We start from the raw sequence: 144,179 nt of genomic DNA on the forward strand, positions 1-144,179 counted from the left end.
ACCAAAAAGTTCAGGTTAAAAGGTTTATTATGGAATTTGATGTACTGGACATCTCACTGTGATGGTAAATCGGGTAAAATATCATCTATAAAAAAAGAACCAGAATAGTGGGAATGAATTAAAAATGAAGGTTGTATCTATGAAGTAGTGGTGATTGTTCTCTTGTTTTAAGATGGGGCATGGATGGGAAGAGGGTCTTCAGGAGAAGGATGCTGTGTGAAGGGCATCTGAGTGAACCAAGGACAGGGGAAGAGCTTTAACAGATCAGAGGCAAAGGGGAAGAGGAACAGGAACTTAGGTGGTGTCATCTCACTTTGAAACTGCCTCTGGACCTAAAAAGGACCTAAACAAGACAAAACTTCTTCCAAACCAGTACCCTTCCATGCTCACCCCATCGTCCTTCCAGGTCCTGAAGATGACCATGAGGGTAAAAGTACACCGTCAAGGCAGTTTGAGAACAACCACCAAAAAAAAAAAAAACAAAAAAAAACAAAACCCATCCAGAAACCCCCAGCCCTTTGATTACATGGGTTGAGCACATTCAGGGTGGTATGGCCATAGACCCCCAGACCTCTCATTAAATCTAAATCTCAGAAAGCAAGAGGGTCAACTGTATGTAGCCACTATCACAGGCACAAGGATCTGTATCAAAATGAGCCAGAACAGGAACAAGACAAAACTATTTCAAGTGACAACCTGGGCATCCAGATCCTCAGAGACCAGAGACCTCAGAACTATCTGCCAAGTCTCTGAGCTCTGGCCCCTGAGAAATGGCTAACCACTTAGAGACCTACCACAAGCCAGCAGGGTACACCCACAGTGATGATTAAAATTAACAAGTTGTGAAGAGATGTGTGTGTGTGTGTGTGTGTGTGTGTGTGTGTTCTCTGAATGTGGGAAAGGAGGAAAGGGGAAAAGCAGATGTGAGAGGAGGGACAGAGGTGGGGAGGGTGGTCCTGCAGGGTTGGGTTTCAGACAGAAGGTCCACAGTTAACAATGAGGATAAGGACTGGGTCAGGACTGAGGACTGAAGAAAACTGTCCTTAATTAACAATGTACCATAGTTCCTTGTGACCTTTCTTTATGGCAGCCAGTAACACTTAAAACAAGTACCAAGAACAGAATTCCACCTAGTTTTATTGGATTCCTAAAATAACTTCTGGTTTAAATAAGCCACTACAGAATTCATTTCCATCATCTTTCCTTTTTTAATTTTATTCTATCTTTTTATTGTGTTATGTTAGTCACCATGGAGTACATCATTAGTTTTTGATGTAGTGTTCCATGACTCATTGTTTGCGTATAACATCCAGTGGTTCATGTTATCTGGGCCCTCCTTAATACCTGTCACTGGGCCAACCCATCCCCTCTCCCCCTTCCTTCTAAAACCCTCAGTTTGTTTCCTGGAGTCTGTAGTCGCTCATGGCTCATCTCTCTTTGAGAGCTCTCCCTGAAAGCAACTATAGTAAAAGGTAGTGGAAAGATGAAATTGAAATAAAACCCACCTACTTGAGTGGGGGGAAAAAAAGCCTTCTGCTCCATTTTGCTATGAACCTAAAGCTGTTTTAAAAAAATAAAGTCTTGGGGCGCCTGGGTGGCTCAGTGGTTTGGGCTGCTGCCTTCGGCTCGGGTCATGATCTCGGGGTCCTGGGATCGAGTCCCGCGTCGGGCTCTCTGCTTGGCAGGGAGCCTGCTTCCTCCTCTCTCTCTCTCTCTCTCTCTGCCTGCCTCTCTCCCTACTTGTGATCTCTATCTGTCAAATAAATAAATAAAATCTTTAAAAAAAAAAAAAAAAAAAAAAAAAAATAAAGTCTAGGGGCACCTGGGTGGCTCAGCTGGTTGAGCGACTGCCTTCAGCTCAGGTCATGATCCTGGAGTCCCGGGATCGAGCCCCCACTCCCCCCACCCCCCCCACCCCCGCCCCGAATCAGGCTCCCTGCTCAGCAGGGGGTCTGCTTCTCCCTCTGCCCTTCTCCCTCTCTCATGCTCTCTCTCTCTCAAATAAACAAATGAAATCTTTAAAAAAATAAGGTCTAATATATATGTTAGAACGTGTGTGTGTGTAGATTGTAATATGTATACAAATAATATATAATGGCAAATTATGTATAAATATATAAATAATTATAACGGCAAAATATTTCTTCCCCTTAGAATATCAGCCAAAGTTGCTTCGAGTCCATATTTACTCATTTGAGGTTGTTGGGGGATGAAATAAATGTCAACTGTTTGAATACTAAATACATTATTAAATACTGATTATCGTCTCTGCGCTCTCACATAAAATTAGATGGCTTAGTATGAACCCTGGAACCTTCATGGGGGACCTTTGGAGTACTTATTTTTGTCTCTATAGCTAACAGAAAACTTCCCAAATGAGGACCATATTAGAGGTTTGGAACAGAACTTCAGACGCATATACCAACACCTGTTTGGCTTGAAAGGAAAGTGCTTTACAAACACACAAAATTGAGCAATTAAATTCTCCCTGTAATGTCAAATATTGGATAGTGGTGGAGGACTCATTTATTCCTGTATACATTGTTGCAGTTAGAAAATGAGATCTTATAGGGACTTATTTTTAAAAACTTGGAAAAACCTCAAAACAAACAGAAGGGTGGTGGTATATAGGGGTCAGAACTAACGTAAAACAGAACAAAACACCATGCAGAAAAAACAGGAGAAAATCATTCCTCTCCTCCAAATGGGATTGTTTTGTTTTGAATGATACATGGAAACAATTTTAGTAATTCACAAAAAATACATTTAACTGACTTATCCCAAATATATTCTGAAACAATGTCATATTTATTAAATGACATGCCCAAGTGAAGATGGTGTTATGTTATTAAATGTAAAAAAAAGTGCCCATTACGGAAGCAAGTGTATAAGAATTAATTATTCAAGTTCCTAGTTCTCAAATATAAAATCAACTTTCTGCATACTCAGTGAATATTAAACTTGAAAACAAAACCAAAGAACTGTAGGTGATATCTTTAAAGACAGATGTGAAATACTCAAACTATAAGCAATTAAGTGTAATGTGCATATTAATGAAATACTTTCAATCAATCCTAAAGGCAGGTGTCATTTAATAGTGAGGCAACACCAACTAAATGACATTTTGATGTCTTTGTGGAAATGACATACCTACAAATCCATGTCTCAGCACTGGTATTTATAAATGTAGTTCTGTTCTCCCAGTGATTTTAGGCAGTTCACTTTATTCAAAAACACAATCTCATGTTTACTTTCAATAATTTTTATAAGGCAGCAGAGCACATTTTCTTCTGAAATCATATTTTTATTGGCATTGTCTCTGTAAACTAATGAGTAAATACAAGCAGGTACACAGATAAGATAGATTTTGTATTCTTTAATTTTTTTTTCCTTTCGAAAAGCAATGTAGCCTTCTTTCTGTATTGTGCATTGAAGACTGATACAGATCCACTGGGGCCAAGCCTAAAATTAAATCATCCCTATTGTTAAAAGTTAATTGACAGTATTAAGTACAAAAAGTCACCATTACTAATGAAGGACTGAAAGCTTAACGCATATAATTGTGGAATTGCTGCTACCCACATAACTGTTCAGGATTTGGGGTTTTAACAGGAAAAGATTCTTGCACTTAACAAGAAAGCTATGATAAACAAAATGTACTGATTTCAACTCTAATTTTTAAACTACTACCCATGGTTCGGCGCAGCTAATGTTACACTTATACTGTAAAACTTAGGTTCCTGTTCTTTCTTCAAAGTCATCATAAGAACAAGGAATGAAGATACTTTCGAACAATTGCCAGCTCTTGCCGTTGCTGTTTCAAGGAAGGAAATATTAAACATTAGCATGTTATTTAGGTAATTGTTATATATGTTTTGGCAAACAAAATACCCCAAAGCTCACATCCCTCCTTAACACTTAAAACAAGTGTTCTTAATATTAAATATACACTACTTACAGCTTCCATCATAATTTTGTTTTGCAACTTGGTCATTTCTTCCCTAACTTCTCTTTGTTCATCAGCAAGAAGAGGTTCATGCTCCTTCTCTAAGTCCTGCATACTCTAAAACAAAAACCTTGTTCAGTTATAAATCACCACTTTTCATCTCATGCTTCAAACACATAGAATTAAAAATTTCAAGGGGTGCCTGGGTGACTCAGTCAGTTAAGCACCTGCCACTGGCTCAGGTCATGATCTCAGGGTCCTGGGATCGAGTCCCATGTCTGGCTCCCTGCTCAGTGGGGAGTCTGCTTCTCCCTCTCCCTCTGCCCTTCCCCCTGTGCATGCACTTGCTTCTGCCCTTGCTCTCTCTCTCTCTCCCCTGCCCCTGCAAAAATAAATAAAATATTTAAAAATCAAATTTCAAAAGTAACAATTCTTAATATTCAAAGGATGCTCATTATTTACTCCAAATAAAATACTACACCTAATACATGGAGATCAAAACACCCACTTAAGAAATTTTTTAAATGTTGTGTTTGAGTCAAATATAATTATTATAGAGACACGGCGGTAGTTCACTTTGCTCGAAAAAATGGGTTATAAACAGTTAAGGTCAAGGTGGAGGAAAGAAAAGGACTGACAGTCTCATAGAATGAAATACCATAATTTCAAAACTCTCTAATAAGCTTTCTAAACACCACGTAACAGCGCACTTATAACGAGTAAAAATCACTGTAACATGATCCCATTGGTGGGAATAAAATGACCTGTAACACGACCTCTTTAGGTCATGAAAAAACAAACACATTCTGAATCTTTAATCTTCATTTAGCAAATAGTGATCTAGTGCATACTACGTAAAAAGTACCGTTAAGGGCTGTGGAGGAATTTGAAAATGAATGCACCATCTCTTTATTCCAGTGAGAATAAAAAGACATGCAAATGAAAACAACACGATTAAGGAAAGCCAACTTGCCATGATGTGTACTGGAAAATAAAATTGATTCTGATTTAGTTGGCAAAAGAATAAGATTTCAGTAGGTAAAGGGAAGAGGGAATTGAAAGTACTCTAGAAACAAGGAAGTAAGTTTAGTGAGTGGGTTAGTTGGTGAGTACTGGAGGGGTGGGAGGAAAAGCAGGAATATAAGTATAAAAGTACAAAGGGAGTCTTGTTACAGGGCAGACGGTGAATTTCTGAGTGTTTAAAATGGGAAGCTAAGGACGGGTTTTCAGGAGGGAAGGTATACGTTTTGGAACATCATATTGCAGAATTGTGAAGGATGGGCTGGAGAAGAGAGAACTCAGATGAGAGTTTAATAGTATAAGCAGGAAAGGATGAGATCTGAACTAGGGCAGTGGCAGCGGGAATTCAAAGAAAGATATTAAGGTACAGTTACAGAGGTAAAGTACACCTCCCACACCCCTCCTCCCCCACCCAACCCCGCCCCCGCCCACACACACACCAAGAAAAAAAGGGGGGGAATGTGCAGGATTCTGTTGCCTCCTAAATAAGTATATATCTGCACAAAGAAGAGGTCTGTGTCACTGAGAACAATTTGTTAATGTGCAAATATCACAGCAGATCATTCTCAGTTTACAAACATTTAGTCCTCTTCTCGCTTTTTCATTCCATTACACATTTAGACCTTTCCTTATGATTTTAAGCATGCATATAAAGTCATTATTAGTCCAATATTCCAAAAGCAAATATGCCATAAAGCACTCATGTAACACATTTGAATATGAGTGTTATTCATCAATTACAATTGCCTACTCATATTTAACAGAAACCGTTAATACAAGTCAAAGACATGTGGAAGTGATTTATAGACTTCCCGAGTTTCCACTATATATTCATTGCTGATCTCCTCCAGACTGATTGTTGAGCAAAAAATTATGATTGAAGTGTTAATAAAGTACCAGTTTTCTTCATAGTACCTATATTTCTAGGTAAGATTCCCACTTTACAGTTCCCTGTTTTAATTCCCACAAACTATTAATCATAAAAATAAAACGGCATTTGCCAGTTATGTTAAATCCAAAACAATAAATTTCAAATGGAAAATGTTTAACAATATACATGCATAACCTAAATGTTTCCTCCCTATAGATTTGGAAAGAAACAAAGTGTCTTCCACTTTTATATACATATTATATATTTTTAAAAAATATTTACTTACTTATTTGAGAGAGAGAGAAAGAGAGAGCATGTGCACATGCAAGTGGGAGGAGGGGAAGAGGGAGAGAATCTTCAAGCGGAGTCCCCGCTAAGCAGGGAGCATGAGGCGGGGCTCAATCCCACAATCCATGAAATCAGAACCCACGACCTCAGCAAAAACCAACTCAGTTGCTCAACCAACTGAGCCACCCAGGCGCCCCTCCACATGATGTTTCATAAGAATATATTGTGTTGCCAAATACAACAGACCTTTAAGAATTGCTCATTTAAATTTTTAATTTTTTGCAGTCTCTGGTTCAGAACCACTCTAGCTTGTTGAAGAATCTTTTTTTGCTCTCGGATTATACCCTAAAATAGAAAAGGGTGATAAAATGTGAGTAATATTTAATACTTATAAAACATAACTACACATCAAGTTTGAAAGGAATATTCTTCCAACCAATATTTGTTAACATTTCCTGTTTTAACAACTTTTTGTGACCAAGTTTAGGTACTTGTGTTCACCACTAATATACATAGACAACACCATGATCCTACCTAGTAGCCATTAAGTAGGAGATTGTCTTTCTCACCCATATTGAAAACACGTTTTAATTTTTTACTTCAAAATCCACAAATGACCTTTCCAATAATGTGTTTACCACAGGTAGGCAAAAATTATACAATAATCCTTCGTAACAGTAGTTACGGAAGAAATATTCATTCTTTCTTTCTTTCTCTCTTTCTTTAAGATTTTATTTATTATCAGAGAGAGGAGAGAGAGAGTGAGCGAGAGCACGCACAAGCAGGAGCAGTGGCAGGCAGAGGGAGAAGCAGGCTTCTTGTTGAGCAGGGAGCCTGATGTGGGACTTGATTCCAGGACTCTTGGATCATGACCTGAGCTAAAGGCAGATACTTAACCGACTGAGTCACGGAGATGTTCCAGAGATATTCTTTCTTAACAACATTCAAAACATGTATTAATTCTTGGCCATTTCAGTATGCATACAGATAGTCCTAGCCTCTCTGCTCCTTCACCTAATTTCCAGCAATAATTTTGTCCTCTTCCCTACTTTAGTCACTCACTTACATAGTCATACCCTGGATTCTGTGTTTCCCAATAACTGCAACATCTACATAATATTAATTAAAGCAGAAACTTATATAGGAATTGTGTGTCAGGTACGGTTCTGGACCATTTTATTTATTTTTTAAGATTTTATTTATTTATTTGACAGGCAGAGATCACAAGTAGGCAGAGAGGCAGGCAGAGAGAGAGGAAGGGAAGCAGGCTCCCTGCTGGGCAGAGAGCCCGATGTGGGGCTCGACCCCAGGACCCTGGGATCATGACCCGAGCCAAAGGCAGAGGCTTTAACCCACTGAGCCACCCAGGCACCCCTGTTCTGGACCATTTTAAATAAACTTATTATATATGGTCTCATTTAATCCTCAAAACAACTCTACGAGGCAAGTACTCTTTTTTTTTTTTTTAATTTTTATTGGGGTATGTTAGTCATCATACACTACATCATTAGTTTTTGATGTAGTGTTCCAAGATTCATTGTAGCACTCTTATTATGTCTCATCTCTTTTCATAGGTGAGGAAGCCGAGTGAGGTACAGAGATAAACTATTTGTCCCTGATTTCACAGCTAGTATGGGTTAACCAGAATTGGTCCCCACCCCCCAAATGGTTCCACAGTCCAGGCTCTTGACCACTGTACTATATTGTTTCTCCACTTTCCCCCCAACATTCAACCTCTACCTCCCTGTTTGTAGTTCTCTCCCTTTTTTACTACAGTTCAAAACTCTTTCAGGATTAAATCGCGTTGATCCTACGACTTTTCATTGTCCCCAGTCCCCACTCTCATATTCTCCCTTTTCCTCCTTCTCAGCTTAAAGTCCATGGCCAATCATTATACCCATGCACTTGCACACGTACCTTGCCTCCCTTTCACTGTGTCAATCTGCGTGGCAAAATCGCAACCCTGGAAAATCCAACTCTCCAGCTGCCCTGCCACAACCATGCAGGGTGGTCTTGCTTTAAATTCATGATCACTATGACATTAACCTAAATTAAACCCATAATGCTTCTTGGCAGTGATTTTTCCCTAGTCCACTCGCTGGCCCACTCTCAGGAAACAATTCCAGGACTTCTTCTCTGGTCCCTAAAGGGAACACCTCCTCCACCACTCTAACTTTTAACCGGTGACCTTCCTATATCACTAAATAGACAGAAGCAATCCAAATAGAACATTCAGTCTCCCACCGCCACACCTTCTACCCACATTTACCCATCTGGGCTCATGGACTCTACATTCTCTCCTGGGTTTTTGCATGACCTACTGCTACTTGAGACTTTGATACAATAAATAAATCAATTTTAAAGCCATGGCTGATACCATGTTTTCTTCTTGTTCCTGGACTTACCGCATGTCTGCATCTCACTCCCCAAAAAAAGTCAGAAACTGCTGAGAATACTTGAGATGAAGATTCTGCCTGTAAACCATAACAACAAGCACTGTCATACTTCAAGGAGATATGAAAATCTAACCATATTCAAAACAAAATTGATTTGACACAATTTACACTATAAAAGGAGAAGGCAGTAATAGCATAATGGTGGCTGAAATAATTTCATGGGAAACAGAAAGGGTACATGAACAATTTACTCTTATTCCAAAAGTATTGTTCCTAACTGGCCAACATATAAGCTCTCTCATATGCCTTACCTCTTAAAAACTAGTGAGGATTTACTGTGCTATCAGTTTTCCACAAGAATTCATTTTATCTAAAAGCAGTTTACTTTTCATTTCTTCTTACTGAAGAACATGTATGTTCTGATACAATAAGTAGATTCAATAAGGATATCATATGCATTTGTCATAGAAGATTTCCAAACAGGAATATTTCACTTAAATATTTCCCCTCTTTGGTACAACAATGATTTTTAAGAAAGAACAGTGAACACACTTTAGCTAAAATATGCAAATTATTTATAATATAAGATTAACCTTTTCTACATAACTGAATACAGTTAACTATCACAATAATAATGGTTTAAGACACTTACCTGAAGTTCAGGTAGTGTAGCTCTAGAATAAATATGAATTAATGTTATAGGAAGAAAACTAAATTATTATTTGAAAGGGAAAAAAGGCCATCTTTATGGGCTTCTAGGAGATACATCTCAATTCTGTTAAGGAGTGAGGTTAACAGAATTAATCTGCTTAGAAAAAAATCAAGCAAAATCTATTTTTTACTGGAAAATTCAATATAATAGAATTTGTCTTAGGTTATTTGCACCAATGAATACTAAGAAATGATACAAATGTCATCGTGACTTGAAAAAGCAACAACAACGTGACCTTTATTCTTGCTGTATCTTCCAAACATGCTCAATTTTTTCGTTAGTGGTTTTGACAGAAGCTTTTGCGGTCATTTCGAACATTTTTCTCTTTGCAAGGAGAGCCTGTTTAATGTCATCTGTATAGAGAATATTCATTGACATTGAGCGTTGAAAATTATTTTGTTTTCATATATACAAATAACACCCAGGGCTCATCACATCGTATGCCCTCTTTGATGCCCATCATCCAGTTACCCCATCCCCCCACCTACACCCCCACCCCGGCCTTTCTGCAACCCTCGGTTTGTTTCCGACTCAAGAGTCTCTCACAACTTGTCTCCCTCACTGATTTCTTCCCATTCGGTTTCCCCTCCCTTCCCCTATTGTCCTCTACGCTATTCCTTATAGTCCACATATGAATGAAAACATATGATAATTTTCTTTCTCTGACTGACTTATTTCACTTAGCATAATATGTTCCAGTTCCAACCACGTCGATGTAAATGGTAGGTACTCATCCTTTCTGACGGCTGAGTACTAATATTCCATTACACATATATGAACCACATCCTCCTTATCCAGATATCAGTCTTTACAACAGGTTTCCCCTCTGTCTTCTTATTGCTACAAAACACAAATAATGCAAATTTTACCTTTTAAGCCATTTTTAGACATACAGCTCAGTGGCCTTAAGTATATTCCCATTGTTGTACAACCGTCACTGCCATCCATCTCTAAAACTTTTTCATCTTTCTGAACTGGAACTGTGTACCCATTAAACACCTATTCCCCATTCCCTCCTCCTCCTCCTAACTCCTGGCAACCACCACTATACTCTCTCTATGAGTTTGGATGCCTCATTCGTACAGTATTTGTCTTTCTGTGACTGGAAGATCTCACTGAGCATAATGTCTTCAAGATTTGTCCATATTGTAGCATGTCTCAGTTTTTCTTTCCTTTTTAAAGAGATGAATAATGATCCATTGCAGGTATATGTCACTTCTAAAAATTTATTTATTTGTTTGTTTGTTTTTGTCCATTCATTTCTTGATGGACATTTAGGTTGCTTCCACTTGTATCTACTGTGAATAATGCTATCTGAACACAGGTACACAAATATGTTTCACCCTGTATTTTTGCTTCTTTTGGGTATATACCCAGAAGTAGAATTGATGGACGGTAGCATCGTTCTACCGTTTAGTTTCTGAGGTTCTTCCCTGCTGTTTTCCATGGCAGCTGCACCAGTTTACAATCCCATCAACAGTTGCGCAATGGTTCCCCTTTCTCACATCCTTGCCAGCGATGGTCCTCTTGTCTTGTGGTGAGGTGGTCATTCTAAAACGTGTGACTTACCCGCAATTCTAGGCTTACAACAGACATTAGGATGACAAAAATAAGGGACATAAATAGTATAGAACAAATTGGCACACATTGCTTAAGTAAGCAGCAGTTGATTTTTTTAATGATATAATGTGATAAGAAGTCCGTGGGTCCTTTTCTGTGAAAATCTTCCTCTGTGTGAAAAGGGACTCTGCCCATTCACAGCTGTCACCAACAAGAGTTCATCAGGAGACTCTCCACTATGACAACTGGTAATACAAGGTGAAAACCCCTTGTAAATGCTAACAAATGGGCACCTGGGTGGCTCAGTGGGTTAAGCCTCTGCCTTCAGCTCGGGTCATGGTCTCAGGGTCCTGGGATCGAGCCCTGCATTGGGCTCCCTGCTCAGTGGGGAGCTTGCTTTCCCCCTCTCTCTGCCTGCCTCTCTGCCTACTTGTGATCTCTCTCTCTCTCTCTCTCTGTCAAATAAATAAATTTAAAAATATTTTAAAGAATTTAAAAAGTGCTAACAAACATTAGTTGATATATAGACATCTCTTTCTTAGAAGAGACACTAGGACATAGTGCACTAAACAGAGAAGCTAATCTCTTTCTTATTGCCCTTATAGCTCCTTCTCTGCCTGAATCTTTTTTTTTTTTTAAGATTTATTTATTTGAGAGAGAGAGAGAGAGAGAGAGAACAAGAGAACGGACAGAAGGGGCAAGGGGAGAGGGAGAGAGACTCTCAAGCAGACTCTGTGCTGAGCGCAGAGCCTGATGCGGGGCTTGATCTCATGACCCTGAGATCACAACCTGAGCTGAAACCTAGAGTCAGTCACTTAACTAACTGTGTCACCCAGTCACCCCAAGGATATATTTATTCATTTGAGAGAGAGAGAAAGAGCGCGCGTGCGAGAGAGAGAGAGAGAAGGAGGGAGGGAGGGAGAGAGAGAATCTCAAGAGGACTCCCTGCTGAGTACAGAGCCTGATGTAGGCTTGATCTCATGACCAGAGCCCAAACCAAGAGTAAATCGTTTAACCAACTGAGACACCCAGGCGCTCTTCCTCTCTGAGTCTTTAAGAACTTTCTGCCATTGGCTCATTTCCAGCCATCTCCATATCCCATCAGGAGATCCTTAATATCTGAGGGCCTCTCTCTCTATATATAGATATAGATATAGATATAGATATAGATATAGATAATATTAAGATTGAGCAGTGGGTTCAGGTGCTACTAGTTTGCCTCATTCTTTACAAAGTTCCCTGTTACTAGGATGGTGATATAATGCATCATCTACATGCAGACAAGTTTGAGAGCGAGGGAGGGTGTGGTATAGGACAGCCAATGTAAACCAGGACTTGCCCCCAGGAAAACCATAGTGTATGCTCACCCTGTATATCAACCTCTATGTAAAATATTTGGCAGCCATTGAGGGTTATTATGTAGATCCATTAATTCATTGGGTGCTGTAAAATGGTAATTTTCCAACTTTATTGTTCTTGCTCCATTTATTGGCTGGAATTCTCCTATGGTAGGTAACTATGAACTGCTTCGTTTTCCTGTAATATAATTCACACAAGAAAGGTAGAATTGTTGCTTTATTCTTTTCCTTTCAGAGGGATGGGTTGATATCTTCTGGTCTCTTAAAGTGAACAAAGATCGTTTGGGGACATTTTCAGTATGGTGGTGAACTCATGGGTATTAATGTATTGGTGATGCAAACCATTGCCGTTATTATTCCTTCTGATGCTCACATTGCTTGACATTTAGACATTGGGAGCCCCTTCACATGCCTCCGGTGTCTTTTTGACATAACTTCAACACATATCTTCGCTTTTGGATACTCTAAGATGATCCACACTATTCTTGTCCTTATTCTGCCCTGGATCTGAAACCAGCCATTTCTCCAAGGACCTCTGGTTTCTTCTAGAGATCATAAGGTGGGCACCAGGGGTTCTCTATTGCAACCGATAATGTTCATTGCTTCCGGGTCTTTGCAGTGGACAGAGCTAGGAAATACACTTCTTCTTTGAGGGCCCATACTGACAAACAGAGTTCATACCAAATGAATCCATGCTCCTACTCATGAGTTCCTGCTGTTTCCATTCAAATTTAAGATTAATTTGGTCTTACATTAGTGTCTTTTGCTTTAAACTGAAATTCCCAAATTCTTTTTCTTTTAAGATTTTTATTTATTTGACAGACAGAGATCAAGAGTAGGCAGAGAGTCAGGCAGAAAGAGAGAAAGGGAAGCAGGCTCCCTGCTGAACAGAGAGCCCAATGTGAGGCTCGATCCCAGGACCCTGGGATCATGACCTGAGCAGAAGGCAGAGGCTTTAACCCATTGAGCCACCCAGGTGCCCCTATGTTTTATGATTTAAAATAGGTAGATATCAGTACAAATGTGAATCTGTTACCTCAAATTAGATCATATAAACCACAAAACATTACTTAATAACTATTTTCTTAAATTTCTTTTCAGTGTTCCAGAATTCATTGTTTATACACCATACCCAGTGCTCCATGCAATACGTGCCCTCCCTCATACCCACCACCAGGCTCACCCAACCCCCCACCCCTCTCCCCTCCAAAACTCTAGGGTGGCATTCCCTGGGGAATTCTACCAAACATTCAAAGAAGAAATAATACCTATTCTCCTGAAGCTGTTTCAAAAAGTGGAAGCAGAAGGAAAATTTCCAAATTCTTTCTACAAAGCCAGCATTACCCTGATCCCCAAACCAGGCAAAGACCCCACCAAAAGGGAGAACTACACACTAATATCCCTGATGAATATGGATGCTAAGATTCTCAACAAGAACCTAGCAAACAGGATCCAGCAGCACATTAAAAAGATTATCCAGCATGACCAGGTGGGATTCATTCCTGGGTTACAAGGATGGTTCAACATTCGCAAATCAATCAGTGTGATAGAACAAATCAATAAGAGAAGAGAGAAGAACCACATGGTCCTCTCAATTGATGCAGAAAAAGCATTGGACAAAATCCAGCATCTGTTCCTGATTAAAACGCTTCAAAGTATAGGGATAGAGGGAACATTCCTGAACTTCATAAAATCTATCTATGAAAGACCCACAGCAAATATCATCCTCAATGGGAAAAAGCTCGCAGCCTTCCCTTAAGCTGAGATCGGGAACACAAGAATGCCCACTCTCACCATTCTTGTTCAACATAGTATTAGAAGTCCTAGCAACAGCAAACAGACATCAAAGAGAAATAAAAGGTATCCAAATTGGCAATGAAGAAGTCAAACTCTCTCTCTTCACAGATGACATGAATATTTTTTTTTTAAGATTTTACTTATTTATTTGTCAGAGAGAGAGAGGGATAGAGAACGAGAGAGCACAGGCAGAGTGGCAGGCAGAGACAGAGGGAGAAGCAGGCTCCCTGCTAAGCCAGGAGCCCGATGTGGGACTCGATCCCAGGACGCTGGGATCATGACCTAAGCCAAAGGCAGCCGCCCAGGCTGAGCCACCCAGGCGTCTCAATGACATGAGTCTTTATATGGAAAACCCCAAAGAGTCTACCCCCAAACTACTAGAACTCATACAGCAATTCAGTAACGTGGCAGGATACAAAGTCAATGTACAGAAATCAGTGGCTTTCTTATACACCAGCAATGAAAATACAGAAAGGGAAATTAGAGAATCGATTCCATTTACTATAGCACCAAGAACCATAAGATACCTGGGAATAAACCTAACCAAAGAGGTAAAGGATCTGTACTCGAAGACCTACAGAATGCTCACGGAAGAAACTGAAGAAGACACAAAAAGATGGAAGACCATTCCATGCTCTTGGAACAGAAGAATAGACATTGTTAAAATGTCTATACTTCCTTGAGCAATTTATACTTTTAATGCCATTCTGATCAAAATTCCACCGGTATTTTTCAAAGAGCTGGAGCAAATAATCCTAAAGTTTGTATGGAATCGGAAGAGACCCTGAATTGCTAAGAAATGTGGAAAAACAAAAATAAAACTGGCGGCATCACGTTACCTGATTTCAAGCTTTTCTACAAAGCTGTGATCACCAAGACAACATGGTACTGACATAAAAACAGACACATAGACCAGTGGAACAGAGCAGAGAGTCCAGATATGGACCCTCAACTCTATGGTCAAATAACCTTCAACAAAGCAGGAAAAAATATACAGTGGAAAAAAGGCAGTCTCCTCAATAAATGGTGCTGGAAAAATTGGAAAGGTATATGTAGAGAATGAAACTTGACCATTCTCTTACACCATAGACAAACATAAACTCGAAATGGATAAAAGACCTCAATGTGAGACAGGAATCCATCAGAATACTAGAGGAGAACATAGTAACACTTTGATATCAGCCACAGCAACTTCTTTCAAGATATGTCTCCAAAGAAAAAGGAAACAAAAGTGAAAATGAACGTTTGGGACTTCATCAAGATCAAAAGCTTCTGCACAGCAAACGAAACAGTCAACAAAACAAAAGGGCAAACCACAGAATGGGAGAAGATATTTGCAAATGACAGTAGAGACAAAAGATTGATATCCAGGATCTATAAAGAACTCCTCAAACTCAACACACACAAAACAGATAATCATATCAAAAATGGGCAGAAGATTTGAACAGACACTTCTCCAATGAAGACATACAAATGGCTATCAAACACATGAAAAAATGTTCATCATCACTAGCCATCAGGGAGATTCAAATTAAACCAACATTGAGATACCACCTAACACCAGTTAGAATGGCCAAAATTAGCAAGACAGGAAACAACATGTGTTGGAGAGGATGTGGAGAAAGGGGAACCCTCTTCCACTGTTGGTGGGAATGCAAGTTGGTGGGAATGCAGCCACTTTGGAGAACAGTGTGGAGATTCCTCAAGAAATTAAAAACAGAGCTTCTCTATGACCCTGCAATTGCACTACAGGGTACTTACCCCAAAGATACAGATGTAGTGAAAAGAAGGGCCATCTGTACCCCAATGTTTATAGCAATAATGGCCACGGTCGCCAAACTGTGGAAAGAACCAAGGTGCCCTTCAACGGAAGAATGGATAAGGAAGATGTGGTCCATATACACTATGGAGTATTATACCTCCATCAGAAAGGATGAACACCCAACTTTTGTAGCAACATGGACGGGACTGGAAGAGATTATGCTGAGTGAAAGAAGTCAAGCAGAGACAGTCAAGTATCATATGGTTCCACTTGATCTATGTTGACAGAGCATCCCACTTGCAAAGATACAGTTCCGCAAAGACTGGAAGAATATGTTTGTCTTTTTTTTTTTTTTTTAACCCAGATGTTTAAGGAAATCACTGTCAAACTACTATAAGATCAAAGAATTTTCTTGACTCCATATGGCAAGGAAAATAATCTGCAAAAAGCATCATCAAAAGTCATTAAATGAAACACTGTAATCTATAGCAAGGAACAAAAATTTCTGAGGGGAAAAGACTTATTTCTGGTGTTATTAGATTATGACACTCAACATATCCATTTATTAACCAAAACATAACGTAAGCAAAAATACAAATTTACTGAAAAAGTAGGGATTAGCAGACTGTCCCTCAGGAAACTAAATACTGAATTAATTAAGTACTTTGCTATTTGTTGAGTTTTACTAATACTGAATTTACACTGTTGGTGGAGATGCAAGTTGGTGCAGCCACTTTGGAAAACAGCATTGAGATTCCTTAAGAAATTAGCAATAGAGCTTCCCTATGACCCTGCAGTTGCACTACTGGGTATTTACTCCAAAGATATAGATGTAGTGAAAAGAAGGGCCATCTGTACCCCAATGTTTATAGCAGCAATGGCCACGGTCGCCAAATTGTGGAAAGAACCAAGATTCCCTTCAACGGACAAAGGGTATAAGGAAGGGGATAAGGAAGATGTGGTCCATATACATGATGGAGTATTATGCCTCCTTTAGAAAGGATGAATACCCAACTTTTGTAGCAACATGGATGGGACTGGAAGCGATTATGCTGAGTGAAATAAGTCAAGCAGAGAGAGTCAATATCATATAGTTTCAGTTGTTTGTGGAGCATAAGGAATAACATGGAGGACATGGGGAGATGGAGAGAAGGGAGTTGAGGGAAATTGGAAGGGAAGATGAACCATGAGAGACTGAGGACTCTGAAAAACAATCTGAGAGTTTTGAAGGGGTGTGGGGGGTGGGAGATTGGGGAGGCTGGTGGTGCGTATTACAGAGGGCACATATTGCATGGAGCACTGGTGTGGTGCATAAGCAAAGAATTCTGTTACGCTGAAAAGAAATTAAAAAAATAATAAAATTTTAAGTAAATAAATAAAATAACTTTAAATACATAAGTGTATTTAAATATAGAATTATATTTAGTTATATATTAGTATAATTATAAATTATATAATTTATATTACAAATATATAAATGACACAAATAAACATTGTACGTATTTAGATGAACAACTTGGTCTTGTTGTGCAATGACTGCTATCAGAAAATCCACATATAGTTACTATTTCCTTTTAGTGCTTTTGGTAAGAACAGCTAAACATCTTCCCACTAAGCAAATTTCAACTATATGTCATTATATTGTTAAGTATAGTCACTATGCTACACCTTAGATCTCCAGAAGTTATTCATCCTGCACAACTGGAATCTTGTACTTTTCAATCATCATCATTCTACTTTCCTCTCCTCAATCACTATTCCACGTTCCATTTCTGAGTTTTACTATTTTAGATTCTACATATTTAGATTCCTCATAAATGAGATCATGTAGTATTCGGCTTTTTTTGTCTTCTTTCTTGCTTTCTTATGTAGTCTAGTTATGTGTTTGTCAATTTTGTTTATCTTTTCAATAAATTATCTGTTTCATTGTTTTTCTGATTCTATATTTCATTTATTTCTGCTCTAGAGTCTATTTATTTCCTAGTATTGGGCTTAATTTTTTTTCCTTTTTTAGTTATGAGAAGTATAAAGCTAAGTTGTTTATTTTTAATTGAAGTCTCCCATTTTTACATGTAGGTGTTTAGCACTACAAAATTCCTTATCACTACTTTTCCTTCATACTATAAGTTTTGGCATAATATATTATCTTTATTTAGACAAAGGCTTTAAATCAATTGTCTGTAATATGCTCAAAGATAAAAAGAAACCATAGGTAATAAATTAATGGAAATCAGGAGAAAAATACTTCACCACCAAAGAGAATATCTAGGAAGAAAGTAAATTATGTATATATTTTTTAGAAGAGCCAAACAAGGGAGTTGAGGGAAATTTGAGGGGGTGATGAACCATGAGAGACTATGGACTCTGAAAAACAATCTGAGGGTTTTGAAGGGGCGGGGGGGGGGGGTGGTTAGGAGGGTGCCCGAGCCTGGTGGTGGGTATTATGGAGGGCACATATTCCATGGAGCACTGGGTGTGGTGCATAAACAATGAATTCTGTTACATTGAAAAGAAATTAAATGAAAAAAAAATAACCTGAAAAATTTTTTTTAAAAAAGGAGCCAAACAGAAATGCTGGAGTTGTTAAGTAAAAATGAAAAAGAAATAAATAAAATGAAAGAAATTACTATAGATCTTAATTATCGATATCTACACATCTAATAAGCTCAATGAACTCCAAGTTGGATAAGGTCAAAGGCATAAAATTTCAGAAGCATGGAGGCCATAATGCATGGGATGACATGTTACAGGGATGAAAGAGACAAACTGTTCATAACAGAATTCCATATATGACAAAACTATCTTTCAAAGATGAAGAAGAAAGCATTTTAGAAAGATGGCATAATAGGAGGCACCAATAATCTCTGTCTCTCCAATTAAACAGAAATTGTTTGTTTGATGTAACCATGTTGGAATTCTGGAATCTGTTGAAAGCTTACAACTTCTAGGATAAGGTTTGGATGATACTTCGTGGTCAATTTTAGTCAATTTTAGGTCATAGCAAACTAGCAACTATCCATGCATTCCTTATTAAGCAGCTGTGCATGTGTTCCTGGTACAACTTAGATATAGCTTACAAGGGCCAGGGCAGGCAAAAGGACCCTGGCTTCCAATACCATGCTGTGCTTACTGATTGTTGCTAATGATCACATAAGTGCAGACAAAGAGTCAGGAAGCCATTTTTGTTGTACCTTTCCTCTTTGTGGCAGCCCTATACTATTTCCATGAAGTGATTTTCAAGGGATATAAAGAGCTGGTGGTGTTTGCTCTGTCCTTCATTTTCTCCTTTTTTTTTTTTCTTTTCACTTAGAAGCCAGACATTGACTGGACGAAAAAACAGCATATACAGGAAAAATTTAGTAAGTAACCATGGATGCAGGGAAAGGTGCAGTGTCAGAAAAGATCCAAGAATTCCTTAAGTTTATACCTCAGGTTGATCTTTGCATAGAGTCATAAGAACAATAAAAAGAATAGAAAGACCCACAAAAGCAGCATTCTAAGTACTCTTAAGCCAGGATTTAAAAACAGATTTGAGCAGAAAGAAGAAAGAATCAGCAAACTTAATGATAGGATAATGGAAATTATAGAATTTGAGAAACAGGATGGAAAAAAAGATTGAAGAAAAGTGAAACAAACTTAAAGGACCATCAACTGGATTGACATAGGCATGTAGGGAATTCCAGAAAGAAGACAAAAAGAAGGCAAAGACAGTATATGAAGATATAATGTTTGAAAACTTCCCAAATTTGATAAAAGACATATATGAAAAGCCAAGGAGCTCAATTAACTACAAATGAAATTAACTCAGAGACCAACATTAAAAATTTAAGATCAAACTTTTGAAGCCATAGAGAAAAAGAAAATCTTAAAACCTCTTAGAAGTGACTCATCACATACGAGTGATCGTCAATAAGATTTATCAACAGATTTTTCATCAGAAACTTTGAAAGCCAGAAGTCAGGGCATTGATAAATTCAAACTGCAAATTAATTAATTGACTATCTTAAAAAGCTGTTAAACAACTACTCTGTATTAGCAAACTGGTAGTGAAAAAGATATTAACACTCCCATCTAAACAAAAGCTAGAAGACTTTGTTAGCACTTGCCCTGTGGGACCTGGGAGTCCAAGTGGGTGAAAAGATAAGACAAGACAGTGGGCAATAATTCATAGCCTGTATGAAGAAATAAAGTTCTTTTAAAGACTCACTTTATTTATTTATTTATTTATTTATTTTAATTGGGGCACTGGAGTAATTATATGCACTATACCCTATGCATATTGGTAGGATTGGATATAAGGTCACAAAGATCAATGATGCTTAAAGATCCCAGAGAAAATTGACAATGGAAAACTTCACAATAGGGTGGATCAGGCAAGGGTCATCCTCTATATAAAGTTATGGCCCTTGTGTTGGGTTCAGGATTGTTTGTTTGTTTTTTTGAGTAACTAAAGTAGTATTTACTTGCAAGGCCCTGTTCGGCCCTTATTGCAATTGATGATGAATTATAGAGCATAGGTGTTCCCTTTGTTTTCCCCAAATCCATATTACTGGGGTTTCTCTTTATTTTCACAGTGGAGAAGATATCTGGGTTGGGATAAGATTTTTGTTTTGAATTGCCATTTCACACTAGATGGGGAGGAAAAAAAGAGAGAAGATTATAATCAGCAACAAAAGCTGGGGTATTACTATGGCCTTTCATAAATTAAGAATTATTTTATTTTAAAATAAAAGGATTGTGAAAGACTACATAATTGTATACCCACAAATTACATGTCATAGATAAAATAAGTGAATTTTTGAAAAATACAAACTACCAAAAATGTGTCAAAAAGAAATAGAAAATGTGACATGGTTACATTTGGACTGTAAAATGTTCAAATATAAACCTGTAATCAGTAAAAAAAAAAAAAAAAAAAAAAGTCCATAAAATTGGTGAGTCTAGCTTTGCCAGATTTATGATTTTTACCAGTCACTGAATAAAAGAACTTACAAAGAAGTGGAAGAGGAGGGGCGCCTGGGTGGCTCAGTGGTTTAAAGCCTCTGCCTTCCGGTAGCCTCACGATCTCAGGGTCCTGGGATCAGCCCCACATGGGGATCTCTGCTCTCCAGGGAGTCTGCTTCTCCCTCTCTCTCTGCCTGCCTCTCCGCCTACTTGTGATCTCTGTCAAATGAATAAATAATTTAAAAAAAAGTGGAAGAGGAAATATGACATTATTCAACGAAGTCAGCATTTTCTTGATTCCATGGCCAGATAAAAACATTACAAAAAAGTATATGGTAATGTCTACTATTAACACAGATGCAGATACTCTCAACAAAATAGTACCCACCTATTAAATGATCATGTATTATAATCAAGTGGAATTTCTCCTAGGATAATTTGTGGCATAGACATCTTAGGCATTTGGTCAAACCTGTATTTATTGTAAAGTTCAGAGGCTGAGTTTAAGTTTTCCTCTATTTAATCTGTTTCTCCTTTCCTACTTTATCTAGGATTAGTACCTCTTAGATATTCTGCTGCGTGTGGGTAAAGGTTAGGAATAGCTAAAGTGTATGTCCTAATAAGGTTTACCACGAGGCAAGGAAGACAAAGTTTGAAAAAGTTCTTTAATGCACAGCATGGTATTTGTTAATAGTACTATGTTACATAGTTCAAGTTACTAAGGGTCTAGATGTTAAATGTTAGAGTCAGCTGATAACTATGTGAAGTGACAGAAAGAGTTGGGTAAAGTTATGGCAGTCATATTTCAATACGCAAATACCTCGTTAACACATTACATAATGTTAAATTTAAAGTTACACAAAGTTACTGTGCAATTGTACCTCAATTTTAAAGGGAAAAAGGAAAAGTAGTAGGACATCCTACAAAGGGTGTCTTGTCTTTCTCAAGTACTACGAGGTGGCTAAGCATGGGAACATGACCTGCTAAATTTTAGGTAAGAAGTAAGAGTTAATGTGTCAATAACTTGTGAAAATGGGACACGACAAAGCAACAGACTTCTGGATTCAGCTAGCAGAGTCTTTTAAAGACTTTTTAAAGAATTTTTAACTAGGACCCATAGTTCGGCGTGCTCTATCCTTGACTGCGCTTCTTTTCAGCTCACTGACCTTGCCTTTGCAGGATTTTTACCCTTGTTGTGAAGTCTTTCACGGTCCTTCCCTCTCATTCCGAGAACCACACGTTGGTACACAGGCCTACACAAGCGCAGTAGAAGCTGTAGGGCGGGGACGCAGATCTAGTCTGGTACTGGAGGCAAGGAAAAGTGACGTAAGCGGCCAAACGCCGTTTCTTTTTCTGCCGCCGTACTTCCGGGGCGACTTTGTGGAGTTTGGTCCAAATTACTGTCAGTCACGGGCTGTGATTACTTCCTCTTTTACAATCTTGGGAGGAGTTGCTGTTGTGCCACCTCTGCGGGATAAGAAATCGAAAGCATCGGGAAGTAGCAGTCACCGCCATGCCGAAGAATAAAGGTAATATGCGGCTATCCAAACCACCGTTCTCCCTGGCCCGCTGCCCTCGACGCAGATCTGAAACCAGGCCCCATGACCGTTTTTCCTCCCCGAGGAGACCTTGCTCAGCAGAGGAGTTTGGACGTTACTCGTTCAGTTAGTTCACACAGGGGCGGAGTGGACGCCATTTTTATAGGGCCTAATGCGGGAGAATGTGGATTTTTGCTGTGCATTCTCGCCACACTGACCGGGGCGCTTTATACACCTATCGGGGAGACCGGCCCGGGGCGGCCTGGGTTTCCTAAGTGTCGCACTTCTGTCCATCGCGGCACTGCTCTTGAGTGGTTCTTAAGTTTAAAGGGTGTTTCCCGATTTTATGACTACCAGATGTAGTGTTTCTGTAAGGACACTTCATTATGGTTGAAGATAAAATCTCTTCTTTGTAAACAGTAGGTGAGACCCTGATAGCTATATGGTTTCATGTGTGGTGGTACACTTTCGTCCAGCCCTTCACAGTTTAACACTCTTTTCCAGAAGACATTTTACATATTTATCAACTTCTCAGGCGTCCTTGTCTATAACATAGACTGGAAGTAAAGGTTTGTATCTATCCTATTCTGAGACAAACAGTTCACAAATTATCAGATTTAGTAAGTGTACTTTCAACTCCCAAGTGGGAAAACTAACCTACATAAACTACAACATTTGAGGTATACAACATCTTTCCTTTTCTAGGAAATCACTCTTCATGCTGTATAAGAATGCATAACATAGTAAAATCGGATAAGAAATTGTTCAGGGGCACTTACCTTTTACTACAACAGAACAACGGCAGATTGCCCTAACAGGGCAGGGATGCATTGAAGAAGATCATATTTGCACGGTAGTCAGGTAGACATTTTAAAATTCTATTTGGAGAGGGAATTCTTGTTTCACACTATTCCATGGTTCCCTTATCACTGCTATTTACAGTCTTTCTCCAGCTTATTGGAAATAACTGCCCTTGTGGTTTAGGTTATGGAATGGGAATAAAACGCTATGACGTACACCTTCATTATTTAATAGAAAGCCTGAGTGAAAGAAAGTTAATACTATATTCAAATACTATATTAATACTATATTCAAAGAAAGTTAATACTATATATACTATATTCACAGCTAATACTACAAATATATTAGTTAAAGCAAAAATTAAAAAATATAAATTGTGATTTAAAATTTTTAACATGGTATGGTTGTGGCAAGGCACTATAGAATATTCCTGTTTTGTTAATGCAAATGTAGATTGGTATAGTTCATATGAAGACTAAGGCAATACATTCATGTTGTGGCATTGGTTGAATAATCTTCAGTTTAACATAATTAATAGTTGAAACAAGTTATCAAAATAAAAAATTAACCGTATGTTAAAATGTTCTCCAGGTCTGAGATTATTGATATGAAAGGGATACTTTATTGACTATAATTAAAATAGGTTATAGAAGAGAATGTTTGCAACCCTATTTTTATTTGGAAATGAAATACAATAAAATACTAATAGTCATCTCTAGTAATGAAGTTTTTTTCTATGTACTTTATGTCAGAAAAATCCAAAAACAAATGTCAAATAAATGTGTGGTTTTATCATATATTAATCTAGTAAACGACCAGAAGGGAACCATTCAAAAAATTTAAGTATAATCAATTACATAATCAAGTTACATAAATTTTTAAATCTTTTAGAATTCCGTTACTGTTGTAGTGCTATTTAAATGATAATATTTTTCCCTAAGTGATTTTATATATAAGCCTTATCTCACCTTGTTTCATAACTTACTATATGAAATCTAGACTATTACATTTAATTTCTTATTTACTTTTAAATCAACTAGGTAAAGGAGGTAAAAACAGGCGTAGAGGCAAGAATGAAAATGAATCTGAAAAAAGAGAATTGGTGTTTAAAGAGGATGGACAAGGTAAAAATTTTTAACTTACTAACATCTTTTTTTAATTAGTGTGAGTTTCAGTGTTTCACCTGAAAAAGGATCTTAGTCATAAGCCTGAGCATTTTGCCATTCCTCATTTATAGTGCCCTACCCCACCTCTCCAGAATTTGTCTATTAAATGACCAATTCTATACTAGCTCTGGCATTTCTGTAAATATAATTTTAATTCTTTTGTGAAAAAGAGCAAGTTACAACTGAGAATTTTATGGTTTAGAGCAAATTAAGCCCAGAATAGCATCATTTAAAAATATCATACTTTATTCTTAACTATGCATATTTTTGAGGAGTATATCCGACTTTTGGGCCCTCCGTTCTCCAGTGATGCTAATACATAATCATAAAATGTAATAAAAATGAATTATTGATTAACCCTGTTGGATTACAGAAAATGAATTTAAAAAAAAGACTGGAAAACTAAAAAAAATTTAAACTCTTCAGAAAAATTGGATATGGGTATAACAGACATCCTCTAGGTAAACTTTTTCACAGACATCTAATAAAGTTAGATACTTTATCCCTTAATACCTCAACGTTATCTCCTAAGAACAAGGGGGTTTTTCTTTCATAATTACAGAATTATTACACAAAATTTAACTTCAGCATTTATGCTATTGTAATTATAAAACAAATTTCTACTTATAAGTCCTAAAGACGAAAAGTACAACGGTTTATAAGCAATAGAAATAAGACAAGAAAAATTATGTGTTACCTAGTACTGTGTAGTGGTCTCCATTGTATTAGCCACTGACTGTATGTTCCTATTTAAATTAAGTGAAATTCAGCAATGAATACTGTTACGCTGAAAAAAATAAATTAAAAAAAATAAAAATAAAAAAATAAGTGAAATTCAAATTTTGAATTACTATATTATTCAGTTCATATGTATGCTACCATCAACAGAAAAGCTCTATTGAATGGCTCTGATTTACTGTTGTAATATATATTCATGTTTCTTTACTTGTCAGTAATTTCTAGCACCTTATAGCAAAACCTTGTAGTCATGGTGTACATGCAAGCCATTAGAAAGTCAGCCTTTTTATTGTGTGTATGAAACGTGTTTTCTATCTAAAGACATTTACTTTGTCTTTCTCACTTTGTTAGAAGTTTGTTTTCAGGCCAGTTTTCTAAATTTTTTCTTTTTTTTTTTTTCTTTGCTGTCTTATTTTTCTCATCTTAAAGAAGTGGAAGCTTAATATGTAATCCCAACCGTGTATTCAAATTTATCTGTCAACCTAATTATAAATTATAATTAGGGCTACTTCTTAGTATAAACTTTAGTACTGTGAAGATTTTTATTAATTATATTTCTTTCTTGTCACTTTCACTTCTGCTGTTGTTGTTTAAGTCTAGAAGAGACTGCTCCGTGTTACTAATGCTCTTATCTTACCAATATTTTCTGGTGGCAGTAAAATAAGGTGGATTCCTGAAGAAGCTTGCTTTTGGGAATATTTTAAACATTTGGTGTTTTATCTTGGAACATTATTCTTGTTATAGATCTTTAGAAGAATCACCAAGTTATTCTAAAGTAAATACTATTAATAATTAACTTACTGGTTTTTTACTACTAAAGTTTCTGAAGGAAAGAAGAGCCAAGATTGGGTTTCTAGCCAAATGTGAGAAATTGATAAGCCAGGATTACAGTTTACATTCTAGAGTGAACCATTTTGATGTCTAAAAGTAGAGCATTCAGTCATAAAGATAAAAGAGAACTGATTTACTCAAAATGGGTTGATAATTAAAATTTTATATTAACGGAGATGGCATGTCATAGAAATGGCATTTGTGACCTTAGACACATCATCTGTAGGCTTTTGATGACTCTAAACAAAATCTAATTTAAAGTCTAATTAAAAATAAGGTGGTAAAGTATGTAAGTATAGCTGGAAGAGGTTGTAGAAATTGTCAAATGAGTTCTCTGATTTGCTTGAGTATAATTAGAATATATCAGATATTTTAGAGTAATATATGTTAGATATATTAGAATATCACCTTCAAAGAACGCTTTCTTGATAGAATAAGCTTTTTTGTTGATGAAGCTTTATCCCTTTTTTTAAAAAATAAGTGTAATCTAAATTGAGCAGTAAATGAGGCTATTAAATGTATGCTAATTTCAGTTATTACCTTTTAACAAATACTGAACAGTATTTCATATTCTTCCTCCTCAACCCCTCAGAGTATGCTCAGGTAATTAAAATGTTGGGAAACGGCTCTTTCCGTCTCCGGATGCCCTAGCGAGAGGAGCCGCCGCCGCCATGTCGGCCCACCTGCAGTATGGATGGTCGTGCGGAACTGCTCCAGCTTCCTGATCAAGAGGAACAAGCAGACCTACAGCACTGAGCCCAACAACCTGAAAGCCCGCAACTCGTTCCGCTACAACGGGCTGATTCACCGCAAGACCGTGGGTGTGAAGCCGGCGGCCGACGGCAAGGGCGTGGTGGTGGTCGTGAAGCGCAGATCCGGCCAGCGGAAGCCTGCCACCTCCTACGTGCGGACCACCATCAACAAAAACCCCAGGGCCACCCTCAGCAGCGTCCCGCACATGATCCGCAAGAACAAGTACCACCCAGATCTGCGCATGGCTGCCATCCGCAGAGCCAGTGCCATCCTGCATAGCCAAGCCTGTGATGGTGAAGAGGAAGCGGGCTCGCCCCACCAAGAGCTCCTGAGTCCCTGCCTCACTTCCAGAGCAATAAAGCAGTCAGCCTCCTCAAAAAAAAAAAAAGTTTGGAAATAGACGATTAGAAGCTATGTGTTTTGATGGTGTAAAGATTATGTCATATCAGGGGGAAATTGAGAAAGAAGGTGAGTATGGAGATTTATTTCACTTTCATCCAAAATTTGCCTTTTTAAAAAAATGACTCTACTTCAGTTTTATAAGGGCCAAGCAACTTACTTCTGTAAGTTCCTTAAGATTCCAAATAACTGTTTTTAGATGACTTTGTAATTAAAAAAAATAAAATCTTTAGTGATAATTTATATAATAGAAGATTATATGTACAAAGAACTATGTTTCATTAATATTGTATTTCTGCCACACGTTTACTCTGATTATAATTTTGAGGAAACAGACAAATCCAGTCTACAAAATAAATGGCCTGTACTTTTAAAAATATGTTATGTCAGGAAAGAGAGAAAAAAGCTAGAGAATTTAAAGAAGATTAACGAGACTGCTTATTATAGTACATGTTCCTTGACTGGATTTTGGTTTGGGAAAAGTGTATTAGGGAAGTTTGAAATTGGATTATGTTAAGTAATAGTATTTAATTCCTCATCACCATACTTCAGACAGATTTATTACTCATGTTGGTGAAAAGTTCCTTCATCTCTGATTTTTATAATAAAAAATTTTTTTCTTCTGTTAAGATGTCATTTTCCAAAGAAATGCTGGGTTTAGAGCCTGTATTTTTGTAGAATGGTAACAGTGGCTGTTAATGTAGGTGGTGGCTGATTTTTGTATATTCTGAGTAATTGAATATTATTTGAGTGGATTGTGATTAAAAACCTCTAATGTCCATTACACAAATGATCCTTTCGTGATTTTTAAACTGCTTAAAATTATTGATGTTTTAACATCCTAAATTAGAAAATTTGAAACTAACTCAACTCTGTAGTATAGTTTTTTTCCTAGTACAGTAAAACTACATATAACTAGACTAATTTTGCTTCTGTATATATGTTTATGAGTATGTACACACTCAAAGTATAGTATATATGTTGTTATTTTTCACTGTCTTAATAGAAACATAAAATATAAATTACTATTTTTTTCCACACGGGTGAATTTTTATGTGGGAAGAATGGTTTAACATTCTTTTTTTAACTTGTTTTTGATTAAATATAATATGCAGTAAATTTTCTTTCATAGGTTTGGATAAATACCTCAGACATTATATTGGTTGGTCTTTGAGACTATCAAGTAACAAATACACTTAAAGTTATATTGTGCCCTTTTATTTAATAAGTCATTAGTGCTTAGAGGATACAAAATAGACATGTTTGATTAGTTCTAGGCATTTATGCCTTCTTACCATTCTATTTTTTAAATATATTAAAGACCAGTTGTGTTCATGATTAAAGTATTTTCCTAATTCAGAATAATTCCCACAGAGATTAATGATACATGTATGTTATGAGAGACCAGCTCATTCAATACTGTCCTTTATGTATAATTTTTCTTTTAAATATAATATGCGTACATAATCTCTTATATGTTTGAATAAATACCAAAGATTAGTCTGTTCTCATTCTTTTTAAGAGACCCAGTTATATTCTAAGCATTATGCTAGGTATTCCAAGGATTATGGTTCCCAAATGCCAGTCTGTCAGCCTGAAATATTTTTTTTTAAAGATTTTATTTTTTTATTTGAGAGAGAGAGATAGCAAGAGACAGCACGATCAGGGAGAGGAGAAGCAGCCTCCTCACTGAGCAGGGAGACCAATTTAGGGTTTAGTTCCAGGACCTTAAAATCATGATCTGAGCCAACCACAGATGCTTACTGACTGAGCCATGCAGGTGCCCCTCGGTCTGTGAAATACTGATGTGGACTAACCTCTTTACTGTTGTGTGATGAAATGAGAAGATACACGGGTGAATTCTAGGCACCCCATCTCCAACCCATTTTTTAAATAGATTGTTTTTTGTATGTTATATAATTTTAAAAGTTCTTTATGTATTTTGGATACTAACCCTTTATCAGAAATGTCCTTTACAGGTGTTTTCCCCCATTACAGAGGTCACCTTTTAGTTTTGGTTGTTTTTCTTGGCTGAGCTGAGGTTTTTTTATTTTCATGTAGTCCTGGTACTTTATTTTTGCTTTTTGTTCCTTTGAGTCAAGAGCTGTAGCTAGTAAAAAAAAAAAAAAAAAAAAAAAAAAAAGAGATGTAGCTAGTTAGAAGTTGCTATAACTGATGTTGAAGAAGTTACTGCCTTTGCTTTTTTCTAGGATTTTTATGGCTTTAGATCTCATATTTAAGTTTTAATCCATTTTGAATGTATTTTTAGGTGTGGTGTAAGAAAGTGGTCCAGTTTCATTCTTTTGCATGTGGCTGACCAGTTTTCTCAACACCATTTGTTGAAGAGACTTCCTTTCTCTGTTGGACATTCTTTCCTGTTTTGTTGAAGAATAGTTGACCATAGAGTTGAAGGTCCATTCTGGGCTCTCTGTTCTGTTCCACTGATCTGTGTATCTATTTTTGTGCCATTACCATACTGTCTAGATGATCACAGCTTTGTAGTATAGCTTAAAGTCCAGCTCTGCTCATGATGCCTCCAGTGTTAGCTTTGTTCTTCTATTTCAAGTTTGCTTTGTCTGTTTGGAGTCTTTTGTGGTTTCACACAATTTTAGGATCATTTGTTCTAGGTTGGTGAAAAATGCTGTTGGTATTTTGATATGGATGGTATTATACATGTAGATGCCTTGTAGTAGGGTAGACATTTGACCAATATTTGTCCTTGCAGTCCATGAGCGTGGAATGTCTTTCCATTTCTTTGTGTCCTCTTCGCTTTTTTTGATCAGTTTTTTATTATAGTTTCCAGAGTACAGATCTTTTACCTCTTTGGTTAGGTTTATTCCTAGGTATTTTGAGTTTGGCTGCAGTGGTAAATGGAATCAGTCCGTTGATCTCTATTTCTGTTGTCTTATTGTTGTATAGAAATGAGACAGACTTCTCTCTGTTGATTTTGTATTCTCTAACTTGACTTAAATTATGTCTCAGTTTTAGCAGGTTTTTGGTGGAGGCTTTGCTTTTTTTACATAGAGCACCATGTCATCTGCAAATAGTGAAAGTTTGAGTTCTTCCTTGCTGATTTGGATGCCTTTTATTTCTTTTTGTTGTCTGTTGTTGCTAAGGCTGGGACTTCCAGTATTGTGTTAAATAGAAATGGTGAGAGTGGACATCCTTCTCTTTGTTCCTGACCATAGAGGAAAAGCTCTCAGTTTTTTCCCCATTGAGAAAGATATTGGCTGTGTGTCTTTCATAGGTGGCTTTTGTGATATTGATGTATGTTTTCCAAATCTATTTTGTTGAGGGTTTTTATCAAGAATTGATGTTATACTTTGCCGCATGCTTTTTCTGCATCTGTTGAAATGATCATATGGCTCTTATCCTTTCTTTTACTAATGTTGTGTATCACATTGATTAATTTGCAAATACATTGGCTAAATGTATTCTTAGGGATCATGTGGCTGGCTCAGTTGGTAGAGCATGTGACTCTTGATCTCAGCATTGTGAGCTCAAGCCCCATGTTGGGTGTTGAGATTACTTGCAAATAAAATCTTTAAAAAAATTATTCTTGAGTCCTTTTTGATGCTATCATAAATGAGATTGTTTTCTTGTATACTTTTTCAGATAGTTTACTGCTAGTTTGTGAGACACTGATTTTTGTGTTTTGATTTTGTATCCTGATACTTACTGAATTCATGTTTTGTATCAACTTTTATAGATTGAATCTGATCATACATTGATTTTTTTAAATATTCTCTAATACAGACTTGTGATCACTTGTTAAATATGTATCATTTTTATGCCCATTATCTTATTTTAACTTTATAGAAACCTTAAAAATGATAAAAGAATAGTTATTAAATTTCTTTTATGGACAATGAAACCAGAATTCTTAAAGCATTAATATTCTGATGAGAAGGTAATAGCCAAGGTCTTGGGTGACTAGATGTTCTGATCTTAATCTTTTGTGAATAATTTTGTAATGTTGCTAGCAGAATCATTCATGTGTTATAAGAACACCATGTGCTCTTATAATGGAGAATATTAGCCCAGTCTCATATTTGCTGACTCCAAGTTGGAATTTTAACAAAACCCCTGTGTGTTTTCTATGTCCTTTGAAGTTTGTGAAGTGGTGGTTTACAGCACACAGCAGTTATAGCACTGATCATTTCAGTTGCCTTTCTTAGGGTCTTTTTTTTAGGTCCATTGTAAGCCTTCAAACTGTAAACGAATCAGATTCTTTAAAATGGTGAAATACGAACATTTAAAAAATGCACTACAGTTATCGGGGATATTTGCATTGGGAGACGACCAAAAGAGCTTTTGAAATACAGGATTTTGATTATCATCTCGGGTCTGTTAATCTTTAGGAGTCATAAATATCTTTTTAAAGCTCTCTAAGTGATTCCAATAGGTGAACTATCCTAAGAACCACTGAAAATAGAAAGGTATGTTAATTTTCTTGGGTCATCATACCATTTTTGGCTTTGAGTTGCAGTATTTAACCCAAAAGGGATCCCATTACACCTTTCTTTTTCAGTTTTGTTTTTGTTTTTTTTTTACTTCTTTCTTAGCTTTTTTCTTTTATTTCTCTTATTAAAGTGAATAATTTTTATTATTAATTAAAGTAATTTTTCTAGGCTAAATCATTCTTTGGTCATGCATGTAAACTTCGTACTTGTTTAAACCCAAGAATTTTTTTCTTTAAGAAAGTAGAGAGTAGGTGAAGAAAAACAGGACAATTTGTGAGTTTTTTCTTAATACATTAATTCAAAAGTAATTTGTGGGACATTTTGGCCTATCAGTTTGAAAGTTATTTGTTTATTTCTAAGGATAACAAAGCTGATGTAATTTTAAAGTACAATGCTGATGAAGCTAGAAGTCTGAAGGCATATGGCGAGCTTCCAGAACATGGTAATATCAAAGTTACTAAAGTATTTTTTTTGTCTATGATATTATTTGTTGGTGTTTAGATGAAGCCATTTTGATAGGTGCTTGCTTCGGCAGCACATATACTAAAATTGGAAGCCGTTTTGATAGAATTTTGTCTTGTTTATGTATTGTTTGTGTATGGACTTATAAAATTAGTTTTTAGTGTGCTTGTCATATAAATATTTTTTGATACCTTATAGTTTTAATACTTTAATAATAAATAGAATTCAGCTCCTAAAAAATATTCTTTTGGTAGTATCTATTAAAGAATACATTGTTAACCGTGTTTTCAGTGATTTTCAAGAAATTGTTAGTTTTCAGCTAAGAAAGGAAAACAGTTATGATACTGGTATTGATTTATATAGGAAAAAAATGGTCTGTTTCTCCTAGCATAATAGTCTCCTGTAGAGTTCTTTATATTTTAACAGACATTTCTTTCTAATGGCAACATTAGAAGTGCATTTTCATTGTAGTAATCTTGAATATATTAAAATAAGCCCTTCATAACATCAAAGAGGTATTGTACTACTACCTAAGCTCACACTTTTCACTTAGCACCTCCTTTATTTTACATTTTATTATGAAAACACAAGATTTTTCCATAAGTATGAGATTTCTGATTAAATTATTGACATTTAAAGAAATGTTAAAATACATGAGAGTCAGACCAGTACTTCGTATTTCATTTTTACTGGGCGAGGATAAACATGATTTGACCAATTCCTTTTGACTGATTTAGTAAGTCTAATAGTTGGCAAGCTAGCTCTTCTTCTATTAAAATATTATGTATGCTGATGATAAATTGTTAACATATTTTTGGACTCTTTGAACCATACTTGGGAAATGTATAGTTATGAAGTTTTAGTGTAATTAGAAACTGCCTGCTTCATGTACACTGCCTTCATTAACAAAATACACTACCTTTTTTAACAAAATCTTCATTGTAATGACTTAGCATTGAACTTATTTCATTGCGAATTCACATTGTGCGGTGCGTTTTTCTGCAGTAGTAATACTTTTCTTGCAAAGAAACTGGTTGAATTGAAATATGTCTTCTAAGAATGTTTTGTATAGTTCAGTATTTTATACCAGATTTGTTTGTTTTTGTAGTCAAATTACATAATAATATCTTGAATATATAGGAGTGTATTTATTATGTCTTCAGCTAAAATCAATGATACAGATACATTTGGTCCTGGAGATGATGATGAAATCCAGTTTGATGATATTGGAGATGATGACGAAGACATTGATGATGTAAGTAATGGACAAAACCTTGTTCTTTGTTTGTTTGCTTTGTTTGTGAATTATCTACAGAGAAACAAGGTCTTTCCTCAGCTTTCTTTAATGTAGGAGTGTTGAACACTTTAAGTATATATTAAGACCACTGTCTGAATTTGAGTATTCATTATTGTTCAGAAACCAGGTAGTCAGATGTTTTACACTTTAAAAAACCTTATAGTCCTTTGAAACATCTTTCTAAAAGAGCATTATTAGCTCTAACAGTGGGCAGTCCATAGTGAAAACTTGCTTAAGTGAGAATGTCTGCTGCTATTAAGAAATGCAGCAGTTTGAGAATGTGTCTTCTCAATGAAATATTAGTAGGTTAACAGAAGAATCTTGTTTGAACCAGCTTGCTCAAGGATTGAAATTGCAAAATACTCCCAAATGGAGGTTTGTTGTCAAGTTATATTATGGGGATTATTTTATCAGATACCACTGTTTGTTTTGTGGAAAATGATTGCTTTCTTACTAATAAAGCTTAAGTATAACAAAAGTAATAAATGTCTCACTGTTCTGGTTTTATTTTATTTAAATAAAATTCATTTTGATTTTCTTGGAATGTGTATGAAATAATTAGGATGGTGGTATGTCCTGCATTTATAGCAGGCTTAGTCTTTTTATTCTTTAATACCTCTTTGAAAGGTAGTTAAGAAACCATGAATGAGTGTTTGATTTGATACTTAGAATTTAAGAATATGTAGAGTATTTGTTTCTGACAAATACTGTGTGGTGCAATTAGCAAAGTTGTTCAAAAATACAAAGCCAGTCTTCAGGAAGTCTAAGTTGAGCACCACAAGCGATACTGATGCTCATGCGACATTGGTAGTCACCGATCTAGAGCAGGGATCTCCAGATCTTTTAATCACCAACAAACACCTGTATTAAGAGCATTTTCAGACATTCACAAAAGTTGAGAGTTTCTAATGTCGAGGGTATACTGTATGTACCATCAAGATTAAACAATTTCCATTTTTCTATACTTGATCTATCACATCACATCAGTCCTTTTGTTCATTTACAGATCCATATTTTTTAATTGAGCCATATTATTTTTAATATATTTTCAAACCATTCAGATTACTCCATGAGTTAAAGAAATATTGAGTACATACCTTCAATGTAGATTTTTTTTTTTTTTAAGATTTTATTTATTTATTTGATAGAGAGAGAGATCACAAGTAGGCAGAGAGGCAGGCAGAGAGAAGAGGAAGCAGGCTCCCCGCGGAGCAGAGAGCCCGATGCGGGGCTCAATCCCAGGACCCTGAGACCACGACCCGAGCTGAAGGCAGCGGCCTAATCCACTGAGCCACCCAGGCGCCCCTTCAATGTAGATTTTTACCAGATTTTTTTTACTGTGCATTTATATGCATTTTAAACATGAAATGCTGTATCAAAGTTGTGTACATTTTAAAGCATACCCAGAAGTAGGAAATGAACAAGGATGAGAAACAAATATTGTTCTGCTATATTTTTCATGTACTTCCTTTGGGGAGCCTGAGCCAGAGGATTCTTATGACTAAATTAATTTTTTGACAGTGGAGTGATTATTTTCTGTGCCCAGACTTAACATACAGTTGTGTTTTGTATTAAGTACATTTGAACATTGTGACAACTGTGGTGGAATTGAAGGCTGGGTGGGAGCTGAACTGTAGTGTATATGTAAATATGAAGAGGAGACTTGGTTTAGTACCACAGTTTTCTGTTTTTAAGATAATTTATGCTGCCACATGTCCATTCCTACTTGCAAAATACAAGATTTATAATCACTAGCATAAAAAGAAAGAAGGTGATTCTAAACTATACTAAGAACAATGGTATAATCTACAATGCTCAAAGAGTTCATAAAAACTTACTGGCAGCAGATAGTAATTGAGAAAAATTCTGTATGTGTTTGAATTTTTCATTCAAAAGAATATAAATATTTTCCATAGAGTGTAAAGGGGTCCTTAATATGTAATAGACGATTTATTGTGTTGTAAGAATTATTCTTTTCCATGGATTTCATGTTCTTTTCACTTACAAATCTGAACTGAACTCAGAGTTTGTCAGGATTATTCTACAATTTTGATTTTGGCCAGCACCTGTTAAGAAGACTAAAACTTCATTTAGTATGAATTTAGTTTGTTAAGACACACTGATTTATTTTCACTGTTTTAAAGTATTATATTTCTCTAAAACTGATGAAACTGAGTTACTTTAAGTGAAAATTTAACACTTTATTCATTCAGTGTAATTGAATTTAGGAATAAAACTACAATTATAATTCACTGCTGTCAATAGAAACAAGTCATTCCCACATGACTATTTTATTCTAGTTAATAGGTGTTTTGAATAAATTGCCTTATCATTTTTGATAAAGCCTTTTTCCACCTAGTCTGTTTACAGTCTTCTCTATATTCTAGTTATCTAGATGTTTTCTAAGATTTTTGACATAATTTAAGAAAGGTAGAAGTCAAGAGATGGAGCTATATTTGTATTTATGTACCCATATGTATTTTTATACTAAGTTTGATAACTTAAACATTCTTCTCATCATTTTATGTTGCCACCATCATTAAAAAAAAAGCTTTTCCAAAATGCAGTTTTTAGAACATCGGTTTGAAAAGCAGTTTTCAATTTGTTAGATTATTAGTTGCAAAAATTCAGTGTTAGGTGACCTAATTATTTTTACATTGGACGTATTGATGTATTTAGTTGATAGTATTTTTACCTCATGTGTATAGAAAATTTCTCTAGAACAACTTTTGATGGTAAAATAAGTAGAGTATTTTTTTTATTTTACAGAACAGGTTGTGTTAAATATGTCACTTATTGTCAAAAGTCATATGCGTTGTGACCCATATTTTTGGGCTTTATGAACAATTAAATTACAATGTATAAATGAAAAACTAATTTTATAGTAAGTTCTGTTAAACTAAACCCTTCTTAAAGCCTTATCTGGGTTTTACCAAAGGGGAAGAAAGTAACCACTACTAAGAAATATAATAAAATGTGTTATTGAGTATACTTTGTCCTTACTTTGTGTTATTGATGTATTTTATTGTATGTACCAACTTGCATGTATATTTTACTAGGAATTTAGATTATAACCTTACTGTTTGACATTTTGTTTATTTCAAAATTATCAATTAATAAGGTAAAATTAAGGATGAGGCTAGTTAAAAACTACCTACCGTTAAACTTTAACACAACTTCAATGGAAAAAATTCAAGTAGTTTGTAAAGCATAGCTCTTTTCCTGACAATTTTTCAGCAGTGAGACTTAATGGAAAAAGAAAAAAAAATACACTTTCACCTGGTTACAAAATAATAAATGTAAGAAGTATAAAGGAGGTTTCACATGGTTTCATCTCACTTTACCATAATTTTACTTCGTAAGTGCGACATCCTGAGCCAACTCCCAATGCTAGAATACACATATAATTAAATCTAAAAATAAGAAATGAAAATGCATAAATGTAGTTCATGGTTTTTATTCTGTGAAGTTCCTGAACATTTATGTAGGTGGAATGTATCTGAGACTGAGGACTAATTTAGAATACTTCTAAGAAACTAGCTCTGAAGAATTTATGTAGGGATTGTCCTCAAGGGTGATCAGAACTTGCCAAAACATGTAACTTTTTGTAAATAAAAGTATATTGAATTTACATATCCTCCAACATTTTGCCAAGGATGTCAGAACCTCTCTATATGACGCAGTTCATGTTAGGTGGAGAGCCACTCAAAACATATTTTTTCCTACATACTTCGTCTAACAAATACAGTTTAAAGAATTTCTTTAAGTCCAATTACCCTACCAGTTTGTGTTTGCTAATTGTTAATGGTCCAATTGCACCCTCCCCCAAAATTCCCTAACCTCTAATGATGATATTCGTATTAGAGGAGTGGCCTTTAGGAAGTTTTAGGGTCAGCGGTTAAAAAAAAAAGACATAAGGGGTACCTTCAACAGAATCCAAACCATACTGGCATGCTCATCATGGACTTCCAGTTTACAGCTGTGAGAAAGAAATTTCTGTTGTTACAAGCCCCCAGTCTATAGTATTTTGTTACATAGCCTGAAAGGACCAAGATTCTGATACTATTTTTCCCTTGCTTGTCAGGAACATCCCAGCATAGTGTTTCATCTTGAAAGTTATAAAATCAGATTTATTAGTTGGATTAAAGTTGTAGCTCAGGTATAGCATCATGGAAGTTATTTCAATAAAATTCATGTAGAAATTTTCTAGGTATATGATTATATTTCAAAAAAGGAGTGGAAGTTGAAAGAAATGAAAAGCTGTTAAATTCTCTGATTTCCACAACACCATGGTATAGTCTGTCCGGAAAGGAAATCAAAATATTGAAAGCCAAGAAAAACAACATTCATAGTGATGTGGCACTGAACAACCTTTGTTAAGAGGTTGTACAATGATTTGTAGGGTTGCATTTTCATACAGTTTACTCCACTTGTATTTAGAGTAAAAATACATTGTATGTTTAGGGTGGCTAGTAATCCATTTGTGTAGAAAGACTGGAGACAGTTGACTGTTGACTTTCTTTTTTTAAACATCCAAACTAAAAAACTCTCTTAAGGATTCTATAAACTGTGCATTATGATGGGCAATTTTGTACTTTTATTAACAAATGGCCATTGGTTTTCTTGGGATCAAGCTAAACATAATTGCTTACAAAGTGTAATTGGTGACTTAATTCAACCTGTTTTGAGTTAAGTAGTCTTTATGCTGTCAGTATTCACAAATAGGTAAATACGTTTTGAATGAAACACTTTGATTTATTTTTCATAAATTTATCTGTATTTTATACAGATTTTAATGACTAGTCTCAGTTAACCTAACAGAATGAAAAACGTTTTTACTCTTTTCTAATTGTAGTAAATATAACATAAAATTTACTATCACAGCCATTTTTAAATTTATAGTTCAGTGGTATTAAATAGAGTCACATTGCCAAACCACCATTACCACCATCAATGCCCATATAATTCTTTTCGTCTTCTAAAACTGAAATTTTACCCATTAAATGGTAATTCATCATACTCATCCAAAGTCCTACTGGCAACCATCGTTATACCTACTACCCTTGTGATTTTGACTATTCTAAATACCTTATAAAACTGGAATACGGGGTGGTGGTGCCTGGGTGGCCCAGTGGGTTAGAGCCTCTGCCTTTGACTCGGGTCATGATCCCAGGGTCCTGGGATCGAGCCTCTCATCATCGGGCTTTCTGCTCAGCAGGGAGCCTGCTTCCTCCTCTCTCTCTGCCTGCCTCTCTACTTGTGATACCTGTCAAATAAATAAAATCTTTTTTAAAAACCTAGAATATGGTATTTGCGTTTGTGCCTAGTTTATTTCAGTTAGCATAATGTCCTCAAGGTTAATCCTTGTTGCAGTTTATGTCACAGTTTCCTCCTGTTCACAGGCTGCATAAATGATTCATTGAATGTGCATACAACATTTTTCTTAAGCCATTTATCTGTTAGAGAAAGCTTGGATTGTGTCCATGTTTTAACTATTGTCAATAATGCTCCTATGAACATTGGTATATAGGGAGGGTCTTTTGAGACTGTTCAGTTTCTTTGGATATATAATGAAACAAACTGCAGGATCATACCACAGGCTTTTGTTTTGTTTTCTTTTGTATTGCTTCTTGCTTGTTTGTTTCCATAACTTGCAGAGCAGCAGATGCACAATTTTACGTTCACATCAATAGTGCACGAAGGTTCCAGTTTCTCCACATACTCTCCAATTTTTTTTTTCGTTTATTTGTTTATTTACAGCATAACAGTGTTCATTGTTTTGGCATCACACCCAGTGCTCCATGCAGTACGTGCCCTCCCTATTACCCACCACCTGGTTCCTCAACCTCCCACCCCCACCCCCGCTGCCCCTTCATAACCCTCTGGTTGTTTTTCAGAGTCCATAGTCTCTCATGGTTCATCTCCCCTTCCAGTTTCCCTCAACTCCCTCTCCTCTCCATCTCCCCATGTCCTCCATGTTCTTTGTTATGCTCCACAAATAAGTGAGACCATATGATACTTGACTCTCTCTGCTTGACTTATTTCGCTCAGCATAATTTCTTCCAGTCCCATCCATGTTGCTACAAAAGTTGGGTATTCGTCCTTTCTGTTGGAGGCATAATACTCCATTGTGTATATGGACCACATCTTCTTATCCATTCATCCGTTGAAGGGCATCTTGGTTCTTTCCACAGTTTGGCGACCGTGGCCATTGCTGCAATAAACATTGGGGTACAGATGGCCCTTCTTTTCACTACATCTGTATCTTTGGGGTAAATACCCAGCAGTGCAATTGCAGGGTCATAGGGAAGCTCTATTCTTAATTTCTTGAGGAATCTCCACACTGTTCTCCAAAGTGGCTGCACCAACTTGCATTCCCACCAACAGTGGAAGAGGCTTCCCCTTTCTCCACATCCTCTCCAACACACGTTTCCTATCTTGCTAATTTTGGCCATTCTAACTGGTGTTAGGTGGTATCTCAATGTTGTTTTAATTTGAGTCTCCCTGATGGCTAATGATGATGAACATTTTTTCATGTGTCTGATAGCCATTTGTATGTCTTCGTTGGAGAAGTGTCTGTTCATATCTTCTGCCCATTTTTTGATATGATTATCTGTTTTGTGTGTGTTGAGTTTGAGAAGTTCTTTATAGATACTGGATATCAACCTTTTGTCTGTACTGTCATTTGCAAATATCTTCTCCCATTCCATGGGTTGCCTTTTTGTTTTGTTGACTGTTTCCTTTGCTGTGCAGAAACTTTTGATCTTGATGAAGTCCCAAAAGTTCATTTTTGCTTTTGTTTCCTTGGCCTTTGGAGACATATCTTGAAAGAAGTTGCTGTGGCTGATATCGAAGAGGTTACTGCCTATGTTCTCCTCTAGGATTCTGATGGATTCCTGTCTCACATTGAGGTCTTTTATCCATTTCGAGTTTATCTTTGTGTACGGTGTAAGAGAATGGTCGAGTTTCATTCTTCTACATATCACTGTCCAGTTTTCCCAGCACCATTTATTGAAGAGACTGTCTTTTTTCCATTGAATATTTTGTACTGTTTTGTTCAAGATTATTTCACCATAGAGTTGAGGGTCCATATCTGGGCTCTCCACTCTATTCCACTGGTCTATGTGTCTGTTTTTATGCCAGTACCACGCTGTCTTGGTGATCACAGCTTTGTAGTAAAGCTTGAAATCGGGTAACGTGATGCCGCCAGTTTTGTTTTTGTTTTTCAACATTTCCTTAGCAATTCGGGGTCTCTTCTGATTCCATACAAATTTTAGGATTATTTGCTCCAGCTCTTTGAAAAATACTGGTGGAATTTTGATCGGAATGGCATTAAAAGTATAGATATCTCTAGGCAGTATAGACATTTTAACAATGTTTATTCTTCCAATCCAAGAGCATGGAACAGTCTTCCATCTTTTTGTGTCTTCTTCAATTTCTTTCATGAGTGTTCTGTAGTTCCCCGAGTACAGGTCCTTTACCTCTTTGGTTAGGTTTATTCCCAGGTATCTTATGGTTCTTGGTGCTATAGTAAATGGAATCGATTCTCTAATTTCCCTTTCTGTATTTTCATTGTTAGTGTATAAGAAAGCCACTGATTTCTGTACATTGACTTTGTATCCTGACACGTTACTGAATTGCTGTATGAGTTCTAGTAGTTTGTGGGTGGAGTCTTTGGGGTTTTCCATATAAAGAATCATGTCATCTGCGAAGAGAGAGTTTGACTTCTTCCTTGCCAATTTGGATACCTTTGATTCCTCTTTGTTGTCTGATTGCCGCTGCTAGAACTTGTAATACTATGTTGAACAAGAGTGGTGAGAGTGGGCATCCTTGTCGTGTTCCTGATCTCAACGGGAAGGCTGCAAGCTTTTTCCCATTGAGGGTGATATTTGCTGTGGGTCTTTCATAGATAGATTTTATGAAGTTCAGGAATGTTCCCTCTATCCATATAATTGAAATATTTTAATCAGGAACGGATGCTGGATTTTGTCCAATGTTTTTTCTGCATCAATTGAGAGGACCATGTGGTTCTTCTCTCTTCTCTTACTGATTTGTTCTATCACATTGATTGATTTGCGAATGTTGAACCAACCTTGCAACCCAGGGATGAATCCCACCTGGTCATGGTGGATAACCTTTTCAATGTGCTGCTGGATCCTGTTTGCTAGGATCTTGTTCAGAATCTTTGCTACCATATTCATCAGTGATATTGGTCTGAAATTCTCCTTTTTGGTAGGGTCTTTGCCTGGTTTGGGGTTCAGAGTAATGCTGGCTTCATAAAAAGAGTCTGGAAGTTTCCTTCTGCTTCAATTTTTTTGGAACAGCTTCAGGAGAATTGGTGTTATTTCTTCTTTGAAAGTTTGGTAGAATTCCCCAGGGAATACGTCAGGTCCTGGGCTCATGTTTTTGGAGAGGTTTTTGATCACTGCTTCAATCTCATTACTAGATATCGGTCTATTCAGGTTGTCAATTTTTCCTGGTTTAATTTTGGGAGTTTGTAGTTTTCCAGGAATGCATCCATTTCATAGAGGTTGCTTAGCTTATTGGCATATAACTGTTGGTAATAATTTCTGATGATTGTTTCTATTTCCTTGGTGTTAGTTGTGATCTCTCCCTTTTCATTCATAATTTTATTAATTTGGGCTTTCTCTCTTTTCTTTTGGATTAGTGTGGCCAATGGTTTATCGATCTTATTGATTCTTTCAAAAAGCTCAACACACACAAAACAGATAATCATATCAAAAAATGGGCAGAAGATATGAACAGACACTTCTCCAATGAAGACATACAAATGGCTATCAGACACATGAAAAAATGTTCATCATCACTAGCCATCAGGGAGATTCAAATTAAAACAACACTGAGATACCACCTAACACCAGTTAGAATGGCCAAAATTAGCAAGACAGGAAACAACGTGTGTTGGAGAGGATGTGGAGAAAGGGGAAGCCTCTTCCACTGTTGGTGGGAATGCAAGTTGGTGCAGCCACTTTGGAGAACAGTGTGGAGATTCCTCAAGAAATTAAGAATAGAGCTTCCCTATGACCCTGCAATTGCACTGCTGGGTATTTACCCCAAAGATACAGATGTAGTGAAAAGAAGGGCCATCTGTACCCCAATGTTTATTGCAGCAATGGCCACGGTCGCCAAACTGTGGAAAGAATCAAGATGCCCTTCAACGGATGAATGGATAAGAAGATGTGGTCCATATACACAATGGAGTATTATGCCTCCAACAGAAAGGACGAATACCCAACTTTTGTAGCAACATGGATGGGACTGGAAGAAATTATGCTGAGCGAAATAAGTCAAGCAGAGAGAGTCAAGTATCATATGGTCTCACTTATTTGTGGAGCATAACAAAGAACATGGAGGACATGGGGAGATGGAGAGGAGAGGGAGTTGAGGGAAACTGGAAGGGGAGATGAACCATGAGAGACTATGGACTCTGAAAAACAACCAGAGGGTTATGAAGGGGCAGCGGGGGTGGGGGTGGGAGGTTGAGGAACCAGGTGGTGGGTAATAGGGAGGGCACGTACTGCATGGAGCACTGGGTGTGATGCCAAAACAATGAACACTGTTATGCTGTATATAAACAACAAAAAACAAACAAACAAACAAAAAACCAGCTTCTAGTTTCATTGATACGTTCTACTGTATCTCTGGTTTCTACCTCATTGATCTCTGCTCTAATCTTGATTATTTCCCTTCTTGCATGTGGAGTTGGTTTGATTTGTTGTTGATTCTCCAGTTCTTTAAGGTGTAGAGACAGCTGGTGTATTCTGGATTTTTCAGTGTTTTTGAGGGAGGCTTGGATGGCTATGTATTTCCCTCTTAGAACCGCCTTTGCTTTATCCCATAGGTTTGGACCAAAGTGTCTTCATTCTCATTGGTTTCCATGAATTGTTTCAGTTCATCTTTGATCTCCTGGTTGATCCAAGCATTCTTAAGCAAGGTGGTCTTTAGCTTCCAGGTGTTTGAGTTCCTTCTGAACTTTTCCTTGTGTTTGAGTTCCAGTTTCAAAGCATTGTGATCTGAGAATATGCAGGGAATAATGTCAGTCTTTTGGTATCGGTTGAGTCCTGCTTTGTGACCGAGTATGTGCTCTATTCTGGAGAAGGTTCCATGTGCACTTGAGAAGAATGAGTATCTGTTGTTTTAGGGTGGAATGTTCTGTATACATCGATGAAGTCTATCTGGTCCAATGTTTCATTCAATGCTATTTCTTTATTAATTTTCTGCTTCGATGATCTGTCTATTTCTGAGAGAGGCATATTAAGATCTCCTACTATTATTGTATTCCTATCAATATGACTCTTTATCTTGATTAATAGTTTTCTTATGTAATTGGGTGCTCCCATATTGGGGGCATAGATATTCACAATTGTTAGATCATCTTGGCAGTTAGTCCCTTTAAGAATTATGTAGTGTCCTTCTGTATCTCTGACTACAGTCTTTAGTTTAAAATCTAATTTATCTGATATGACAATCGCTACCCCGGCCTTCTTTTGAGGCCCATTGGCATGAAAGATGGTTCTCCATCCCTTCACTTTCAGTCTGGGTGTATCCTTAGGTTCAAAATGGGTCTCTTGTAGACAACATATGGATGGGTCCTGTCGTTTTATCCAATCTGCAACCCTGTGTCGTTTTATGGGTGCATTTAGGCCATTTACATTGAGAGTGATTATTGAGAGATAGGTTTTTATTGACATCGTGTTGCCTTTGAAGTTTTTCTGTCTGTAGATTGTTTCTATATTTCTGTTCAATGATATTCTTAGGATTTTTTTCTCTTTTATAGGACCCCCCTTAATATTTCCTGCAGTGTCGGCTTGGTGGTTGCATAGTCTTTTAAGCCTTGCCGGTCTTGAAAACTCTTTATCTCTCCATCCATTTTAAATGTCAGTCTTGCTGGATAGAGTATTCTTGGTTGCATGTTCTTCTCCTTTAGTACTCTGAATATATTTTGCCAGCCCTTCCTGGCTTGCCAGGTCTCTGTGGAAAGGTCTGATGTTATTCTAATGGGCTTTCCTCTGTACATAAGGAGCTTTTTTGTCCTAGCTGCTTTTAAGAGGGTCTCTCTTGAAACATAATTCCTCATTCTAACTATAAGGTGTCTTGAGGACTTTTGAGAATTTAAAATCTTAGGAGGAAATCTCTCTGCCTCTAGTACATGAACGTTGTTTCCATTCATGAGATTGGGAAAATTTTCATAGACAACTTCTTCCACTCTATCTCCTAGACTTCTTTCTTTTTCCTCCCCTTCAGGGATTCCAATAATTCTGATGTTGGAACGTTTCGTGGCATCGTTTATTTCCCTGATTCTGTTTTCGTGGCTTCTGAGCTGTTTGTTCCAGACTTCCTCCTGATCCTTTCTCTGTATCTGTTTGTCCTCCAGATCACTAATTCTATCTTCTGTCTCAGTTACCCTAGCTTTTAGAGAATTTAGATTAGATTGGAACTCATTGAGAGCATTTTGAACATCATCCCTGGTGGCTTTCAGTTCTGCCATAACATTGTGAACATCATCCCTGGTGGCTTTCAGTTCTGCCCTAATCAATTCTGTTTGGTCATCCATGGCTTTCTCCAACCTAGCTATTGCCTGGATAATTGTTAGCCTGAAATCCCTTTCCGACATATTGTCTATGTCGATAGCCATTAGCTCTGTTGCAGAAGGCCCATCCTCTGTATTTTTCTTCTGTTGGGTATTCCTCCTCCTAGTCATTTTGGAAAGAGATGACTGAAGAGATGCAGCTGGACTTACCGATTGTGGTGCAGTCAATGTGCACCCTGGAACGCTTCTGTGCAATCAGGATTCCCCATCCAAATGAGAGAAAAAAGAAAAGAAAAAGAAATAGAGAAGAAGAAAGAAAAAAAGGGGAAAGAAAAAAGGAAAAAGAGAGAGAGAGAGAGAGAGGAAAAAAAGGGAAGATAAAAGGGAAGGCTCAGCCCAAATGGGCCACAAGGTAAGATTTTTGAAGTATACAAACAAAAACAGACAAACAAAAAGACTGATAAAAGTATATGACAAGAAAAAAAAATATATATATAAGCAAAAAAAAGGGAAGAACCTCATCAGAAAGAACCCCAAGTATAAGATTTATATATTATCAGGACAAACACAAATTCAGAGAAACACTGACAGAAGGAAAAATTGGGAGAGTGGTTATAAATTCTCAGTGTGGGTGAGGAAGGTTATTTTGATTCTTCCTGAAGGTATCTTGATGTTTTTGTTAAGGGACTCAACTTTCCTAAGTTACAGGGGGATTAGAAACTGGTTTGTCTATAGGGATAGCATTGATTGGGGAAATGGGATTCCCTTGAGGTTTAACTCTATATGTATAGTAGAAAATAAAAATTAAAAAAGAATAAACTAGACTAAACTAAGTAAAATTAAAAAAGAATTAAAAAAATAGAAAAGCAAAAGAAAAACACGGGTGTATGTATCAAAAAGTTCAGGTTAGAAGGTTATTAAAGAATTTGATGTACTGGACATCTCAGTGTGGTGGTAAATAGGTTAAAAAATTATCTGTATGTATAAAAAAAAAGAACCCGAATATTGGTAAAGAGTTAAAAATAAAAGTTGTATTTATGAAGTAGTGGTGGTTGTTCTCTTGTAGTCTTTTTTTTTTTTTTTCTTCCTTCCCGGTTGATTTTCTGGGGGAGGGGCCTGCCATGTGGGTTTTCAGACAATGATGTTTCCTGAGTTATGTCCTCCAGCTCCCCTCAAGGGAGTGATCTCTGAGGAAACTGTTTTTTTTTTTCAGCTTTTTGTTCTCTGGGGGTTTTTATGTTCTTTCATCTGCTTTCTCTCACCTTGACAGCTTTTGATGGTTTTTGGAGGTTTAGAGGAGAGCAAAGTGCACCCCGACCTCCCTCTCAGAGAGAAGCCCCAGAATGTTTTGGAAATGCTGCTGGCAGAGTCGGTTCTGAGTCACTGTCCCTGGGGATGCAGGAGCTCCTCGTTGTACCCAAAACCAGGGCAGCGGTGGCTGTCTAGGCAGCTCCAGACCGCCAGAGAGGTTCTGAGCAGAGATCGCACACTGAGATTTTCCTGCTGTCCCGGGCTGGGAATGTCAGGTTTTTCCGGATGCCAGAGCTCCAGGCTAGCGCCTATGAGCACCTATCCCAAGGGAGGGTGTGGGCGCGCGTGTTTCCGGATTGCCGTCTGGCCAGGCTCCCAGTCCCTCACGGGAGCCAGACCCCACTCGTTCTGGGGCGCACTGGCGTTCAGGCGCACTGGTGGCTCAGGGACGGAGACCTGATTTCTCCACTGCACTCTCTCTGGCTCAGCGCCAGGGGAGGCTGTCCTGGGTCGGGGGACTTAGGTCCCTGACCCTAACCGCCCAGGTTCCCACTATTACCCCCCACGATCCTTTGCTCTTTGTTTTTTGAGTGCTTTCAACCAGACTCCAAGTTAATGCTGGTCCCCAGATGCAGAGCACTCTCGTGTTGGGGTATTACTTTCCAATCCGTCACCTCTGGTGGCTCCCTCCCCCTTTTGTTTATCTTCCGATATCAGTCCGATGCTCCCAGTCTGCTTTACCTGCCACTGGCGTCTTCTGCTCCTGTAGAGATCCAGACGTGTATAATTCTGATCTCAGGCTGATTTCATGGGTGGTCGGAGTTCTTTGGTAGGTAATCAGCTCACTTTAGGGTACAGGTTGAAATGGTGCCTCCTCCTACTTCCCCGCTATCTTGACTCCTCCTACCTCCATACTCTCCAATTTTTGCTATGTTTTTTGTTTGTTTTAAAATATATATCCTGGATGTGAAATGGTTATCTAATTTGGATTTGCATTTATCTAATTATTAGTTACAGTAAGCATCTTTGCAAATGTTTATCTGCCATTTCTATATCTTGGAGAAATGTCTATTCTCCTGAATTATTATTAACGTATAATGTATTATTTGCCCCAGGGGCAAAGGTCTGTGAATCATCAGGTTTACACATTTCACAGCAGGTACATACATACACATACATACCCTCCCCAGTGTCCATCACTCAGCCACCATATCCTTCCCCACAACCCGCCCCCCCCAGCAACCCTCAGTTTGTTTTGTGAGATTAAGAGTCTTAATGGTTTTTCTCCCTCCTGATTCTATCTTGTTTCATTTTTTTCTTCTTTACCAGCCTCCAGCTCCCTGCCCAGCCTCTCAAATTCCTCATATCATGGAGATCATATGATAATTGTCTTTCTCTGATTGACTTATTTTGCTCAGCAAAATACCCTCTAGTTCTATCCACATTCCTTGGCAAATGGCAAGATGTCATTTCTTTTGGTGGCTGTGTACTATCCCGTTGTACCACATGTGTACTATCCCATTGTACCACATATACCACATGTTTGTCCATTAATCTGTTGATGGACATCTAAGGTTCTTTCCGTAGTTTCTCTACTGTGAATATTGCTGCTATGAACATTCGGGTGCATGTGCCCCTTCAGATCACTTACATTTGTACCCTTAGGGAAAATACCCAGTAGTGTGATTGCTGGGTTGTAAGGTCACTCTATTTTAAACTATTTTAATTTATTTATTTTAATTTCTTTTAGGTGTACCAGAATTCATTATGTACCAACCCAATATTCCATGCAATACATGCCCTCCATAATATCCACCACCAGGCTCACCCAATCTCCCATTACACCCCACCTCTTCAAAACCCTCGGATTGTTTTTCAGAGTCCACATCCTCTCGTGGTTCATCACCCACTCCAATTTCCCCAAACTCCCTTCTCCTCTCCATCTCCCCATGTCCTCTGTATTATTTCTTATGCTCCACGTATAAGTGAAACCATATGATAATTGACTCTCTCTGCTTGACTTATTTCACTCAGCATAATCTCTTCCAGTACCATCCATGTTGCTACAAAAGTTGGGTATTTATCCTTTCTGATGGAGACATAATACTCCATAGAGTATATGGACCACATCTTCCTTATCCATTCTTCCATTGAACTGCGTCTTGGTTCTTTCCACAGTTTGGCGACCGTGGCCATGGCTCTGATGAACACTGGAGTACAGATGGCCATTCTTTTCACTGCATCTGTATCTTTTGGAGTAAATACCCAATAGTGCAATTGCAGGGTTATAGGGAAGCTCTATTTTTAATTTGTTACAGAATCTTCACATTTCCCAAAGTGGCTGTACTGACTTGCATTTCCACCAAGAGTGTAAGAGAGTTCCCCTTTCTCCACATCCTTTCCAACAAAGGTGTTTACTGTCTTGTTAATTTTGGCCATTTTAACTTGTGTAAGGTGGTATGTCAATGTGGTTTGGATTTGAATATCTCCCTGATGTCTAGTGATGATGAACATTTTTTCATGCGTCTGATAGCCATTTGTGTGTCTTCATTGGAGAAGTGTCTGTTCACATCTTCTGCCCATTGTTTGACATCATTATCTGTTTTGTGTGTGTTGAGTTTGAGGAGTTTTTTATAGATCCTGGATATCCACCTTTTGCCTGTAATGTCATTTGCAAATTATCTTCTCCCATTCCGTGGGTTTCCTCTTTGTTTTGTTGACTGTTTCCTTTGCTGTGCAGAAGCTTTTGATCTTGATGAAGTCCCAAAAGTTCATTTTTGCTTTTGTTTCCTTTGCCTTTGGAGACATATCTTGAAAGAAGTTGCTGTAGCTTACTTTGAAGAGGTTACTGCCATGGTCTCCTCTCGAATTTAGATGGGTTCCTGCCTCGCGTTGAGATCTTTTATCCAATTCAATTTTATCTTTGTGTATGGTGTAATAGAATGATCTAGTTTCATTCTTCTACAAACAGCTGTCCAATTTTCCCAGCACCATTTATTGAAGAGACTGTCGTTTTTCACTGTGTTTTTTTTCCCCTGCTTTGTCAAAGATTATTTGACCAGAGAATTGAGGGTCCATATCTGGGCTCTCTACTCTGTTCCACTGGTCTATGTGTCTGTTTTTATGCAAGTACCATGCTGTCTTGGTGATCACAGCTTTGTAGTGAAGCTTTAAATCAGGCAACGTGATGGCCCCGGTTTTGTTTATATTTTTCAACGTTTCCATAGCAATACAGGGTCTCTTCTGATTGCACACAAATTTTGTGATTGTTTGCTCCAGCTCTTTGAAAAATGCTGGTGGAATTTTGGTCGGAATGGCTTTGAAACTATAGATTGCTTTGGGCAGTATAGACATTTTTTTAAATTTAAATTTATTTATTTTTTCAGCATAACAGTATTCATTGTTTTTGCACAACACCCAGTGGGCAGTATAGACATTTTAACAATGTTTATTCTTCCAATCCATGAGCATGGAATGGTCTTTCATGTTTTTGGATCTCCTTCAATTTCCTTCATGAGTGTTTTGTAGTTCCTTGAGTACAGATCCTTTACCTCTTTGGTTAGGTTTATTTCCAGGTATCTTATGGTTCTTGGTGCTATAGTAAATGGAATTCCCTAATTTCCCTTTCCGTATTTTCATTGTTAGTGTATAGGAAAGCAACTGATTTCTGTACATTGACATTGTATCCTGCCACATTACTGAATTGTTGTATGAGTTCTAGTAGTTTGTGGGTGGAGTCTTTGGGGTTTTCCATATAAAGAATCATGTCATCTGCGAAGAGAGAGAGTTTGACTTCTTCCTTGCCAATTTGGATACCTTTTATTTCTCTTTGTTTTCTGATTGCAGTTGCTAGGAATTCTAATACTACGTTGAACAAGAGTGGTGAGAGTGGGCACCCTTATGTTCCTGATCTCAATGGGAAGACTGCGAGCTTTTCCCCATTGAGGATGATATTTGCTGTGGGTCTTTCATAGATAGATTTTATGAAGTTCAGGAATGTTTCCTCTATCCCTATACTTTGAAGTGTTTTAATCAGGACCGGATGTTGGATTTTGTCCAATGCTTTTTCTGCATCCATTGAGAGGACCATGTGGTTCTTCTCTCTTCTCTTATTGATTTGTTCTATCACATTGATTGATTTGCAAATGTTGAACCAACCTTGCAACCCAGGGATGAATCCCACCTGGTCATGGTGGATAATCTTTTTAATGTGCTGCTGGATCCTGTTTGCTAGGATCTTGTTGAGAATCTTTGCATCCATATTCATCAGGGATATTGGTCTGAAATTCTCCTTTTTGGTGTGGTCCTTGCCTGGTTTGGGGATCAGGGTAATGCTGGCTTCATAAAATGAGTCTGAATGTTTTCCTTCTGCTTCAATTTTTTGAAACAGCTTCAGGAAAATAGGTTATTTCTTCTTTGAAAGATTGGTAGAATTCCCCAGGGAATCCGTCAGGTCCTGGGCTCATGTTTTTGGGGAGGTTTTTGATCACTGCTTCAATCTCATTACTAGATATCGGTCTATTCAGGTTGTCAATTTTTTCCTGGTTTAATTTTGGGCGTTGATAGTTTCCCAGGAATGCATCCATTTCATCTAGGTTGCTTAGCTTATTCGCATATAACTGTTGGTAATAACTTCTGATTGTTTTTTCTACTTCCTTGGTGTTCATTGTGATCTTTCCCTTTTCATTCATAATTTTATTAATTTGGGCTTTCTCTCTTGTCTTTTCGTTTAGTGTGGCCAATGGCTTATGATCTTATTGATTTTAAAAAAAAACAGCTTCCAGTTTCATTGATACATTCTACTGTATCTCTCGTTTCCATCTCATTGATCTCATCTCTAATCTTGATTATTTCCCTCTTATGTGTGGAGTTGGTTTATTTTTTGTTGATTCTCCAGTTCTTTAAGGTGTAGAGACAGCTGGTGTATTCTGGATTTTTCAATGTTTTTGAGGGAGGCTTGGATGGCTGTGCATTTCCCCCTTAGGATCGCCTTTGCTATATCCCATAGGTTTGGGACCGAAGTGTCTTCATTCTCATTGGTTTCCATGAATTGTTTAAGTTCTTCTTTGATCTTCTGGTTGATCCAAGCATTCTTAAGCAAGGTGGTCTTTAGCTTCCAGGTGTTTGATTTCCATCTGAACTTTTCCTTGTGGTTGAGCTCAGTTTCAAATCATTGTGATCTGAAAATATGCAGGGAATAATCTCAGTCTTTTAGTATCGGTTGAGTCCTGCTTTGTGACCCAGTATGTGGTCTATTCTGGAGAAGGTCCCATGTGCACTTGAGAAGAATGAGTATTCTGTTCTTTTACAGTGAAATGTTCTGTATATATCTATGAGGTCTATCTGGTCCAATGTGTCATTCAATGCTCTTGTTTCTTTATTGACTTTCTGCTTCAATGATCTGTCTATTACTGAGAGAGTCATGTTAAGATCTCCTACTATTAGTGTATTCATATCAATATGACTCTTTATCTTGATTAATAGTTTTCTCATGTAATTGGCTTCTCCCATATTGGGAGCATAGATACTTACAATTGTTAGATTATCTTGGTGGATAGTCCCTTTAAGAAGGTTGTAGTGTCCTTCTGTATCTCTGACTACAGTCTTTAGTTTAAAATCTAATTTATCTGATATGAGAATCACTACCCTGGACTTCTTTTGAGGCCCATTGGCATGAAAGATGCTTCTCCATCCCTTCACTTTCAGTCTGGGTGTATCCTTAGGTTCAAAATGGGTCTCTCGTAGACAACATATGCATGGGTCCTGTCGTTTTATCCAATATGCAACCCTGTGTCATTTTATGGGCGCATTTAGGACATTCACTTTGAGAGGGATTATTGATAGATACGTTTTTAGTGACATCGTGTTACCTTTGAAGTCGTTCTGTCTGTAGATTGTCCCTATATTGCTGTTCAATGATATTTTTAGGATTTTTTCTCTTTTATCGACCTTCCTTAATATTTCCTCCAGTGTCGACTTGGTGGTTGTATAGTCTTTTAAGCCTTGCCGGTCTTGGAAACTCTTTATCTCTCCATCCATTTTGCTGGATAAAGTATTCTTGGCTGCATGTTCTTCTCATTCAGTGCTCTGAATATATCTTGCCAGCCCTTTCTGGCTTGCCAGGTCTCTGTGGACAGCTCTGACTTTATTCTGGTAGGCTTTCCTCTGTATGCAAGGAACTTCTTTGTCCTAGCTGCTTTCAAGAGGGTCTGCCTACAATTATAATTCTTCATTCATTTATATTATTCATAATATTCATATTATAATTCTTCATTCTATTAGGTGTCTCAAGGACTTTCAAGACTCTATAATATTGGGAGGGAAACCATTCTGCCTGTAGTACATGAACACGGTTCCATTTGCGAGATTGGGAAAATTTTCATGGAGAACTTGTTCCACTATATATTCTAGACTTCTTTATTTCTCCTCCCCTTCAGGGATTCCAATAATTCTGACATTGGAACGTTTCATGGCATCATTCATTTCCCTGATCCTGTTTTCGTGGCTTCTGAGCTGTTTGTTCCAGGTTTCCTCTTGATCCTTTCTCTCTATCTGTTTGTCCTCCAGATCACTAATTCTATTTTCTGTCTCAGTTACCCTAGCTTTTAGAGAATTTAGATTAGATTGGAATTCATTGAGAGCATTTTGAACATCACATCTGGTGGCTTTCAGTTCTGCCCTAATATTGTGAACATCATCCCTGGTGGCTTTCAGCTCTGCCCTAATCAATTCCATTTGGTCATCCATGGCTTTCTCCTACCTAGCTATTGCCTGGATAATTGTTAGCCTGAAATCCCTTTCCGACTTATTGTCTATGTCGATAGCCATTAGCTCTGTTGTAGAAGGCCCATCCTCTGTATTTTACTTCTGTTGGGCATTCACCCTCCTAGTCATTTTGGTAAGAGATGACTGAGTGGATGTAGCTGGATGTATCGTCTGTGGTGCAGTCAAGGTGTGCCCTGGAATGCTTCTGAGCGATCAGGTGTTCCCACCCAAACAAGAGAAAAAAGAAAGAGAGAAAGAAAAAAAAAAGAGAAAAAGAGAGAGAGACAGGGAAAAAAGGGAAGATAAAAGAGAAGGCTCAGCCCATATGGGCCCCAAGGTAAGATTTATGAAGTATACAAACAAAAACAGACAAACAAAAAGACTGATAAAATTATATGACAAGTGAAAAAAATATATATAAAAGCAAAAAAAAGGAAGAACCACGTCAAAAAGAACCCCAGGTGTAAGATTTATGTACTATCAGGACAAACACAAATACACAGAAACACTGGCGGAAGAAAAAGATGGGAAAGTGGTTATAAATTCTCAGAGTGGGTGAAGAAATTTATTTTGATTCTTCCTGGATGTATCTTGATGTCTTTGTTAAAGGACTCAACTTTCCTAAGACAAAGTGGGATTAAAAATTGGTTTACCTATGGGGGTAGCATTGATTGGGGAAAGGGGATTACCTTGAAGTTTAACTCTATATGAATATTAATAAATAAAAATAAAAAAAGAATAAACTAAACTAAAAATTAAAAAAAAATTTAAAAATAGAAAAGCAAAAGAAAAACATGGGTGTATGTATCAAAAAGTTCAGGTTAAAAGATTATTATGGAATTTATGTACTGGACATCTCACTGTGATGGTAAATAGGTTAAAAATTATCTATATATATAAAAAAATGAATCAGAATAGTGGGAGTGAATTAAAAATAAAAGTTGTATCTTTGAAGTAGTGGTGATTGTTCTCTTGTCATCTTTTTTTTTTTTTTTTTTTTTTGGCCTGGTTGGCTTTTTGGGGGAGGGGCCTGCCACATGGGTTTTCAGGCAATGTTCCATGAGTTAGGTCCTCCCTCTCCTCTCAAGGGGGTGGGCTCTGAGGAAACAGGTTTTTCAGGCTTTTGTTCTCTGAAGGTTTTTATGTTTGTTAGTTTGTTTTCTCTCGCCTTCACAGCTCTTGATGGTTTTTGGAGGTTTAGAGGAAAGCAAACTGCACCCTGACCTCCCTCTCAGAGGGAAGCCTCAGTCTGTTCCCCTCTGGGTGCTGCAGAGCACATAAATTCCCCCTCGGCCACTGGCGGAGCAGGTTCCAAGTCGCTGTCCCATGAAATCAGCCTGAGAGCAGAATTATACACATCTGCATCTCTACAGGAGTAGAAGACGCCAGTGGGCAGGTAAAACAACAAAAGGGGGAGGTAGCCACCAGAGGTGACTGATTGGAAAGTAACACCCCAATATGAGAGTGCTCTGCGTCTGGGGACCAGCATTAACTTGGAGTCTGGTTGAAAGCACCCAAAAAAGAGCAAAGGATAGTGGGGGGAAATAGTGGGAATTGGGGCAGTTAGGGACAGGGGCTTAAGTCCCCAGACCCAGGACAGCCTCCCTTGGCACTGAGCCAGAGAGAGTGCATCAGAGAAACCAGGTCTTGGTCCCTGAGCCGCCAGTATACCTGAGCCGCCAGCGCGCCTGAGAATGCGTGGGGTCCAGCTCCCATGAGGGGCTGGGAGCCTTTCCAGATGGTGTTCCTGACATGTGTGTGCCCCACACACTCCCTGAGAGATATGTGGGCATGCATTAGCCTGGCGCTCTTAGACCCATGCCAAGGGATCAGAGCCTGAGACACGTGTGCCCCACACCCTCCCCTGGGAGAGGTGCTCACAGGCACTAGCCGGAGTTCTTGGACCCGGAAAAACCAGGCCACTCCCAGCCTGGTCCAGTGGGAAAATCTCAGTGTGCGATCACTGCTTGGAACCTCTCTGGTGGTCTGGAGCTGCCCAGACAGCTGCCGATGCCATGGTTTTGGGTACAAGGAGGAGATCCTGCATCCCCAGGGACCATGACTTGGAACCTACTGTGCCAGCAGCTCTGCAGAGCATTCTGAGAGCATTCTGAGGCTTCTCTCTGAGAGGGAGGTCGGGGTGCAGTTTGTTCTCCTCTAAACCTCCAAAAACCATCAAAAGCTGTCAAGGCAAGAGAAAACAGATGAACAAACATAAAAGCCTCCAGAGAAAAAAGCCTGAAAAAAACGGTTTCCTCAGAGCCCACCCCCTTGAGGGGGGTGGGAGGACTTAACTCAGGGAACATCATTGACTGAAAACCCACCTGGCAGGTGCTCCCCCAGAAAACCAACCAGGAAGGAAGAAAAAAAAAAAAAAAAGACAACAAGAGAAAAACCACCACTACTTCATAGATACAACTTTTATTTTTAACTGGTTACCACTATTCTGGTTTATTTTTTTTTATATATATAGATAATTTTTTAAACGTATTTACCATCACAGTGAGATGTCCAGTACATCAAATTTCTTAATAACCTTCTAACCTGAACTTATTGAAACATACACCCATGTTTTTCTTTTGCTTTTCTATTTAAAATTTTTTTTAAATTTTAGTTTAGTTTAATCTAGTTTATTCTTTTTTAATTTTTATTTTCTAATATACATATAGAGTTAAACTTCAAGGTAATTCCCTTTCCCCAATCAATGTTGTTTCCTAATTTGTTAACTTTAGTCATTCTAACCGATGTGAGGGGATATCTCATTGTGGTTTTGATTTTCACTTCCCTGATGATGAATGATGTTGAGTATCTCTTAATTTGTCTGGTTGACCATCCTTCCTTGTGTCTGGCCATCTGGATGTCTTCTATGGAAAAAGGTCTATTCATAGTCATACCTTCTGCCCATTTCTTGACTGGATTATTTGTTTTTGGGGGGTGTTGGGTTTGAGAAGCTCTTTTGTCACCATAAAGTACATCATTAGTTTTTGATGTAGTGTTCCATGATACATTTTTGTTTGTAACACCCAGTACTCCATGCAATACATGACTTCCTTAATACCCAACACTGGGCTAGCCCATCCCCCCACACCTCACCCCTCTGAAACCCAGAGTCCATAGTCATTCATGGCTCATCTTCCCCTCTGATTCCCCGCCCTTCATTTTCTCCTTCCTTCTCTTAATGTCCTTCATGCTATTCATTATATTCCACAAATAAGTGAAACCATATGATAATTGACTTTCTCTGCTTGACTTATTTCACTTGTATAATCTCCAATCCCATCCATGTTGACTCAAAAGCTGGATATTCATCCTTTCTGATGGTTTAGTAATACTCTATTTTGTATATGGAACCACATCTTTATCCATTCATCTGTTGAAGGACATCTGGGCTCCTTCCACAGTTTGGCTAATGTGGAATTGCTGTGATGAATGTTTGGGTGCATTTGCCCCTTCCTTTCCTACATCTGTATTTTTGGGGTAAATATCCAGTAGTGCAATTATAGGGTCAGAGGTAGCTCTATTTTTAACTTTTTGAGGAATCTCCACACTGTTCTCCAAAGTGGCTGCACCAACTTGCATTCCCACCAACAGTGTAAGAGGGTTCCCCTTTCTCCACATCCTCTCCAACACATGTTGTTTACTATCTTGTTAATTTTGGCCTTTCTCACTGCTGTGAGGTGGTATGTCAATGTGGTTTTGATTTCAATCTCCCTGATGGCTAATGGTGATGAACATTTCTTCATGTATCTGTTAGCCACTCGTATGTCTTCACTAGAGAAGTGTCTGTTCATGTCTTCTGCCCATTTTTTAACTTGATTATTGTTTTTTGAGTGTTGGGTTTGAGAAATTCTTTATAGATTTTTGTATACCAGCCCTTTATCTGTAATGTCATTTGCAAATACCTTCTCCCATGACCTAGGTTGCCTTTTAATTTTGTTGAATGTTTCCTTTGCTGTGCAGAAGCTTTTATTTTGATAAAGTCTCAATATTTCATTTTGGTTTTGTTTCCCCTGCCTTCTTGCCTTGCAAGAAAATGCTGTGGGTGAGGTCAGAGTGTTACTGCCTGTGTTTTCATCTAGGATTTTGATGAACTCTAGTCTCATATTTAGTTCTTTTCAACTGTTTTGAGTCCATTTCTGTGTATGGTGTAAAAAGAGGCCCAGTTCCATTTTTCTACATGTGGCTATCCAGTTTTCCTAATATCATTTGTTGAAGAGACTGTTTTTTTTTTTTCTTTCTTTCCATTGGACATACTTTCCTGGTTTGTGGAAGATTAGATGACCATAGAGTTGAGGGTCCTTGTCTGGGCTTTCTCTTCTGTTCCACTGATCTATGTGTCTGTTTTTGGGTCAATTCCATGCTGTCTTGGTGATCACAGCTTTGTAATACAGCTTGAAGTCAGGAATTGTGATACCTCCAGCTTTGGTTTTCCTTTTCAGAATTACATTGGCTATTTGGGCCTTTTGTGATGTCATACACATTTTAGGATTATCTGGTTTACCTCTGTGAAAAATGCTGTTTTTTTTTTTGTTGTTGTTTTTGTTGTTTTGTTTTGGTTTTGTTTTGTTTTGTTTTGGACAGAGATTGCATTGAATTGTGTAGAATGCTCTGGGCAGTATGGACATTTTAACAATATTTGTCCACCCAGTCTATGAGCATGGAAACTTATTTCAGTTCTTTGCATGTTCCTCACTTTCTTTCATAAGTGTTCTGTAGTTTTCACAGTACAGATCTTTTCCCTGTTTGGTTAGATTTAATCCTAGATATTTTACAGTTCTTGGTGCTAATTATACATGGAATCAATTCCTTGATTTCTCTTTCTCGTGCTTCATTGTTAGTGTATAGATATGCAACAGACTTCCGTGCATTAATTTTGTATCCTGCAGCTTTTCTGAATTCCTGAATCAGTTCCAGCAGTTTTTTTCATGGAGTTCTTCAGGTTCTTATATAGAGTACCATATCATCTGAAAATAGCAAAAGTTTTACTTATTCCCTGCTAGTTTGTATGCATGTTATTTCTTTTCATTGTCTGATTGATGCATCTGAGACTTCCAGTACTGTGTCGAATAGTAATGATGAGAGTGGACATCCTTGGCTTGTTCCTGACTATAGAGGAAACTCTCTTTAAGGATGATAGCAGCTGTGAGTGTTTTGTATGTGGCAATTATGATGTTCATATGTGCCCTCTAAAGCCCCTTATGTTTTTTATTTATTTATTTTCAGTGTAACAGAATTCATTGTTTATGCACCACACCAAGTGCTCCATGCAATACGTGCTCTCCATAATACCCACCACCTGGCTCCCCAACCTCCCACCCACCCCGCCCTTTCAAAACCCTCAGATTGTCTTCCAGAGTCCATAGTCTCTCATGGTTCATCTCCCCTTCCAATTTCCCTCAACTCCCTCTCCTCTCCATCTCCCTATGTCCTCCATGTTATTTGTTATGCTCTGCAAATAAGTGAAACCATATGATACTTGACTCTCTCTGCTTGACTTATTTCACTCAGCATAATCTCCATCAGTCCCGTCCATGTTGCTAAAAAGTTGGGTATTCATCCTTTCTGATTGGAGGCATAATACTCCATCGTGTATATGGACCACATCTTCCTTATCCATTCGTCCGTTGAAGGGCATCTTGGTTCTTTCCACAGTTTGGCGACCGTGGCCATTGCTACTATAAACATTGGGGTACAGATGGCCCTTCTTTTCACTACATCTGTATCTTTGGGGTAAATGCCCAGTAGTGCAATTGCAGGGTCATAGGGAAGCTCTATTCTTAATTTCTTCAGGAGTCTCCACACTGTTCTCCAAAGTGGCTGCACCAACTTGCATTCTCACCAACAGTGTAAGAGGGTTCCCCTTTCTCCACATCCTCTCCAACACGTGTTGTTTCATGTCTTGCTAATTTTGGCCATTCTAACCGGTGTGAAGTGGTATCTCAATGTGGTTTTAATATGAATCCCCCTGATGGCTAGTGATGATGAGCATTTTTTCATGTGTCTGATAGCCATTTGTATGTCTTCATTGGAGAAGTGTCTGTTCATATCTTCTGCCCATTTTTTTTTTTTTATTTTCAGCGTAAGAGTATTCATTGTTTTTGCAACACACCCAGTGCTCCATGCAATACGTGCCCTCCCTATTACCCACCACCTGGTTCCCCCAACCTCCCTCCCCCCAAACCCTCAAACCCTCAGGTTGTTTTTCAGAGCCCATAGTTTCTCATGGTTCACCTCCCCCTCCAATTTCCCTCAAGTTCCCTCTTCTCTCCATCTCCCAATATCCTGCATGTCACTTGTTATGCTCCACAAATAAGCGAAACCATATGATACTTGACTCTCTCTGCTTGACTTATTTTACTCAGCATAATCTCTTCTAGTCCTGTCCATGTTGCTACAAAAGTTGGGTATTCATCCTTTCTGATGGAGGCATAATACTCCATCGGGTATATGGACCACATCTTCCTTATCCATTCGTCTGCTGAAGGGCACCTTGGTTCTTTCCACAGTTTGGCGACCATATTCTGCCCATTTTTGGATATGATTTTCTGTTGTGTGTGTGTTGACTTTGAGGAGTTCTTTATAGATCCTGGATATCAACCTTTTGTCTGTACTGTCATTTGCAAATATCTTCTCCCATTCCGTGGGTTGCCTCTTTGTTTTGTTGACTGTTTCCTTTGCTGTGCAGAAGCTTTTGATCTTGATGAAGTCCCAAAAGTTCATTTTCACTTTTGTTTCCTTTGTCTTTGGAGACATATCTTGAAAGAAGTTGCTGTGGCTGATATCAAAGAGGTTACTGCCTATATTCTCCTCTAGCATTCTGATGGATTCCTGTCTCATGTTGAGGTCTTTTATCCATTTTGAGTAACCGCCCCATGTTATTGAGAGTTTTTATTAAGAAGGATGCTGTATTTTGTTAAATTCTCCCCCACACCCCCCACATCTATTGAGAGGATGATATGGTGTTTCTCCTTCATTTCAAGAATGGTTTGGATCCTGTGGATAGATTTGTGGATGTCAAGCCATCCCTTCAGGCCAGGAATACATCTCACTTGGATGTGGTGAATAAATACTATTAATATACTCTTGGATCTGAGGACCTAGTATCTTATTAAGAACTTTTGCATCAAGGCCACCTGGGTGGCTCAGTTGGTTAAGCAGATGTTTCAGCTCAGGTCAGGATCTCAGGGTCCTGGGATCCAGCCCCACATCAGGCTCCCTGCTAGGGAGCCTGCGTCTCCTTCTCTCTTTGCCACTCCCCTGCTTGTGTGCACATCCTTTCTCTGTCAAATAAATAAAATCTTAAAGAAAATTTTTTTTACATCCATCTTCATTAGGGGTAGTGGCCTGTAATAGTTCTTTTTAATGGGGTCTTTGGTTTTGGAACCAGGGTCATGCTGGCCTATAGAAGGAGTTTGGAAGTTTTCTTTCCATTTTTATTTCTTGGAACAGTTTGAGGAGAATAGGTATTAACTCTTTTTTAAATGTCTGCATTTAAAAAAGTCATCTGGCCCTGGAAGCCATCTGGCCCTGGACTTTGGTTGGTTGGAAGGCTTTTGATTACTGATGCAATATCTTTGCTGTCATGGATCTGTTCAAATTTTCTATTTCTTCCTGTTTCACTTTTGGAAGTTTCTGTGTTTCTAGGCATTTATTCATTTCTTCCAGATTGCCCGGTTTGGGGCATATAATTTTTCATAATATTCTCTTATGATTACTTAAATTTCTGTGGTTGGTTATGATTTCTCCTCCTTCATTTGTGATTTTATTTATTTGTGTCATTTCTCTTTTCTGCTTAATAGGTCTGGCTAGGGGTTTATCAATTTTATTAATTCTTCAGAAGAACTGGTTCTTGTATTTATTTTGTTGATCTGTTCTACTCTTTTTGTTTCTCTATCACTTATTTCTGCTTTAATCTTTATTATTTCCCTCTTCTGCTCTCTTTAGGCTTTATTTGCTGGTCCTTTTCTAGTTCCTTTAGGTGTAAGGTTAGGTTGCATATATGATACCTTTTCTCGCTTCTTGAGATAGGCCTGTATGGCAATATATTTCCCTCTTAGGACTGTCCTTGCTGCAACTCCAAGGTTTTGGACTGTCTTGTTTTCATTTTCTTGCTTTCTCTCTCTCTCCCTTCCTCCCTACTCCTTTTCTTCCTTTTTCCCTCTTTCCCTTCCCTCCTTTCATTTTTTTTAAGATTTTTAAAATTTATTCATTTGACTGACAGAGACCACAAGTAGGCAGAGAGTCAGGCAGAGAGAGATAGAGAGAGAGGAGGAATCAGGCTCCCTGCTGAGCAGAGAGCCCCATGTGGGGGGAGGGCTCGATCCCAGGACCCTGGGATTATGACCCGAGCTGAAGGCCGAGGCTTTAACCGACTGAGCCACCCAGGCACCACTCCCCCTCCCTTTTTTTTAATGATTTATATATTTATTTGGGGGTGGATAGGGATGGAGGCAGGGGGAGAGGTGAGAATCTCAAGCAGACTCCCCTTTGAACACAGCACCTGATGCAGGACTTGATCTCTTGACTCTGGTATTATGACCTGAGCCAAAAATCAAGAGTTGGATGCTTAATCTATTGATGCACCCAGGCACCCCTGTTATGTTTTCATCTTCATATATTTATATATGTTTCATATTTCTTTTTAAAGTCCCTTGTTCACTTGTTCCTTCTTCAGTGGGATATTCTTTAACCTCCATGTATTTGTGTTCTTTCCAGATTTCTTCTCATGATTGACTTAAATTTTATAGTTTTGTGGTCTGAAAATTACATGATATGACTTCAGTTGTCTTGTTCTTGTTGTAGGGTAACTTGGGACCTAGTATGTGATCTTTTCTGGAGGTTATTCCATGTGAAGTTGAAAACACTGTTTATTCTGTGTGTGTGTGTGTGTGTGTGTTTTAAGGATGAAATGTTCTGACTATATGTATTCAGTTTATCTGGTCCAGTGTGTCATACAAAATCATTGTCTGCTTGTTGATTTTCCATTTAGATGACCTATCCATTGCTATTAGTGGGGTGTTAGGGTCCCCTGCTATGATTGTATTATTATCAATGAATTTTTACAATGTTTGCATTCATTGATTTGGATATTTGGGCGCTTCCAAGTTGGGGGCATAAATATTTGCAATTGTTAGATCTTGATGGGTAGACCCCTTAATTATGATATAATGCCCTTCTTCATCTCTTGTTGCAGTAAGTGAAACCATATGATAATTGACTCTCTGCTTGACTTATTTCACTCAGCTAAATCTCCTCCAGTCCCTTCCATCTTGATAAAAAAGTTGGGTATTCATCCTTTCTGATGGAGGCATAATATTCTGTTGTATATATGGTCCAAATCCTCCATAGCCATTCGTCTGTTGAAGGGCATCTTGGCTCTTTCCACACGTTAGTGATTGTGGACATTGCTGCTATGAACATTGGGGTGCATTTGGCCCTTCTTTTCACTACATCTGTATCTTTGGGGTAATAGTAGAGAAAGTCAATTATCATATGGTTTCACTTATTTGTGGAACATAAGGAATAGTGGGAAGACATTAGGAGAAGAAAGGAAAAGTGAATTGGGGGAGATCGGAGGGGGAGATGGACCATGAGAGACTATGGACTCTGAGAAACAAACTGAGGGTTTCAGAGGGGAGGTGGGTGGGAGGATGGATTAGCCCGGTTGTGGGTATTAGTGAGGGCACATATTGTGTGGAGCACTGGATGTTATACACAAACAATCTTGGAACACTGCATCAAAAACTAATGACATACTGTATGATGACTAAATAACATAATAAAAAACAAAACAAAAGAAAAAATATGACTTGACTTGAATGATGCTAGGGGAAAAAAAGGTCAAATCAAATAATCAGTCAATCAGTCAGTCAGTCTATAAAGGAAGCTGGATCCCAGGTATGTGTTGTTGGCCTGTTAAAAGAAGCATTATAGAAAAGAAAAAAAAAGATATAAACTTAAAAATTATTTAAAAATTTAAATAAATAAAACAGTGGCTCTTTCTGTATCCAAAAGAAAAGAGAAAAACAAACAAACAAAAGTAAAGTAACCTGATCTTGTTTCACCTAGAGCCGAAGCTTTGTAGCATTTTATGATCAGTAGACTAGGTGCATGTGAGGGGTCTGTGCTGGTCTTTTTGAGGAGGGGCCTGCTGTACTGGTGCTCAGGTTGACTTGTTCTAGTGGTGATGTGCCTGTACAGCACAGGGGGGTGGGGGTTGGTATAATCAACTCAGATATCAACTTGATGGTGCTATTTAACTCACTGAGGTGGATCAGTGCTGGTGGGAGTGGAAGGGGTGAAAATGGGTTTATCTGTCTTTCTCAGCTCCAGAATGGGGATCTTGTGCCCACACTCTTCAGAAAGCCTTCACAGATGAGCATAAGGGTGCCCTTCCTGTGTCCCTGGCTTCTCTCAGATCCCCCACCTTCACCCTGGTTTTGTCTGAGCTACCTACCTATGTAGTCTGTGCAGTACTCCTGTATTTTATCTCAGGTACAGCAGGTTTGAAAGCCTTTATTTATTCACAGTCTCCCACGGATCCATGTTGATTCCCTGTGGGACTGTCTCATTGCGCTGTGGCTGGTGCGTGTCCCAGAAAAGAATCTTACCAACTCACAGAAGTTCAGAGTTTATAGTAAATTGCAACACATAGCTGGCACGAGGGGTTGCTGCCTTCAGCCCGTATCTTCATTCCTATGCTGGTAAACAGGGCTGCTCAATGTCATCTGAGGGTCTTTTCCCCTGGAGAGGCCATATCACCTCTGCTGAATAAGTTCCAGGCAGGGGAAGCACTTCTCCCCATGCACCCCATGGGCTCCTCAGAGTGCCCAGTCCTGGAGCTCTGCCCTCCTTCCCCAACAGACTACTGCCTGGCACCACACTGATGATTGCCTTGACCTCCAAACCTTCAGACTCTGTGCTGCAGTGTTTATAAAAACCTGGTGTTATTTAAACCCTTTCCTTTTTTTCTCAGTTAGTGGTTTTGGGAAGTAATTTTCTTATTATACTTGCTCTCTCTCTTATACATGCTCTTATGCATGCTCTCTCTCTCCCCCTCTGTCTATTGATCTTTTCTCCATGATCAGAGCTCCCTCCCCTCCACAGCACTTGTAGAACTTTATGGCCCCAAATCAACTCTCTGCAGCTCCTTCCTTCCATGTGCCATTTTTTTTTCTGAATTTAGGTGTGCAGCTTATTACTCAAAGACCTCTGATCAATTTCTTGACGTTCAGAATTCTTTGATATTTATTTATCTGTGCAGAGGGAGCAGACAAGCTTAGAGTTGCCCTACTCCACCATCTCAAGCCTCCCCCTTGGGGTTTTTGTTGTTTTCTTTGAACTTTCTCATCACCTTTCCCCCTTAATTATTAATTGGGCACTGCTTCTCCTAAGGATTTCTTAAATGGTTAACTAGTTTCAATACATGTTTTCCTTGCCCTTGGCAGTTGGTCCTTGAACAGTTTTTCCCTTCCCCTAAAAATTCCTTTTCATTATGGATTAAATTCTCTGCCTCTTTCTCCTTCTAATTATACACATAGTAAAATCACAACTTCGATTCTCCATCCTCTGGCCATTACCAGCCCTTATCACATTACCCTGTTTCCTTTTTGTTTGTTTGTTTGTTTTTGTTTTTAATCTATCATAACCCTGGAAACTGTGGTTTGTTTGTTCTCATAAACTGAACACTCTATCCATGGTTTCCATCCAACCCTTAACCATTCTATGTTTCCTCCATCACTTCCAAGATCACACTTACATAAATGAGGCAAAGATGGCTTTTGTGTTTTGACCTCTAGTTTATTTCTCCATTGTATAGTTCAAAAGCTGCTAGCACTTGAGTACAATTTTTACACATACAATTATATTTTAAATATCCCAAATAAGCAAAATTTAGCCATTTAGATTTTCCAGATTTGCAAATTACTTAGAAGCTTCTCACTCTTCATGTGCTGGGTGATGAAATAGAAGCTACTACCCTTTAATGCCTTCTGACCCAGAGAATTTCTATAAAGTTGCTGAACAACATTTCTAAGTGTGTTTTGTATAGAGTTCTCTCACTTAACTCAGAATCTTGATGGTGGTCTCTGCCTTAATTTTCATGCTGGGAGTGTCTTTCTCACTAAGATCCCCCATCACTCAATAAAGCATGTTGTGTGTTAACTGCTTCCTAATGTTCTTAACTTTTTACTTTACCAGTCCATAAATCCTCATTGAGTACAACCATCTAACAGTGTTAACTCCATAAAGGCTTTGACCATTGCCATGTTTTTCTGATTGCACCATCACAAGTCAAGCTCTGTTTACTCCACTGACAAGATCACTTTAAAATTGATGAGTCAATATTAACTCTCTTTGTTTGTCCTTGTGTTATTTTTCACTGCACACTGAGATCACTTATTTCAAATTTGACTACTTGCCAAACTCAAGTTGCTAGGCATTTGGGTTTTTTGTTTGTTTGGATTTTATATTATTTTAATTTAATTTTTTAAGAGCCAAAGTTGCTGGCTTTTAACATTTAAATGTTTGCTTCTTTACATAAAGTCCCACCTGTGCTTGTGCATACTCTAACATACATGTTGGACCTCACCCATTATCTCTTGGATGTTGATAAGGGAGAACCTTTGCCCAAGACCTGATACCACCATTCCCTCTAATTATTTTGGTACTAAGTGATGTCACCTAGATAGCTATCTCCTCATCCCCATATCTCTTGGGAGTTCTTTTGATATCTTCCCCTTCTGTGTGGTGGCTCCTTTACTGCAATGACCAGAGAGCAGTGAGAATGTTAATGAGTTTAAAAATTTTTTTATAAAACATATTGGAGCAAAAATCAATTCAAACTGGGCAATTCCAAACTAGAAACAGTTAGGAGGGCTGCACCAACATGAGCTTTGGAAAAGACTTAACAGAGAAGAGGCAGAAGCAAAGCAAGAGAATTATTTAGCTATAGTAAGGGGTTGGATTACCTGGGAGAGGTAGTGGCTGTCCTTGGTTGTACATGGGTTTCAGTTTCTTCTTTAAAAATTAATTATTTTTGAAGAGACAAGATGGTGGGGAAGTAGGAGGATGTGCCTTTTCAACCTGTACCCTAAAGTGAGCTGATTACCTACCAAAGAACTCCGATCACCCATGAAATCAGCCTGAGAGCAGAATTACACACGTCTGCATCTCTACAGTAGCAGAAGACGCCAGTGGGCAGGTAGCAGAGTGGGAAGGTCAGACTTATATCAGAAGATAAACAAAAGGGGGAGGGAGCCACCAGAGGCAACCCATTGGAAAGTAATACCCCAATACGAGTGTGCCCTGCAACTGGAGACCAGCATTAACTTGGAGTCTGGTTGAAAGCACTCAAAAACTGCAAATTTTTTTTCCCGCGGAGGGGAAATTGTGGGAATCGGGGCGGCTAGGGACAGGGGCTTAATTCCGGACCCAGGACATCCTCCCTTGGCGCTGAGCCAGAGAGAGTGTGGCAGAGAAACCAGATCTTGGTCCCTGAGCTGCAAGCATGCCTGAACCACCAGTGCCCCCGAGAACGCATGGAGTCCTGCTCTTGTGAGGGGCTGGGAGTCTCACCAGATGGCAGAATGCCGGGTCCCACCAGCAGAGCCTGAGACGCGCGCAACCCACACCCTCCCCTGAGAGAGTGCACACAGGCACCAACCAGGAGCTCTCAGACCCAGAAACACCAGGAATTCCCAGTCCAGGCCAGCGGGAAAATCTCAGGGTGTTATCACTGCTTGGAACCTCTCTGGTGGTCTGGAGCTGCCCAGACAGCCGCCGCTGCCTTGGTTTTGGATACAAGCAGGAGATCCGTGTCCCCAGGGACCTCAACTCAGAACCTGCTCTGAGGCTTCTCTCTGAGAGGGAGGTTGGGGTTCAGTTTGCTTTCCTCTAAACCTCCAAAAACCATCAAAAGCTGTCAAGGTGAGAGGAGAAAAAAAAAAAAAAACACGAACAAACAAACATAAAAACCTCCAGAAAACAAGCCTGAAAAACTGGTTTCCTCAGAGCCCACCCCCTTGAGGGGGGCAGGAGGACTTAACTCAGGGAACATCATTGACTGAAAACCCACGTGGCAGGCCCCTCCCCCAGAAAACCAACAAGGAAAGAAGAGAAAAAAAAAAGACAACAAGAGAACAACCACCACTACTTCATAGATACAACTTTTATTTCTAACTCATTCCCACTATTCTGGTTCATTTTTTTTCTTTTATATAGATAATTTTTTTAACCTAGTTACCATCACAGTGAGATGTCCAGTACATCAAATTCCATAATAACCTTCTAACCTGAACTTTTTGAAACAAGCATCTGAGTTTTTCTTTTGCTTTTCTATTTTTTAACTTTTTTTAAAAATTTTAGTTTAGTTTAGTCTAGTTTATTCTTTTTTTAAATTTTTGTTTTCTAATACTCATATAGAGTTAAACCTCAAGGTAATCCCCTTTCCCCAATCAATGCTACCCATATAGGTAAACCAATTTTTTTTTAAAGATTTTATTTATTTATTTGACAGAGAGAGATCACAAGTAGGCAGAGAGGCAGGCAGAGAGAGTGAGAGGGAAGCAGGCTCCCCGCCAAGCAGAGAGCCCGATGCGAGGCTCGATCCCAGGACCCTGAGATCATGACCCGAGCTGAAGGCAGCGGCTTAAACCACTGAGCCACCCAGGTGCCCCCAGGTAAACCAATTTTTAATCCCCCTTTATTTTAGGAGAGTTGAGTCCTTTAACAAAGATATCAAGATACATCCAGGATGAATCAAAATAACCTTCCTTGCCTGCACTGAGAACTTATAACCACTCTCCCATTTTTTCTTCCGACAGTGTTTCTGTGTATTTGTGTTTGTCCTGATAGTACATAAATCTTACACTTGGGGTTCCTTTTGACGAGGTTCTTCCCTTTATTTATTTATTTTTTTGCTTGTATATATATATATATATTTTTTTTTTTTTCCCTCTTGTCGTATACTTTTATCAGTCTTTTTCTTTGTCTGTTTTTGTCTGTATACTTCATAAATCTTACCTTGGGGCCCATTTGGGCTGAGCCTTCTCTTTTATCTTCCCATTTTTTTCCCTCTCTCTCTCCTTCTCTCTCCTTTTTTCCCCCTTCCTTTCTTTTCTTTTCTTTTCTCTTACTTTCTTTTTTCTCTTGCTTGAGTGGGGAATCCTGTTTGCTCAGAAGTGTTCCAAGATGCACCTTGACTGCACCATGGTCAATACATCCAGCTACATCCGATCAGTCATCTCTTACCAAAATGACTAGGAGGAGGAATACCCAACAGAAGAAAAATACAGAAGATAGGCCTTCTACAACAGAGCTAATGGCTATCGACATAGACAATATGTCGGAAAGGGATTTCAGGCTAACAATTATCCAGGCAATAGCTAGGATATGGATGACCAAACGGAATTGATTAGGGCAGAACTGAAAGCCACCAGGGATGATGTGCACAATGTTAGGGAAGAAATGAAAGCCACCAGATGTGATGTTCAAAATGCTCTCAATGAATTCCAATCTAATCTAAATTCTCTAAAAACTAGGGTAACTGAGACAGAAGATAGAATTAGTGATCTGGAGGACAAACAGATAGAGAGAAAGGATCAGGAGGAAGTCTGGAACAAACAGTTCAGAAGCCACGAAAACAGAATCAGGGAAATAAATGATGGCATGAAACATTCCAACATCAGAATTATTGGGATCCCTGAAGGGGAGGAGAAAGAAAGAAATCTAGAAGATATAGTGGAACAAGTTCTCCATGAAAATTTTCTCAATCTCACAAGTGGAAACAGCATTCAAGTACTAGAGGCAGAACGGTTTCCCCCCAAGATTTTAGATTCTCAAAAGTCCTCACGACACATGATAGTTAGAATGAAGAATTATAATTGTAGGCAGACCCTCTTGAAAGCAGCTAGGACAAAGAAGTTCCTTACATACAGAGGAAACCCCATTAGAATAATGTCAGACCTGTCCACAGAGACCTGGCAAGCCAGGAAGGACTGGCAAAATATATTCAGGGCAATAAATGAGAAGAACATGCAGCCAAGAATACTTTATCCAGCAAGACTGACATTCAAAATGGATGGAGAGATAAAGAGTTTCCAAGACTGGCAAGGCTTAAAAGACTATGCAACCACCAAGCCAACAATGCAGGAAATATTAAGGGGCATTCTATAAAAGAGAAAAAATCCTAAGAATATCATTGAACAGCAATATAGAGACAATCTACAGACAGAAAGACATCAAAGGTAACACGATGTCACTAAAAACGTATCTATCAATAATCCCTCTCAAAGTGAATGGCCTAAATGCGCCCATAAAATGACACAGGGTTGCAGATTGGATAAAACAACAGGACCCATCCATATGTTGTCTACAAGAAACCCATTCTGAACCTAAGGATACACCCAGACTGAAAGTGAAGGGATGGAGAACCATCTTTCATGCCAATGGGCCTCAAAAGAAGGCCAGGGTAGCGATTCTCATATCAGATAAATTAGATTTTAAACTAAAGACTGTAGTCAGAGATACAGAAGGACACTACATCATTCTTAAAGGGACTATTCACCAAGATGATCTAACAATTGTAAATATCTATGCTCCCAATAAAGGAGCAGCCAATTATGTAACAAAACTATTAATCAAGATAATGAGTCATATTGATATGAATACACTAATAGTAGGAGATCTTAACATGCCTCTCTCAGTTATAGACAGATCATCCAAGCAGAAAATCAATAAAGAAATAAGAGCACTGAATGACACATTGGACCAGATGGACCTCATAGATATATACAGAACATTCCACCAAAAACAACAGAATACTCATTCTTCTCAAGTGCACGTGGAACCTTCTCCAGAATAGACCACATACTGGGTCACAAATCTGGGCTCAACTGATACCAAAAGACTGAGATTATTCCCCGCATATTTTCAGATCACAATGCTTTGAAACTGGAGCTCAATCAAAAGGAAAAGTTCAGAAGGAACTCAAACACCTGGAAGCTAAAGACCACCTTGCTTAAGAATGCTTGGATCAACCAGGAGATCAAAGAAGAACTTAAACAATTCATGGAAACCAGTGACAATGAAGACACTTTGGTCCAATACCTATGGGATATAGCAAAGGCAGTTCTAAGGGCGAAATGCATAGCCATCCAAGCCTCCCTCAAAAAAATTGAAAAATCCAGAATACACCAGCTGTCTCTACACCTTAAAGAAATGGAAAATCAACAACAAATCAAACCAACTCCACACACAAGAGGGAAATAATCAAGATTAGAGCAGAGATCAATGAGGTAGAAACCAGAGATACAGTAGAATATATCAAAGAAACTAGAAGCTGGTTTTTTGAAAAAAATCAATAAGATCAATAAACCATTGGCCACACTAATCCAAAAGAAAAGAGAGAAAGCCCAAGTTAATAAAATTATGAATGAAAAGGGAGAGATCACAACACCAAGGAAATAGAAACAATTATCAGAAGTTATTGCCAACAGTTATATTCCAATAAGCTAAGCAACCTAGATGAAATGGATGCATTCCTGGAAAACTATAAACTCCCAAAATTGAACCAGGAAGAAATTGACAACCTCAATAGACGGATATCCAGCAATGAGATTGAAGCAGTGATCAAAAGCCTGCCAAAAGACAAGAGCCCAGGACCTGACGGATTCCCTGGGGAATTCTACCAAACTTTCAAAGAAGAAATAACACCAATTCTCCTGAAGCTGTTCCAAAAAATTGAAGCAGAAGGAAAACTTCCAGACTCTTTTTATGAAGCCAGCATTACCGTAATCCCCAAACCATGCAAAGACCCGGCCAAAAAAGAGAATTTCAGACCAATATCACTGATGAATACAGATGCTAAGATTCTCAGCAAGATCCTAGCAAACAGGATCCAAGAGCACATTTAAAAGATTATCCACCATGACCAGGTGGGATTCATCCCTGGGTTGCAAGGTTGGTTCAACATTCGCAAATCAATCAATGTGGTAGAACAAATCAATAAGAGAAGAGAGAAGAACCACATGGTCCTCTCAATTGATGCAGAAAAAGCATTGGTCAAAATCCAACATCTGTTCCTGATTAAAACACTTCAAAGTATAGGGATAGAGGGAACATTCCTGAACTTCATAAAATCTATCTATGAAAGACCTACAGCAAATATCATCCTCAATGGGGAAAAGCTCACAGCCTTCCTGTTGAGATCAGGAATATATGTCAAGGATGCCCACTCTCACCACTCTTGTTCAACATAGTATTAGAAGTCCTAGCAATGGAAATCAGACAACAAAGAGAAATAAATGGTATCCAAATTGGCAAGGAAGAAGTCAAACTCTCTCTCTTCACTGATGACATGATTCTTCATATGGAAAACCCAAAGGACTCCACCCCCAAACTACTAGAACTCATACAGCAATTCAGTAACGTGTCAGGATACAAAGTCAATGTACAGAAGTCAGTGGCTTTCTTATACACCAGCAATAAAAATATATAAAGGGAAATTAGAGAATCAATTCCATTTACTAAAGCACCAAGACATAAGATACCTGGGAATAAATCTAACCAAAGAGGTAAAGGATCTGTACTTGAGGAACTACAGAACACTCATGAAAGAAATTGAAGAAGACATGCTCTTGGGTCGGAAGAATAAACATTGTTAACATTGTTAAAATGTCTATACTGCCTAGAGCAATATATACTTTTAATGCCATTCTGATCAAAATTCCACAGGCATTTTTCAAAGAGCTGGAGCAAATAATCCTAAAGTTTGTATGGAATCAGAAGAGACCCTGAATTGCTAAGGAAATGTTGAAAAACAAAAACAAAACTGGAGGCATCACATTACCTGATTTCAAGCTTTACTACAAAGCTGTGATCACCAAGACAGCGTGGTACTGGCATAAAAACAGACACATAGACCAGTGGAACAGAGTAGAGAGCCCAGATATGGACCCTCAACTCCATAGTCGAATAATCTTTGACAAAACAGGAAAAGTATACAGTGGAAAAAAGACAGTCTCTTCAATAAATGGTGCTGGGTAATAACTGGACAGCTATATGTAGAAGAATGAAACTCGACCATTCTCTTACACTGTACACAAAGATATACTCGAAACAGATAAAAGACCTCAATGTGAGACAGGAATCCATCAGAATCCTAGAGGAGAACATAGGTAGTAACCTCTTCGATATCAGCCACAGCAACTTCTTTCAAGATATGTCTCCAAAAGCAAAGGAAACAAAAGCAAAAATGAACTTTTGGGACTTCATCAAGACCAAAAGCTTCTGCACAGCAAAGGAAACAGTCAACAAAACAAAAAGGCAACCCATGGAATGGGAGAAGATATTTGCAAATGACAGTATAGACAAAAGATTGATATCCAGGATCTATAAAGAACTTCTCAAACTCAACACACATAAAACAGATAATCATATCAACAAATGGGCAGAAGATATGAACAGACACTTCTCCAATGAAGACATACAAATGGCTATCAGACATTGTATATATGAATATTGTATGTATCAGACATTGTATGAACAAATGTTCATCATCACTAGCCATCAGGGAGATTCAAATTAAAACCACATCGAGATACCACCTCACACTAGCTGGAATGGCCAAAATTAGCAAGACGGGAAACAACGTGTGTTGGAGATAATGTGGAGAAAGGGGAACCCTCTTCCACTTTTGGTGGGAATGCAAGTTGGTGCAGCCTCTTTGGAGAAAAGTGTGGAGATTCCTCAAGAAATTCAAAATAGAGTTTCCCTATGACCCTGCAACTGCACTACTGGGTATTTACCCCAAAGATACAGATGTAGTGCTAAGAAGAGCCATCTGTACCCCAATGTTTATCACAGCAATGGCCACGGTCGCCAAACTGTGGAATGAACCAAGATGCCCGTCAACGGATGAATGGATAAGGAAGATATGGTCCATATACATGATGGAGTATTATGCCTCCATCAGAAAGGATGAATACCTGTGTTGTAGCAACATGGACAGGACTGGAAGGGATTATGCTGAGTGAAATAAGTCAAGCAGAGAGTCAAGTATCATATGGTTTTGTTTATTTGTGGAGCATAACAAATGACATGGAGGACATTGGGAGATGGAGAGGAGAGGGAAGTTTAGGGAAATTGGAAGGGGAGGTGAACCCTGAGAGACTATGGACTCTGAAAAACAATCTGAGGGTTTTGAAGTGGCGGGGGGGTGGGGTGGAGGTTGAGGAACCAGGTGGTGGGTAATAGGGAGGGCACATATTGCATGGAGCACTGGGTCTGGTGCAAATACATTAAATACTGTTATGCTGAAAAAATAAATTAATAAAAGTTTTTAAAAAATTAATTATTTTTATTAACATATAATGTATAGAATGGAATATTATGCAGCCTTCAAAAGAAATGAAATCTTGCCATCTGCAATGACATGGATGAAACTAGAGGGTATTATCCTGAGCGAAATAAGTCAGTCAGAGTAATACAATTGTCATATGATCTCTCTGATATGAGGCATTTGGGAGGCAGGGCAGGGGGTTTGGGAGTAGGGAAGGGAAAAATGGAACAAGTTGGGACCAGGAGGGAGACAAACCATAAGAGACTCTTAATGTCAGAAACAAACTGAGGGTTACTGGGGGGTTGGGGTGATGGGGTGCTTGGGTTATGGACACTGGGAGGTATGTGCTATGGTGAGTGCTGTGAAATGTGTAAATCTGATGATTCACAGACCTGTACCCCTTTGGCAGATTAAATGAGTTTTATGACTAAGTAGCAGCTGCTTGCCTTGGGAGCTGCACTCCTCATCAGGGGCTATCAGGAGCAATCATTTTTGCACCAGCAGACTTTCAAAGTTGTGATAGCTTTTTTTTTTTTTTTTTAAATCACTGGGAACTCTGAAGAGGGGCATCAGACAAAGGTTGGTGCCCTGTGGGTGTACCAGCTGCTCTGTGTAGGTGGTCAAATTTGGGTAGAAAAAGAAGGCTCGGGTAGTAATTGGACTTTTACCTGTCAACCTTAGCAGTGCCTTGCTGCTTGCCTTCCCAAAGCGAAGGAGATTTAGAGCAGTGGTAATGAGATAAAAGGAGCAGGCCAACAGTTTGTTTCACAGGGAGCATCATGCTTTGCCTCCTCCTCTCCAACTCCACTCACCAAGGTCCCCACCAAGTCAAAATTGTCACCTCCCTAAAACACTTGCAGAAAGCCATATTTAAGTGTTTGTCTCAATGCATTCCAAGCACAAACACCCTTCAATGGGGGTTATCTTCATCATAGCCTCTATCAGTTCACTTCTTTTACCCCTGCCTGGAGAAGTCTAACAGCAGGGTTTGGTAAGGTAGGTAGCCTGAGGGATGCCAGGAACAGCATCAGCACTGGTTAGTTCTCCTTTAAGCACAATGATGTCTAGGGGAATGTGTTAAGTAGAGGTCTGGAAAGAGATGTAGGCAAGGTTAAGACTGGAGCCTAGATTGGAGAAGGGTCTAATGGATTTGTGCCTCAAGCCCTGGGCTTCTAGCTGTAGTTTTTGAGCATTTCTGAAGCATTTCCAACAGGACTTTTGAATATGGGACAGGAGAGCATGCGAAATAAAGGATGGCAGGTGACTGTCCTTACTAGAACAGGTAGCAGGGTTCCACAGTTCTGGCTTATTGCATGCCATCTGCATGCCTCTGGTGAGAGGAGAGCAGGTAGGAGGAAGAGGACAGGCTGTTACACCAGGATACTGGGGAAAGGGGTGTGGGTCAGTGTGGTGTTCTGGCCTGGTCATTTTGACAGGAGCCAGACACTAGGGTTGGATGTTGGCTGAAGGGTCAGGCTAGGGAGGTTGTCAAAAACTTCACAATTTGTGTTGCTATGAAGTAGACTCTTGCAGAAGTGACTTGGAGACCTTAAGGACAAAGTTGCCTTGAGCTGTGTGTAACATGGTTGGGCATTATTCATTTTTCAGGCCGCCAAAGGGATTCTTGTGGACTTACGACTCTGAACGCATAGTGTCACCTGTATCTTCTCATCTTAAAAAATTAAATAGGATTGGAAGACATAGAAGTTATATGTGCTTAAGATTTTGCCTCCTAAAACTTTCCCACTTCATTTCTCATTTCAGCACCCTCCTGAGGTGTTTGAGCCTCTTTAGTCCTTTGCATTTTCCTTCACACCAGTACCTGGCCATTCAAAAGAGTGATCATGCTATTAAGCAGCTGCTACCCCCAACTCAGCCCAGTGTAAACTATCTCCACAAAGTTGGGGTGCTTTCTGAGTAACTGACAAAACTGAGAAAGACAAAACAAAACCAAAAATGTACACATCCCAGAAGATATTTATTCTTCCCATAACATGTCAGCAAGAAGTGAATTTGAAAAGGCATCAGGAAATATTTTTTGCTTCATATTCTCTCTAAGGTCAAATCAAGACTATCCCTGTCTTGGGAGTTAGTTGTAGTGTTCAACAGAGCATTTCCCTCAGAAGCTATAATCTTTCTCTAGCAGGGAATACCAAGGTGGCTGGTAGGGATGGATGGGTGTTGATGGTAAAGGAAAGCTTTTGAGGGAGGGTTTTGAGGAAGAGCAGCAGGCTAACTAGGCTGATGTCAGATATCTCCCAGTGAGAGTCTAGATTGCAGCTGGACAGGAAAGAAAGAAAGAGAATGGGATAAAATGTGCTGAGTTTGGAAGATCTTCTGAAATCTTGGAAGTAAAGTTGGAGTGATCTTGGAGAGTCTTGGGATGGGTGAGGGACTGGATTCTCTGTTCTTTACCCTGGGTAAAGACTATGTCTTAGTCTGTTTGTATTCCTGCCCCACTGACAACAGAGAATAGTAGAACCCATGTAGAAGGAACAATGCTTAGGCCTGCCACCAGAGATATGGCTGGCTGAATGGGTGGTTAGTGTTGTGGTCTGAGCACCTGCACAATTGGAATTTGAGTTGGAAGGCATGCAGCCCAAGTCCTATACACACAGTTATTTCAGGCACCTGGCCACACAATCAACCTACTACTATTTTTCCTGATTTTCAAATCTTAAGTTATGTCTGTTTAGTACTTGGAAGGGAATTTGTCTGTTAAGATGTATACTATATGCTAATGCCATTCACCAACCACCAGCCAACCATCTTTTTGTATAGCCATCTTAGTCCAACAATGTGCAGACAAACCCAAACATTTGTTCCCACTCCCCTTGGTACCATGGTTGTTTATCTCTGGCCAATGCAATACACATATACAGCATGATTCTAGACTTTCATCTTTGCAACTCTACCATACTGTACAATTTCAAGTAGTTTAGAGTAAAAAATTTCCTAGTCCTAGGGATATTCTTGGATACCAGATTTGGCAATGAAACAGAGGCCTCAACAATCCAATTAAGGGGCAGTTCATCCCAACTTCCACAATGTAGTCTTTCTCTCCTGCATGATTTCATTATCTGAAAGAATGACATTCCTTTCAAGCCACAGAAAACTTCTTTGGTAACAAGTGCAACTTTCCACCTGTTTCCCATCCACATCTGAATGCATAGTCAAGTTACAAAGGAAAGAGACCTCATTGGCACACTTGCCACTGTTCTTCAGGAGATGAAAATATATGATCATTAAGTTATGCACTTCACACAGAAAGAGGAAAAATGAAAGAAATGAACACGTCCCAGTCCACAATTCTGTTCTTTCCATGAGACTTGTATGTGACTGAAAGAGAAAGCAGCTGAACAATACCAACTTTTGTATTCCTGTGATTCCTTGGGTAACTGCCAGCACAGAGATGTGATCTCTTACTCTAGTACAGCACAAGTTCAGTCATGTTTGAATGGGGCAGCAAGGTTTGGATTTCAGCAGAACCTATTTATCAGAAGCTTTCCTTTTTCCATCTATGAACAGAAAACCTATGAATAGAAAATCCCATCAAGTAGGGTTTAGGTATGGTGCCTCCGTGGGAGTGGTTGTCAGCAAATGCTGCTGATGCTGTTTGGATGATGACAGCTCAAAGTTGTAAGGAAAGTTAGGGAAGAACAAAGTTAGGCTTGGCCTGAGTTGTACAACATGACTGGAGAGGGGTACAAGTGTCCTGAATTCAAGCATTTGGATTCTTGGCCACATCTCACAGAGTCTGCTTAAAGTTGGGAAGCTGAACTTTACAAGTCAGGTTCCAATACTGGGTTAAGAGACCTCCAGGATTCTAGGGAAGTGGGTGGTGGAAGTCTATTGTCTGACATGTGCATCACTGCCCATGTGACTGTTTGACTGCCTTCCTGACATTATTTACAACCAAGGCAGCTGGAGGGAAGCAGACTGAGGAGTACTGAAGTATGGTAGGAAGAGATTGGTAGGTAAACAGTGCGGTACTATAGCAAGGCAGACAGACCAGATCTGAAAGAAGATAAAACTGGGGGAACTCCTCACTGGCATGAAGAGGCTGGAGGTGGCAGGCAAGAGTCATAGACAGGGTCATACACTGGCTGTAACAGCAGGATTGCTGGGAGCTACACTAGTAGTAGCTGCACAGTATAGTTTTTAAAGGCTTCCTAGTGGGGTTCCTGATACCTGTGGCCTTACCTGAATGCTTCTGGTATCAATGAAGCAATGTAGGTCCTTGTAAGTACTTGCATGGAAGCTCACCTAGGAGTTCTAGATGCTTAGCGTTTTTCTCTCTCTGCTACCTAGCTATCTCTCTGTATGGTCACTGCAGGTGCCCTGCTGAAGTATAACAGTTTGTTTATAAGTACTGGCTCATTGTTTATAAGTACTGGCTCCCAACCTGATGGTGAGAGCCCTCAAGAGTAAGTTATTCCAAAATATCTGTGGTTGCTTGTGTAGCACCATTTTTATTGGTGTCATAGATTTTACATCACTAAGGATATGAAAATACTGTAATAGAGATTTATATATTTACCTATGTACTTACCGTTCACTGTGTTATTTCATCACATGGATTCAAATTTCTCTCTTGGTTTTATTTCAGTATGAAGCCCTCCCTTTACATTTGTTATAGGGAAGTGAACTAAATGTCTTTTATTAGTAAATACCTTAATTACTGCTCCATTTTTAAACTATAATTTTATTGGATGTAAAATTCTTTAAAAAAATTTTTTTTTATAGTGGCTGTACCAACTTGCATTCCCACCAACACTGTAGGAAGGTTCCACTTTCTTCACATCCTTGCGAACACCTTTCCCATTTCCTGACTTGCTAATTTTAGCCATTCTGACTGGTGTGAGGTGGTATCTCATTGTGGTTTTGATTTGTATTTCCCTGATGCCGAGTGATGTGGAGCACGTTTTCATGTGTCTGTTGGCCATCTGGATGTCTTCTTTGGAGAATGTCTGTTCAGGTCTTTGATTTGTTTGAGTTTGAGAAGTTCTTTGTAGATCTTGGATATCAGCTCTTTGTTGTAGTGTCATTTGCGAATATCTTCTCCCATTCTGTGGGCTGTCTCTTGTTTTTGGTGACTGTTTCCTTTGCTGTGCAGAAGCTTTTTATCTTGATGAAATCTCAAAAGTTCATTTTTACTTTTGTTTCCCTTGCCTTTGGAGACATGTCTTAAAAGAACTTGCTGTGGCTGATGTCAAAGAGGTTACTGCCTATGTTCTCCTCTAGGATTTTGATGGATTCCTGTCTCACATGGAGGTCTTTAATCCATTTAGAGTTTATCTTTGTGTATGGTGTAAGAGAATGACCAAATTCCATTCTTCTGTCCCTAGCTATCTAATTTTCCAGCACCGTTTATTGAAAAGACCGTCTTTTTCCATTGGATTTTTTTTTGTGCTTTGGCAAAGATTAGTTAACCATATATATTTGTTATATAAAAATGTATATATTAATATGAATACCTAAATTTTATGTTATATTAATATATATGTAGATATATCTACATTTTTACATATCTACATATAGATATATAAAAGATATATTACATATATTTAAATATATATTTATTTAATATATATTAATAATATATAGTAATATAATATACAATAATAATATATAGTATATAATAATACTATATATATTATAATAATATAACATCACACACAGAATATAATATTGGATATACTATAATATAATAATACAATAATTAATATTATGTAATATTTAATCAATAAATAATCAATAACTAAGAATAATATACAATGATATACAACAATATATCATATAATAATATATAATAATAAAATAACAATATAATAAGTACATAATTTATTATATTATAATATAATATATTTTAATATAATTTAATATTATATATAATAATACATAGTAAACTATATAGAATACATTATATATAATTATATATTTAATGTTATATATAATGATATATTTAAATATATCTATATTTATATATAAATATAGATATATAATATAGATATATAATACATATACATTTAAATATATATGTATATGTATATATGTATAAGATATACATTTATAGAGGGGGGAAAGGAAGGGAGGGAGGAAGGGAGGGAGAGAGGTAGAGGGTGCCTGTCTGCTGCGTACATGTGGTACAGGCTGGGAGATCAGAACGCTCACAGAACAGGCAGTGTAATTACATGTTCCTTATAAGTATGTTAGCCCCACGGGGAACTAAGCTGGCCAGTCCACCTGGAGAGGAAAAGTAGATTTAAGGATGGTAGAAGGGGTCATTTCATAACTGACTTATTACTCGGTTATGATGAGGGCATTTGCTGATTTCCAGTGACTGCCTGATGCTTTTGGTCAGGCTCGGCTCTCTCACTTCCAGATACTTGATTTTGCAAAAAGGACACACATTTCTGCAGGAAAAGAAGACACTGACCAGATTGCAAGCAGTATTTGTGGATGCCTCACAGTCATCCAGGGCCCAGGCAAACTGACTGTGCATGGGAATCGGAGACCATGGCCATGCAGCTGGTGCCCGACTCTGCTCTCAGCCTGCTCATGTGACCCATCACTCCTCTCAGATGACTGACACTGGGAATGACTTTTATGAACGACTAACTTCTACACACTGGAGTCAAGATGGCGGAGAAGTAGCAGGCTGAGACTACATCAGGTAGCAGGAGATCAGCTCAATAGCTTATCTAAACATTGCAAACACCTACAAATCCAACGGGAGATCGAAGAGAAGAAGAACAGCAATTCTAGAAACAGAAAATCAGCCACTTTCTGAAAGCGCATTTTTCTGGGGTCTTTGCCACCCTTTTAGTATTTTATTTGATCCTTCATATCCTCTTATCTGGACAAAATGACAAGGCAGAAAAAATCACCACAAACAAAAGAACAAAAGACAATACCGAAGGCTAGGGACCTAATCAACACAGACATTGGTAATATGTCATATCAAGAGTTCAGAATGACGATTCTGAACATTCTAGCTCAAAAAAGGCATGGAAGATATTAGAGAAACCCTCTCTGGAGATATAAAAGCCCTTTCTGGAGAAATTAAAGAACTAAAATCTAACCAAGTTGAAATCAAAAAAGCTATTAATGAGGTACAATAAAAAATGGAGGCTCTCACAACTAGGATCAATGAGGCAGAAGAAAGAATTAGTGATATAGAAGACCAAATGACAGAGAATAAAGAAGCTGAGCAAAAGAGGGACAAACAGCTATTGGACCACGAGGGAAGAATTCGAGAGATAAGTGACACCATAAGACGAAACAACATTAGAATAATTGGGATTCCAGAAGAAGAAGAAACAGAGAGGGGAGCAGAAGGTCTATTAGAGAGAATTATTGGAGAGAATTTCCCTAATATGGCAAAGGGAACAAGCATCAAAATCCAGGAGATGCAGAGAACCCCCCTCAAAGTCAACAAGAATAAGTCCACACCCCGTCACCTAATAGTAAAATTTACAAGTCTTAGTGACAAAGAGAAAATCCTGAAAGCAGCCCGGGAAAAGAAGTCTATAACATACAATGGTAAAAATATTAGATTGGCGGCAGACTTATCCACAGAGACCTGGCAGGCCAGAAAGAGCTGGCATGATATATTCAGAGCACTCAACGAGAAAAACATGCAGCCAAGAATACTCTATCCAGCTAGGCTATCATTGAAAATAGAAGGAGAGATAAAAAGCTTCCAGGACAAACAAACACTGAAAGAATTTGCAAACACCAAACCAGCTCTACAGGAAATATTGAAAGGGGTCCTCTAAGCAAAGAGAGAGCCTAAAAATAGTAGATCAGAAAGGTACAGAGAAATATACAGTAACAGTCATCTTACAGGCTAACAATGGCACTAAATTCATATCTCTCAATAGTTACCCTGAATGTTAATGGGCTAAATGCCCCAATCAAAAGACACAGGGTATCAGAATGGATAAAAAACAAAACCCATCAGTATGTTGCCTACAAGAAACTCATTTTAGACATGAAGACACCTCCAGATTTAAAGTGAGGGGGTGGAAAACAATTTACCATGCTAATGGGCATCAGAAGAAAGCTGGGGTGGCAATCCTTATATCACATCAATTAGATTTCAAGCCAAAGACTATAATAAGAGATGAGGAAGGACACTATATCCTACTCAAAGGGTCTGTCCAACAAGAAGATCTAACAATTTTAAATATCTATGCCCCTAACGTGGGAGCAGCCAACTATATCAACCAATTAATAACAAAGTCAAAGAAACACATCAATAATAATACGATAATAGTAGGGGACTTGAACACTCCCCTCACTGAAATGGACAGATCATCCAAGCAAAAGATCAACAAGGAAATAAAGGCCTTAAATGACACACTGGACCAGATGGACATCACAGATATATTCAGAACATTTCATCCCAAAGCAACAGAATACACATTGTTCTCTAGTGCACATGGAACCTTCTCCAGAATAGATCACATCCTGGGTCACAAATCAGGTCTCAACCGGTATCAAAAGATTGGGATCATTCCCTGCATATTTTCAGACCACAATGCTCTGAAGCTAGAACTCAATCACAAGAGGAAAGCTGGAAAGAACCCAAATACATGGAGACTAAACAGCATCCTCCTAAAGAATGAATGGGTCAACCAGGAAATTAAAGAAGAATTGAAAAAATTCATGGAAACAAATGATAATGAAAACACAACGGTTCAAAATCTGTGGGACACAGCAAAGGCAGTCCTGAGAGGAAAACATATAGCGGTACAAGCCTTTCTCAAGAAACAAGAAAGGTCTCAAGTACACAACCTAACCCTACACGTAAAGGAGCTGGAGAAAAAACAAGAAAGAAACCCTAAACCCAGCAGGAGAAGAGAAATCATAAAGATCAGAGCAGAAATCAATGAAATAGAAACCAAAAAAACAATAGAAAAAAATCAATGAAACTAGGAGCTGGTTCTTCGAAAGAATCAATAAGATTGATAAACCCCTGGCCAGACTCATCAAAAAGAAAAGAGAAAGGACCCAAATCAATAAAATCATGAATGAAAGAGGAGAGATCACAACTAACACCAAAGAAATACAGACAATTATAAGAACATACTATGAGCAACTCTACGCCAACAAATTGGACAATCTGGAAGAAATGGATGCATTCCTAGAGACATATAAACTACCACAACTGAACCAGGAAGAAACAGAAAACCTGAACAGGCCCATAACCAGTAAGGAGATTGAAACAGTCATCAAAAATCTCCAAACAAACAAAAGCCCAGGTCCAGACGGCTTCCCAGGGGAATTCTACCAAACATTTAAAGAAGAACTCATTCCTATTCTCCTGAAACTGTTCCAAAAAATAGAAATGGAAGGAAAACTTCCAAACTCATTTTATGAGGCCAGCATCACCTTGATCCCAAAACCAGACAAGGATCCCAGCAAAAAAGAGAACTACAGACCATTATCCTTGATGAACACAGATGCAAAAATTCTCACCAAAATACTAGCCAATAGGATTCAACAGTACATTAAAAGAATTATTCACCACGATCAAGTGGGATTTATTCCAGGGCTGCAGGGTTGGTTCAACATCCGCAAATCAATCAATGTGATAGAACACATTAAGAAAAGAAAGAACAGGGGAGATGAACCATGAGAGACTATGTACTGTGAAAAACAACCAGAGGGTTATGAAGGGGCGGCAGGAGGGTGGGGGGGGGGGGTTGAGGAACCAGGTGGTGGATAAAAGGGAGAGCACGTACTGCATGGAGCACTGGGTGTGATGCCAAAACAATGAACACTGTTATGCTGTAAATAAACAAATAAAAATAAATATTTTTTTAAAAAAAGAAAAGAAAGAACAAGAACCATATGATACTCTCAATAGGTGCTGAAAAAGCATTTGACAAAGTACAGCATCCCTTCCTGATCAAAACTCTTCAAAGTGTAGGGATAGAGGGCACATACCTCAATATTATCAAAGCCATCTATGAAAAACCCACCGCAAATATCATTCTCAATGGAGAAAAACTGAAAGCTTTTCCGTTAAGGTCAGGAACACGGCAGGGATGTCCATTATCACCACTGCTATTCAACATAGTACTAGAAGTCCTAGCCTCAGCAATCAGACAACAAAAAGAAATTAAAGGCATCCAAATTGGCAAAGAAGAAGTCAAACTATCACTCTTCACAGATGATATGATACGATATGTGGAAAACCCAAAAGACTCCACTCCAAAACTGCTAGAACTTGTACAGGAATTCAGTAAAGTGTCAGGATATAAAATCAATGCACAGAAATCAGTTGCATTTCTGTACACCAACAACAAGACAGAAGAAAGAGAAATTAAGGAGTCAATCCCATTTACAATTGCACCCAAAACTATAAGATATGTAGGAATAAACCTAACCAAAGAGGCTAAGAATCTATACGCAGAAAATTATAAAGTACTCATGAAAGAAATTGAGGAAGACACAAAGAAATGGAAAAATGTTCCATGCTCCTGGATTGGAAGAATAAATATTGTGAAAATGTCCATGCTACCTAAAGCAATCTATATATTTAATGCAATCCCTATCAAAATACCATCCATTTTTTTCAAAGAAATGGAACAAATAATCCTAAAATTTATATGGAACCAGAAAAGACCTCGAATAGCCAAAGGAATACTGAAAAAGAAAGCCAAAGTGGGTGGCATCACAATTCTGGACTTCAAGCTCTATTACAAAGCTGTCATCATCAAGACAGCATTGTACTGGCACAAAAACAGACACATAGATCAGTGGAACAGAATAGAGAGCCCAGAAATAGACCCTCAACTCTATGGTCAACTCATCTTCGACAAAGCAGGAAAGAATGTCCAATGGAAAAAAGACAGCCTCTTCAATAAATGGTGCTGGGAAAATTGGACAGCCACATGCAGAAAAATGAAATTGGACCAGTTCCTTACACCACACATGAAAATAGACTCAAAATGGATGAGGACCTCAATGTGAGAAAGGAATCCATCAAAATCCTTGAGGAGAATGCAGGCAGCAACCTCTTCGACCTCAGCCACAGCAACATCTTCCTAGGAACAACGGCAAAGGCAAGGGAAGCAAGGGCAAAAATGAACTGTTGGGATTTCATCAAGACCAAAAGCTTTTGCACAGCAAAGGAAACAGTTAACAAAACCAAAAGACAACTGACAGAATGGGAGAAGATATTTGCAAACGACATATCAGATAAAGGGCTAGTATCCAAAATCTATAAGGAACTTAGCAAACTCAACACCCAAAGAACAAACAATCCAATCAAGAAATGGGCAGAGGACATGAACAGACATTTCTGCAAAGAAGACATCCAGATGGCCAACAGACACATGAAAAAGTGCTCCACGTCACTCGGCATCAGGGAAATACAAATCAAAACCACAATGAGATATCACCTCACACCAGTCAGAATGGCTAAAATTAACAAGTCAGGAAATGACAGATGCTGGCGAGGATGCGGAGAAAGGGGAACCCTCCTCCACTGTTGGTGGGAATGCAAGCTGGTGCAACCACTCTGGAAAACAGCATGGAGGTTCCTCAAAATGTTGAAAATAGAACTACCCTATGACCCAGCAATTGCACTACTGGGTATTTACCCTAAAGATACAGACGTAGTGATCCGAAGGGGCATGTGTACCCGAATGTTTATAGCAGCAATGTCTACAATTGCCTAACTATGGAAAGAACCTAGATGTCCATCAATGGATGGATGAATAAAGAAGATGTGGTATATATACACAATGGAATACTATGCAGCCATCAAAAGAAACGAAATCTTGCCAATTGCGACGCCGTGGATGGAACTAGAGGGTATCATGCTTAGTGAAATAAGTCAATCAGAGAAAGACAACTATCATATGATCTCCCTGATATGAGGACATGGAGAAGCAACATGGGGGATTAGAGGGATAGGAGAAGAATAAATGAAACAAGATGGGATTGGGAGGGAGACAAACCATAAATGACTCTTAATCTCACAAAACAAACTGGGGGTTGCTGGGGGGAGTGGGGTTGGGAGAGGGGGAGGGGGTTATGGACATTGGGGAGGGTATGTGCTATGGTGAATGCTGTGAAGTGTGTAAACCTGGCGATTCACAGACCTGTACCCCTGGGGATAAAAATACATTACATGTTTATAAAAAAAAAAAATTGGAAGGGGAGGCGAACCATAAGAGACTATGGACTCTGAAAAAGAACCTGAGGGTTTTGAAGGGTCAGGGGTGGGAGGTTGGGGGAACAGGTGGTGGGTAATAGGGAGGGCACGTTTTGCATGGAGCACTGGGTGTTGTGCAAAAACAATGAATACTGTTATGCTGAAAAAATAAATTAAAAAAAAGAATAAAAAACATTTCCTCTTTATAAAAAAAAAGATATACATTTATATTTTTAAATATATCATTATATATATTTTATGTATAATATATATGCGAGAGTTATATAATTATTATATATATTTATTGTATATTGGAAAGTTTTTACACATATGTAATGTATACATATAAAAATGTAAAAAGTCGTGTGTGTGTGTGTGTGTGTGTGTGTGTGTATCTATGTATCTATATATCTCTAAGTATTTTCAGGTTAACTCTCTGTGGGGGTACCTGTAATGCTTAGCTACTCTGACTTACATTCTACTTCCTTCTTCTATTGAGCCAAGAAAACAAAGTAAAACAAAAGAATACATCACCCCCCCCCAAACAACAAAAACCAAAAAACATAGTGTAATAGTTGTTGAACGAAATCTACTCAAAGTCTCCCCTTCCCAAGCCAAGCTTACAGAGAAAACTCACAGTTGTCTTCATTTGACCATAACTTGGTTTTTCTAGGTGATGATCCCTTCCATTCTCCCCAGCTACAAAGCATATTTTTCTCTAGCCTGACTGTATATCCTGGAGGTTCCCCACATAGAGCCCCTTGAAAACCTGCTTCACCTGGCCAAGAGAGTTGACCCCCTCCCCAAACCCCTTCCTTCCATGATGGGCACAGTAGCAACCCTCCCACACCTTTAAAAAACCCTTAAAGGCCCTGCCTGACAAAAAGTCAGGGCTGTTGTCTCTCTAGATGCCTGGTGCCTCCCCTCCATTGGAAAGTGAATAAACTCTTTCCCTGCTTGTTGCTCCATTCTTTGTGCAGTTCTCCACCCCACCTCCCCCACCCATCACTGGTCACCCTAACAGCTGGGAAAGGTTATTGTCTCTTCAGGTAATTTCTGCGTGTGCATCCAGCACTCGACATGTATTTGGGGTATTTTTTAGGGCTGTCTGTTTTTCCTCAAAGTAGCTCACTTCCCCCTAACTATTCTCCCATGCTTTCAAACTGTTTCTTATTCATTGTTATTTTGGCCTCATAGAACAATGTCATTTTGCAATGTTTTGGAGAAAATATTGTGTAGCCACTGTTTGGACCTGATAGAGTATGGAGTCAGTGGCTCCTCTAATTCATCATTTCCTTAGTTGCTATCAACCTTTGTTGTCTTCCAGAGTTCTAATGAGGTTGAGTCTCTTAATTTGCTGGTTTTACAGTGTTTTTTTCTTAATGTTGTTATTTAAATTATAGTTAGTTAACTGTATAGCATATACAGTGCTATATTAGTTGGTGTACAGTACAGTGACTCAACACTTCCATACAACTCTCAGTGCCCATCATAAACACCCCCCCCTTCATCCCCATCACCTGTTTTAACACATCCCCCCACCTCCTCCCCTCTGGTTACTGTCACTGTGTTCTCTAGAGTTAGGAGTCTGTTTCTTGGTTTATCTCTCCCTTTTTCCCCCCTTTGGTCATTTTATTTCTTCAATCCCACATATGAGTGAAATCATATGGCATTTGTCTTTATCTGATTGACTTATTTCACATAGTATAGTTTCATCCACATCATTGCAAATGTCAAGATTTCTTTCTTCTTGATGGTTCTTGATGGCTGAGTAATACTCCAATATTCCATTATCTATCTATTTCTCTATATATCTATCTCTATCTCTATCTCTACATATTTGGGCTGTTTGCATTACTTGGTCAACTTTTGTTGTTGTAGGTAATGCTATTATAAACACGGGGTTGAGTGTATTCCTTTGACTAAGTATTCCTGTATTCTTTGGGGATATATATGGTAGTATAATTATTGTAGGATAGTTCTATTTTTAACATTATATTTACATTTAACATTATAAGGAAACTCCATAATGTTTTCTATATGGGATACCCTAGTTTGGATTCCCAACAGTGAAAGAGGGTTCCTTTTTCTTCACATCCTTGCCAACACCTGCTATTTCTTGTGTTGTTGATTTTAGCCATTCTGACAGATGTGAGGCTGTATCTCACTGTGGTTTTGAGTTGTATTTCTCTGATGATGAATGATGTTGAGCATCTTTTCAAGCACCTGTTAGCCATCTGGATGTCTTCTTTGGAAAAGTGTCTATTAATGTCTTTTGCCTTTGTCTTAATTAGGTCATTTTTTTTTTTCTGCTGTTGAGTTTGATAAGTCCTTTATAGATTTTGGATAAAAGAAATTTGAAAACAGAAATAAAGGAAACACATCCTATGCCTTGATTTTCACCCCCCTCGTGAGGAATGTTGACCACTCTTTCATGATTCTGTTGGCCATCATATGCCTTCTTGAAAAAATATTCATGTCTTCTGCTCCTTTGTAAGTTGGACTCTTTGTATTTTGAGTGTTGAGTTTTATAAGTTCTTTTGTATATTTTGGATGGTAGTCCTTTGTCAGATATGTTATTTGCAAAGATCTTCTCTCACTCTGTAGGTTGCCTTTTAGTTTTGTTGATTGTCTCCTTTACTCTGCAGAAGATTTTTATTTTGATGATGCCCCAATAGTTTATTTTTGCTTTTGTTTGCCTACCTTAGGAGATATATCTAATAAGACTTGGCTAGTATGGCTGATGTTAAAGAAGTTACTGCCTGCATTCTTTCCTAGGATTTTGATGGATTCCCATTTCACATTTAGATATTTCATTTATTTTGAATTTATGTTTGCATATGATGTAAGAAAGTGGTCCAGTCATTCCTCTTCATGTTGCTGTCCAGTTTCCCACCACCATTTGTTAAAGAGGCTGTCTTTTGTCCATTGGTTATTCTATCTGCTTTGTCAAAGATTAATTGATCATATAATTGTGGGGTTCTTTCTGGGCTTTCTATTCTGTTTCTTTGATCTATGTGTCTGCTTTTGTGCCAGTACCATATGGTTTTGATGATTACACCTTTGTAATATAACTTGAAGTATGGAATTGTGAAACCTCCAGCTTTGCTTTTCTTCTTCAGGACTGCTTCACCTATTCAAAGTTCTTTTGTGTCCCATACAATTTTAGGATTTCTAGCTCTCTGAAAAATGTTATTTTAATAGGGACTGCACTAAATATGGATTATTTTGGATAATATAAACATTTTAACAATATTTGTTCTTCCAAGACATGACCTTGGTATATCTTCCCACTTTGGTGTGTCATCTTCAATTTCTTTTCAAGTGTTCTATAGTTTTTAGAGTACAGGCCTTTTGCCTCTTTGGTTAGGCTTATTCCTAGGTATCTTATGGTTTTGGTGCAATTGTAAATGGGATTTATTCCTTAATTTCTCTCTCTGCTGCTTCATAATCAGTGTCTAGAAAGGCAACATACTCTGCACATTGACTTGGTATACTACAACTTTATTGAATTCATTTATTAGTTATAGCAGTATTTTGGTGGACTTTCTCTTTCACATTTTCTCTATAAAGTATCATTTCATAAGCAAGTAGTAAAAGTTTGACTTCTACCTTATTGATTCGGATGTCTTTTATTTCTTTTTTTGTCATCTCATTGCTGTGGCTGTGTCTTCTAATACTATGTTGAATAAAAGTGGTGAGAGGGGACATCTTTGTCTTGTTCCTGACCTTAGGGGAAAAGCTCTCAATCTATCGCATTGAGATGACATTAGCTGAGGGTTTTCATACATGTCCTTTATTCTGTTGTGGTATGTTACCTCTAAATCTACTTTGTTGGAGGTTTTAAATCATGAATACATGTTCTTTGTCAAATGATCTTTCTGTGTCTACTAACATGATCACACAGTTCTATTCTTTCTGATTGATGTGAAGTATCACATTGATTGGTTTGGGAATATTGAACCACTCTTGCAACAGGAATAAATCCCAAATGGTCATGGATTTTTTTTAATGTATTGTTTAATTTAATGTATTGTATAATTTAATGGATTTCATTTGATAGTATTTTGTTGAGAATTTTTGCATCCATCTTCATCAGGGATGTTGGCCAGTACTTTGCTTTTTCAGTGGTATCTGTCTGGTTTGGATATCAGCCTACTAATGGCCTCATAGAATTAATTTGGAAGTTTTGCTTTCTATTTTATTTTTTGGAATATTTTGAGAAGAATAAGTACTAACTCTTCTTTAAACATTTAGTAAAATTCACCTGTGAAGCCATCTGGCCCTGGACTTTTATTTATTGTGAGTTTTGATGTGATTATCTTTTTTTTTGAAAGATTTTATTTATTTATTTGACAGACAGAGATCACAGGTAGGCAGAGAGGCAGCCAGAGAGAGAGGAAGGGAAGCAGGCTCCCTGCTGAGCAGAGAGCCAGATGCGGGGCTTGATCCCAGGACCCTGGGATCATGACCTGATCGGAAAGCAGAGGCTTTAACCCACTGAGCCACCCAGGTGCCCCATGTGATTATCTTTTTTGTATGTGTTGAGTTTGAGGGGTTCTTTGTAGATCTTGGATATCAGCACTTTGTAGTCATTTGTGAATATCTTCTCCCATTCTATTGGTTGCCTCTTTGTTTTGTCTACTGTTTCCTTTTCTGCAGAAGCTTTTGATCTTGATGAAGTTCCCAAAGTCCATTTTCACTTTTGTTTCTTTTGCCTTTGGAGACATGTCTTGAAAGAAGTTGCTGTAGCTTACTTTGAAGAGGTTACTGCCCATGTTCTCCTCTAGGATTTTGATAGATTGATTTGTGACTCAACTTCTTTGCTGTTTACAAGTCTGTTAAAATTTTCTTCTCCTTTCTTCCTTCCTTCCTTTCTCTTCTTTCTTCCCTTCCTCCCTCCCTCCTTCCCTTCCTCTCTTCCTTCCTCTCTTTCTCTTTCTTTCTTTCTTTCTTTCTTTCTCTTTCTCTCTCTCCTTTCTCCTTTTCTTCCTTTCTTTCCCTTCCTTCCTTCCTCTCTCTCTTTCTTTATTTCTTTTCGTTTCTTTCTTTCTCTTCTTCTCTTTCTGTCTCTGTCTCTCTCTTTTTCCCTTTCTCATTTTCTTCTTTCTCTCTTTCTCCCTTTCTTTCCCTCCCTCCCTCCTTCCCTTTTCCTTCCTTCCTTCCTTCCCTCCTTCCTTCCTTCTTTCTTTCTTTCCTTTCTTTTCTCTGTTTAAAACCAGCCCCCTTTTATTGAGAAAATAGAGTCGATCCCTCAATCTTTCCCCAGGTGCCTGGCCACTGATGTGAGGGGGGGGTCCTTCTGAGCCCAGGCCCAAGGACGCCTGAGGGTTCACTCCATCCCTTCACAGGAGCCCACGTTTGTCTGCTCAGGCCCTGGAGAAGTAGGCAGGCAGGGAGGACAGGGTTTCAGAGGGGGACTGTAACAGGCATGGGTGGGGAGTGAGTGGCCGCGGGAGAGGGTATCTTGCTGGAATGAGGGAAGGGAGAGGAGGAACACCATCATCTCCGGAGGCCTGGCACTCTCTCCCTCCAAATTCTTCAAAAATAAGACTTCACAGTAATAGAGGAAGGTCCATCTCCAGGGACAAACCAGCTGGTTTCCGACTGGGGAGCCAGGCTTTGGGGGCACCGCACACGGGTCCTCCCTGGGCTGGGCAGCACCGCGACTGCCGAGGTTGGAGCACTGCTCTCTGACCCTGGGGTGGGGGCGCTGCAGCCCATCTGGAGGTTCTGAGCATTGCTGAGGTAGTCAGGGCGGTCAGCCGCGCTTCCAGACCGGGTGGATGGAGCGTCACAGGACACAGCCGGGAGCGAAGCCACCTTCGAGCACAGAGGAGCAGCAACTCCAGGCAAGTCTGGGGGCGGGGGATAGGGGTGCCGAGGGCCTTGCGAGCTTCCTTCCATCTCCTGGAGGCCCAGGGGCATGGGCGGCAGAGGACGGGCCTGGGAGCCTGCATAGTGTTGAGCTTCTCCTGAAAGGGCTGCCTGGGCCTGTGGGGGAGACTGAGGCATTTCATGGGAGGTGGAGAATCTCCTCTGTGAAGATGTCCCTCTCCCATCCAGGGCCAGGCCTAACCCGGTACGGTACCTGAGCACAGGGTTCCTTCAGAGGCCACTAGGCCTCCCTCCAGGTCACAGGGAGCCCAGCAGGGAACCCAGGTTAGGAGGGCTACCGGAGGCCACCGGCCTTGCTCCCAAGATGACCTTGTGCAGGCGGGGAAGGACTACTTTCTGGGTCCACGCACGGAGGCCCCCTTCTGGCTCACTGCGTCTCATCACGCCCAGGGGGCCACAAAGCCCCATGCTCATCCACCCCCATCTTCCTGCGGGGTTGAGGGGCGGGCAGGGAACCACGATCTCTGCCCCGGGCATTGCAGCTCCAGCCCCAGGCTGCCGAGGGGGCGGGGGGGGGGGGGGGGCGCTCAAGAACGCGTGGCCCCGCCCCTGCGGGGGGTGGGCCGCTGTCAGAGCACCTGCAGCTTACAGGTGCAGGTTACGTTGCCGAGCACCAGTCCCCACATGGCCAGCAGCTCGGCTGGCAGCAGCTTGTGCACCTCAAGCATGGAGCGGAAGAAGCAGAGCTCCTTGTTCATGCGGCCGTTGTGGTTCCGGGAGATGCCGAACGTCTTGCAGCCCTCATGGGCCGTGGGCTGGACGCTCAGACACATGCCGAGGAAGACGTCGTCGATGGGGTACAGCTCCACCGTGTCGCAGGCGCGGTGCAGGCGCCGGGCCAGGCCGCGGGCCATGAGAAAGCCGCCGCCGCCCGCGTGTGGTGGGTAGCTGGCCTTGCTGTACCGGACCCCCGGGATGTAGTACTTGTCCTTCTTGCGGATGGGCCAGGCGTGCTGCAGGATGTCGCCCACGAACAGGTCCTCCTGCGGCTGCGGGTCGGCCAGAAACTCCAGCATGTTGGTGGGGTTGACGAAGACGTCGTCGTCGCCCTTGAAGATGAACTGGACATGGAGGTAGCAGATGTCGAACCACTTGAGGAAGTGGAACTCCTTGAGAGGTTGAAGCCGTCCAGAAAGTCCCACTGCAGGATGTCGCCATACAGCCGGTCCTCGCAGGCCAGCAGCTGCTGGTAGTGGGCGCGCTCCTCCTGCTTGGAGGCGGTGCCCAGCAGGAAGAGGGTGCGCACACCGCCGCAGCTCCCCGACTCCTGCTCCCGGCCCCAGGTCTGGCGATGGCCTCGCGGCGATCGTGCTGCGTGATGACCGACTTGACCACCACCAGCAGGTAGACGGCGCCGGGGCACTTCTCCGGGTAGTTCAGCAGCATGGGGAAGTAGCAGCAGTGCCGGTTGGTCAGAAACTGCCAGAAATGGGGCTCCAGGCCCTGGAACCAGGGCTGGTGGGTCAGGTTGACGTTGGCTGAGCAGGTAGTGATGCTGACATCCCAAGTCTGGGGCCCTCGCGGGGCCATGGCGGTGGGGACAGACACATCCTTGGGGTTCTTTGAGAAGCCGTTGGGGTTCATCAGGTGTCTGCTGGGGCTCTGGGCCTTCTGTAGCTCTCGGGTGGGCCGCGGGCGCTCTTGCGGTAGACGGTCAAACTGGGCTGGAATACTGTTTGTTAACCGCCAGGAGGAGAGCCAGGGACAGGCACACGCTCTTGTGGACAGTTTTCTTCCTGGAGGGGTAGGGGGAAGGAGCGGTGGGCATGGAAGGTGGCACGGACGAGAGAGGAAAGGATGAGTCCCCTGTGACTTGTTGGGAGCTGCAGGGAGGCACATACTCAAGTCAGGAGGCACCCCCCTGTGGTTAGAAGAGGGACCTGCTTTCTCTGCCCCCCCCCCCCCCCCCCCCCCCCGCACTGCTTCTCTGCCAGGACCAGGGGACCCAGGCAAGCCCTGCAGCTTGACTCTGCCACGTACAAGCGAAACGACTCTGAATGGGTCCCCCTTACAGTCTCCAAACCGTGGTTTCTTTTTCCCCTCAATAAGGATAACAAGGAGTCGGAGCACTCGGGGGTCCCCCAGTAGGTGTGCAGTCCGGGGAATGTTGTGTGTCTCTAAGGACGACCTCTGGTGGAGATTTCTGCTTGTTCCCCAACCCCAGCAAGCCACCCTGTTTGCTTTCATTTTCCTCTCCAAACCTGATGAACCATTGGGGTGAACCTTGGGCGGGGAGAACCAATCCGGAGGGGCAGACTTAGGACTTGCTCTACAGCCACGGAGCTCAATAACCTGTGGAGACACTGGGGAGAGTCTCTAACGGGGGACCTGAAGAAGCCTGTCCGTTCCCCTTCCACCTCATGCATCCGACGCAATGCAATACTGCCCACATGGCTGATGGAGGCCTGAGAAGGGCGCAGGCGGCTTCTGGCACGACCGACGCCCTCTTGCCACAGCAACTCCATTTGGGCCCCACTGTCTTCGTATCCCGCTCCCGCTTGGAGAGAGAAGGTCCCCCATCTCTACCCTGGGAAGGGGACACATTCGGGTTTTATTTTGCAGGGACGCTCCTTGCCCAGATGGCCCCTACCACACCTATTTCAAAGAAGAAATTAAGGCCTTTTGCAGGAATGCTGGCAGATCCAGAGCACACGCAGCGTGGAGTGGGGACTCCCGAGGACCCTCTGTCCTCAGCTCACACTCTGAAGGTGGCCAGGCCTCCCGCCCGGGTCTCTCTTGCCGAGACACAGGGACTGAGGGCTACTAAGAAGAGGCAGGATAGTAGTGTTGGCCTCACAGGGCCAGGCCAAGAGGGAGACAGTCCGGATCCCCGGGGTGGAGTGGGGCTGGGGGAGATGCAGGACCAGGGCGAACGGAAGAAAGAGACTGCAATGTATGTTACAGGGACTCTGGAGAAGCCGGGGGTGGCCTTCAGGACTGGCTGGTTGAAGGTGAAGGCACCCAGGGCAAGTGAATGTGGAGTACCCTGGAGCGACATTTTCCCTTGGGGTCCCAGGGTTTCCCTGTGTATGCGGTGAAGACTGGGTCATTCCCAGGTGCTGGAGTGGGGGCTTTTGGAAACGGAGATTCGACCCTCCCAAAAGGGACAGTAGAATGTTCCGGGATCAGAGTCTCCTGGGGATTTCAGCGAATCACCCCCCCCCCCCACCCCGCCCCAGTTTGGGAGATCCAGGCTGGAGGAAGTCCCGCGGGGGTCACTCCAGGGGAGGGGGATGCGGCGAAGGTGTCCCTCCGCTCCAGGCCGGTCCACCTGCACGGCCCCACTCCATTTCTAGGACAAAAGTCCCGCAGCAGAGGAAGGAGAAAGGAAGAGGCGGAGAGGTGGAGGACCGGAGGCTCTAGCTCCCCGGGAGAATGAAGAGCCCCTCGCGGGTGAGGTAGAGGTGTGGGGTCGCCAAGGACGTAGGATGCCCTCGTAATGGGGGACGGGACCCAACTTCCCCGAGAGACCTTGGGTCCCCAAAGCCCGGGGTCCGGGAGTGGGATCGAGGTGCAGAGGAGCCCGTGCCGCGGGAGCCGAGGGGCCGCCAGCGAGGGCAGCGCGCACAGGTCCCGCGGATCCCCCGCCCCCTCGGATTGGTTGGGGCGCCGCTCCGCGTCGGGCATCCCAGCAGTCGCCGAGCCCGTCGGTCGCGAGAAACTGAGGCCAGTCCCGGGGCACCGAGCGCGGCATCATCCCCCGATCCGCGGGAGCGGCCCGGCGCCCCCGGCGCCTGTGCGTCTCCCCGACCTCGGGAGGAGGGAGCCGGGGTCCCCGCCCCCCCCGCCTCTGCCCCCCGCCCGACGGCCCAGACAGGGCCCCCTTTCACCCAGAGACGTGGCGGCTCCCGCGGGGCGACGGGGCCGGGCGCGCGGGTCGCGGCTCTGGGCGCCATGGCTCCGGACCGCACGTCTGTTAAAATTTTCTATTTCTTCCTGTTTCAGTTTTGGTAATTTTTATGTTTCTAGGAATTTGTCCATTTCTTCTAGGTTGTCCAATTTGTTGACATATAGTTTTTCATGATATTCTCATACATAATGTGTGTGTGTGTTTATACACATATATATGTATGTATACATATGTACGTATTTGTATTTTTGTGGTGGTGTTTTTTTCCACCTTCTTTTGTGATTTTATTTATTTGAGTCCTTACCCTTTTTTTTTCTTTTAATTATATCTGGCTAGAGGCTTATTAATATTACTGATTTTTTTGAAAGAACAAGCTCCTGGTTTCATTGATCTCTTTTGGCTTTTGTTGTTGTTGTTTGTTTATTTCTGCTCTAATCTTTATTATTTCCTTTCTTCTGCTGCTTTTAGGTTTTGTTTGTTGTTCTTTTTCTAGCTACTTTATGTAAAATAAATTGTTTATTTGAGACTTTTTCCCCTCTTTCTTAAGGTAGGCTTGTATCACTATATACTTCCCTCTTTGGACAGCTTTTGCTTCATCCCAAAGATTTTTGGACCACTGTGTTTTCATTTTTATTTGTTTGCATGTTTTCAAAATTTCTTCTTGATTTCCCAGTTGCCCCACTCATTGTTCAGTGGCATGTTTTTAATCTCTGTTATCTTCATTATTTTAATCTCCATTATTTATGGTCTTTCCAGATTTTTTTCTGGTGGTTGACTTCCAGTTCATAACACTGAGGTCAGAGAGATGCATGGTATGATCCTGATCTTTCTGAATTTATTGAGGTTTGTTTTATGTGATGTGTTCTGGAGACCTTGAGAATGTGTTTTCTGCTGTTTTAGGATGAAATATTCTGAATAATCTATTAAGTACATCTGGTCCACGGTGTCATTCAAAGCCATTCTTTCCTTGTTAATTTTCTGCTTAGATGAACAACTATTGTTGTCTTACTATAGATTAGTTTCTTTATATTTGCTATTAACTGTTTCATGTATTTGGCTTCTCCCATGTTGGGTTCATAAACATTTACAATTGTTACATCTTCTTGTTGGATTGTGCCCATTATGATTATGTTGTTTCCTTCTTTGTCTCTTGTTACAGTCATTGTTTTTCAAAGTCTAGTATGTTGGATAGAAATATTGCTACTCTACTTTCCTTTGACATCTATTCCCATGACAGATGCTTGTTTAACACCTCACTTTCAATCTGCAGGTCTCCTTAGGTCTATAATGAGTTTCTTGTAGGCAACATATAGATGGGTCTTTTTTAAAAAAAATTCATTCTGACTTTTTTTTAAAAAAAATTCATTCTGACTTTTTGATTGGAGTGTCTTTTTGATTGGAGTGTTTATTCTGTTTCCATTCAAAGAAATTATTGATAGATATGTATTTACTGCCATTTTATTACTTGTTTTGTTTGAAAATATTTTGATCTATTCTTGTCTTTTACTCATGCTTTGTGATCTTCTTTAGTGATATATTCAAGTTTCCTTCTCTTTATTTAGTGCATATTTTTATTGTTTTAAATTTTTTTTTAAAGATTTTATTTCTTTACTTTTGAGGGAGAAAGAAAGAGAGTGAGTGGAGAGGGAAGGCATAGAGGGAGAGAGATAAGGAGGTTCCCCACTGGGCAGGAAGTCTGATATGGGGCTCAGAACCCTGAGATCATGACCTGAGCTGAAGGCAGATGCTTAACTGATCGAGCCACCTAGGTGCCCCTATTAGTGGGTTTTGATACATTGGGTTTGTATATAATCTCTTCTGCCTATGCCAGTCTATATTAAGTTATTAGTTGTTTAAGTTTGAGTCTATTATTTCCCCTCTGCACATTTAAGGTATCTGTTATTATAGTTTAAATTCTTTTATTTAGTGAGTCCCCTGGGTAATACTTTACAGAAACATTCATTTTTACTGTTTTTGTATTTTCCTGTCTTTTTTATTGTCACATATGATCTCTCCTTTTCCCTCAAATGGTCCCCTGTAATATTTCTTGCAGGACTGGTTTAATGGTTGTGAACTCCTTTAGCTTTTGTTTTCCTGAGAAACCCTTTATCTTTCCTCCTACTTTGAATAATGGCCTTGCTAACAGAATACCCTGGGCTGCAGATTTTTCTCATCTAGCACATTGACTATTTTATATCGCCCTCTTCTGACATGCCAACTTTCTGTGGACAGAGCTGGGTATGGCTATACCCAAGGCCAGCCTCAACCAGCAGTACACCCACAGCCAATTCACCCCATTCATAACAAGAGGGAGAAAGCAGCCCACACAGGGGGTACAACCAGATTCTGGTGAACAGGGCAGATCATAAGGCAGGGTACTACAGGAGGTTTTCTTCATAAGGTCACTATTTTCATGAACAGGAGAGGTAGCTGACTTTCCTTATTCCCAGAAACAGACACAGAGAGTGGGGAAAAAATAACAGAGGAATATATCCCAAATGAAAGAAGAGGACAAAACCACAGCAAGAGACTAAATGAAATAGAAATAAGTGGTATGTCTTGGTCGTAGCCAGCTTTTGTTGATTTTGATGGGAATTCTCCCTCTCCTAGGAGGAAGTGCATTGGTCCATACCACAGGAATCCATAGTTTGGAAACTCAAAAATGGGTCCTGTATCTGAGATAAAAATGCTCAGTCACAGGCTGGGTGAACACAGAATTTGGGTGGAAACTAGGGACACAAGAGTGATTGACTGCTTTTCTGTGAGGGCTCACTGAAGAGTGGGGGCATGGACATTCAGTTCCTGGGATAGAGATTGAGGCGCTACCATTTTCATTCTGTATGAATGCAAGGCAAGTGCAGTTTCGCCAGGGTAAGGACAACAGACTGCAAGGACAATTTCATCAGGCTAAGGACAGCACAACAGGCCCCTCCCCGAGAAGACCAGCAGGAACATTCAGCTATCACTGAGTACACTGATCATACACAACTGCAATCCTTCAGCTCCTGGGGAAAACAGTATATAGCATTTGTGGCTTTTTATTATTCTTTAGTCTTTGTTTTATTTTTTCTCACCATATTCTTATTTTATGAATTCTTTTTTTAAAAGATTTTATTTATTTATTTGACAGAGGGAGAGAGATCACAAGTAGGCAGAGAGGCAGGCAGAGACGGGGGATGGGAAGCAGGCTCCCCACTGATCAGAGAGCCTGATGCAGGGCTGGAACCCAGGACCCTGGGATCATGACCTGAGCCAAAAGCAGAGGCTTTCACCCACTGAGCCACCCAGGTGCCCCTATTTTATCAATTCGTTTCTTGTTTTTTAATTTCTATTTTTAGACCCATGTTATATATGTATATTTTTAATTTTTGGTTCTATTTTGGTTTTATTTTTATTTTATTTTTGTGTGTATATGTATATGTTTCACTTTCTTTTTTTTTTCACTTTCTTAACTATTTTCCTAGTTTCCTTTAACAAGTGGGACAAAATGCACTCAGGATCTAGTTTAGTGTTTTGTTCTTTTTTACCTTTTCTTCCCCCTTATTTTGTTTTGTCTCCTCCTTCACCTCCTCCTGCTGGTTGTTGCTATTTTTGTATTTTCTCTTTCTTCTATTCTTTTCTGGACATAATGATGAGATGGAGAAATTCAACCCTAAAGAAAGAGCCAGAAGTAGTATTCTCTGCCATGGAATTAATAATATGAATATAAGATGTTGGAACTAGAATTCAAAACAACGATTATAAAGCTACTACTTGGGCTTGAAAGAAACATAGAAGACACTAAAGAATCAGTTTACTATAGAAATAAAGGAACTAAAATCTAATCAGGTTAAAATTTAAAATGCCATTACTAAGATGCAATAAAAAACAGAGGCTCTAACTGCTTGGATAAATGAGGCAGAAGAGAGAGTTAGTGACATAGAAGACAAAATGATGGGCAATAAGGAAGCTGAGAAAAAGAGGAAAACAGCTATGGTCATGAGGGGAGAATTGGAGAGATCAGCAATACCACGAAGTGAAATAATATTTCGGTACTTGGTATCTGGGGTACCAAAGGATAAAGAGAGGGAGAGGGGCAGAAAGTTGATTTGAACAAATTATAGCTGAGAACTTTCTTAAGCTGGGGAAGGGAACAGGCATTTAAGTCCAGGAGGCACAAAGGACCCTCCACTCAATCAATAAAAATAGGTCAACATCATGACATATAACACTGAAACTTGCAAATTTCAGAAGAGAAAATCATGAAAGCAGCTCAGAACAAGAGAGCCCAAAAATCTTAACTTAAAAAAAAAAGAAAAGTGGATGAATAGACTATTTACAAGATAATAAATCAACTTTTACTTTATTTTTTAAAAAATATTTTATGTATTTATTTGACACACACGCGCGCACACACACACACACAGAGTGCAACACAAACAAGGGGAATGGCGGGCAGTGGAGAAGCAGGCTCCCTGCTGAGCAAGGAATCAGATGTGGGGCTCGATCCCAAAACCCTGGGATCATGACCTGAGCTGAAGGTAGATGCTTGATCATCTGAGCCACCCAGGCATCCGTGATAAATCAATTTTTAAACACGGCAAACATTTTTGCTGTGATGCTTATATTCTCCAGCTTATTATATTTTCTAAATTCTAAGAAAATATTAACTAAAAATATTTGTGTATTGTTAATCATCCAAAAGAATGGATTAAGGCCACATGTTGCACCAGAGAGTCATTAGTGATACTTGACATAATAGGACAATAAATTTTTCTTAAACTTCTTCATAATTAAAAAAAGCTCTAAATAATATAATCCCAATAATAGATAGCTAGCTTATTTTTTTTTTTATTTACAGCATAACAGTGTTCATTGTTTTGGCATCACACCCAGTGCTCCATGCAGTACGTGCCCTCCCTATGACCCACCACCTGGTTCCTCAACCTCTCACCCCCTGCCCCTTCAAAACCCTCTGGTTGTTTTTCAGAGTCCATAGTCTCTCATGGTTCATCTCCCCTTCCAGTTTCCCTCAACTCCCTCTCCTCTCCATCTCCCCCTGTCCTCCATGTTCTTTGTTATGCTCCACAAATAAGTGAGACCATATGATACTTGACTCTCTCTGCTTGACTTATTTTGCTCAGCATAATCTCTTCCAGTCCCGTCCATGTTGCTACAAAAGTTGGGTATTCATCCTTTCTGATGGAGGCATAATACTCCATTGTGTATATGGACCACATCTTCCTTATCCATTCATCTGTTGAAGGGCATCTTGGTTCTTTCCACAGTTTGGCGACCGTAGCCATGGCTGCAATAAACACTGGGGTACAGATGGCCCTTCTTTTCACTACATCTGTATCTTTGGGGTAAATACCCAGCAGTGCAATTGCAGGGTCATAGGGAAGCTCTATTCTTAATTTCTTCAGGAGTCTCCACACTGTTCTCCAAAGTGGTTGCACTAACTTGCATTCCCACCAACAGTGTAAGAGGGTTCCCCTTTCTCCACATCCTCTCCAACACACATTGTTTCCTGTCTTGATAGCTAGCTTATTTTACCTTAAAAGTATATCATGTAGTTTCTACAAATAATGATGATTAAAACAAGTGAATAGGCTAATTAATACAGCCCTAATCAATAAAATAGCTAATTGGGAAGTCAAAAAATAAAGAGAGACAAAAGATACTGAGATAATACATTGAAGGGAGGGATCAAAACTATTTATTTATGTATTTTTATATTAAGTTTTTATGTAAATTCCAGTTAGTTAACACAGTATAATATTAGTTTCAGGAGTAGAATTTAGTGATTCAACAATTTTGTACAGCACCGTGTGCTCAGCACATGTGCCCTTCTTAATCCCCATCACCTGTTTAACTCCTCTCCAACCTAGCTCCCCTCTGGTAGCCATCAGTTTGTTCTGTAGAGTTAACAGTCTGTTTCTTGGTTTGTCTCTCTCTCTCTTTTTTTCCTTTGCTCATTTGTTTTGTTTTTTAATATTCCACTATGAGTGAAATCATATGGTATTTGTCTTTCTCTGACTTATTTCACTCAGCATTAGACACTCTAGCCCCATCCATGTCATTGCAAGTGGCAAGATTTTATTTTATTTACTTTAATAAAATAAGGATTTTTTAAAAAGCTTTTATTTATTTATTTGACAGAGAGAGAGAGAGATCACAAGTAGTTAGAGAGGCAGGCAGAGAGAGAAGAGGAAGCAGGCTCCCCACAGAGCAGAGTGCCCGATGCGGGGCTCAATCCCAGGACCCCGAGATCATGACTTGAGGCAAAGGCAGAAGCTTAACCCACTGAACCACCTAGGCACCCCTCAAGTTTTAATTTTTCATTACTAATATATTATATTATAATATTTTATATTATAATATTTTATTTTTCATCACTAATATATTAATATGCATATTAATATGATATAATTTATTAAATACTAATACATATACTAATACAATATATTCTGCCTGTTTTATGTGTGCACGCATGTGTGTGTGTGTATACAACATATTCTTTATATATATTATGTATGTAATATATATATTCTTGTGCTTTCCATATTTTGGCTATTGTTGATAATGCTGCTGTTCAACTATCATGGTGCATGTGGGATCAACACTTTTAAGATTTTGGATTATATATAAATCTACTATATCTTATTTTGTTATGTATTTTAATATACATATACATATATTATACATACACATAAACATAAACATCATACATATATACAATATATTATACACATGTCACACGTATCACACATGTGTTATATGTATATTATACACACATGTATATATTATATGTATGCACATATATATGTATGCCTATACATACATATAATGTATATTATATTATTTAATTATATGTTTGTTATATAATCATAAATACAATATTAATTATATAGTATTGAATCATATATAGCATACATATAAGTATGTATATGTGCATATCTGCACATGCACACACACAATACACATATAATACATATACGTATACACATGTATATGTGTATCACATGTATGTATATGTATATCCACAAACATGTATATGTATTTTATGCATCTGTGTATATGCATACATATGTACATGTACCATATGTGTATATTATATATGTACGTGTATATATACACACATCTATTTACATGTATATGCAAGCATTGTATATTGCATATATATAACGGTATGTTTATATATGTATGTATGTTTTATGTATGATATATGTATATAATTGTACACGTATTCAGTGTTAGGTCTGGGTTTTGCAAGCATGCATTTATCTATTCTGGTGGAGGGTAAAAATGGTATCTGCCAGCATATTTGTGTGTGTGTATGTGTGTGGGTATAAGATACATTATACATATGCAATGTAAATGTATAATGTATGTATACATGCTTATATATACATGTATGTATTATATATAATATATATATTATACACATATATTTTACATATATAAATATTTATGTGTATATATACAAAAACAGATATACATACATTACATATATACACACATACACACACAAACACACATGCAAACACACACATATTCATACCTGGGCTTTCCATATTTTGGCTATTGTTGATAACACTGCTGTAACTATTGGTGATAGTTGCATGTGGGATCAACACCTCTTAAAATGTAGGATTAAAATGGGGATGTACTGTTGCTCTACAGGAATAACAGATATATTGCAATCATTGTAGAATTTTGAAGGATGGCAGAGAATTAAGTTCCTTGTCTATAGATGTTGCATGGTAAGTGTATATAGAGTTGTTAGTCAATAAAGACATAAATATCAAGTAAAATAACTCAGAAATCTAGACAGGACATTGAAAAAACAAACAGCAGCAACATCAGACTTGAAAGCTGTTGAAGAACATAACTGCACAGTTTGAAGCTGGTTCTTCCTTTGACTAGCCAGGTGAAATAATTTTCCTTAGTATAATAAAAGGGTTGGGAAAAATATCTTTATCTCAATTTTTTTGTGCTTAAGATGAAATGAAATATTCTGTGTTTAGGAAAGATGATGGAGTGGAAGGATCCTGAACTAGTTGCATTTCACAGATACATGTGGATAAGAGCAACATTGCATGGCTCTGGAAATGATCTGAAGATTGGTGGAACAGACCCTTCATGGTTAATCATGCAGAGGAGGTGATATTGAAAAGGCGAGAGGGGTAGAGACACTAAGACTAAGAACACAAAGACTAACAGCCATAAACAGGGACACCACAAGCATGGAAAACTAAGAAGAGCAGAACCATAGCACAACTCACTGGGAAGACAAGACGCCATAATATCTGTCTTTGAAAAATAGTACGGCTTAACACTGAGAACTTTAAAAATCAGCACTCTTAACTCCAGGTGAACTGAGGGAAGTAGGAAACAAATTCCTTGCCCTTAGAAAGTCACCATAAAATAAATAACCCAGACCGAGACACAGCACAGAAGCAGCAGTCTAAAAGTGTGTCAGGTGCACATAAAGAAGATTTACTGATTAATCTTTACTGAATGTGTGCTGGGAGGGTCAGGAATCTGCAGATTTTTCCAAGAACAAATGTGCTGGCAGATGCCATTTTTCTTCCCCTCCAACAGGCTAGGCAGATGCATGCTTGCAAAACTCAGCCCTAACACTACATCTACCTTGCTACTCCACCCAGGTGATCCTCTGCATGCTCAGCCCAACCAAACTTCCACCCTTGGTAGGCATCACGCCAAAGCCCACCCACCCTGCAACACCTGGCTGGCTCCTACTCTGGAATGGGTGAAACTCCAAAGTGACTCCTGTCATGTGAAGGGGAAGAGATAACTCCACACACTGGCTGGGCTGCTTAACTAGCTGTGCAGGAAGGAAACTCAGCCCTTTGGTAAACCTAAAGCTGTCAGAGAAACTAATTGCAGATAGCCACTCTCAGTGCTGTCTCTGCCCAACAATGAGCCTATAGCTGCTGAAGACAGGCCTCTTACCAGTGCAGGGAAAAATCTCTGGCAAATGTACCCATACCAGGCAAAGCAGATCTGTAGAAGACTGAAGTGAAGGTAATCATGGCCCAAAAAACAGAAGAGCACATGGCACCAATGACTTCTACCCAAGGCCATTATTTTCAGGAAGTTAGCTGACCTACGTAATACATAGAAACAAATACACAGAGACACATTAAATGAGAAGTCAGAGGAATATGTACCAAATGAAAAAGAAAAACTCACAGAAAAAGAAGAAAATAAAAAGCAGATAAGCAGTATGCCTTATTTAAAAAATTAAGGTAATGGTCACGAAAATACTCACCAGACTTAAGGAAAGAGGGGATGGAGTCAGTATCAACAAACAGACAGAAAATACAAAAAATAACATGAATTCAAAAATACAATAATTGAAAAAATAGAAGGAATTCATAGTATATTAGATGGTGAAGAACAGTGGATCAGTGAACTGGAAAACAGGGTAATGGAGGAAACAAGTTGAGCTGAAAAGGGAGAAAAGAATAGTTAAAAATGACAATAAGGGAACCTAATAAGCAAAGAATAATTTTATAGAGGGACTCCAGGAGGGTAAAAGAGAGAAAAGAGGACAGAAAACTTACCTGAAGAAATAATAGCTGAATACTTCCTTAATTTGGTGAAGGAAATGGACATCAAGGTCTAGAGAGAAGAGAACTCCTAACAAGATGAAACCAAAGAGGTCCACGCCAAGAAACACAGCAATTAAAATGGCAAAAAGCAAGAATAAGGAAAAGTTTTTAAGCAGCAAAGAAAACAGTTATATATAAAGAAAAGCTCTCAGGACAGCAGCTGATTTTTCAGCAGAAACTTTGCAGGCCAGAAGAAAGTGGAAAAGGCCATAACCAGAAGTAAGAAAATAATGAAAGAAAAAAATTCCACAGGTAGAAGAAAACAGATAGTGAAGATAGTAGATTAATCACATATAAAGCCAGTATATGGAGGTTGAACAATTATATTTACAAAAAAAAGTCAAGGAATACAGAAAATATAAAGATGTAGTATGACATCATACATGTGTTAATGAGGATAAAAATTTATTGCCTTTGAAATATGTTCAAACTTAAGCAACCATCAACTTAATACAGACTGCTATACACCTAAGATGTTATATACGAACCTAATGGTAACCACAAATAGAAAACCTATAATAGGTTTTTGTACACTAAACATAAAGATAAAGGAATCCAAAATGTAAGACTAGAGATTGCCACCAAACCACAATGGAAGAAAGGAAGAGAAGAATGGAACTGAGAAGAACAACAAAACAACCAGAAAACAAGTAATAAAATGACAATAAATACATATCTATCAGTGATTACTTAAGATGTAAATAGATAAATACCCCCATCAAAAGACACTAGGTGACTGAATGGGAAGAAAAAAGCAATAAGGCTCATCTATATGCTACCTACAAGAGATTTACTTCAAATCTAATGTCACATGCAGATTAAAAGTGAAGGGTGGAAAAACATTTACCTGCAAATGGAAGCAAAAAATTCCAGGGTAGGAATACTTGTATCAGATAAAATAGACATTAAAAAAAAAAAAAAAAAAAAAAGAGAGGGGTGCCTGGGCGGCTCAGCATTAAGCATCTGTCTTGGGCGGCTCAGCATTAAGCATCTGTCTTGGCTAGGGTCATGATCCCAGGGTCCTCAGACTGAGCCCCAGATTGGGCTCCTTGCTTAACAGGAAGCCTGCTTCTCTCTCTCCCACTCCCCCTGCTTGTGTTCCCTCTCTTGCTGTCTCTTTCTTTATCAAATAATTAAATAAAATTTTAAGAAAGAGAGGTAAAGAGAGAGACTGAAAAGAAACAAAGAAGGGCATTATGTAATGATAGAAGAGTCAATCAAACAAGGGGATATAATAATTGTAAATATATATGCATCCAGCAAGGGAGCATGCAAATACATAAAGATTGTACAATACAAATATTGACAGATATAAGGGAGAAATTGATAATAAAACAATAAAAGTAGTCTACTTTAACCCTCCAATTACATCAATAGGCAGATCATTAGGTCAGAAAACTAACAAGAAAACCATGGCTTTGAATACACATTAGACCATGTAGACCTAATAGAAATACTATTCCAAAACGGCAGAGTATACATTCTTTTCCAGTACACATGGAGCATTCTCCAGGATAGGTGACATGTTAGGGCACAAAAAAAGTCTCAGTAATATGAAGAAAACTGAAATCATACCAAACATCTTTTCCAAATAAAACAGTATGAAACTGGAAATCAATTACAAGAATAATGCACAAATGCACAAATGCGTGGAGGGTAAATGACATGCTACTGAACAGCCAGTGGGTCAATGGAGAAATCAAGAATGAAATAAAAAAAAATACACGGGGAAGAAAAAGGAAAGCACAAATGTCCAAAATTTTTGGGAAATAACTAAAGCAGTTTTAAGGAGGAAGTTTATAGTGATTTAGACTTACTTCAAGAAACAAGAGAAGTCTTTAATAAACAAATGTAATCCTACACTAAATGAGCTTGGGAAAAAAAAAAAACCCACAAAGACCAAAAGTTAGTGGAATGAAGAAAATTATAAGGATTAGAGCAGAAATAACTGAAATAGACTAAATAAAAAATAAAGTTGATCAACAAAACAAAGGTCTGGTTCCTTGAAAGATAAACAGAGTGATAAATCTTGAGTCAGACTCATTAAGGGAAAAAAGGAGCACTCGAATAAGTAAAATTGGAAATAAAATATGAGATTAGCAGACACCATAGAAATACAAAGAATTCTAAGAGGATATTATGAATAATTATATGACAATAATTTGGACAACCTAGAAATAACTGAATTCCAAAAAAAACACACAATATCCCAAAATGTATCAGGAAAAAACAGAGAAGTTAAACAGATAGATTACTACTAGTAAATTGAATTGGTAATCAAAAAAATTCCCAATAAACAAAAGCCTAGGGCCAGATGGTTTACCAGATAAATTCTATGAAATACATAAAAACTTAATGCCTAATTTTCTGGAAGTATTCCAAAAAAAGACAGAAAAGTAAGTAAAACTTCCAAATTCATTCACAAGGCCACCATTATCTTGATAATAAAACCAGACACACTAAAAAAAGAAAAGAGGACTATAGAACAATGTAGCAGATGAACATAGATGCAGAAGGGTCAACAAAATATTAGCACACTGCATCATCACAATACATTAAAAAAAAAATCAGTCACCATGATCAGGGTATTCCAGGGATTCAAGTGTGGTTTAGTATCCACAAATCAATCATTGTTATTCATCAGGTTAACAAGAGTAAGGATAAAAATCACAGGATCATCTCAATAGATGTAGAAAATCATTTGACAAAGTATAACTATTCATGAAGAAAACTCTCAACATAATGGGATTAGAGGGCACACACCTCAACATAATAAAGGCCATGTATGAAAAACCCTCAGCTAACATCATACTCAGGGAGGAAAGCTGAGAACTTTTCCCATAAGAAAAAGACAAGGATGTCCACTCTTACCACTGTGATTCATCGTAGTACTAGCAGGCCTAGCCTCACTGCAATCAGATAACAACCACATCAACAACAACAACAACAAAAACAAACAAACAAACAAAGTATCTGTATTGGCAAAAAAGAAGTTAAACTGTTTATATTAGCAGATGACACAATACTATGCATATAGAAAATCCTAAAGAATCATCTATTACAACTGACAAATGAATTCATTAAGGTTGCAGGACTCAAAATTAATATACTGAAATCTGTTGTATTTCTAGACCCTAATAAGGTAGCAGAAAGACAAATTAAGAAAACAGTCCCATTTACAATTGTACCAGAAAGGATAAAATAGCTAGGAACAAATTTAACCAGGAAATTGAAACACCTGTACTCTGAAAACTGTAAGACATTGACAAAAGAGGGAACAACTGATGGTTACCTGGGGGAGCTGGGTAGGAGATGGGACAAATAGCGGATGGGGATTAAGATGTGTTCTTGTTTGTTTTAATGAAGTGTGGAGTGACTACTTGTACACCTGAAAATAATACAATACTGTATGTTAATTGGAACTTAAGTAAAACTTTTAAAGAGAAATAGAATGAGAGAAAAAGAAACTAAAAAAAAGCACAAAAGTAAAGATATATCATCCTCATGGAATAGAAAAAGTAATATGGTTACAATGTCCATATTACCCAAAGCAATCTATAAATTCAAAGCAAACCTTATCAAAATCTCAAAAGAATTTCTCAAAGAACTAAAATAATTCTAAAATTTGTAATGAACCTTTAGGATAGTGACAGCAATCTTGAGAAAGAACAAATCTGAAGGTACCACAATCCCAGATTTCAAATATAATACTACAAAGGTATAGGAATCAAAAGAGTGTGGAACTGACACAAAAACAGACACATAGATCAATGCAATAGGACATAAAATGCAGAAATAAACATACACTTACAAAGTCAGTTAATTTATGACACAGGATACAAGAATACACAATAGGAAAAAGACAATCCTTTCAATGAATGGTGTTTGGGAAAGTGAACAGCTACATGCAAAAGAATGAAACTTTCCTATACTACACACAATTTTAAAAATTGATTAGAGATGAAAATGTAAAAACCTGAAAACCACAAAACTTCTATAGAAGAAATCAGTAAGGGGGAGACAAGATGGAGGGGAAGTAGAAGGAGGTGCCATTTAAACCTGTACCCTAAAGTGAGCTGATTACCTACCAAAGAACTCTGATCACCCATGAAATCAGCCTGAGAGCAGAATTGCACACGTCTGGATCTCTACGGGGGCAGAAGACGCCAGTGGGCAGGTAAGCTGAGTGGGAAGGTCGGACTGATACTGGAAGATAAACAAAAGCGGGAGGGAGTCACCAGAGGTGACTGAGATTGGAAAGTAATACCACAATATGAGAGTGCCCTTCTCTGGGGACCAGAATTGACTTGGTGTCTGGTTGAAAGCACTCAGAAACAACAAAAGATCGTGGAGAGGAAATTGTGGGAATCAGGGTGGCTAGGGATAGGGGCTTAAGTCCCGGGACCCAGGACAGCCTCCCCTGGCACTGAGCCAGAGAGAGTGCAGCAGAGAAACCAGGTCTTGGTCCCTGAGTCTCCGGCATGCCCGAGAACGCCTCGGGTCCAGTTCTTGTGAGGGGCTGGGAGCCTTGCAAGATGGCAGAATGCAGGTTCCTGCCATCAGAGCCTGAGAAGCTCTTGCCCCACACCCTCCCCTGGGAGAGTGCATACATGTGCCAGCCTGGAGTTCTCAGACCCAGAAAGAACAGGAACTCCCAGCCCAGGCCAGTGGGAAAATCTCAGTGTGCAATCGCTGCTTGGAACCTCTCTGGTGGTCTGGAGCTGCCTAGACAGCTGCCGCTGCCCTGGTTTTGGAAACAAGCAGAAGATCCTGTGTACCCTGGGACCACAACACTGAACCCACTCTGCCAGCAGCCAAGGGGGGATTTATGCACTCTCCAACACCCGTAGGGGAGCAGGCTGAGGCTTCTCTCTGAGAAGGAGTTCGGGGTGAAGTTTGCTTTCCTCTAAACCTCCCAAAACCATGAAAAGCTGTCAAGGCAAGGGAAAACAGATAACAAACATAAAACCCTGCAGAGAACAAAAGCCTGAAAAAACCAGTTTCCTCAGAGCCCACCCCCTTGAGGGGGGGGAGGGAGGACTTAACTCAGGGAACATCATTGATTGAAAACACATGTGGCAGGCCCCTCCCCCAGAAAACCAACCAGGAAAGGAAAAAAAAAAAAAAGATGACAAGAGAATGACCACCACTACTTCATAGACACAACTTTTATTTTAACTCTTTACCACTATCCTGGTTCATTTTTTAAATGCATATAGATAACTTTTTAACCTATTTACCATCACAGTGAGATGTCCAGTACATCAAATTCCATAATAACCTAACCTGAACTTTTTGATACATGCACCCGTGTTTTTCTTTTGCTTTTCCATTTCTAAATTTTTTGAAAAAAAATTTAGTTTAGTTTAGTCTAGTTTATTCTTTTTTTTTTTAAGATTTTATTTATTTGTTTGACAGAGAGAGATCACAAGTAGGCAGAGAGGCAGGCAGAGAGAGAGGAGGAAGCAGGCTCCCTGCGGAGCAGAAAGCCCGATGGGGTGCTCGAACCCAGGACCCTGGGATCATGACCTGAGCCGAAGGCAGGGGCTTAATCCACTGAGCCACCCAGGCGCCCCTAGTCTAGTTTATTCTTTTCTTATTTTTATTTTCTAATCATATAGAGGTGAACTTCAAGGTAATCCCCTTTCCCAATCAATGGTACCCCTATAGGTAAACCATTTTTAATACCCTTTATCTTAGGAAACTTGAGTACTTTAACAAAGATATCAAGATACATCCAGGAAGAATCAAAATAACCTTCCTTGCCCCCACGGAGAATTTATAACCACTCTCCCATTTTTTCTTCCTCCAGTGTTTCTGTGTATTTGTGTTTGTCCTGATAGTATATAAATCTTATACTTGGGTTCTTTTTGACGAGATCTTCCTTTTTTTTTTTTCCTTTTTGCTTTTATATAAATACATTTTTTCCTTCTTTTCATATACTTTTATCAATCTTTTTGTTTGTCTATTTTTGTTTGTATATTTCATAAATCTTACCTTGGGGCCCATTTAGGCTGAACCTTATCTTTTATCTTCCCTTTTTTCCCTCTCTCTCATTTTTCTTTCTCTCTTTCTTTTTTCTCTCATTTGGGTGGGGACTCCGGATTACTCAGGAGCATTCCAAGGTGCATATTGACTGCACCACAGTTGATACATCCAGCTACATCCAATCAGTCATTTCTCACCAAAATGACTAGGAGGAGATATTCCCAACAGAAGAAAAATACAGAGGATGGGCCTTCTACAACAGAGCTAATGGCTATCGACATAGACAGTATGTCAGAAAAGGAATTCAGGCTAACAATTATCCAGGCAATACCTAGGTTGGAGAAAGCCATGGAAGACCAAACAGAATTGATTAGGGCAGAACTGAAAGCCACCATGGATGATGTTCACAATGTCAGGGAAGAACTGAAAGCCACCAGGGATGATGTTCAAAATGCTCTCAATGAATTCCAATCCACTTTAAATTCTCTAAAAGCTAGGGTAACTGAGACAGAAGATAGAATTAGTGATCTGGAGGACAAACAGATAGAGAGAAAGGATCAGGAGGAAGCCTGGAACAAACAGCTCAGAAGACATGAAAATAGAATCAGGGAAATAAATGATGCCATGGAATGTTCCAATGTCAGACTTATTGGAATCCCTGAAGGGGATGGAAAAGAAAGGAGTCTAGAAGATAGAGTGGAAGAAGTTGTCTATGAAAATTTTCCCAATCTCATGAATGGAAACAACATTCATGTACTCGAGGCAGAGCAGCTTCCCCCCAAGATTTTAGATTCTCAAAAGTCCTCAGAACACCTGATAGTTAGAAAGAAGAATTATAATGCTAGACAGACCCTCTTGAAAGCAGCTAAGACAAGAGGCTCCTTACATACAGAGGAAAGCCCATTAAAATAATGTCAGACCTGTCCACAGAGACCTGGCAAGCCAGGAAGGGTTGGCAAGATATATTCAGGGCACTAAATGAGAAGAACATGCAGCCAAGAATACTTTATCCAGCAAGACTGACATTCAAAATGGATGGAGAGATAAGAGTTTCCAAGACCGGCTAGGCTTAAAAGACAATGCAACCACCAAGCCAACACTATAAAAGAGAAAAAATCCTAAGAATATCATTGAACAGAAATATAGAGACAATCTACAGAAAGAAGGACTTCAAATGTAACACGATGTCAATAAAAACGTATCTATCAAGAATCACTCTCAATGTGAAAGGCCTAAATGCACCCATAAAACAACACAGGGTTGTAGATTGGATAAAATGACAGGACCCATCTATATATTGTCTACCAAGAGATCCAGTTCAAACCTAAGGATACATCCAGACTGAAAGTGAAGGGATGGAGAAACATCTTTCATGCCAATGGGCCTCAAAAGAAGGCCGGGGTAGCGACTCTCATATCAGATAAATTAGATATTAAACTAAAGACTGTAGTCAGATACATAAGGACACTACATAATTCTTTTTTTTTCTTTTTCATTTTATTTATTTTTTCAGTGTAACATTATTCATTCTTTTTGCACACCACCCAGTGCTCCATGCAAAACGTGCCCTCCCCATTACCCACCACCTGTTCCCCCAACCTCCCACCCCTGACCCTTCAAAACCCTCAGGTTGCCCCAACCTCCCACCCCTGACCCTTCAAAACCCTCAGGTTGTTTTTCAGAGTCCATAGTCTCTTATGGTTCGCCTCCCCTCCCCAATGTCCATAGCCCACTCCCCCTCTCCCAATCCCACCTCCCCCCAGCAACCCCCAGTTTGTTTTGTGAGATTAAGAGTCATTTATGGTTTGTCTCCTTCCCAATCCCATCTTGTTTCATTTATTCTTCTCCTATCCCCCTAACCCCCCATGTTGCTTCTCCATGTCCTCACATCAGGGAGATCATATGATAGTTGTCTTTCTCTGATTGACTTATTTCACTAAGCATGATACGCTCTAGTTCCATCCACGTCGTCGGAAATGGCATGATTTCATTTCTTTTGATGGCTGCATAGTATTCCATTGTGTATATATACCACATCTTCTTTATCCATTCATCTGTTGATGGACATCTAGGTTTTTTCCATAATCTGGCTATTGTAGACATTGCTGCTATAAACATTCGGGTACACGTGCCCCTTCGGATCACTATGTTTGTATCTTTAGGGTAAATACCCAGTAGTGCAATTGCTGGGTCATAGGGTAGTTCTATTTTCAACATTTTGAGGAACCTCCATGCTGTTTTCCAGAGTGGTTGCCCCAGCTTGCATTCCCACCAACAGTGGAGGAGGGTTCCCCTTTCTCCGCATCCTCGCCAGCATCTGTCATTTCCTGACTTGTTAATTTTAGCCATTCTGACTGGTGTGAGGTGATATCTCATTGTGGTTTTGATTTGTATTTCCCTGGTGCCGAGTGACATGGAGCACTTTTTCATGTGTCTGTTGGCCATCTGGATGTCTTCTTTGCAGAAATGTCTGTTCATGTCCTCTGCCCATTTCTTGATTGGATTGTTTGTTCTTTGGGTGTTGAGTTTGCTAAGTTCCTTATAGATTTTGGATACTAGCCCTTTATCTGATATGTCGTTTGCAAATATCTTCTCCCATTCTGTCAGTTGTCTTTTGGTTTTGTTAACTGTTTCCTTTGCTGTGCAAAAGCTTTGGATCTTGATGAAATCCCAATAGTTCATTTTTGCCCTTGCTTCCCTTGCCTTTGCCGTTGTTCCTAGGAAGATGTTGCTACGGCTGAGGTCAAAGAGGTTGCTGCCTGCATTCTCCTCAAGGATTTGGATGGATTCCTTTCTCACATTGAGGTCCTTCATCCATTTGGAGTCTATTTTCGTGTGTGGTGTAAGGAAGTGGTCCAATTTCATTTTTCTGCATGTGGCTGTCCAATTTTCCCAGCACCATTTATTGAAGAGGCTGTCTTTTTTCCATTGGACATTCTTTCCTGCTTTGTCGAAGATGAGTTGACCGTAGAGTTGAGGGTCTATTTCTGGGCTCTCTATTCTGTTCCACTGATCTATGTGTCTGTTTTTGTGCCAGTACCATGCTGTCTTGATGATGACAGCTTTGTAATAGAGCTTGAAGTCCGGAATTGTGATGCCACCCACTTTGGCTTTCTTTTTCAATATTCCTTTGGGTATTCGAGGTCTTTTCTGGTTCCATATAAATGTTAGGATTATTTGTTCCATTTCTTTGAAAAAAATGGATGGTATTTTGATAGGGATTGCATTAAATGTGTAGATTGCTTTAGGTAGCATAGACATTTTCACAATATTTATTCTTCCAATCCAGGGGCATGGAACATTTTTCCATTTTTTTGTGTCTTCCTCAATTTCTTTCATGAGTACTTTATAATTTTCTATGTATAGATTCTTAGTCTCTTTGGTTAGGTTTATTCCTAGGTATCTTATAGTTTTGGGTACAATTGTAAATGGGATTGACTCCTTAATTTCTCTTTCTTCAGTCTTGTTGTTGGTGTACAGAAATGCAACTGGTTTCTGTGCATTGATTTTATATCCTGACACTTTACTGAATTCCTGTACAAGTTCTAGCAGTTTTGGAGTGGAGTCTTTTGGGTTTTCCACATATAGTATCATATCATCTGCGAAGAGTGATAGTTTGACTTCTTCTTTGCCAATTTGGATGCCTTTAATTTCTTTTTGTTGTCTGATTGCTGAGGCTAGGACTTCTAGTACTATGTTGAATAGCAGTGGTGATAATGGACATCCCTGCCGTGTTCCTGACCTTAACGGAAAAGCTTTCAGTTTTTCTCCATTGAGAATGATATTTGTGGTGGGTTTTTCATAGATGGCTTTGATAATATTGAGGTATGTGCCCTCTATCCCTACACTTTGAAGAGTTTTGATCAGGAAGGGATGCTGTACTTTGTCAAATGCTTTTTCAGCATCTATTGAGAGTATCATATGGTTCTTGTTCTTTCTTTTATTAATGTGTTTTATCACATTGATTGATTTGCGGATGTTGAACCAACCCTGCAGCCCTGGAATAAATCCCACTTGATCGTGGTGAATAATCCTTTTAATGTACTGTTGAATCCTATTGGCTAGTATTTTGGTGAGAATTTTTGCATCTGTGTTCATCAAGGATATTGGTCTGTAGTTCTCTTTTTTGGTGGGATCCTCGTCTGGTTTTGGGATCAAGGTGATGCTGGCCTCATAAAATGAGTTTGGAAGTTTTCCTTCCATTTCTATTTTTTGGAACAGTTTCAGGAGAACAGGAATTAGTTCTTCTTTAAATGTTTGGTAGAATTCCCCTGGGAAGCCGTCTGGACCTGGGCTTTTGTTTGTTTGGAGATTTTTGATGACTGTTTCAATCTCCTTACTGGTTATGGGCCTGTTCAGGTTTACGATTTCTTCCTGGTTCAGTTGTGGTAGTTTATATGTCTCTAGGAATACATCCATTTCTTCCAGATTGTCAAATTTGTTGGCGTAGAGTTGCTCATAGTATGTTCTTATAATTGTCTGTATTTCTTTGGTGTTAGTTGTGATCTCTCCTCTTTCATTCATGATTTTATTGATTTGGGTCCTTTCTCTTTTCTTTTTGATGAGTCTGGCCAGGGGGTTATCAATCTTATTGATTCTTTCAAAGAACCAGCTCCTAGTTTCATTGATTTTTTCTATTGTTTTTTTTGGTTTCTATTTCCTTGATTTCTGCTCTGATCTTTATGATTTCTCTTCTCCTGCTGGGTTTAGGGTTTCTCTCTTGTTCTTTCTCCAGCTCCTTTATGTGTAGGGTTAGGTTGTGTACTTGAGACCTTTCTTGTTTCTTAAGAAAGGCTTGTACCGCTATATATTTTCCTCTCAGGACTGCCTTTGCTGTGTCCCACAGATTTTGAACTGTTGTGTTTTCATTATCATTTGTTTCCATGAATTTTTTCAGTTCTTCTTTAATTTCCTGGTTGACCCATTCATTCTTTAGAAGGATGCTGTTTAGTCTCCATGTATTTGGGTTCTTTCCAGCTTTCCTCTTGTGATTGAGTTCTAGCTTCAGAGCACTGTGGTCTGAAAATATGCAGGGAATGATCCCAATCTTTTGATACCGGTTGAGGCCTGATTTGTGACCCAGGATGTGATCTATTCTGGAGAAGGTTCCATGTGCACTAGAGAACAATGTGTATTCTGTTGCTTTGGGATGAAATGTTCTGAATATATCTGTGATGTCCATCTGGTCCAGTGTGTCATTTAAGGCCTTTATTTCCTTGTTGATCTTTTGCTTGGATGATCTGTCCATTTCAGTGAGGGGAGTGTTCAAGTCCCCCACTATTATTGTATTATTATTGATGTGTTTCTTTGATTTTGTTATTAATTGGTTGATATAGTTGGCTGCTCCCAAGTTAGGGGCATAGATATTTAAAATTGTTAGATCTTCTTGTTGGACAGACCCTTTGAGTAGGATATAGTGTCCTTCCTCATCTCTTATTATAGTCTTTGGCTTAAAATCTAATTGATCTGATATAAGGATTGCCACCCCAGCTTTCTTCTGATGCCCATTAGCATGGTAAATTGTTTTCCACCCCCTCACTTTAAATCTGGAGGTGTCTTCACGTCTAAAATGAGTTTCTTGTAGGCAACATACTGATGGGTTTTGTTTTTTTATCCATTCTGATACCCTGTGTCTTTTGATTGGGGCATTTAGCCCATTAACATTCAGGGTAACTATTGAGAGATATGAATGTAGTGCCATTATCAGCCTGTAAGGTGACTGTTACTGTATATTGTCTCTGTACCTTTCTGATCTACTACTTTTAGGCTCTCTCTTTGCTTAGAGGACCCCTTTCAATATTTCCTGTAGAGCTGGTTTGGTGTTTGCAAATTCAGTGTTTGTTTGTCCTGGAAGCTTTTTATCTCTCCTTCTATTTTCAATGATAGCCTAGCTGGATAGAGTATTCTTGGCTGCATGCTTTTCTCGTTTAGTGCTCTGAATATATCATGCCAGCTCTTTCTGGCCTGCCAGGTCTCTGTGGATAAGTCTGCTGCCAATCTAATATTTTTACCATTGTGTGTTACAGACTTCTTTTCTCGGGCTGCTTTCAGGATTTTCTCTTTGTCACTAAGACTTGTAAATTTTACTATTAGGTGACGGGGTGTGGACCTATTCTTGTTGACTTTGAGGGGGGTTCTCTGCATCTCCTGGATTTTGATGCTTGTTCCCTTTGCCATAGTAGGGAAATTCTCTCCAATGATTCTCTCTAATAGACATTCTGCTCCCCTCTCTGTTTCTTCTTCTTCTGGAATCCCAATTATTCTAATGTTGTTTTGTCTTATGGTGTCACTTATCTCTCGAATTCTCCCCTCATGGTCCAGTAGCTGTTTGTCCCTCTTTTGCTCGGCTTCCTTATTCTCTGTCATTTGGTCTTCTATATCACTAATTCTTTCTTCTGCCTCATTTATCCTAGCAGTGAGAGCCTCCATTTTTGATTGCACCTCACTAAGAGCTTTTTTGATTTCAACTTGGTTAGATTTTAGTTCTTTAATTTCTCCAGAAAGGGCTTTTATCTCTCCAGAGAGGGTTTCTCTAATATCTTCCATGCCTTTTTTGAGCCCGGCTAGAATGTTCAGAACCGTCATTCTGAACTCTTGATCTGACATATTACCAATGTCTGTGTTGATTAGGTCCCTAGCCTTTGGTACCGTCTCTTGTTCTTTTGTTTGTGGTGATTTTTTCTGCCTTTTCATTTTGTCCAGATAAGAGGATATGAAGGAGCAAATAAACTACTAAAAGGGTGGCAAAGACCCCAGAAAAATGCGCTGTAACCAAATCAGAAGAGACCCCTAATTGTGGGGGGGAGAAAGGGGATAAAAACAGGTTCTGAAAAAAAAAAGGAGAAAAAAGAAAAAAATTTAAAAAATAAAACAAATAAAAAAATATAAAAAAGAAAGAAAAAAATATATATATTTAGATGAACTAGTCAAAAAACGTTAAAAAAGAAAAGGGTAAAAGTTTTAAAAAATTTAGCAGAAGAAGAAAAAAGAAAAAAGAAAAAAAATTGAAAAAAGAAAAAAAAATTGAAGTAGCCGCAAGACTAAAGAATCATGGGGAGAAAGCCATGAGTTCCGTGCTTTGCTTTCTCCTCCTCTGGAATTGCTCTGCTGTCTTCGGAATTGAACCTGCTTTCTCCTTGATAGATGAACTTCATCCTGGCTGGATATTTTGTTGATCTTCTGGGGGAGGGGCCTGTTGTAGTGACTCTCAAGTGTCTTTGCCCCAGGCGGGATTGCACCGTCCTTACCGGGGGCCGGACTAAGTAATCTGCTCGGGTTGACTTTTGGGAGCTTCTGTTCCCTGAACGCTTTCTGTAGAGTTCCGGAGGACGGGAATGAAAATGGCGGCCTCCCAGTCTCCAGCCCGGAGGAGCCGAGAGCCTGGGGCCCCACTCCTCAGTGCGCCCCCAGAGGACAGCACCCAATCACTCTCGTATCCCCAGCCTCTAGCCGCACTCCGAGCTCACCCAGCCCGCGACCAGTTCAAGGTAACCCCGAGCTAAGAGTTCAGTCCTCGGCTCTGTCTCTGCAGCCGGCTTCTCCGTTCTAATACCTGCGAGCTCTCCGACACTCTGACACCCCCGATCCTTCTGTGACCCTGTGGGGCCTAGGGCCACGCTGACCCCACGTGGGCTTCACCCTGGTTTAGCCTCTGGAGCAATGTCCCTCAGTGGAACAGACTTTTAAAAGTCCTGATTTTGTGCTCCGTTCCTCCGCCGCTTGCCGGGAGCCGGCCCCTCCCCCCGCGGTCTATCTTCCTGTCGTTTTAGATTCACTTCTCCGCCAGTCCTACCTTTCAGAAAGTGGTTGATTTTCTGTTTCTAGAGTTGCTGTTCTTCTTCTCTTCGCTCTCCCGTTGGATCAGGACACTACATAATTCTTAAAGGAACTATCCACCAAGATGATCTAACAATTGTAAATATCTACACCCCCAATATGGAAGCAGCCAATTACATAAGAAAGCAATTAACCAAGATAAAGAGTCATATTGATATGAATATATTAATAGTAGGAGATAATAACATGCCTTTCTCAGTAATAGAAAGATCATTGAAGCAGAAAATCAATAAAGAAACAAGAGCATTGATTGAAACATTGGACCAGATGGACCTCATAGACATATACAGAACATTCCACCCTAAATCAACAGAATACTCATTCTTCTCAAGTGCACATGGAATCTTCTCCAGAATAGACCACATACAAGGTTACAAAGCAGGACTCAACTGATACCAAAAGACTGACATTATTCCCTGCATATTATCAGATCACAATGCTTTGAAAGTGGAGCTCAATCACAAGGAAAAGTGCAGAAGGAACTCAAACACCTGGAAGGTAAAGACCACCTTGCTTAAGAATGCTTGGACCAACCAGGAGATCAAAGAAGAACTTAAACAATTCATGGAAACCAAGGAGAATGAAGACACTTCGGTCCAATACCTATGGGATACAGCAAAGGTGCTTCTAAGGGGGAAATACATAGCCATCCAAGCCTCCCTCAAAAAAAAAAAAAAAAAGAAAAATCCAGAATACACCAGCTGTCTCTACACCTTAAAGAACTGGAGAATCAACAACAAATCAAACCAACTCCACATGCAAGAAGGGAAATAATCAAGATTAGAGCAGAGATCAATGAGGTAGAAACCAGACATACAGTAGAACGTATCAATGAAACTAGAAGCTGGTTTCTGAAAGAATCTGAAAGAATCAATAAGATCAATAAACCATTGGCCACACTAATCCAAAAGAAAAGAGAGAAAGCCCAAATTAATAAAATTATGAATGAAAAGGGAGAGATCACATCTAACACCAAAGAAGTAGAAAGAATCATCAGAAGTTATTACCAACAGTTATATGCCAATAAGCTAAGCAACCTAGATGAAATGGATGCATTCCTGGAAAAATATCAACTCCCAAAATTGAACCAGGAAGAAATTGACAACCTGAATAGACCAATACCTAGTAACGAGATTGAAGCAGTGATCAAAAACCTCCCAAAAAACAAGAGCCCAGGACCTGACAGATTCCCTGGGGAATTCTACCAAACTTTCAAAGAAGAAATAACATCAATTCTCCTGAAGCTGTTTCAAAAATTGAAACAGAAGGAAAACTTCCAGACTCGTTTTATGAAGCCAGCATTACCCTGATCCCCAAACCAGGCAAAGACCCTACCAAAAAGGAGAATTTCAGACCAATATCACTGATGAATATGGATGCAAAGATTCTCACAAGATCCTAGCAAACAGGATCCAGCAGCACATTCAAAAGATTATCCACCATGACCAGGTGGGATTCATCCCTGGGTTGCAAGGTTGGTTCAACATTCGCAAATCAATCAATGTGATAGAACAAATCAGTAAGAGAAGAGAAAAGAACCACATGGTCCTCTCAATTGATGCAGAAAAAACATTGGACAAAATCCAGCATCCGTTCCTGATTAAAATATTTCAATTATAGGGATAGCGGGAACATTCCTGAACTTCATAAAATCTATCTATGAAAGACCCACAGCAAATATCATCCTCAATGGGAAAAGGTTCACAGCCTTCCCACTGATAATAGGAACACAAGGATGCCCACTCTCACCACTCTTGTTCAACACAGTATTAGAAGTCCTAGCAACAGCAATCAGACAACAAAGAGAAATAAAATGTATCCAAATTGGCAATGAAGAAGTCAAACTCTCTCTCTTCACAGATGACATGATTCTTTATATGGAATACCCTGCAGACTCCACTCCCAAACTACTAGAACTCATACAGCAATTCAGTAATGTGGCAGGATACAAAGTCAATGTACAAAATCAGTGCCTTTCTTATACACTAACAAGGAAAATACAGAAAGGAAAATTAGAGATTTGATTCCATTTATTATAGCACCAATAACCATAAGATACCTGGGAATAAACCTAACCAAAGAAGTAAAGGATCTGTACTCGAGGAACTACAGAACACTCATGAAAGAAATTGAAGAAGACACAAAAAGATGGAAGACCATTCCATGCTCTTGGATCAGAAGAATAAACACTATTAAAATGTCTGTACTGCCTAGAGCAATCTATACTTGTAATGCCATTCTGATCAAAATTCCACCAGTATTTCTCAAAGAGCTGGAGCAAATAATCCTAAAATTTGTGTGGAATCAGAAGAGACCCTGAATCGCTAAGGAAATGTTGAAAAACAAAAACAAACTGGCAGCATCACCTTACCTGATTTCTAGCTTTCCTACAAAGCTGTGATCACCAAGACAGCATGGTACTGGCATAAAAACAGACACATAGACCAGTGGAACAGAGTAGAGAGCCCAGATACAGACCCTCAAATCGATGGTCAAATAATCTTCGACAAAACAGGAAAAAATATCCAGTGGAAAAAAGACAGTCTCTTCAATAAATGGTGCTGGGAAAACTGGACAGCTATATGTAGAAGAATGAAACTCAACCATTCTCTTATACCATACACAAAGAGAAACTTGAAATGGATAAAAGACCTCAACGTGAACAGGAATCCATCAGAATCCCAGAGGAGAACATAGGTAGTAAACTCTTTGATATCAGCCACAGCAACTTCTTTCATAATATGTCTCCAAAGGCAAAGGAAGCAAAGCAAAAATGAACTTTGGGGACTTCATCAAGATCAAAAGCTTCCGCACAGCAAAGGCAACTGTCAACAAAACAAAGAGGCAACCCACGGAATGGGAGAAGATATTTGCAAATGACAGTACAGACAAAAGGTTGATATCCAGGATCTATAAAGAACTCCTCAAACTCAACACACACAAAACACATAATCATATCAAAAATGGGCAGAAGATATGAACGGATACTTTTCCAATGAAGACATACAAATGGCTATCAGACACATGAATAAATGTTCATTATCACTTGCCATCAGGGAGATTCAAATTAAAACCACATTGAGATACCACCTCACACTAGTTAGAATGGCCAAAATTAGCAAGACAGGAAACAACATGTGTTGGAGAGGATGTGGAGAATGGGGAACCCTTTTCCACTGTTGGTGGGAATGCAAGTTGGTGCAGCCACTTTGGAGAACAGTGTGGAGATTCCTCAAGAAATTAAAAATAGAGCTTCCCTATGATCCTGCAATTGCACTACTGGGTATTTACCCCAAAGATACAGATGTAGTGAAAAGAAGAGCCAACTCTATCCCAATGTTTATTGCAGCAATGACCACGGTCTCCAAAGTGTGGAAAGAACCAAGATGCCCTTCAACGGATGAAAGGATAGGGAAGATGTGGTCCATATACATGATGGAGTATTATGCCTCCATCAGAAAGGATGAATACCCAACTTTTGTAGCAACATGGATGGGACTGGAAGAGATTATGCTGAGTGAAATAAGTCAAGCAGAGAGAGTCAAGTATCATATGGTTTCACTTATTTTGGAGCATAGCAAAAAACATGTAGGACATGGGGAGATGGAGAGGAGAAGGAAGTTGAGGGAAATTGGAAAGGGAGATGAACCATGAGAGACCATGGACTCTGAAAAACAACCTGAGGACTTTGAAGGGGCCGCGAGTAGGAGGTTGGGGGAACCAGGTGGTGAGTATTATGGAGGGCACATATTGCATGGAGCACTGGGTGTGGTACAAAAACAATGAATACTCTTATGCTGAAAAGAAATTTTAAAAATACTTTTAAAAAAGAAGAAATCAGTAATAATTCTTGGACATTAGCTGTAGCAAATATTTATGTATATATTCTGTGAGGCAAGGGAAACAAAAGAAAAAAAATTGTCAGCAAAAGAAACCGTAAACAAATAATAGGTCATCTTAATGAGTGGAGGAGATATTTGCAAAAACATAGCTAATAAGGATTTAATATAAAAGTATATAAAGAACTTACAGAACTCAACATCAGAAAAGCAAACCCAACCAAGACCCAAACCAAAAGTGGGTAAATGACCTGAATAGACAGTTTTCTAAGGAAAAGATGCAGATGGCTAATGTACACAAACACCCTCAATATTATTAATCACCAGGAAAATGCAGATCACATGAGATATCACCTCATACCAGTCAGAATGGCTAGTGTAAAAAACAAAACAAACCAAAACAGGAAACAACAAGTGTTACTAAGGATATGGAGAAAGAGGAGCCTTATGCACTGCTTGTGGGAATGCATACTGGTGTAGCCATTCTGGAGAACTTAGGGAGGTTCCTCAGAGGAATTAAACATATAATACCATATGATCCAATGATTCCATCACTGGCTATTGACATGAAGAAAAAAACACTAGTTCAAAAAGATATATGCACCCCTGTGTTTGTTGCTGCCTTATTGACAATAGCCAAGATATGGAAGCAACCTAGGTCTTCCTCAAAAGACAAATGATTAAGAAAATATGGTCTATATGTATGAAGGAATGTTACTGAGTGACAAAAAGAATGAAATCTTGCCATTTGTGACAACATGGATGGACCTAGAACATATTATTTTATGGGAAATAAATCAGAGAGAGAAAGATAAATACCACATGATTTCACTTATATGTGGAATCTAATAAACAAAACAAATGAATGCCCCCAAGGGGAAGGAGGGCATAAATAAAACAGACAAAATTTATAAGAGGAGCAAACTTTAAGGTACAAAATAAATGAATTATGGAGAATAAAAATACTGCATAGAGAATATTGCCGCTAATATTGTAGAAACATTGTGTGGAGACAGTGACTAAATTTGTCACGGTGAACCTTGAGTAGTGTGTAGAAGTGTTGAGTCAGTATATTGTACATTTGAAACTAAAAGAAATTTCTTTTTTTTTGAGGGACTAACACACTTTTAATATATTTTTAAATATTTTTAAGGTTTAAAGAGTGTTAAAAGTTTGTAGTTCCTAGTAGGAAAACATCTGAATTGATACCCTAATGGCAAATCATTGTAGAATGTTTTGGTTGCCTGGGTGGGAGGGTAGGGATTCTCTTCACAGCACCCCAGCTTTCTTCATGAGAAGGTCGGAGGTACACTGGTTTGTATTATTGCGACATCCATTAGGTGACTGAAGTTGCTTTTCCTTCAGCAGAGGCAGTATTTGTCAGAAGGGCATTATGCTTGACCTCCAAATTTGGCTGACAATTTACTGATAAGGTTCATAAACTTTGGGTTGCTCTGCTATTTTGACATATTCACTGGGTTCTGGGCCACATCCTGGAAGGCCACCGTAACTTCTGGATCCTGCATGGCTGCAAGAACCTCTGCATCATAAAGAATTTTATTGAACCCAGACATTCTGCCATTCCAGGCATGCCGCCTGCCATTCCAGGCATTCCTGCAGGAAAATTACCAGGCATTCCCCCAGGAAAGACACCTGGGAAAGAGCCATACTGAGTTCCTGATTGTCCTCTGGGTTCTTCCTCCCTCTGGGCTCTTTCTTTCCATTCTTTTTTGATCTCTCGCCCTTTATGTTTTCATTCATATTTTCTCCGATGTTCAGCAATTTTCTGGACCCTCAGTTGAACTTTCAGCATTGCACTAGCATCTTCATTATAATCCAGTTTACAAGCAAGGGCAAGATCATGTGCTGCTTCTTCCCAGTGGCCCAGAAGTCTGTGTGCTTTCCCTGGCCACTTAAAAGGCTGAGCTGAATCGGGATTGATTTCAGTAGCTGTGTCACAGGCTCAAATGGCAGCAATTGCTTCTGTAATTTGATGAGAAGACTGGCTCTCTTGGCATACAGAATGGCCAACCAAGGATTCAGTTTGATGGCATCTGTGATGAGTCAATGGCATTCCGTAGTCCCACATTGGGCTGTAGTTCAGCATCATTTAGAGCATCAATGACAGCCGCTTTTTAAATCATTTGCCTGATCCATCATTTCCTTAGTTATCTCTACATTTTCTTCTCCCATTTCTGAGGGGCATCAGTATCTGGTTCAATCACACCTTCATTGTCGATTTCGAGGTCACTTTCGTCTTGACGGTTCATCTGTCTTTATGTTTTCACCCACCTTCTTACTGTTTTTTCTGATTTAGTTTATGAGTGGCAGGTGGTATTTTACCCCCTATGCTCTCCATCCACTCCTGCAGGAAGTGCATTTTCTCAGTGTGCAGAACACTTGGATTCTTCTTCTACATTTTCATGAGGGCCCGAGGCTCGTTCCCTTTGCGGGGATCCATGGTCCAGAGGTGGTGGCAGGCAGCAGGCGCTGGTGAGGTTGGGACCTTATTCCACGTGTGGGTACTCGCTCCTAAAACTAAAATAAATTTCATGCCAATTAGAATTCAACAAATACATCTTTGTAGAATGTTGGAGAGAAATATTTTCGTGATCAAAAATTGTGTTTTGGCTGAATATGTAGTATTCTATTGCGTAACAGAAAACTAATGATTAACCATTATGATAAAAAGTTTTAATATATTACCTTTGGGGTCATGAGCCTTGGGTTTTGACAATAATCTGTAACATGGAAATATTCAGGACAGACCATCATCTAGTTGTTTTTTTTTAATTCATTCTAGTTTTTAATTCTTAAAAATGTAATGTATTAAACAAACTACAAACTCTTACAAGTTTCTTCTGTATATGAGTCCTGTGATAGTAAAACGTGCTACACAGTAATACTGATATGTCCTGTAACATTTTTTTGAGCTCTTACTCCATTGTTATTGACATAGATAGTACACATTTAAAAAATTATTCACATTTATTCACAATAATTCACAATTATTCACATTTAAAAAAGGCTAAAAGGATGCCTGGGTGGCTCAGTCAATTAAGCATCTACCTTTAGCTCAGGTCACCATCCTGAGGTCCTAGGATAGAGTCCCACATTGGGCTCTCTGCTGCACTTGCTCCTCCTGCCCCCAAGTTCTCTCTCTCCCCATCAATCAATAAATAAAATCTTAAAAAATAAAAAAATAAATTTAAAAAATAGAGAAATTTAAAAAGGCTAGGAAAAAGTCTAAACATTCATTGTGGTGTTCTGTTACTCTTAAGTACAATGGAGAATTCACCTAAAATCATGACTTTTACTCTTTCAAGAACTTTATATATACCTTCACTTAATTATAAATTGAATTAAGTTTTACATTCATTTATTATATTTCTGACTGAGAATGAGTCTTGTACCTGCTACAGCATTTCATATGGTTAAAATATGCTACAACAAAATATTTATTATCTTTAAGATGTTTAAGATAGGGGTGCATGGGTTGCTTCACCCGGGTTATGATCTCAGGGTCCTGGGATTGAACCCCGCATCAGGCTTTCTGCTCAGTGGGGAGCCTACTTCCCTCTGTCTCCGTCTGCCTGCCTCTCTGCCTGCTTGTAATCTCTCTCTGTCAAATAAATAAAGTCTTTAAAAAAATAAAAAGATGTTTAAGATAATAAGCAACAAAAATTTTATATATAGCCTAATAAATAACTTTCTATGTTTAACAATAAGAGAAAATCTTCAAGAGCATAAACAGAATGCCAAAAGCTTGTGGTATAAACTATCACTAAGTGCACAACCATTACTTTTCATTTTGATAAATTTTTAAATTATATTATTAGATTTTCAGCTAAATTAGAAATATTTGTCTAACTATGGGGAAGAATTGATACTTTTCCAGTATTGAATTTTTAGCAAGAACACGATTCAGTCAATTTCATATACATCTATAGAATTTGTAGTGTTCTATTTAATTGTTCTTTCACAATTATTCACAGATACTTGCTATCTTGTACTGTGAAAAGAATCTCTTCCATAATGGAATAAAATTTGTCTTCAGCATAATAATTCTTTGAATATAATACACACACAAAAAACACCTTTTTAAAGCTCAGCTCCACACCCAGCATGGAGATTCCAAAGACTAAATATGTATGATTCACATTAGAGACACATAGTAATGTAATTATTAACATTGTGCAAAGGTATAAAATTTATCATTTTCATAGGATATTTTTATTACAATTACTTTTTGGAATAAATATAGATTTACATGGCATTGTAAGAAATATCAGACACATTACATAATTTTCCTGTTTACCCAGTAATAATCCTTGCAAAACTGTAGTATATTTTCAAAGATAGTATACTGATTGTGATACAGTTAAAAAATATTTCCATCATCACAAGGAGCCCTCATGTTATCTTTTTTGACTGCAACTATCTCCCTCTCATCCTTAAACCTTCTTAACATCTAGCAATTGTTATACATTTCTTTAATCGACATTTCAAGAATATTGTCTTAATGGAATAAAACTGTGTGTAACCTTTGGTTCTGTCTTTTTTTACTTAACCTAATTCCCTAGAGATACAGCCAATTTTTGTATACAATAAATGATACATTCCTTTTTTATTGTTGAGTAATATTTCATGGTGGGGATGAACTATGTTTTATTTAACCTTTCACCCCGTGAATGATGTGGATGAATAGTTGAGTACATTATTTTTAGTTTGGGTCTGTCATGAATAAAGCTTAATAATTAGAGGTTCTGTAAATAATAAATTTTTAGTTCTCTGGGTAAATGCCCAGATAAATTCTTTTTTCCTTTAAATAGTAGAATTTTTGGCCTCCAATTTTGGTGTTTTATTTTTATTGAGAATTTGAAATGTTACCTTGATATAAATGTTATTATTTTCCTTCTATATGTAAACATTTCAAACTTCAGGTTACTTTTCCCTGGCTGCTGCTTTGATTAAGGCTTATGTTAAAGTGATTTGTTATAGTTTTATCCCTCCTTAGGAATATCTGTCTACTGGTGAATGAGTTCTTCATGGTGTGACTTTCATATTCTATACTTATATGAATGAATATATGAACCATACTAACCTCCTACAAGTTGACACTTGACTTCTTGGTGTTCTGTACCATTCCCCGCCCCCCTCCGGTGTTTCTTTTTTTTTTTTTTTTTTGCACACAATTAGGTATTTAGCTTTCTACACTATTTTCAAATTATTATTATTTTTTTATCCTGGAATAATCTTGCCTTCTTTTGTGTATGACTTTGGATTTCTGCTTAAATTTGCTTATGTAAGAAATTTTACTTTTACTTAAAACCCACTGAGAAGGACAGCCTGGTCTAACTGGGCCACTTGTTGCTTTCCCTTTTAGCATTCATTTTAAAATGTCAGTTTAACATTACCTGAATAAGTTTTGTCTTTCTTTCCATAGCCCCATTGGGCATAGGCTTTTGTCTGTCTCATTTATTTCTCAGTCACCAGTATCTGGGACAGAGTATCTCATTTATAAACCCACACTTAAAAAATCTGTATAATTTTTTTGGACAAGAATTGATGACCTTTAAAGAATGTATAAATATCTTAAGTATCACTTATTTTGCTTGGCACAGATACTCATTTTTGTGTGTGTGTATGAACTGAATGAAAAAGTGTGAGTTTTTAAGCTGCTACATAGGATTTAATAAATCAGAAAGAAATTTTTCCGTATTTTATTGCCACTGGGTACTAAGGACTAAAGATACATGTTAAGTACTATGTTAGGTACTTAACTAAAGTTAACTTAGTACTTAACTACACATATTAAGTACTAAAGATACATATCTGATAAGTGGGTTAATATACAAAATAAATAAAGAGCTTATATAACTCAATACCCCCCAAGTAAGTAATCCAATGGGCAGAAGACATGAATAGACATTTCACCACAGAAGATGTACAGGTGACCAACAGACACATGAAAATAATTTCAACATCACTCCTCATCAGGGTAATAGAAGTCAAAACCACAATAAGATATAACCTCACATCTCTCAGAATGGCTGAAATCAATAACAGAAGAAATAACATGTTGGTGGGGTTATGGAGCAAAAGGAGTGCTCATATATTATTGGTGGGAAGGTAAACTGGTGCAGCTTCTGTGGAAAACAGTGTAGAAGTTCCTCAAAAAGTTAAAAATAAAATTACCATATGATCCAGAATTTTACAATTAGATACCCAATAAAATGGAAACACTAATTCCAAAAGAAATGTGCACCCCGATGTTTATTGCAGCATTATTTACAACAGCAAATATATGGAAGTAGCCCAAGTAACAACTGTAGATGATAAATGGATAAAGATGTGGCAAATGTGCACCCACGTGTGCGCGTGTGTGCACGTGCGTGCACACACACACAATGGAATATTACTCAGCCACGTAAAAAAAAGAATGAGATCTTGTAATTTGCAACAACATGGGTGGATCTTGAGAGCATAATGCTAAGTGAAATAAGTCAGAGAAAGACAAATATTATATGACTCCACTCATGGGTGGAGTTTAAGAAACAAAACAAATGAACTGTTAGGGTCCGTGATCAAAGGAACAGGACTGACACAGAGCAAAAGTCAAGCAAAGCTTTATTTCACACCAAGCATCGGAAATCAAACCGACCAGTCGGGGCCATGTCTTACAAAGAGGCGACAACGACCAGGACACCAACCCCGCCTACTTCCCTTACCTGACGATTCCCCCTACCCAACAATTCCCAGTACCCGACCACAGCTGCAACCCAACCACTACACTTCCCCTATGACGCTGCTCCCAATGCCCCCGAGGCTGATGCTCCCAGCGCTGCTGCTCCCCAGGATCGACATTACCAATGCTATCACTCCTCTACTACCTGCCTCACAGACTAACCTTTATACAGGTGGTTAAGACTGGCCCACACACAGGTGGCCAATGAGACTGCAGCACACAGGGAAAACTGTACAGTCATGCTTGGTCAGTTATACGGGTGGCCAATTGAATTCCAATTTACCATAGTAAATATATGTGCTCCCTAGTGATTGGATGTCTCCAGCCGGATGGCCCGCCCCTATATCTGGGCCTGCAAGCAAGTTCCTCTGGGAGGGGCATGGTCAATCTAAGCCCTCAACAAAAGAGCACCCTCTGGCCAACCAGGCCCCTACATGAACAAATCAAGCAAGAGACAAAAACCAAACACTTAACTACAGAGAACATAGTAGTGGTTGCCAGAAGGGAAGTGGGTGGGACAATGGGTGAAATAGGTAAAGGAGATTAAGTGTACACTCATCATGATGGACACTGGGTAATATATCAAATTGTGAATCACTATATTGTACACCAGAAACTAATATAATACCATATGTTAACTATACTTCAATAATACGAGCAAATAAAGTGAAAAACAAGAGGATAGACATAGTATATTTATTATATAAATACATTACACATTTATTTAATGCTAAATTGAGAACTGTCAAAATGGGGAAAAATTTAAAATATGGAATTGCCAAAGAAAAGTTTATTTGGTCTCAAAACTGTAATATCAAATAAAAAGTGACATCTAATAAATTATTAATGCAAAGGCAAAAAATATAAACTTATATGATATCCCTACATGATTACTTGAAGATAAAATTTCTTATGCTGTAATTTCTAATTTTTTGCTCTTTTTCTCACCATTAACTTTAACATTAATTCTGTTCATATGGATATGCTCTATGCTTACCTTTTGCTAAGCCATCAGCTATAATGAAGGAAGTAGAGAAGAAATTTTGGACCATATGGGGAAAGATCAATCACAAAGTCAGAAGTCATAGGGAAACCAGGATCCCCTCAAAGTTAGGTCCAGAGCTTTGAACTTTTCCCACTAACTTCATGATGATATATATGCTTTCTTTTTTCCAAGTGGGCATTACTATGCTATTATTTTCCATTTTCCTTTTATTTTTATGAACTGATTGACACTTTGAGTACAAAGGCTAGGTCTTGAAAGAACCTCCTCTCTGTGGCAGTTGGAACTCTCAGACGTCCCTATTCCCACAAAATAAACCTATTCCTATTTGTTTGATTTTCTGAAACACGTACTGTAAATATTTACTATCATTAATATCATCACTGGGAGGCCCAGTCTGTTTGGACTGATAAACAAACAGAGCTTCAACTGTGACCACTGATCATACTGAGTCATATGAAAATGCAAACAATTTTCATTTTTTAATCCAAGTTAAAAGCACAAAGGAGATACATAGGTTTGTACATGGATATTGCCTTATTGTTAATTGTTTCCTCTTTTTTTTTTTGTATTCCTTTCTCTTCCTTTCTTCTTTTACTCTTTTTGCTTGTGATTGATTACCTTCTTTAGTATTATGCTTGATTTTTTCTTTTTATTTTTTTGTGTATCTGTTTTAAGTTTGATTTGAAGTTAGCATGAAGTTATATATAACATTTTAAGTATATAATCATCTATCTGCATTATGTTGATGGGTACTTGAGTTAAAAAATACTCTTTAAAAAAGGGCATTTTTATACTCCCTACCACATTGTCATTATGTTGTCATATTTTACATCTTTTTATTTTATTAATTTCCTTAACTGAGCTTTTAGATGTAATTTATTTTACTATCTTTGCTTTTTTAATCTTTATATGTCATTACTCTACTACATTTATATTGTGTTTAATTTTACTTATGATGTTTTTTCCCTTCCTAACTTTATTTTAATTATGGCCTTTGCTACTTGAAGAAGTCCCTTTAATACATCTTACAAGGCCAGTTGATGAACTCCTTTAAATTTAGCTTGTCAAGAAAATTCTTTATCTCTCTTTCAATTTTGAATGATAGTATTGACTTTATTCTTGGTTGTAGGTTTTCTTTTTCCTTCTGGTCCCTCAAATATATCATGCCAGTCACTAACTTCTGGTTTGCAAAATTTCTGCTGAAACAAAGCAAAACAAAACAGTTGATATCTTTATGGAGTTTTATTTAACTATTTGCTTCTCTCTCGCTCCTTTTAAAATTCCCTCTTTAAAAAATAAAAAATAAAAATAAAAAAATAATAAAATGCCCTCATTATCTTTAATCTTTGACAATTTATTATGTCTCATGCTGTGGACATACTTGGGTTCATTTTATTTGGAATTTTCTGTGTTTCCTATACCTGGACATCTGTTTTCTTTCCCCAGTTAGGGAATTTTCCAGCAATTATTTCTGTAAAAAATTTTTTTTGCAACTTTGTTTCCCTTTTTTCTTCTAGGATCCCTACAGTGCAAATGTTTGTTCACTTAACTGTCCAAGAAATCCCTTAAACATTCCTATTCTTTATTACTCTTTTTCCTTTTTGTTCTTCTTCTAGATTGTTGATCCATTCTTCTGCATCTTCTAACCTGCAGTACCATCTGTATTTTTTAATCCAATCTTGTCTTTTTCATTTCAGTAATTGTATTCTTCAATTCTGATTCTTTTTTTTTTTTTATATTTTGTGTCTCTTTGTTCAAATTCTTATTGATTTCATCCACTCATCTCTCCAGTTTGGTGAGCATCCTCATGACCATTATTTTGCATTCTTTATCATGTATATTGGTTATGTGTATTTCATTTACTTATTTTCCTGAGGCTTTGTCCTTTTGTTTCATTTATATACATTCTTCTGTGTCCTTAGTTTCTGAAACTTTTTTTGGTTGTTTGTTTGGATTAGGCAAGGCACTAATACTCCTAACCTAGAAAGAATTATCTTGTGTAGTCATCCTCTGTGTAGACTGCTTGAGCCTGTTCACTTTAGCTCATTCACTGGAGCTGTTGCTGGACTGAACTGGGAGTTACAGTGCACTCCAGGCTCAGGAACGTTCGTAGGATGGCCAGAGGAATAGGCTGGAGTAGTCCTGGGTTCTCCACTGAAAGGATACTCCGGTTAAACACTTAAGGCTGAAGTGAGTGCAAGCCAGGGGGTCAGATGTTTTATTTCTTTCTGTTCAGTGTTAGGAATTTATATAATCCTAGGAATTTATCCATTTCTTCCAGGTTGCCCAGTGTTGGCATGTAACTGCTCATAGTAGTGTTTTGATGCCATTTGTATTTCTATGTAATCAGCTGTAACTTCTCTTTCATTTCTAATTCAATTTGGGCACGCTTTTTTTAAAAATGAATTTTGCTAATAAGAATCTTGCTAACAAAATGACTCTTTTTTATCATTCCAATTTTACTATATGTGCTGCCGAAGTGAGCACAATGTGACTCTTGTTTTAAAGTCTTTTTTTGCCGAATATAAGTATTACTTTCCCAGCCTTGTTTTCATTTTTCTTTGCATGGAGTATGTTTTTCTATTGTTTCACTTTCAATGTGCATGTATCTTTACGTCTGAAGTGAGTGTCTTGTGAACAGCATATAGACAGATCTTCTTTATCAATTTACCCACATTTTAGAAATATGGTTATTATTGAGGAGGTAAAATGATGGTTTAGTAGGATGATACAGGTCTCACCTCATCCCTTGAATGACTAGATAACTGTCATTCATTCTGAGTACTGGAGAAATCAACCTGAGGGCTGCGAGAACAACTAGAGGGAGAGAAGCGTCCACAATGAAGAAGATGGGAAATATAGACACGTGGTTTGGGGGAAAAACAGACATAGGTGCCATGGAGTGTGGAAAAAATGGTCACAGAGAAAGGTGGGGTGGGGGGAGCACACTGGGGAATGCACAGAGAATACTTCCCCAAAGGCATTGACTGGGAAAATGAGAGGGGCTGAATTTTATGAGTTGTTGCAACCAGAAAGGCTTGAAGACTGGGGTTTTAAAGGTCAGTAGGGTGGCCTGGGATAGAGCCTTAAGGCACTGACTTAGTTCTAGAGAGAAGGCAGGCAAGCAATCAATCAGGCAAACCAATGCAGATGACCTGGAAACTGGGGTGTGAGGAATACCTGGACACAGAGGGGAGAGAATATTTATTCTTCCTGGAATGCATTCCTGAGATGTAGCAATTAGAGATACGCTTTAGAGCAATTAGAGGGTACACTTTAAGGACAAAGAAGCCACAGGGTACCATTTCCCTCCCCCTTCCCTTCCATAAACACAGAGTTATGTGTGTAGCACAGCTAAGCCTGACACTGGCTGCCTAGACTTCTTGCTCTAAGTCCTGTGCTCCTGCAGTCTGGTACAACTCAGTTAAAACTCCCTCAGTATTAGTGCTATTGAGATCCTCCATGACACCAGCTCAGGCCCCTGCCACATCCCTAAAGCCTGGAGTTTTAAAAGTGAACAGGTTGGGCTAGAACAGAGCCCAGATTGCCTTTCCCTGCTCCTGGAGAGAAGGCAGGCGAACAACCCAGACACAAAGAGTATAGAAACTGAGATCTGAAAACAAAACGAAACAAAGCAAAACAAGACAAAACAAATCGAAAAAACACCTGGGACACACAGGACAGAGATGATTCAGTCTTCTCACAATGTTTCTCTGACAGCAACAAACATAGACACCCCTCTCCATGGACAAAGGAGTTTTCTGAGACCATTCTGCAGCCTGCTCCTCAGCGTAAACCTAGAGTCACCTGCAGTAACCAGTACAGCTCTGAGAATGGCAACTTAACTAGCCTCCAGCAAGTCTCACAACCCTGAGGTTTAGAAGTACTGCCCTTCTTGGTCAAGCTTGCCTCACTTCTCATTTTAAACCTAAAAACATCTGCATTGAAAGTGACAGAGGAAGAAACATTTACCATGCAAATACGCATCCAAAGAAATCTGGACTAAGAGCACTTCTTTCAGACAAACTACATTTACTTTTTGGTATTTTATTTATTTGGGGGAGAAAGAGAGAGATAGCACAAGCAAGAGGGACAGGGTGAGAGGGAAAGAGAGTCTCAAGTTTATTCTGTGCTGTGTGTGGAGCCCCACATGGGGATCAATCCCAGGACACAGACATCACAGCCTGAGCCAAAACCAAGAGTCAGATACTCAACCAACTGCACCACCCAGGTGCCCCAGACAAACTAGATTTTAAAATAAAGACTGGGTGTGTCTGAGAGGTAGGGGGACTTAGTCAGTTAGGCAATTGACTCTAGATTTCAGCTCACGACTCAATGTGGTGTCTGTTTTTCTCCCTCTCCCTCTTCCTCTGTCCTTCCCCCAGCTGGAACACTCTCTCTCCCTCTCTCTGAAATAAATAAATCTTTTTAAAAAAAAAATTTTAGATAAATAAGCAAACAAACAAACAAACCTAGGACTATAACAAGAGATGCCATTATATCATAATTACGGGTTCTATCCACCAAGATCTAACAATTGTAAATATTTATGCTCCCAACTTGGAAGCACCCAAATATATAAATCAATTAATAACAAAAATAAAGGAAATCGTTGATAAGAATACAATAATAGTCGTAGGGGCCTTTAACACCTCACTTACATCAATGGACAGATCACCGAAGAAGGAAATCAACAAGGAACCAAAGGCCTTGACTGACACACTGGACTAGATAGGCTCAATAGATATATTCAGGACACTGCATTCTAAAGCAACAGAATACACATTCTTCTTAAGTGCACAGGAGACATTCTCCAGAAGAGATCACACACTGAGTCACAAATCAGGCCTCAACAAGTATAAAAATATAAAGATCCTACTATGAAACTAGAAGTTAGCAAAAAAAAAAAAAAAATCTGGAAAGACCTCAAATACATGCAAGTTAAGTAACCTGCTACTACAGAATGAATGGGTTAACCAAGAAATCAAAGAACATATTAAAAAATACATGGAAATAAACAATTTGCCTCAAATTGGAAACAAAATGGTCCAAAACTGTTAGAATACAGCAAAAGCATTCCTAAGAGGAAGTATATAGCTAACATCAACGTACCTCGTGACGCAAAAAAATTCTCTAACCTTACAATTAAAGGATCTGGAAGGAGAACAACAAATGAAGTCTAAAGCCAGTAAAAGAAAGGAAATAATAAATATTAGAGCAGAAATGAATGATACAAAATCTAAAAAACAATACAATAGATCAATGAAACAAGAAGCTGGTTCTTCAAAAAAATTGACCAAATTGATGAGCCCCTAGCCAGACTTAACAAAAAGAAAAAAGAAAGGACCCAAATAAATAAATCATAAATGATAGTGGAGAAATAACAACCAATACACAGAAATACAAATGATTATAGTATTATTATTACTGGCACAAAATGGACACATAGATCAATGGAACAGAACAGAAAACCCAGAAATAACTTCACAACTATATGGTCAATTAATCTTGGAGAAAGCAGGAAGGACTATCTAATGCAAAAAAGATGGTCTCTTCATCAAACAGTGTTGGGAAAACTGGATAGCCACACGCAGAAGAATGAAAATGGATCACTTTCTTACACTGTACACTCAAAAATACACTCAAAATGGATGAAAGATCTCAATGTGAGACAGGAATCCATCAAAATCCTAGAGGAGAACATAGGGAGTAACTTTTTGATATTCATCATAGCAATTTTTTCCTCTCTATATATCTCCAGAAACAAGGAAAACAAAAGCAAAAATAAACTTTGGGACTTCATTAAGAAAAAGCTTCTGCACAGCAAAGGAAACAATCAACAAAACTAAAAGGTAGCCTATGGATTGGGAGAAGATTATTTGCAAATGACAGTTCTGATAAAAAGTTAGTATCCAAAATATATAAAGTACTTACAAAACTCAACACCCCGGAACACCTGAGTGGCTCAGTCAGTTAAACTTCAGCTTAGGTCATGATCCCAGAGTCCTGTGATAGAGTCCTGCATGGGGCTCCTTGCTCAGCAGGAAGCTGCTTCTCCCACAGCCTGCCACTCCCCTTGCTTGTGTACCCTCACTCTCTCTCTCTGACAAATAAATAACTAAAGTCTTAAAAAATTTTCCCCACCTAAAAAAACTAGTAATCGAATTAAAATATGGGCAGAAGACATGAACAGACATTTTCCAAAGAAGACATACAAATGGTCAATAGACAGACAAAAAGATGCTGAATATCACTCATACATAGCCAGAGAAATGCAAATCGGAAGTATCATGAAATATCACCTCGTATCAGTCAGAATGACTAAAATTACCAACACAGGAAAAAGATGTTGTTAAGGATGTGGAGAAAGGTGATGTATCCTTCATTGTTGGATGGAACGCAACCTGGGGCAGCCACTCTGGAAAACAGTATGGTGGTTCCTCAAAAAGCTAAAAGTAGAGCTACCCTATGAGCCAGCAATTTCACTACTACGTATTTACCCAAATGATACAAAAATAGTGATTCAAACAGATACATGCACCCCAATGTTTATGGCAGCACTATGTACAATACCTATGTTATAGAAAGGGCCCAAATATCCAATGTTTGATGAATGGACAAAGAAGTTGTGGTACATATATACAATGGAATATTAGCCATGAAAAAAATGAAATCTTGACAATTGTAGCAATGTGGATGAAGCTGGGGGTATTATGCTAAATAAAATAAATCATTCAGAGAAAGACAAATACCATATAATTTCGCTGATAGATGGAATTTAAAAAACAAATAAACAATAAGGAGAACAAGAGACAGGAAAACTCAGAAACACTCTTAACTGTAGACAGCAAGCTAATGGTTACCAGAGGGGAGTTGGGTGGGAAGATCAGTTAAATAGATGATGAGGATGAAGGAGGGCACTTTTCAGGATGAGCACTGGGTGATGTATAGAAATGTTGAATCATTGTATTATGTACCTGAAACTAACATTACACCGTGTGTCAACTAACTGGGATCTAAATAAAAGCTTTAATATTTTTTTAAAATGCCAAATACATAATATATATAATTATTATCAGAGCATTTAGTCTATTTGCATTTAACACAGTTATTGATAGGTATGAATTTATTGTCATTTTGTCAGTTGTTTTCTGGTTCTTTTTGCAATTCCGTGTTTTCTTTTTTTTTCCCTGCTGTCTTTCTTTACACTTTGGTGACTTTCTTAAGTGTTATGTTAGATTCCCTTCTCTTTATTTTTTTCCGTATGTAATTTAGGTTTTGGGAAATATTTGGTTCATTCATTCAAATAAATAAATAAATAAATAAATAAATAAATAAATGAATTTATGAATAGGAGCACCTGAGTGGCTCAGTCATGAAAGCCTCTGCCTTTGGCTCAGATCATGATCCCAAGGTCCTGGGATCAAGTGCCAGGTTGGGCTCCCTGCTCAAACAGGAAGCCTTCCTCTCCTCTGCCTCTGCAGTTTCCCCTACTTGTTCTCTCTCTAACAAATAAGTAAATAAAACCTTTTTTAAAAAAATCCTATGTATATAGAATCATTTTATAAGTTGGTTGTCATTTCATTTTGAATGCATTGTGAAAGTACTGTTTCTTCCCTTTTCCCATCCGTTTATACTTTTAACATCATACTTTCTTTTAATTTAGTGTATCCATTAAGTAATTATTATAGATTTAGTTGATTTTACTTTTTTATCTTTTTACTCTCATGGTAGGTTTATATGTGTTTTACTAACTCCCTTTTCTATGCTTGTCTTTGGCACTGAGTTTTTTTTTCTTACCTCTATGTTCTTATTTCTCTTTATAGCCATTTTTGCTTAACATAGATCCTTTTATATATTTCTTGTTTCTTGGTGATAAGCCCCTTTAGACTTTCCTTGTCTGGGAAACTATTTCTTCTGCGTTCTGAGTTATATTCTTGCCTTGTAGCAGGTTCATATTTCTATGTTTATCCTTCAGTGCTTTGAATATATTATACCATCCTCTTCTGGCCTTCAAAATTTCTACTGAACAGTCCCCTTATTTTCCTATGGGAGTTCTCCTTTTTGTAAGTATTACTTTCTTTTCGCTGCTTTGAAGATTTTCCCTTTATCTTTTATTTTTTGACACAAAAATTATGTGTCTTACGATGCATTTTCTTAGGTTCATCTTGTTTGGTGCTCTCTATGCCTCCTGGACATAAATGGCTGCTTCCTTCACCACGTTAGGGAATTTTACTACTGTTTCAAGTGAGGTTTTGTTGTTTTCAAATAAAGATTTCAAATAGAGTTTCAATAGCTTTCTTCTCTTTCCATTTTGAGATCCTTTGAATGGAGTTGTTAGTATGTTGGATGCTGCCTCAGAAGTCCCTTAAACTTTTTCATTTCTTTCAATTCTTTTTTCTTTCTACTGTTTAGTTTGGGTGATTTGTGTCTTCAAGATTGCTGAATAATTCTTCCATATCCTCTAGTTTTTCACTTCAGTTGTATTCTGAAGTTCTGATTGGTATTTTCTCATATTTTCCATCTTCTTTTTTTTTTTTTGAAGTACTAATTATTCTTTCATTCTTTTCCCAACTTTAATGAGCATTTTTATAACCATTTCTTTGACTTCATTATTACACAGTTGCTTATTCATATGGTATTGTTTGAAGTTTTGTCATCTTTCACTGGAATCATACTTTTTAAAAGATTTTATTTATTTGCTTGACAGAGATCACAATTAGGCAGAAAGGCAAGCAGACAGAGAGGAAGGGAAGCAGGCTCCCCACTGAGCAGAGAGCCCAATGCAGGACTCAATCCCAGTACCCTGATACCATGACCTGAGCTGAAGGCAGAGGCTTAACCCACTGAGCCACCTAGTTCCCCTAGAATCATATTTTTCTATCTCCTCATTTTGTTTGACTTTCTGTTAAATGTGTATTGCTAGTGATATTTCTTTCTCACTGTAGTTGGTGAAAAAAATACAAAAAATACCAATACAAATAAAAATCTGTTAATCTGCATTTGGTGGCTCAGCTTTGGGACCAAGGAATGACAGTATGGAGCATATGTCCTGCAAAATCAGAAGTTCACATCTTCCTGGTCAACAGAATCAAGGACCCCACAGGTGTCCTTGTTTGGGTTCTTGTGAATCTCCTCTTGGGACTGGACCACAAGTGCTACTTGCATGTAGGTGGGCAGGGCTGCTCCTTCGCCAAGCTGGCTGCAAGGGCTTAGGCAGAATTACTGTGTGCTTTTGGTGGATGTGAGGCTAGCTGAGTTACAGGGTTCTATTTTGAAGGGCCTCTTCACAAAGCATGCTCCCTGGCTTTAGCAGTCTGGAGTGAGGATTGCAAATCGTGCTGGCACATGCGGAGATTAGAATTTATTACCCCAATAAGCTAGCAAAAATGGCTGTCACCAGTGTCTCAGTCCTTGTGGAAAGGTTCACCTGTCTTCTATCTCTCTGGCTGACAGTCTGTGACTAGTAAGTGGATATTGTTCACCTATCATTCATGCACTTTTGGTGCTTTTGCACTAGTTTCTGAGTTGCGTGAATCTGTTCCTAACTCCTTGAAGAGGAGGTTTTCCCCTCCCTGTGGTTCTATACAACCATTCCTCGTTTTCCTGCACTTTACTATACTGCGCTTCACAGATGTTTGTTTGTTTGTTTGTTTCTTTCTTTCTTTCCTTCTTTCTTTTTCTTTCTCTCTTTCATTCTTTTTGGAAATTTTAAGTTCAAGACTCAAATGGGAAAATTAGTAATTGCAGATGGGCTGAAAATACCAAGAACTAAAATCAGAAGTGAAGCCTGAATAAGGGAGTGAATTATTGCAATCTCAGGAAAAACTTGAACACATAAGAACTTACTTTTTAGGGATGAGTAAATAAAGTAGTTTCTTGAGGTGCAGAGTACTCCCAGTGAAGATACTCTGCAGATTAATGAAAAGACAACAGTGAATTAAGGATATTATGTCAACTCAATTGATAAAACAGTTACAGGGTTGCATTTCTGAAGGAAGTTGTATTGTGGGTAAAAATGCTATAAAACAGCATCACATGTGATGAGAAATCCTTCATGGAGAGAAAGAGTAAATTCATGCAGCAAACTTCACTCTTGTCTTAAGATGTTGCCACAGCCTCCCCAACCTTAGCAATTCTCACCTGCTCAGTCAGCAGCCATCAATATCAAGACTAGATGCTCCAACAACAAAAGGATTGACTCCCTGAAAGCTCAATATTTAGCATAATTGTTTTTTAGCAAGAAAGCATTTTGTCATTAAGGTATATACATTGTTTTTCTTAGACATAATGTTGTTGCACATGTAAAAGTATACTGTACTCTATCCCTTCAATAAACTCTGCTTTCACCTTCAAAAAAATTATACTGTAACATACAGTGTAAACATAATTCTTATATGCACCAGAAAGACAAGAGGTTTGTTGCAGTGATCTGAACTGAACTCACTATGCCTCTGTGATGTGTATGTAATTTTCCTGTATGTACTCCCTGTTGGCTTTTCCCAGGTGATTTAAGGGTTTATGCCTCCTATGAAGGTTGTAAAGGTTTGGTGCCTGATATGGAGCTCTTATCTCTCACTCCTGAGGGAAAAATTATGCACCTTTGAAATCCCTCCCAACAATGGACCGCTGTGCCTACCGTATGGTATTTCCTTAGCAAGTTTGTATCTCTGCCTTTTCTACTAATCTTAGTGCTAGTCCCTTGCTGTGGAGGCTCTGTAAATCCAGTCTCTAGATCCCCTTTAGCGGGAATTACTTCAAATATAATTGTAGATTTTTAATTTATGGGTGGATGTGATCCCAAGATCATTCCATGCCACCATCTTAAACCCTTCTTTTTAGGTAGGAGAGTTTGAAGAACCTACTAGGGGATTCATACAAACCATATAAAAACAGCTTTTTAAAAAAACTGATAATCTATGTAATACAAATTTATTGTATAAGACTCACACAATATGAAAAACTGTAAGAAAGAAAATGAAAATGGATGAACACTAATAGCTACCTTGAGACATAACCACTATTAACATGTCGAAAGGCCATCTGTTATTACTTCAGTATAGGCTCAACTATGAGTGCTGGTTTGGTTACATGGAGCTATGGTTAATATACAAGTTACATCTGTAACTAGAAAAGTAATTGTATCTTCTGCATTACAAGAGAAGCCTTACCTTGGGGGGAAATAATCGGAAATATCCTAAGTCATCTAAGAGAAAGAATGACCTACTGCATCATGAAAGTAATTGGCTATGATGATAACAAGATAATCACCTTATTATTTAAAGCAATTTTAAATTCAAAGATAAAACCTTTAGAACAGTTCTCATTTTTGTCTGCTTTAGTCACATCATGATTATTTTTATTTCAGATCGCCTTTAATTTCTTGTTTTACAATTCCAGGGTGAGTTTTCTTCTAGGCCAATGAAGACTTCACTCCATATTTGGGCCTATTACTTGCAGCAACAGGTAATCTGCAACTTGGATACAAAATGTCTTCTAGATAATCAGCCAACTACTCAGCAGTTACTCAAGATGTAGTTAAGATGCAGATTTCTTTCTCTTTTTTTTAAAGATTTTATTTATTTATTTGATAGACATAGATCACAAGCAGGCAGAGAGGCAGGCAGAGAGAGAGAGAGAGGCAAGCTCCCCGCTGAGCAGAGAGCCTGATGCCGGGCTGGATCCCGGGACCCTGAGATCATGACCTGAGCTGAAGTCAGAGGCTCAACCCACTGAGTCACCCAGGCGCCCCTCTTCTAGGATTTCTTAAAGATCATTTATGTTTCTTTTAGGCAACATAAGATCTTCCCTTATAGAAAATTATTCAATCATTTTTTTCAATTGTAATATGTTAGTTTTCAAAATCAGGATGACACAGGGTATTGATAAATGGAATGCAATTTTCTTCTTTTAATGCAGATACATATATAGAAATATATATTTTAATGTTTCATTATTTAGTTTTGAACAACCTAGATGTATATATTTCATTCTGTTTTTCCTTTTGCTATTTTTTTTCTTTTTCTTATTCATTGGTAAGCTATATAAAGGGCATTAATTCTGTTAGATTGAAAATATTTTTTCATGGAAATTTTGTTTTTCTTTCAAGTTATGACAATAGCTTTCATTTTCCTGTAATGAGCTTTAAATAAGGAATTTAAAATATTTACATATTCTAGTCTTTTACTTTTATGGATTTAGCTTTTATATCTCATATTATGCCTGATGTCTGCCAAAATACAAACATAATTTCAAATGATTTTGGTTTATTTGGTATACAAACACATTTTCATCTGCCAATTTTATGGGTTTAAAGCTTAAGTCTATAGGGACTCCTGGTGGCTCAGTCAGTTAAGCATCTGGCTTCCGCTCAGGTCATGATCCTGGGGTCCTGGGATAGAGCCCCACATCCAGGTCCTTGCTGAGATGGGAGCGTGCTTTTCCCTCTGCCTCTGCCCCTTTCCCTGCTTGTATGCTCTCTTCTCACTCACTCTTTCTTTCTCTGACAAATAAATAAATAAAATCTTTTAAGAAAAATAAAATTTAAATCTATAATCTGTACTGACTTTAGTGTATGAGATATTTGTCACAGTTTATTTTTATTCCTGGATTGTTAGTAAGTTGAGCAATTTGAATTTGTTTCAGAGAGCTCTGCTTTAATCATTGATGATTTTATCTCTTATAGTTGAACTTTTGCTACTCTTTCATTATCAGAACATTATAAATCAAACCCTTGTATCTCCTCCCATTAGCTATTTTTTCCCCATGTATTTTGCTGTTTTTTCCAGATGAACTGGAAGAACATGTAGAGAATTTATATAATTTGCCCTTAAATGTTTAATTGAATCACCAGCGAACACACCAAGGCCTGATTGCTTTCTATTTTATAAGGTTATTATTTATTGATGCAATATTTTAATAGAGAAAGACATATTAAGATTATTTATTTCTTATGTAATTTTGGCAAATTTTTCTTTCAAGGAACTGGTCCATTTTATCTAGGTCATCAAATTTTTGGTCATATAGTTTTAGTAGTATTCTTTTATAATCTTTTTAATATCCAAGGGATCTATAGTGATATCACCTCTTTCATTTCTGATTTTAGCAATTGTGAGCTCTCTTCTTTTCTTAGCCTGTCTAGAGATTTATTAATGTGTTGATGTTTTCAAAGAAGGAGCATTTGGTTTCTTGGATATTCTCTATTCATTTCTTGGTTTCAGTTTCATTGATTTCTGCCCTAATTCTTTTTTTTTTTTTAATCCTACTTCCTTGGGGTTAAATTTTATCTCTTTTTTTGTTTCTTTCTCTTTCTCTCTCTCTCTTTTTTTAAAGTAATCTCTAACCAAGTGTGGGACTCAAACTCACAACTCTGAGATCAAGAGACACATACTCTACCAAATGAGCCAGCAAGGTGCCCCTCTAGTTCTTTAACATGAAAACATAGATGATTGATTCCAGGTGTTCTTTTTCTAATATGTATTGCATATATTGCATACATTTCTTTTTATGTACTGCTTTTGCAGCATCTCACAAATTTTAATAAATGTTTTCTTAATCCATTCAAAAAAATTTTTTTAAGATTTTGCTTATTTTACACAGACACAGTGAGAGAGGGAATGCAAGCAGGGGCAGCGGGAGAGGGAGAACTAGGCTTCCCATTGAGCAGGGAGCCTCATGCAGAACTCAATCTCAGGACCCTGGAATCATGACCTGAGCTGATGGTACACACTTAATGACTCAGCCACCCAGGCACCCCATTCAAAATATTTTTTAAAACACACAAATTGATTAGGGCAGAACTGAAAGCCACCAGGGATGATGTTCACAATGTTAGGGCAGAACTGAAAGCCACCAGACGTGATGTTCAAAATGCTCTCAATGAGTTCCAATCTAATCTAAATTCTCTAAAAGCTAGGGTAACTGAGACAGAAGATAGAATTAGTGATCTGGAGGACAAACAGATAGAGAGAAAGGATCAGGAGGAAGCCTGGAAGAAACAGCTCAGAAGCCACGAAAACAGAATCAGGGAAATAAATGATGCCATGAAACATTCCAATGTCAGAATTATTGGAATCCCTGAAGGGGAGGAAAAAGAAAGAAGTCTAGAAAATAGAGTGGAAGAAGTTGTCTATGAAAATGTTCCCAATCTCATGAATGGAAACAACGTTCATGTACTAGAGGCAGAGAGATTTCCTCCCAAGATTTTAGATTC

The 144,179-nt window shown here is 38.7% G+C and overlaps 2 protein-coding genes and 3 pseudogenes across 2 annotated transcripts; 2 read left to right on the forward strand and 3 right to left on the reverse strand.

The window, feature by feature from the left end:
* Positions 1–3,293: 3,293 nt before the first annotated feature.
* On the reverse strand, positions 3,294–20,729 carry LOC123935788 (synaptonemal complex protein 3-like; the record flags this gene model as incomplete). The annotated part of the gene is made up of 5 exons (XM_045996596.1): positions 3,294–3,814; positions 3,959–4,063; positions 6,372–6,470; positions 8,531–8,599; positions 20,703–20,729. Coding segments are annotated over 5 exons (354 nt in total), but the record flags the coding sequence as incomplete, so codon positions are not given.
* Positions 20,730–22,033: 1,304 nt separating this feature from the next.
* On the forward strand, positions 22,034–26,939 carry LOC123935879 (annotated as a pseudogene).
* Positions 26,914–102,963, forward strand: LOC123935880 (eukaryotic translation initiation factor 1A, Y-chromosomal-like; the record flags this gene model as incomplete). Its single annotated transcript, XM_045996718.1, has 4 exons — positions 26,914–26,949; positions 31,704–31,785; positions 32,969–33,060; positions 102,940–102,963. Coding segments are annotated over 4 exons (219 nt in total), but the record flags the coding sequence as incomplete, so codon positions are not given.
* On the reverse strand, positions 91,650–99,650 carry LOC123935878 (annotated as a pseudogene).
* A 20,641-nt stretch (positions 102,964–123,604) lies between the features above and the next one.
* Positions 123,605–124,674, reverse strand: LOC123935889 (annotated as a pseudogene).
* Positions 124,675–144,179: the final 19,505 nt, after the last annotated feature.

This window comes from Meles meles, chromosome Y, assembly GCF_922984935.1.
Source record: "Meles meles chromosome Y, mMelMel3.1 paternal haplotype, whole genome shotgun sequence".
Classification (NCBI taxonomy): Eukaryota; Metazoa; Chordata; class Mammalia; order Carnivora; family Mustelidae; genus Meles; species Meles meles.